This window comes from Dunckerocampus dactyliophorus, chromosome 2, assembly GCF_027744805.1.
Source record: "Dunckerocampus dactyliophorus isolate RoL2022-P2 chromosome 2, RoL_Ddac_1.1, whole genome shotgun sequence".
Classification (NCBI taxonomy): Eukaryota; Metazoa; Chordata; class Actinopteri; order Syngnathiformes; family Syngnathidae; genus Dunckerocampus; species Dunckerocampus dactyliophorus.
In genome coordinates, this window is record NC_072820.1 from 5,041,166 (window position 1) to 5,185,344 (window position 144,179).

General features: G+C 42.5%; 1 protein-coding gene across 1 annotated transcript; it reads right to left on the minus strand.

Moving 5' to 3' along the window:
• Positions 1-12,288: 12,288 nt before the first annotated feature.
• LOC129176725 (vertebrate ancient opsin-like) lies at positions 12,289-94,062 on the minus strand. The gene is made up of 4 exons (XM_054767050.1): positions 93,423-94,062; positions 80,890-81,218; positions 34,070-34,303; positions 12,289-14,542 (listed from the first exon to the last, which is right to left on the minus strand). Exons 1-4 carry the CDS (start codon positions 93,793-93,795, stop codon positions 14,258-14,260), a joined length of 1,221 nt encoding a protein of 406 aa, XP_054623025.1. The 5' UTR covers positions 93,796-94,062; the 3' UTR covers positions 12,289-14,257.
• Between the last annotated feature and the right edge of the window lie 50,117 nt (positions 94,063-144,179).

The window sequence follows — 144,179 nt, forward strand, 5'->3', positions numbered from 1 at the left end:
GAAATTGAGAGTCGGACAATATCAACATATATTTATATCGGACATCCCTAGTTAGGTTTGCATCAAACGCAACTGGACTGCTCAGGTGGTCTTAGAAGATGTTTCACTTGTCATTCGAGCAGGATTCACCAGTTCATGCTAAAAGACTAGTTAGGACAGCTCTCGTCTGAAAGGATGGTGAATGATGATGATTTCATTCAGTTGTAACAATGATCATGGGCGCACTTGAAAACAAAATGTGTGTGTCGTGTTTGGCTCAAAATTGTTTAAAGCTCAATGAGGGGAAGACAGAAGTTATCATCCTTAATAATCATGACCCCCACTTGGACTTGGGTCCCATGAAAAACCATGGCGTCATCATTGATAGTGATTCTAAACTTAATAAACAAATCAATGCCGTTGTAAAATCTTGTTTTTATCATCTTCGGCTTTTATCCAAAGTCAAATCATTTTTATCATTGCAACATTTCGAACAAGCCATGCACGCTTTTATCTCGTATATCTCGTATGTGCTTTACTCTGGAATAAACCATAAATGACTCTCTCGCTTAAGTTAGTCCAGAACTCTGCAGCACGGCTTTTAACAGCAACCAAAAAGAGGGAGCATATTACCCCAATTTTAGCTTCCCTGCACTGGTTGCCTGTGCGTTTTAGAATTGATTTTAAGATTTTATTGTTTGTTTTTAAGGCTTTGAATGGGTTGGCCCCTCAGTACATCTCGGACCTCATCCAAATCTACACTCCAGCGCGCACATTGAGGTCCGAAGGCCAGCTCCAACTGGTGGTGCCTAAGACCAGACTTAAGACCTGGGGAGACCGGGCCTTTTCTGTTGTCGGCCCAAAGCTGTGGAACACTCTCCCCCCTCATGTAAAAACGGCCCCCACAATTGAAAGCTTTAAGTCTCGTCTTAAAACCCACTTTTATTCTGTGGCTTTTAACTCGGCGTGAGTCGTGTGGTCCTCTGTGTCTTTTATTCTTTTTTAAAGTTTTTATTGGTTCTATTTATTTTAGTTTTTTAAATTAAATTTACTTACTATTTTACTTACTTACTATTACTATTATTTACTTACTATTTTACTTACTATTTTTTACCTACTTCTTGGACTTTTGGCTTTTATTGTTTTGATTCCTTGTTTTTAAATATTTTATTGTAGTACGTTTCTTTGTTTCTATTTGATCTTTTAGTTTTTATTGTCGTAATGTTTACTTATTATTTACATTTACATTCCTTTATTTACTTATTGTTTATGGTTTTGCTAGTCTGTGCAGCACTTTGGAAACAGTGTTTATAAAATGTGCTGTATAAATAAAGTGGATTGGATTGGATTGGATTGTTATTTGTGTCTTCCAGACGGGACTTCTTCCAGAAGAATAAGCTCAGTCTTTTGGACCATCCTGCGTGTTCCCCTGATCTAAATCCAATTGGGAACATTTGGGATGGATGGCAAGGGAAGTTTACAAAAATGACTTCCAGACAGTGGAGGCCATCTTCACCACCTCGAGCAACCACGAGCCTCCTGGAAACACTGGCATCAAGCGTGCTGGAAGTCATTTTTGATTTCTATTTTTGTTTGTTTTTTTTAGCTATGGTCTAAACTTTTGATCAGCCGATGAATAGCCTATTCCAGTTTAGTGGTTGTTTGCAATAACTCGCTTCGTCAAAAATGATACTGTCTCACTCCCACTTCTCCTTTTTGCATTTTGAAGCTCTACTTAGAACCTCCTTAAGGTCCAACAGAGCAAAATGGAATTTGGTGCCATTTTTCAACTGCTCTTAACATTTTGATCAAGAGGTGCAGTTTTCCATATTTTAACTTTTATCAAAAAAGCAGCTTATGGTCCGCTCGACAACACATCCTGAAGTCCCGACCTTCAAAATAAAAGCATGTGAGTAACATAGCACGATTGGAAAGAAAATCCTGGAAAGACCACAATTTCCCTTATTTTCCCTAATTTTACCTTATTTTCCAGAAGGTGCGACCTTGTTTTCAAATGCAAATGTTGGCAGGTATGGCGGAGAGTCCGTGGTGTAATTCATGGAAAGTTGACCTGATGGCGTCCAACGCAACCTCCTGATGAAGCCCTCTTCTGAGAGTTCCATTAATATCAAACTTGTCTCCATCGCAGTGACTCGCTCATGATAGATATTTCATCAAGGTTTGCAGCACAGTTTGTCGTTTCGGCTAACTTGCGCTCTTCTTTTTCTTCTTCATCTTCTGTCTTGTCCTTAATGGCTTTTTGTCCATTATGATCGTGCACCCATCATTAGAGAGGGCACAGCAACATTTACACACCATTAATTGTTAACTCTTAACAAGGTCATTTGACACTTGAAGAAGAATGTCATTTATTGTGCCCAAAGATTAAAGGGGAGGATACTTTTCTCTACAGTAACATAGATTATGACAAATTCAACAATATTAAGACACATTTCATTTATTGATTATCACCAGTAAGTTATTGCTCGATTTACATACCGAACGTACTTATTAATTGTGAGATTCAGTTAACATTTTTTCTCCAGTATTTATATACACTAAGTCCCCAACTAACGAACACAATTGGTTCCAGACGACCGTTCTTAAGTTGAATTGTTCTTAAGTAGGGGAAAAGGTAATATTACCAATGATATAGGTACTACATGTACGTGTATACATATACAGTATATGTGTATGTATGTAAATATGACTTTGGATGGAGTAGTAATATTAAACCAGGATAATTAATGAAAAAACAATAATAAAAATGATATAATAATACGTAATGATAAATGTTATTTACCTTTGAAGAGGAGTGGTCGAGCATATGTTGTTGTGGTGGAGTTGGAGGAGGAGATATTGAAAAGAAGGACAAATGGTCGTCGTTAGACTCTTCTAAAAGAGGTAGTGTTCTGTGGGTGGTGTAGAATTAAGCAGGCCTATTAACTTTTCATAAACTTTAATCACACGCTCTGTCCGGGTTGTATAATTTAGCTTTCCATTTAGCTTTACACTGTATCTCCCCAGCTAACTCTTCCTCTGTTGGTCCCATTAGCTCTAAGGCTGCATTAGCAGTGTCACAGTGCCCTCTACTGGTCAAGCATGTACAGTAGCAGTATAAATACTGATTGAGCGACTACAAGGCAAAATAAAATAAAAAATAGACCAGTCGGCTTGTGTTCGTATCCACGAGTGTTCGCTAGTTGGGTGTTCATTAGTAGGGGACCTAGTGTATTTATCTTCAGTGATTTTATTTACTTGTCTTATTTAATGTCTCCACATATTTGAAGTTAGTTGTTTCTATTTATTTTCAACAATTTTCAAGTATTTTTTACCTTATCCTTTCCACATGTTTATATTATAAAGCACAGGATATTTAGCACCATTATTTTAACTCCTGTATTTTGTCGTACATTATTTCACAGTTTATTCATGCTTAATATTTTATATGGTGAATGGTAATGCCTATACAGGAAAGCACTGCAATTAATTTAGCATATAATGCGTTTTTCCATTCATTTCAATGTAGAATACATGGATGTTGTTTTTTTATATTCAAAAAACAAAATGATAAAAAGACGGCACATGAATGAATGTGAATTTAATTTCTTCCAGTGCAACAGAGGGAACAGTTATCTGACAATGAAGCACAGCTGAAGTGGCCGTTTAAAGACACCTTATTTCTTCTGGGAAGATAATTGGTCCTTGGAAATGTTCCTGGTAACTAAAAGTGTCTCAGGTTACACTTGCCAGTTCCAAAATAACACACAGAAAAGTTGTCACTTGTGTGTGGGAGGGACCATATGTGGTGAAAACCTCTGAATGGCTGAAGAAAAACAAAATGAAGACGTCGGAGTGGCCTCGTCAAATCCCTGACCTGAATCCTCTTGAGATGCTGTGGCGTGACCTGAACTAGTTATGCGCGATTATTTTGGTTTTACTTCTTCTTTCGTTTCTTCTTCTTCTGTGGCTTCCGCCCAATTTGCTTCCAAGGATCTCCTCCAAGATGACATGTAAAATGGTGACTCGGCTCACTGAGAAGGAACGGCACTAGAAGTTTATAGCGGCTACATTTTCATTCTAATAAAAAACAAAACAAAACGATAATCCATAGTAGGGTTTAATATCGTGATAGCTTGAGATAAAGATGTTTGGTCACAACCCTAATAGGGAGCGATGCCGGCTCCCAGCATGCTTTGTGGTTTGTAAAACCTTGCTGAAGTTACTGTACGTGTTTAGAGTTAACATAGTTGTTTATTATTCCCGCTAGTAGTAGTTGCCCTACTGAATGTGTCTTTATGTGTTTTGCTGCCATTTTGTGTTAGCACCGCCACTGTAGGTAGTGCTGTGTCTAGTGACCCCCCTGTCTCCATGTGGCAATACCACTGCTAGTTCAGTGTTGGTGTTTACTAGCCCCTGCAAGTAACGCTGAGCGACACTACTGATAATTACGCTACTCTTTGGCAAAATAGGTTTGCTGTGAGTTTGAGACCCCTGCTTTACAGCATCTGGGCTTCAGTGTGTTTACGTCATTTAACACTTGAACATTTAACCGTGTGGCTTCTACAGTACTGCGTGGAAGTGCACATTTGCTTATTAATGTGAATGCGCTGGCAATATAGCAAGGAGCTAATTAACCGTTTGACGCAGCATATTGTTGAAGGCCGTGTGGTCACTTTTCTGCTCGCATTCTTTGAGCAGTGAATGATGATCATGAAGCATACGAGGATGTTCCACAGACAATATCAAACACGGGAGGGATTGACAAATGACATTGTTTTCTGACATTAATTTGGTCCTATATTGGCGTAAAGGCTATTTCTTCTCTGTAGCCTGTTTCTTTGGACCACGTTGCTGTCAGGGAAGTAGTCAATAATCACACAATATATACGGTATAGTATACTTGTATATAGCAGTTGACATGCTCCTCTACAAAGTGAAAGTTACAGCTTCCCTGACATGATTGATCAACTTTGCTTAAATATGTTCGATATTGTTTGTATTTATGTTCTGCATTGATGAAAGCAAACGCTAGCTCTTGCAGTTCAGTCTCATTTCCAGAAGCGATATCATCGGGGCGACACCACTCAGTAAAGCAGAGTAAACGAACTCTTCTCAAGGTAGATCGTTGACTTGCTCCAGTGTACATTTCATCAAAATAGCAGTCATGCCAAAATGTTGTGTTGCTGCTGGGTGCTTATCCCATGTTTGTTTTCTTTTCCCAAAGCGGAAGGTTTAAGACAAAAAGGGATGAAGCAAGTGCAGCGAACGAGAGACAGATGGACTCACACCTCAAGTCTTGTTCTTTGCAGTGATCATTTCACTGGTGACTGCTGTGAAGCCAACACCTTTACAAGAAACATCTGGCTTCGGTATAAATACATTTTGAAAAAGGATTCCATTCCGCCGGCACGCAGGGGGAAAAAAAGATGTCAAAGTTGCCGCAGAACAGAGAAAGTCATGTCTTGTTTACATAATGTCTTGTAAACACTATTCCATGATAGCGACAAGGCCGCAAAGCATTATACATGTTATATAAACATCTTTGACAGCGGTATGTACAGTATGTCCACTATGGGGGGCGAGGGTGGCAGCTGCAACGGTGACAAAATATAGAATAAATCAGGCTATAAAAAAACCCTTTATGCTCATTAAGAAGCCGATTTAAAACAATCGTTGAAGGATAAGCAACTCCAGAGTCATTTACGCTTAGCATTCTGTGTTGTGAAGGCGACCAATGTTCATCTCCAAGTCTTAAGGCTTGAGTCTATGTTCTGCAAGTTCTCTATTTCATCTCCAAATGTTTCTCAGAACTATTGACACATCGCTCAGAACTTTACTAGAACCACTGTACACATCCCCCGTCTCGTACACCGCTATGTTTGCGTAGCTGAGTGATAGCACTTCGATCGCGTCACTTCCGGAAATGAGACTGAACAGCGAGGGCTAGCTCATCATGGCTGGCTCCCAGATATATAAATGTAATTTTTTGCGAATTTACCATTCACTTTCAAAAATGCAACAGGGTAGACATAATTACAAACAATATATAATATATTTAAGAAAAATTGATAAATTATGTCAGGGACCCTTTAAGTTTGTGTAGAAGTGAGAGCTAAGCTTGTGCGATTGACAACAATATATCTATTGTGTGTCTACTAGCATTTTTACAACTGAAAATTCTGAAAATTCTGACTGAAAATTCGCTGGGCTAATAGACTGAATCTTGTGATCATGATATCTAACACAAAATACTTCATCATTCCCAAGTTATGTAGAGCAGGGGTGCCCATTACGTCGATTGCGAGGCGCCGGTCAATTGTGAAGGTAGTTTGGGTTGATCGCATAAACGTCACTTCGTAGATGTCACATGACATCAGTTAGCTGTCATTAAGCTCCCCTTCTGATTCGCTCCCACCCACGGGGCAACGGTGACTGAACGTCACGTCTCAAACTACGCACAGACATGCGACTTTCGTCTTTATTATTCCGATTATGGATAAACCAACTATAGTCCTGGTCCTGCTCAGATCAAGACGGGGTTGGGAGCGTGTGGGGGTCTCCTTTGAACTCCTCCTCAGGGCACATGAAGACAACTAACCATTCACTATCACATTCATACCGATGGACAATTTAGAGTGGCCAATGAACCTAACATGCATGTTTTTGGAACGTGGGAGGAACCCGGAGTACCCGGAGAACATGCAAACTCCACACAAAGCTGTCCAAAGTCGAACCCAGAAACCCTGATCTTTCAGATCTCCTGAGTGTGTGGCCAACATGCTAACCACCAGGCCACCGTGCAGCCCTGTATCCTATAATAGTGAATATAATAGTTAGCATGTAGCATCAGTGTCTCCTTGCATGCTGGTGTTGCCGCTGCTGGAAGCGTAGCTTCACTGAGGGCACACCAGGGATAATGAGATGTTTCATGGGACCCAAGTTGTCGTGCAGCTTTGGATCATTTTAATTTTGAGGTGCACTGAAGGTCACATTACACAAGGTCATTATCTCAAGAACTGCCCCACTGATGTGTTTTTGGTGGTAAAAAGTTCAGGCAAACATTAGGTTTCTGTCGGACGGGCTCATATCGCTGCCTGTGACGAGGACCAAACAATAACCGTCTTGCTGTTTCTGATCAGATAATCACACTCTACATTGTGTGATTGGAAAAAAGGTAAAATAAGTGTTCTTCAACTTTATCTAAGCCTTATTGTCAGTGCTGCTGCAGAGGCCACACAGGGGAAATTGGGTTCATCTGTTTTTGTTCCTCGGGGATATGTTTCAATTGAAAAAGATGAATAGATGACTGATTTGAAATTTAGAAATGAATGTGTGTAATAATACCCAGGCTGATATCCCAGCTCTTGTCGGTTCACATATTCTCAACTATTTGATGCAAAACGGGCGAGTAAGCAGTGCATTACATTCAAAGGGGTTATCTTCTGTCCAGGCCTCAACCGCTCCTCTCCGTCATCTGGTCCTGCTCTTTTTGTAGAATTAAGAGCATGTGACCTTATTCGGGGCAAGAAGCCAGGAATTGAGCCAGACATTGAGAGGGAGAGCGTGAGATCAATTTGAATGCAGACTCTTAGTGGGCAACTGCTTATCAGGACGGTTGATAAGAAATGAAAGGCTTGGTAACCTGAAGCTGAACTTAATTTAAATGTTGTCTCCGCTGGAAAACGCAGAATCGGTTAATCGGCACGTCAGTTGATCTTATTTCCTCAAATAGCGGCAGCGTTTATTTACGCAACTAGAGTTTATCCGAAGTGTGCATCAAATTGAGAGAAAGCCTTTAGACAAATACCCGTGACACGCTGACATCTATGTAACGTTCATCTGTTTAACTAGACCAGGGGTCACCAACGCGGGCGCCCGCGAGGCATGTTCTAAAAATAGCAGTGGTCACAAATTGTTATTATTGTTTTTTTGTGCTTTAAATTTAGAATCAGAATTGCTTACATGAATGTAATTTTTAAAATAACGTCGTATAATATAAAAAAAATGAAAACAAAAATATTTTATGGATGACAAACTCTGACCTCAAGTCAAAGGCTGCTTTCCTGATACAGTGCAGCGGTGATGAGGAGCTGGCTTACTTGGGCTTTAGCCCAAAAAACCAAGACAGAAAAGCAAAAAAATATCATTTTCACAGTGACTGGGAGGAAAAGTTATTCTTTACGTCTTTTAAAGAAAAATGTACGTGTCTTATTTGCAGGGCGAATGTTGCAATACCAACGCGGCACAATGTGGAGAGACACTTCAATACTTGTCCTGCAAGCTTCAGTGAGAACTACCCACCTGGCAGCGCATCAAGGACGAAAAAGGCCCGTTTGTTAAAGGCAGCTTTAGACAAACAACAGACTTTTTTGACGAGACTGGTGAAAAAATCACAGACAGCAACTGAAGCCTCGTTCAGACCTTCACATTTTTTTGATAAAGAACAAGAAAGCCTTTTCGGACGGGGTTGTTTTCGAAGAAGCTATGATGATTGTTGCTAACACAATGTTCAAAGATGAGACGCATGGTCCCCATGTCATCTCTGCCCTCACCAATGTCCAGCTTGGTGCAAGTACGATGGCTGGACGAGTGTCATCTATCTGGAGAACTTAACAGAGCGACTGCACCAGGATATCGCGACGTGCAGGTGGTTTAGCATTCAGTGTGACGAGTCGGTGGACAGCGCCAGCACGGCTCATCTAATTATATTTATCCGAATGGTGTTTGATGATTATTCTACAAAAGGAGAACTCCTGAAACTTCTGCCACTGAAGACAACAACAGGGGGAATTGACATTTACGACGTGGTGAAAAGCTTCTTCGTGGAGAAAAAGGTGCCATTCGAGGAGCTGGCGTCGGTGACAACAGGCGGGGCCCCAGCCAGGCATGCCGGCTTTATTGCGCAAAATGCAAAGGTGATCCAGACTTCCTGAAATTTCGACACTACCACTGCATCATTCACCAGCAGGCGATATGTGACATGTGATGACTCCTGTCGTGGAGATCACAAATGGCATCCGCTCCAAAGCCGAACAACACAGAATCGAGGAAAAGGCTTCTTGAGACGTCATCTGTACTTCTGTGTAGAAGGTGTCGGACGTTTCGCTCCTCATCCGAAGAGCTTTGTCAGTGAACTAATAAGTGCTGGTAGCTTAGGCCTTAAATACAGTAAGAGTGGGCGGAATTGGTGTGCCAACACCCTCCTACTATTGGTTCCTTACACTAAGCCTGGATGGAGTAGTGGTATAATCCTATCCTGCTATTAACACCTCCGAGCAAAGGGAAGTGTCGCTCCCTGAGTTGGGTATGAACGACTCTGATACTGGCTCGTTAGCATCTATTGTTCTGGCTCGGCCCTGGCTTCACCTCATTTGCAAGACTAAGAGCTGTGGGTTTTGGTCTCAGTAACCTGCTGGACACAGGGTCCAAATTAAACCTCAAACCTCATGAGGTTTAATTTGGACTAGACTACCAGCATTTATTAGTTCGCTGACGAAGCTCTTCGGATGAGGAGCGAAACGTCCGACACCTTCTTCACAGAAGTACAGATGACGTCTCAAGAAGCCTTTTCCTCGATGGACAACTCCTGTACGACTGAGAGCCTACACAGACGAACAACACAGAATGTTTCGTGTGCTGTTGTAGGAGTTGTCCGCCGAATACGATGACCTGTTACGACACACAGAAATCCGATGACTCAGCAAGGGACGAATTCTGCAGCGTTTTTGTCACTTCTGAGTGAAATCAAAGAGTTCATGCAGCTCAAGGGGGAAGACGCATTCCTGCTCGAGGATGGAATGGATACCTGACCTTGCATTTTTAACAGATACGACTGAGAAACTGAACCGTTTGAATTTTTGAGCTGCAAAGTAAAGGTAAGGCCGTCGCTCACATGAGTGCAGTAAATGCATTTAAAGCAAAGATGGACATTTTTTCAGTGCATTCACATAGCAAACAAATAGATGACAGTGCTTCTGCACCTGCAGCTTTGGATGAAGCCGTAAACAAGCACTCCCATGTCATAAATGGACTTGGATCAACTTGAACCACGTGTGTCATTCATTACAAATCCCTTCATGACATCCACTGCTGAGCGGCTCAGTGCGTTGTTCAACCTGGACGTTGGACAGATAGAAATAGAAATCCTAACTCTTCAAAATGACCTCAAAGCCCATCAATCTGCACCAAACCTTTGGTGCCTTGTGGACAAAAAAAGTACAGGCATGCATGCACAGTAGCTGTGAAAATTGCCTGCTTTTTTGGTTCAACCTGTCCGTGTGAATCAGCCTTTTAAACATGAACTTTATCAAGAACAAACACAGAACAGGCCTGACTGGTGCACATTGACAAGTCTCACTCAGAGTTGCAGTGTCAAGTTATACACCAGATTACACACTGGTGAGCAGAATGCAGTGTCAGGCATTAAAACGATTGCACAAGATGTTAAGACATGTTCAGAATGGACTTTATAACTTGTGACTAGAAGATGGATGATGTGTTTGTCCTAAAAATGTGACAAATGGTCATTTGCGCAACAAGGACAGCAGGTGTTCCCCCTGACTTTCAAATGTTTGAGCACATGAACAGAAATACATGTTTCTTGTTTAAACATGTTTTTCTTCCCTTTATTGGGGGAAATAATTACCATTGATATGTGAGCAGTCTCTTCAAGTAGTGTTACTTCTTCTGCTATTCTTTTTATTATCATTACTACTAAAAAGTGATCTGTGCAGTTTTGCTATTTCGGAAGCTTGCTGCAAACAGGTCGTGTGGCCTTTCATACTGTCGGTACTCACAAAGTAGCCCTCGGGCTCCAGCATGCCCCCGCGACCCTAAAGAGGAGAAGTGGTATAGAAAATGGATGGATGGATTAATTAAGGAAACATTTCAGTCACATGTCCTATATCCTGCATCAAAATAAAAATTGTAAAGTTGTAAGTCTTTATTAATAACATAGTATAATATGTTGACAAGAAAATTAAGAATGAAACAATGTTTGGAAACCAAAATCCCTCGCCCTATTGGGTACTGGATGCCTGGGCATGTTTCTGATGAGACGACGCTCCTCCCAGACATGCACCAGGACATCAGTCAGGATGTGGGCCCAGGCCACCCCCATGCAGTCTTTCTGACAGTCTGGGCAGAAACATGCACACAAATGGCCTGCTGAAGGTCAATTTGTCAGGCTCTTGCTGCGCGCCTCCTGTCCCTCCTTGCACACAAAAGCAGATAACATTAAAGCTGCTGGGCTGTTGCCTTCGAACCCTCCTCCCACTTCTCTCCTGGTATACCGGCCCATGACCTGGTATCTCTTCCGTGCTCTTGACACTGTGCTGATACACAGCAAACCTTCTGGCTGACATGGATAAACCATCCTGGAAAGTGCTGCACTACTTGAACAACTGCTGTGGGCTGCAGATTGTGAGGGAGCTGAGGGAGCCTGCAAAACCTTACTGGAATAGCGGTTGTCTTGCTGAGTGCCTCTCCTTTATGTCTGCTGTCTGTCCCATTTGCACAACGGCAGGTGAAATTGATTGCCAATCATTATCGTGATTGATAGAAAATGATGTCAGGGGTGTCCAAGGGCGGCCATTTGTTGCCAAGTTGCCAATTTAATTTTAATAATGTAGTAATATGATAAGAAACAAATAACGCCATTTTAGTAGCATAAAGTTGAATTATTAATTTTTTAAAGTTGTAATATTATGAGAAACAACAAAACAAAGAATAAAGTTGTAATTTTTGGAAAATTTGGTTGTGGAAAAAGTTATAATGTTACAAAAATAAAGTCAATATATGATGGGAATAAATGAAATTTACAAGAAAAAAATAAAATAGTTGGAAAATAAAAAAAAAACACAACAGTAGAAATGTAAAAAAAAGGCTGTAATTTTATGACAATAAAGTATTTTTTTTAACAAGAAGAAAAGTCGCTATTTTACGAGAATAAAACCGTAATATGAAGAAAAATGTCATTTTAGTAGCATGAGTTGTAAAAAAAAATGTTATTTTTTAAAGTCGTAATATTATGAGAAACAAACAAAACAAAATAATGATGGAAATAAAGTCAATATATAATGGGAAGGAAGTGATAATTTTATGCAGAAAGTTGAAATAGTAATAGAACAAAAGAACAAAGACAGAAGTTCATACTAAGAATACACATTTTCACCTGAATCACAAAGATGAGAAGCAGTTTTTTTCTTGAAATATACTGCATATAACTTTTTAGCGCATCTGCATGTTGCAAAATATCAACATGGTCCATGTTGCTATAGATAAAAATCTTTATTAAGACTTCACCTCTCGAAAAAATATTCACATTTTTATAGCTTTGGTATCAAAGTATGTACTGTACATTGGTATGGTACAAGATTTGTATAACACAAACAAAACCACCGGACAACGATCCCAAAAACACATCAAAACTGGTTTTGGAATGGATAAAACTGGCAACAGGGACGGAAGGAGGAAGCAAAGGAACAAAAACATGTTTTTGCACATTGCCACAAGACTGCTTGAACATTTACTGGCAACACAACATTGATACTCAGCTTTCCAAAAACGTCACAGTTGTCTGTGTAGTTCAGGAAAATAAAACCAGATCAAAGAATGTACCATGGATGCAGACTGGCACATGACAAACAATAGGGAGAATCAAATTATTGTAGCAAGAATATACAGTATTAGTAGCTTCAGCTTGAGGAAACAAGTTCCATGGTCGTTCTAAATTGTCCAAAACGCTTGTAAACATATTGTTTGGAAGCATATGGAACCTACCCAAATGCATTTGTGCCCACGGGCAAGGTGCCGTACTGCCAACACTTCCAGGGAGGGACTTGGTCACAGCAGTTATGAAAGAACAGACCCTGAGCATTGGGCTTGACCAGAAACGCTTGCTTTGTTTGACATGTTTGCATGAAATGTACAGTACATGCAGAAATATCACATGTAAAGATCATTCCAAGGGGATCACACTTCAGGGGGATTCTGGTCTATTTAGTGGGCACAAGTTGTGCACTGAACATTACCAACATTTGGACATTTATCCGACCCAACTGGGATACTATAGTCAAACAGTGCACATGCACGCCATTGAAGAAACTATGCAGTAACTCTCCAACATGCATCCTAATCTCACTATTCCCTTCGAATGCCGATTGCATGCGTCATGCACAGCAAACCCAGAAACGATTGGAGGATAGGGGTGTCACAAGATCTCCTGAGATAAAAACGTGAAGAAAAAAAAATGACTCTTGGGCGCTAGGCATAGGACAATAACAAATTAATGAATCACACGATAAATGAAAATTACCTTGATCATTTTGCCGGCCTCAATATATTCATGTGTTGTTTTCCTCGTCTCCCGCCTCCAAACAGGCAGGAAGAGAGTTCACTCTGTGCATTGGTTTCAGCACCCTGGCACGTTTGTTCCATAAAACAACGGCATGAATGGAGTGAGCCCTTTTGTCAGTCATACAGTCTCTTGTCACGGTGGGTGGAGGCGGGGCCGTTAGCATACACACACAGTGCAGGAGAGTGTAACATAGTAGAAATTAAAGTAGTAGATTGCAATATATTGTCATGTCTTTTTCAACTTTTCATTGTAGTTTTTTAAAGAGGAATGTTAAAATCTTGTATCGGCTGTTCTCGTAGACCCAATCTCGTGCATTGTCCTGTCTGGGGAACTGAGTGTCTCGTGACACCCCTGTTGGAGGACATATTTGAAAGTGTCAAGTAATCAATTTAAGACAATTTCTTGTCGGGAAGGAGAATGATTTCACAATCATTACTGGTACATTCTTAGTCATAATCTATTCTCTTGTGCCTGCGCTCTAAAATATGCTAAAACGGGTAAACAACACGTAAAAAACATTATTCTTCTCTCTCGCTCTTCTATTTAGCTTTTAACAGTTCTTCTAAAAATCTTACCAAACATCTGATTTAAGAAAAAACAACATTTCTTCTCTTTCCACTTTTCTGTATGCTCCACGCATACTCGCGTGAAGAGATGTCCGCAGAGACATCCAGTGGAGGTTCGGTAAGTCCCACTTTGCTCATAATGTCTAGCTGCAAGTCCAAGGGTTCCCTCTGGCACTGCTCTGTGATGGAAATGGCAGGCTGAGCAGCTGATGTAACAACTGCATTTGATTAGCCTGGCCTGGCAGACCGCAGCTCTACACTTGTACCGCACCCAGAAGAACCACGACTCATTAATGCCTTCCAGGCCGAAGATGTGGTGATTTCATGCTGATGTCATGGCCGTCGCCAACGATCACCCATCAAAGTGGGTCACGAGTGACACTACGACAGGTTTGTTGATGTCTGAAGAAGGGGCTTTGGTGACATCAATGGTGTGTTCACAGTTAGGGTCCAGCTGGGGCACTGCAGTAGCCGGCTGACCCAGGGAGGCAACCATGAATAGAAAGTCGTTGGTACGATGAGGACCAGTCAATGCGCCACCCCTCATCGCTTTGGTAGCGACCTTGGAGGAGCTCCTTAAACTTGAGCCTCGTCGAGGAGCCTCACAATTCAACAGTGCTCGGAAACATCTGTAAAACTGGAGAAAAAGGCACAAGAATTCAATCAGGAGTGACGTCTGGTGTAAAAGTGTTGTGAGAGGAGAAAAAGCCAGGCATGATGGATATAATCATGTATTTAATCAAGTACAGCGGAGGTGTCCAAACTTTTACGGTAAATTCAAACCACACAGGGCACGTTGATATTTTACATTTTGAAAACCAGCTCATGTGGATATGCTAACTATTAAGTCACACCTTTTGGTGCAACCTGGACACATCATCATTGATGTGCCTGTGGTCGGGGGGTCTTTTGGGTCTTACATCAGACACCCTCACCCCGATGACCCTGCCGGGGGTGATCAAGCCCCGACTAGTGTCCAGCTAGCGCACTACGCCACGCGGCCCCCCTCCTCAACCAGAGCCCCCGTGAAGCCTTTTCAGCAGCTTCCATGATGTTTTTTCATGGACCTTTGCCTGTGCAGCCCACAGATTCCTACGAGTCCCAGGACTCGATATAGAGACTGGCCTGCAACGCCCCTGCAAGCCACTTCAATGGGTTGGCAGCGGACTCTCCACCCATTCCTTCGACAGTCAGAAAGCAGTTCAGCATACTTGGCCTTCTTCCTCTCGATAGCGTCCTCCATCCGATCTTCCCAAGGGACAGTTAGCTCCAGTAGCACCACCTGCTTACCTGCACTGGACATAAACCACGTCTGGCCTGAGTATTGTTAAAGCAATGCTGTGCGGGAATCTCAACTGTTTCCCAAGGTCCACAAGTAGGTGCCAGTTCTTTGCTGTTGCCAGCAAGCCACCCTGGGTGGTCTTCTTTGTGGTGTGGGGCTTCTCTCCTGCTCGAACAAAGGAGACGGTACCCTTGGAAGGATGTTTCCACTTGCTAATGTTAATTCCCGTGCCGATGGTGTCTGCTACTGCTCGCAGCACCTGGTCATGGCTCCAACGACACCGACCCTCTCCCCAGGCCGTAGGGCAGCAGCTGAGGGTGTGTTCTAATGATCACTTCTTCTGGCAGAGTTAGCAAGCAGATGAGTCCACCAGGCCCCAGGTGAACAGGTTGGAGGGGCTCGGGAGAACGTCATACACTGACTGGACCGGAAACTTAAAGTGGTATGGCTCCATCTTCCAAGTTCTGGCCAGGTGATACGGCCAGCAGCATACTCCCACTTAGTCCACGCCCCCTGTTTAGACATGCCCACTGTTCTGCTAAAGCAAGCTTCCTAACAACTTCTATGTATTGAAAGAAAAACAGCCTGCATGTCAGCTTTGTGTTATAGGTGACAAAGTATATTATTAATATGAACGTTTTCTCCACCGCTCATTTTCCACTTGTGCTGTTTTTCTTTTTATTTATTTACTTATTTATTTATTTTTACAAATTTTACAAATATTTCAACTATCTTTTTACAAATATTTTGATTTTGTTTTTGTAATATTCCAATTTTTTCCCAATTAAATTTTCCAAAAATTGCAACTTGATTCATTTCTCTTTTTTTCTAATATTCCGACTTTAAAATTTAACATTAAAACTTTATTCTCCAAAAATGTAATTCTGTTCTCATAGTATTACAACGTTCTGCTGATAAAACAACTTTTTTCTATTAATATTAGGACTTAATTCTAATATTTCGTAAATTTACTACTCCTTTTTTCCCACTTTTATTGTTGTTTTTGCTGTAGTTGTATTTGAAAAATATTCCGAAGGCCGCAGGCCGCACTTTGGACACCCCCGATGTAAAGATTTCTCCCTCGTCACTATTCTGAGCTTTTAGAGTAGAGCTACAACAATTGATCGATGAATCGATCATTCAGTTAATCACTTTATAGTAATGGGGTGGGAAACTGGCCACCTCACGATTCCATGTGATTATGATTCAGAGGCCTGCATGTTTTTTTCTGATCGATAGTTCGTCAATTTTTTCAAGCACAATTTTTTTCTATATATAATTTATTTTTACTCACTGTGTACGACTAAAACCAAGCATATTTGTAATGATCCACAATTAAAATAAACATGAAACAGATTATTTGACTTCTATTATCTTTTAATAATTGGAAGGTTACATCTACCAACATATTTCCCATTGTACAGAACCAGCAGGAAAAGTAGAGTGCACCAGCAACAGCGTGTCTAAAATGAACAAACTTGAGCATATTCTGAGTAACCAACATAAAAAAATCTTCCATTATTCACAAATAAATAACAGACTTCTGAATTCAAACTAAAATCCTGAGCATAGAATCTCTGGCAAAATAATATTTTTGCTGTATATCAAAGTCAAAAACAGCTTTCATACAAAATATAGATTTCTGTACCAGCGGCTCTCATACAAGAATAATGCTTACAGACGTCATATTATAAATAAACAAAAAAAACTAGGCTGCCCTTACTCACAATTGCAGTGTCAGTGAAATAACGTTACGATGGGATGTTGTATCTGGGTTCCAAAGTGCGCAACAAAGCACGAAAGCCCTGCTTCTCAACAACCAAATACAGCCACAAACCCTTCGCAATAAAAGTGTTTCAAGCAGAAACATTTATCCTAGTTGGGTGGAAAATGTGTTATCACCTGCTCGATGGTTCTCTGGTTGGCTGTTTTTCCTCCTGGTTTGGGTGTAAAAGTGCTATGTGGTTTCTCATATTTGTCGTGTTCCTAAAATATTTTAAGCTTGTATGACAAAGCTCGCTTATTGTCTGGCTCTTGTCCGGCTCATTTTCACCTTCAACTGTGTGAAAGACAAAGTGCTTCCGGACGCTCGCTTTAAATCCAATCCCTATACAGTAAGCAGTTCTAGGAGGTGAAACAAATCAAAATCATGTGTGTCTGTGTACTCCAAAGTACACAGACAAGGTAGGGTAAGTGCACATCATCAGTCAATGCATAATAAATAATGAATTATCCTGGATGGGTTATTGAAAACTTAAAAACGTGGAAGCTTCGGCATTCTGATTTCATGCAGATTTTACTGTTTTACACCAAAGCCCTACACAGCCTAAATCCCAGGGTGTTGCTCAGCTCAAAGTCCAGGTATCCAGTCGGGCTGATGGACAGATAGGAAGATTCTGAATAATTGAGTACCCCAGCAGCAGTTTGACGGCATAACAATTCATTGAGGATGCTTGGCTGCACTTTAAATTCTAGGCATTTCCAAACCGTAGTACACGCAGCAATGGAGAAAGTTACACTTTCACATCCTCTTGCAGAGTTCTCCTTTAAGCGTGGACTCTGATGACACTCTTGAGAAAACGTAGTATACTTAGTATACGCAATGATGTTTATGTATACTTATAGTCTACTACATTTTGTCATGAGTGCAAAATATGATGCAACCGTGAGCCTGTTTGGGAAAATTGGAACTGATCTCACAATACAATGAACAAAACTTTACAACACAAACTGTTACATGAAAATATTACAAGACAAAATATAAAACACATGGCTGAAAGATACATTGATCAGAAATATAAGAATAACATGAGGAAAGTACAAACAGGTTTTACATGGAAGTCAATATTGTTAAACCCACTTAAAAACACAGCATCACGTTGTTGCTAAAACAACTTATCTTAATATGGTTAAAGCGGATGGAGTGCAGTGGTCGTGATTCAGGATTCAAGGCCCCGCAAATTTGCGGATTTTAGGTCAAAATTTTGTTTTTTAATTACATTTTTTAAACTTGAAAATCCCTGCAAATTTGAAAATATTTACTCAAAAACCCAGTTTTTTTTAACTGATTTTTTTTTCTCCAAAAATAATTCAGTTTTTAAAAAATAATTGAGAGCATACACCATCAATATTGCAGTCATATTTGATTGAAAAACATTGAATCCTGAAACAACACCAACCGTAACTGCAAATGAGGTAGTTATCTCAAAGAGAAATGAAAAGTTTTTACAATTGCTGTCCAAACGTCTAAATTATATCAGTACCGTCATTCTTTTATCTTTTACATTTTAAACCCAAACAAGACTTGCACAGCAGGCCACACTGCAGACATGATTTGAGCCTCTTACCAAAAATAAAGTAAACAGCAAAAATGGCTGGCCGTCCAATGCCATGCCATTAACTCCATAATTTGCCCCATAGTAGCTTTGCTCTTTTCACTGCTGATAAGCACTAAGCGGGGGACGCCGCCTGGCTTTTTGCTGTAAGCATGTGCTCATCCCCCAAAATTAAGGAAATGGTGCATGCTTCGTTTTTCCGCATAAAACACATTGCATTCACCAGATGTTGGTAATAATTTATAAATATGTGATAATACAGGTCAAATGTATACCATACATGAACCACTGTTAGGACAACCACAAAGCCATTTCACACTTTGTTCCTTGGTCCTTGAACACACCATATTTGTGTGCTGTGAGATGCAAAAGTTTGTTTGGCTACGGAAGCACTGGCTTCGACAGTCAATCCACAGGCACAGGCAAGCAGTGTGGGTTAATGCAGATTGTAGAAACTTTGCCTTTGTTAGCGTCCAGCCTGACAACCAGGCACAGTGAGACTGATTCCATCGCTTCATTGATCATCCATCATTCATTTGTGGTGAGCAACTGTACATTTTATACTTTAAATGTGTTTAATAAGTGTGTGAGACATATTTAGGACTTAAACCTGGATTGTGGCGCGAGTGTGCAATCAAAATTGAAGAGAAAAGGGGAGGGTTCTGGAGCGTTTGTAACAGTGAGAGACAGGAGGACACCGGACAAACTGCTCTCCATCATGGATAACCCCACCCACCCATTCCAGTTCGGAGTTCTCGCCGACAGACTCCTCCAGTTCCTCTCCCACAGTGAACGCTACAGGACTTCATTCATTCCACATGCCATCCAGCGCTGCAAAACCTGCATTATTCATCATTCATTCACAACATTATTGGACTGTACTGTCTGTCCTCCCTTGTATGCTGTGTAAATTTGCTTGTATTTACTTATATTTTTTACTCGCTATTTGTGAATATGCAAATCTCGTTTATCATATATTCTTTCTATTTGATCGTATTTTATTCATATTGCATTGCATTTTATTTAAGAGCGCTTTTCTTTTTCTTCTGCAAATAACCTACTGTAACCAAGCAATTTCCCTTGTAGATCAAGAAAGTCTGTCTAAGTCTAAAATGTCAACACGAAATTGGAGGAGAAAGTCCTTGCGAAGCTAGCAGGAAGGTTAAAATATACATTTTTATGGGTGTATCCATTACTCGCAACGTAACCCCCTCGCCTTCTCACGAGCTTGTGGATTCAAATACATGCATAATAAATCAGAAACATATATTTCATGAGCTTTCTGCTTCATCCAACAATGTATTTTCTATGTTCAAAAAAGAGGAAACTACAAACACTTCAAATTTTAAAAACACGTTTTTTCACATGGGAGAGTGAGCTGCAAACAGATGCAACTTTCAAGAACTGAAAAAAAAAAACATTCGATTTAAATGTCCTCTCCTCCACGTTCCCAAAAACACCTTCTAAAGCCTCTGAAATATGGTGTGAGGGAGATGGATAAATGGGGGAAAACGTGGCTAAAATTAATAGCATACGAGAAGGGAGTATCAGAGGAAACAAACACAAACAAAACACTGCTGTCTATCAACAGCTGCAAAAACAACTGCTACATGAATACTTTGACAGGAACACACAGCTTGACAGAATGTGACAGCTTGAAACACTTCTTCTGTACATGGCCGACAAGAGTTGGATGTTTACCAGCATATAAACGCTCATTTGGCCCTGTGCAGCGGTACAATGCCGCGTTAGAAATAAAGGCAGCATGGTGGAGCATGGTGGTTAGTCATGTCTGCCTCACAGCCAGAAGATTCTGGGTTGAAATCTCGGCCTGGTGTGTCCATGTTCTTTTCATGCGTGCGTGGGTTTACTCCTGGTACTTGCATTTCCTCCCACAGTCTAAACACATGCATGTTTGGTTAACTGGAGGCTAAATGACTGATAGATTGGTTCAAATCAGAAGGGTTCTTGCCCACTTAGGTCAGCCAAGAACTGATAGGGTTCTTTCTTCAGATTCTTTAACAATAATGACCAGTAGAGTAGTTCCTGTATTCAAGCATTTCCTATCTTTTTCAGGGTCACAGGGGGGAGCTGGAGCCTATCCCAGCTGACTTTGGGTGGGAGGCGGGGTACTCGCCAGACTGGTTTTGGACAGTGGGATGAAACCGGATTAAACCCATGCACGTAAGAGAACATGCAAACTTCTCACAGACGTCGGGGTGGAGATTCAAACCAAGAACCAACTGCAGATGCGCTGCCCGTATGCGCCACTATGCTGCCCCCTGCCGTGTGGTGCAGTATCCAATTACATTTTAAACGAATTTCAGTTGTCCGATGAAAACCATGTATGTCGCTTTTTATTTTCAACAAAATTTGAGCAGCAAAAAAAGGTTTTCATAGCATCGTACTAGTCCCAGTACAACTTCTTCACTTCCAATCTTATACCGATATTGCAGCTATGAATATCATCCGACACCGATATTGATCCAGTATCAACACAACCCATACATGCTTTTATTATTTATTTTGTAGAGTCATACATGTCGCCATTTCCGGTGTATAAGACGCACCTGCCGAATTTACAGAGATAAGCAGATTTGTACATATATAAGCCGTACTGTACTTTAAGCCGCACATGTCCACTGCATAAAATGGCATATTGTGGCACGCACGATTCCGTGAGGACCAGGCAGCTCTTTATTTGACAGGAGCCAATCACGAGCTATGAAAATACTCAAGACGAGCTTGTCAACCCATTGGAAATCGTAGGAAGTCATTACTCAATATAACAGTCTGACTCACTGTGTCGTCTTATAAAGAACGCTAAAATCATCACACAGCAACTTAACACTCAAAAGCTCGGTAAGAAATATACAAGGCAAGTACCAATAAGACTTTAAAATAACAAAACAAGAGCTATTTTTACTTCATCCCAAAATGCATTCGTCCCAACAAAACAGTTCATTGGTTATTGCTGCCGGGGCGCTGCGATGTCGCCCCTGTCCACCAGAGGGAGCCATAGGAGCACAGGGGGAGACTGACAAGAGTAATTCCACCGCAACATAAGTAGCATCGATAACGAATGCTTTACGTTGTACCACCCAGCAAACTTCTCCAACATGCAGGGTTTGTGTAATCTCTGCTGGGGGTGAGAAAAACGCCTCGGGACATGCCAAGCGCTTCAGTATACAAGTATTTCTGTAAGAAATACATTGGACCCCTTTGTGTGTCTGTCAGTAACCTGCAGGTCATCCAACAATGGAGGCAAGCAGCATCTCTCCTCAGCTGTCCAAACACACTGACAAGAGCTCAGTAGACGTAGAAGGCAACCAACAAAGAAATGGAAGGGGTCGGGGTATTCTAATACACACACAGCAAGGCTATAAGGTCAAGCAATCGGGGAAGTCGCTGACAGAAAAATAGATAAATCATGGCAGGGAGATGGAAAGAGGACGTACTGACGAGGTATTTTGGGGAGAGAGGTTGGAGGTATTTCAGAGCGGGTCATCTCCGAATGATCGCATTAGTTTTGGACGGCGCTCTCCGTTATCTGCTCTGATGCTCTGGTTTCACTTCACACTTTGAATTATGTATCTGTTTTTTTAAGTCTTGCTTTGGACATGACTGTGCACAAAAATGCTTTGTTAGCTTTTAACACATACGTTCATTTTATTTTCGGTCCTGACAGACAAAGTTGGTATTTGTTTCAGTTCAAAGGGAACGCTTCAGTAATGCAACGCTTTTTGGCACAAATCTTACAAACTTACAAACAAAATTCTCATTAAAATGAGAATTGGATGATTCATATCATTCATAAACCGTGACGTTGTGAAGCGTCTGATTACAGGGCCTCATTGCAGGACCTCAACATTCAATTTCATCATCAATGCAAAGAGTGGATGTTGTGTCTATTTGTTTCTGTACACAATTCCTGCATGGTTAAAGCCTCACATTTCAGCAGCATCTGATTTCCGTAATGTGGCAAGCAGTTGGGTTTTGTGTTTCATACCGAATCAACTGCTTGTCTTAAACAACAATTTGTGCCCCAGTCAACTTCCTGTCTGAGGTGAAAGCTGGGCAACTGAGGAGGAGGATGCTGATCTGTTTCAGTGCGCAGAAAATGTGATACTGTATATGAAACCTATCCTATATAAAAAGGTACAGAAGATTGTTTCTGTTTGATACAATTGAACACCTCCAAAGTCGAAGTTGTGTCTTTTGGAATTACGCCATCATTTTATGGACAAATCTGACACTGAAGATGAGACTTCAGCTCAGTCAGCACCAAAAGCAGTGGTCACCAACCAAGACAAAGCTTTGTGTTATTATTGGTTGTTGGTGTCAACATTTCAGCTTTTATGCTTTCTCCTTGTAGTTTTTTGTGACGCTGCCACTCCACGAGTTCCCGGTAGTGGGACTAATACACTAATACAGTCTAACTAATAACTAATACAACTAACACTAATACACTAATCCTTCCTAAGCACGTTTATCAACGCGTCACAGAGTAAAAATATTTCAATTGATTGTTTTTAAAAATTGTATTGTACATTAGCATGTATGCTTTTTTTTGTTGCTCTCCAGGTATGCATTTTCTTGCATTTCACCGTTTTCAGTTTTGAGTTCAGTCTCTGAAACTCGGATTATGCTCTTCTGTTAGGGGGGCGGTATACATCACACCAGCTGGCTCCTCCCCCTGCAAACCCTCTTGCGTCGTGTGACGTGCACGTCCAAAAAAAATCTAACCTTGCAGACCATAAAGGCTGTGATTGGTTGGCTTGTAGAAGATTATTTAGTATGTGCATATGACTCGTTCAGAGGGTGTACATTTTGGATCACTATTTGCAATAAAAATGGCGCATAGGTTAGTTTCAGCTGCAATAACACTCCCCGTCTCTCTTTAATTACCATTGTTCGCTTGCGATAAAGGAACCTAACAAGCTAAATAGTCAACAAGAGCTGTGGCTGTTCAGTTAGTCACGTGCTCTACCCTGATGAAGAGCCATAAAACCAGTACTGTGCTTCCACCGTACACTAATGTGACTAACTGGTGTGACATCACAATCGCAGAGCAGGCTGCTGTAGGTTTACACTTTTCTGTCAAACGCAAAGAAAGTTTAAATCAGATTAATCACAAGACCAGTGTGGATTAATTTAGATTAATTGCACTGTATTACTTTTTGTCTCTATTGTGCTTCTTGATGGTGCCCGCATCTTTGATATTAATCGGCCTGCCGTCTTTCGCCATCCACTTAACTAGTTCGTCAGAGGGAGACTTACTGAGGCCTCAAAGTTCAGTGAGAGTGTTTTGCCGCAAGGACGCCGCAGTCACCAAATTCTTGCAGAGGAATCCCTGACTAAGGTATGCTTTGCGTTGATGTGGTACTTTAAACTCGATGTGCGTCAAGGAACAGGAAACTTCTTCCTGAAGTGTGCACACTAGTCTATGTCTGTCAGTTGTTCCATTTTTTTCAATCGTCCAGCTGGATCTTGTTGGTTCTGCCATCAGATAGCGTTGGAGGACCATTTTGATTTTAACTGCACTACGGATGCGTAAAAATATAAAATCGAATTCCCGTAAATTCTGGACTATAAAGCTGCTGCTTTTTTCTTTGAACCCTGTGGCTTAAACAATGCTGCAGCTAATTTATGGCTAAAAGAACGACAGTCCCAATGATGCTTACAGTGCAGAATGGACGCTAATATCACATTTGAAGTCTTATGCAGCGATCGTGCATGTTTTGATCTGACAAATCTAAAGTAAGTTTGATCAAATGTAGAATTACTACAGCTTCTACTTGGAATGCCTGGACCGACGCAGCTGTAGAACTCAATCACTCAAAAAAAAGGAGAAAAAAAGGGAAAAAAGAAAGAAAAAAAGGAAAAAAAAAGAAAAAAAAAGAAGTCACTCAGAACTAACGAGTGGCACTGGGAACACAGAGTGCAGGTACGATTGCAAGGTTTATTGTGTGTCTTTCTGTGTAAATATTCCATGTTACAACGCGGACACCTGCAGCTTATAGATAAATGTGCCCTACATATCTACAAATGCTTTTTTCTCTTTAAATTTGGTGGGTGCTGCTTATATTCAGGTGCGCTCAACAGTCCAGAATTGACGGTAATCATGCAAATCAATTCATCCAGCCCTTGTAATAATATAGCGCAGAAAATAATTCCAAAATGCTTTTCAACAGTGGCACACTTGCAGTCTTCATGCGAACGTTGTAGCCAAAACGTCTCAGTAGGAAAGCATATATTTAATAATGTCCCCTTAAGTGTCACCGCCTAATTAGATTTGCTTTGAATTGCCAGATTTTACTTTGCATAACACTCGATGAAAAACTGTGAATAGAACATGATTGTAAACATAGCTCCTGCACTAAATCTGGCCTTGTTTTTTTTCCCCTCACCACAATGTTGAGGGAGATGCTTCAGCAAATCAGTCCGTCAATCTGTCAGTCATAATGAGGCAATTCCAAGCAATAAAACTGGAATATATTTAAACCTTGCCACCTGTCAGCTCTTCCACATTCAGTGTATCCACTATTTATGAGAGAGATGCTGCCTCAGGGATTAGGCAGCTGTAGAGAACGTATAGGTGCTTCTGCTTAATTGGAGCCATACATGTCGACATGATCCCTAACTGACTTGAATTGTGCACCTGTTCAAGGCCCGAAGAATGGCAATGCAGGTATTTTGTTGCTTTTGGTGTTGAAAAAGTTTTTTTTTTTGCCATCTCAATGAAGCTGCCTAATCCCAGCATGCAGCAGTTGGTTGTTATTGTGCACACGTCTGAAAGAAGGTCTCAGAAAGTAAAAACTCAGACAGACGCGGCTGTAATAACTTCACGATTCTTCCAAATTGCCAGTCAGGGTGTGCTCAACACAGTGGGCTGTGACTACATGCAAGATGTTACAGATGGGCAGATAGTTAATTAGGCATCAGTAATGTTACATCTGGCTGATATTCCTTCCAGAGGGTCTGGACGCTCTGTAACAGCGTCCACAGCAGAACCTCACGTCATCTTTTATGACATGCAAAATACTGTTTGGGGGAAAAAAAAGAGGATCCTATGCAAACATACCCGCAAGTTCTTAGCGTACGTTCCTGGTGGCCTCTTTGGGTCTCTTGACTGGTGGCGCCACGGAAGGATGGGGTGGGAAATGCTCGCCAGCTGTTCCTCGTATCTGTACAGCATTTTTAGTCTTCAACTCGCCTCAACTCACAGTTTCCATAGTAATGGGCTGGGAGGAATTGAAGACTGAAAATGACATACAGGACATGGGTCTTCATCACATGTTGGAAATGTATGGTCTTACAAGTTCCTCCAAGGTCATTTATTTGTGCCTGTGCTGAGGTTTGCACCGGCCGGGTGTTTGTAGATGGAAACAAGATGGGAAATCAAAAAAATATCCCGTGGAGGATGTGGACTCTCACATCTCTGTTCAATATTGAAAAAAACAAAAAGTCACAGTAAAACTGCCACACACCTGTGATATTGATTCAACTGAAATGAATCCATAAACTGCTTTAGTTCAATTTAACGGCTGACTTGCTTGATCATGGTTATATCTACTGCATATTCATTGTTGTTGCATTGCTGTAGCCTGCAATTCAGGAATTTGCAATTTGGAAATGCAACCACAGTGTTTCCCACTGGACAACCTCTAGATGTTGTCAGGCTACACAAAGTAAATGAAGGAAGGCCCGAGAGTTTGTCATTTCAAGGTTATCACCCTTTTAACCAGGGATGTCCAACCTTTTTGACTGAAGGCGGATACAGAAAATTTGAAGGATGTAGGGGCCCACTTTGATACATTTTGTACATGAAAGATGCTAAAACCAATGCAGCGTGGGTCAATATACTGTATGTATAACTATTTGAACAAAACATTTTAGCTTTGGATGATAGGCGACAAAGGAAATTCTTGTTATAGCTAATAATATACAGTACACTCGTAATCAAAATTTTAAGACCCGTTGAAAAATTACAGAATTTACATTTTGCACTGTTGGATCTTCAGGAGGTTCTAAGTAGAGCTTCGGAATGCAAAAAGAAGAAATGTGAGTGAGACCAAAAAAATGGAGTAAGCAATTTATTATTTGTTATTATTTTGGTAACTTTCCAAAAGTTCTCAATTAGGTTTAGATCAGGGGAACACGCAGGATGGTCCAAAAGACTGAAGTTATTCCTCTGGAAAAAGTCCTTTGTCAGGCGGGCATTGTGAGCTGCAGCGTTGTCTTGTCGAAAAAGCCAGTCATCACCACACAGATGAGGGCCAGTCATGACGGATGCCCCCTGCAACATCTCCACATAGCCACTGCCATTTGACGCCCCTGCACAACCTGAACCTCCATTGTTCCATTGAAGGAAAAAGCAGCCCAGATAATGATGGCGTCCCCTCCACTGTGCCACTCCTCAGTGGGATCTCCTTGTCATGCCAGTAACGTTGGAAGCCATCAGGACCGTCGAGATTACATTTTCTCTCATCAGAGAATAAAACTTCCTTCCACCTTTCAATGTCCCATATTTGGTGCAAATTCCAAATGGGCAATTTTGTGGCATTGAAGGAGACGAGGCCTTTGAAGACGTTTTTTCTTCTTAAAACCCTTCTCTAGCAGTCGGTCTCGTTTGATGGTTTTTGGACTGCACTCCGCACCGGTAACAACCTTCATTTGGGGCGAGGAACGTCCCGTTTCTTGATAGACAGCTTGATCCTCCGGCCCACGGACGGTGACATTTTTTTGGGGTCTACCACTTGACTTTTTTGTAACATAACCCTCAAGATCTTTGAAGTAATGTCACAACACATTTTTTGTCTCACTCCCATTTCTCTGCTTACAACCTCCGTAAGATCCAACAGTGCCAAACGTAAAGTAAACATTACTAATATCCGTCTTTCACTCTTTTACTAATATCTGTGATATTATTACTAATATCTGTGGTCCTAAGGACCACAAGGCTGGCAAACAGCTTTTACCCACAGGCCATCAGGCTTCTCAACGAAGCACTCACACACGCCACACGCAACACACGCACACACTCATAGCACTTTATTTATTTATTTATTTATTTATTTATTTGTATGATTTACTTGTATTAATGTCTCTTCTGTTGTTGTTGCTTAATTTATTGGTATATATGTTTATGTGTTTATGTTTCTTATGTTCTTATTCTTTCTTGTGTTTTCTTTCTTTTCTTGGGAGAATGAACAGAATAAGATTTTCATTGCATGGTATAACTGCTGTTTTACCATGCACATGACAATAAAACTCTCTTGAATCTTGAATCTCTTGAATCTCTTGAATCTTTGAAAAGGGGCGTTTGCGGAAGTGACGGCGGCGAAGGCGCAGCCCTCATCTTGAGCAGAGTAAACAAATGAGAATGGCCTGAGAATGGACGAGAGAGAAGATGTTTGCAGTGATCATAGGAAAGATTAGAGCGATGTGCCAATAGTTTTCGAGGAGGAAGACACATCTACAAATGAAATAGAGAGCTTGCAGAACATTGAATTAAGCCGTATTTATTCCAACCGCCGAGGATGGGACTACATGTGTGATGCGGGGGTGTAAATTACCTTGGACTTGCTTATCCTTCAATTATTGTTTTAAATCGTCTTCTTAATGAGCATCAAGTGGTCTTTAGAGCCTTTTTTATTGTGTGATTTGTCGCCGTCACCGCCCTGCCCCCCCACCGTCTTTCAAGACCCCCTACTTTCAAGCCAAATGCTTCTTGTAAAGGTGTACTTGCTTCGTTCAGTGTAGTCTTTAAACGTTCGTCTTTTGGAAAAGAAAACAAACTTACAGCATCACTAGGCCAACACATGATGACTGTTTAGATGAAAAATATCCAGAATGAAGTCGACGAGTTGCCTCTAGGAGGCTTTGTTTACTCCGTTTAAGACGAGAGCTGCGCCTTTGCCGACATCACTTGGGAAACGCCCCTTTTCGAAGGAGTTCAGACCGTAATGGCGCCCGGCACGTAAAAAAAAAATATTTTTACGAATTTAACGTTCGCTTTGAAAAAATGAACAACGTAGAACATAATTACAAACAATATAGAACACATTCATGCAAAGATGAAAAATCATGTCAGTGACATGTTGATCAGGAGTGCATCTCATTAATAATACATTCATTTTATCTTTACAATTTGGTGAAAATGGCCCTTGGGCCACACTTTGGACACCCCTGCTTTAAACCTTTGACATAAATGATTACAACATTGAGGAGAAGACACTATTTTGTGCTGTAAAACACAGCTGAAAAAGGATTATTTCCTCATCACAGGTGAGGTTCTTAAACATAATGACAGGTAAGTTCGTTTTTGTAATTTACATGACAATCGCTATGCTAATATGTGAATTAAAACATGTCCTGTGCAGTATTTAAAAGCTTTATGATGGCGAGAGTGCGGCTGTGAAATGGATTAATTCTGTTTCAATTTTCGTGGAGACAATTCATTCATTCATCTATCAAAACAGAAAGTTGACAGCTGCATGAATGACAGCTACAAATGCAAAATATCACAATTCGTTATTTGTATCCCATGTGGTTGGGTACAATTACTTGAGAAAAGACGTTTTTTTGAAGGCAAATTTGTAATCAGGTTTGTCAACGGACTCAATCGGTTAGAGCATATTGAGAATATTTTCAGAAGCTCACATTTCCCCAACTACGAATGAAGATTTTAAAAAGCCTGTCCACCTAAAAAGACATTCATCGTCTGTCATGCCCACTTTGGCCAATCAGAAAACCTGAAAAAGCTACCACGCCTGACTTGGCCGCGCATTATAACGCACCTGTTTATCAAAATATTGCGGTATCAGATGTACCAATAGCGTGTGAATTATCTTTCAAATCAGCGCTTGCCTCCACAGACCTCAGGAAACACCATGAATGTTTTAATTGGCTGTGAGTGTTTTAAGGTGCACGCACGCACGTCTACCAGCGCCCGTAAGTCATTAGCTCCATGTTCTGTTTTTAAATGGGGTTTAAAAACATGAGATCATGTTGCACACCACTATGATGGAGGTTTTGAACATCTCCACTCTCGCTGAAGTTTTCCAAAAGCTCATTTTTTTTTAGGACAAAAACCTACGGACTGCATGTGGACGAGAGCCCAAAGAAAAAGGCCATAGAAAAACACGCATTTTTAAAATAACCGTATTCGTGTGGACATAACCTTAGATTCCCTTAGATTTGATTAGATTGTCTGGTCTTCACTCAGACAACATTTTCTGTTTGGTCATAGTCTGCATTGAAATTCCGTTGAAGAGTCGTGAAATGGTATGCATCCCAATGTTAACACCAGTTTGCGCGGTTTTTACCTCTTTTTGTCGCTGGAGTGCATTAAAGTGTGGTTTTATGTGTGAATGCCGTTGAAGTGGTTAAAATGACCTAATTCACCACTCATGCAACTAAATGAATCATTTTCTGGAGAAGTTGAGTGTGAACACCAAAATGCTGAAGCTGAACTGAAATGTTGAATGAATGTTGACGTAGAAGGATGGATACTATGAAAAAAAGAACAACAAAAAAAAAAAACGTAGCAGCATAAAATTTAAATATTAAAGAAAAAAGACATCATTTTTTTCAAAGTTATAATATTCAGAGAAACAAACTAAACAAAAAATTGTCATTTCTGGAAAATTACGTTGGGGAAAGGTTTTTAACATGATGGGAATAAAGTCGGCCGAGTGGTTAGCATGCTGGCCACACAGTCAGGAGATCGGGAAGACCTGGGATCGAATCTCCCTCATCTCTGTGTGGAGTTTGCATGTTCTCATGTGCGTGGGTTTTCTCCGGGCACCGGGTACCTCCCACATTCCAAAAGCATGCTTACATGCAACCCTAAATTGTCCATAGGTATGAATGTGAGTGTGAATGGTGCCTCCCGCCTGAAGGCGAGTACCCCCTCTAATGAGGATAAGCGGCATAGAAAGTAGATGGATGGGAATAACGTCATAAAATAAAAAAACAACAACAACACAAATGGAAAAAAAAACAGCTGTAATTTTACAGAGTCAAAATATTAAGAGAAAAAAGTTGTAATCTAATGGGAAAAAGTCGTAATTTTATGAGAATAACATCGCGATATTATGAGGAAAAATAACAACAAATAATTTTAGTAGCAAGAATTTTAAACATTAAAGAAAAAGACATGATTTTTTTTTTTAAGTTGCAATATTATGAGAAACAAACAAAACAAAATAAAGCTGTCATTTTTGGAAAATTAGGTTGGAGAAAAAGTTCTAATATTATGGGAATAAAGTCATAAAATAAACAAAAAACAACATCAGAAATGAAAAAAAATAGGTATAATTTTCTGAAAATAAAACCAAAATATTAAGAGAAAAAAAAGTAATATTCTAACGAGAAAGTCGCAATCGCCATATTAGAAAAAATGTAAATAGAAATACACTAAATCCCCTACTAACGAACATCCGACGTGCGAACACTCGGAGATTGATGTGTTTTGCCTTATAAGTCCATATTTATACTGCTACATGCTTGACCAGCAGAGGGCACTGTGACACTGCTAATGGGACCAACAGATACAGGAAGACGAGGAAGAGGAGAGAGGAAGGCTAAGAGTTTTATGATACAACCCGGACAGAGCGTGTGATTAAAGTTTATGAAGAGTTAATAGGCCTGCTTAATTCTACACCACCCACAGAACACTACCTCTTTTAGAAGAGTCTTTTTTTCAATACTCCTCCTCCTCCACCACAACGACGTATGCTCGACCACTCCTCTTCAAAGGTAAATAACATTTATCATTACGTATTATTATATCATTTTTATTATTGTTTTTTTCATTAATTATCCTCGTTTAACATTACTACTGCATCCAAACTCATATTTACATACATACGCATATACTGTATATGTATACACGTACATGTAGTACCTATATCATTGGTAATATTACCTTTTCCCCGACTTAAGAACAATTCGACTTAAGAACGGTCGTCTGGAACCAATTGTGTTCGTAAGTTGGGGACCAACAATATGCTTTTTTACCTCGATCACAAAGCTGAGATGCACTAGCTACATGTGTTGCTTTACAAAATATCAAAGTGGCCCTTGCATCCTGTCACCCTTTATTAACTGTACTGGTACTGTTTCAGTTACAATGTTAACATTCTTAACTGTTGTACAAGTGTAGAAAAAGCCACATGCTGTATACTTGAAAATGTGCCACAGCAGTATAAAACTCCTGCAACTGTCACAAGTTGAGCAGACGTGGAACGTCTTTGAGCCGTCATCGTATGCCTTCATACTTCTTTTTACGGCTGGAGGGCCAGAGAGTTAGATAGATAGATAGATAGATAGATTGGTGAATTTAAATCAGCTCTAAATGAGACAGATTGCCAAGCATGTCAGAGGAGTGTTGCCGTTTTTGCCCCCAGAAGACTTGTCGTTGAGGCCGTTGTTTATTGGCGAACGCCGCATGCTTTAAACAAGGCTTACGTGTCCAGTACATACAGTGGTGTGAAAAGTGTCTCCTTCCGGATTTATTTTATTTTATTTTTTTTGCTGTTTGTCACATGTTATATTCTTGTAAAATTATAACTTCTTCCTGTTAATTACAACTTTTTCCTCCGTTTTTGCTGTTGTTTTTTAAAATTTTCTTGTTAAATTATATTTTTAGAAAGTGCCGGGGCCGCACTTTGGACACCCCTGGTATAGAGTATCAAGTACAGTCAAACTTGTCTATAGCGGCCACTAGAGGGAGGCTGCAAAAGTGGCCGCTATAGACAGGTGGCCTCTATAGACAGGTTGGCGTCCAGTTTGAAAGTTGACCAGTAGAGGAAAAAAAAGAAAAAAAAAGGGGAAATTTTTTTTTTAATAATAATGTTTACCAGTAGAGGGCACTGCGGACTGTGGATAAAAGTTGTACAGCACTACTAGGCTTGTTATTATCATGGTTCATGGTTTTAATCCTGAACATGCATGAGTCAAACAGTAGCACATCACATAGTACAATTCACAATTTTGCGTGTCCAAAAAGGAGTAGGAAGAAGCAAAGCTTATTTAATCCTACCCCTCATCAGTTTCACATCAGTTGCAATACATTTATTCACCTCTTGTTCTTCCAAGTGTACTTTGTAGGTCTACATGACAATGTAGTGCAATCATAGCCAAGGTTTTTACTTACTAAAAGGAAGCTAGAGGCTTAATAATAACTGATAGAATATATCCACGACCCACAGAACAAAGCTGTGCTAGTAATGTCTTACGCTTGTTTTTTATATTTTACTTTTTATACGGCAGTGTCATTACAGCTTTAGTTCATCAGGAAGTGACGGGAAGTGACGGTGGGCGTCCCGAGCAGGAGAGCTAAGCTCAGTGCTAGCTGTGAGTTTGGAGAGAGTTGGGAAGTGTGTTTATGTTGGCGTGGATGTAAAGTCCTGCAGTGTTCTCCGCTGTTAATAAAGCCATTAATGTGCATCGGCGACGTGAGTCTCTCCTTCCCCACAACAAGCGGCATTACAGTATTGACCAGTGCACACCAGGAAATAAACGGTGTCATTTCTTACAGGCATTGGCTGGACAGCTATGTAGTGGGGCTTGTTTAACCTTTGCCTTGTGGGCAAGCAGGAAGGAGAGACGATGCTGAGAGATGTGTGTGTGTTCTGAGCTGCTGTCTGGTGGCCACGTTCAAGAAATAAAGTTGGCAGAAGAAACAGGAGAAGTTTCCTTCTTTGCTTCGGAGCTGAATAACACTGACAAGTTAACAGACTAGTAGCGAACGGAAAACAAGACTGCTTTGTTTGTGTCAAATACAGAAGATGAGGACTTTGATGGATTTGTGGATGAGGATTGATGAAAAATAACATTCTAAAATACTTCAATTAAGTATTTAAGTATTAAGTATTTAAGTAATTAAGTATTCTAAAATACTTCAATTAAGTACAACCCAACTCAGGTTTGCTCCCGCTGCCGCATGCATGCTAGCGTATGTTTTTTTTTTTTTATTGTAACGTCGCTGGGAGCACGTCCTGTTCCCAGCCTACTTTGCGGTAATGTTTTGGTGCAAATGCTCTTAAAGTTAAATGTTTGACCAGGAAATAGCAAGCTCAAAAGAAGACGGCTTTTTTACGTGGAACAACTGACAGTTTGTGTGGATCTTGTGAATGATAGTGACTGAGCTAGGACTCGGTAATCAAAGTCTACACACGACAGCTTCATTGATTGAAAACGAAACTTTTTCGTGCATGAAGCTTCTACTTGAGTTGGTAATTTGGCCGCTATATGCAGTCAGATATTGACCAAGGGAGACAAAATGGGTGGCCGCTGGCCGCGTTGGACAGGTGACTGCTATACACAGGGTCTATAACATGTAAATTTGCTGGGGGGGATTTTTCAGTGGCTGCTATAGGCAGGTGGCCGTTCTATAAAGGTGGCCGCTAAGACAGGTTTGACTGTAGATACAAATAATACTCTTGCTATATATCTATCACCGACCAGGCTTCGTAAATGAAATGACCTAAAAACAATCTCAAGATAACTAGCTGAGACCCCCCCCGACCCCCCTTACCTGTTTATTCATGAAGACGTAGATGATGGGGTTGACGACCGTACTCGTCTTGGCCAGGACGGAAGGGATGATGCTGGCTTCAGGTGTGACCATGTCTGGCGGTCCGAAAGTGGCCAGCAGCGCCATGATGCCATAAGGCAGCCAGCACAGCAGATAGCAGCCTATCATAATCACCACCATGAACAAGACACGCTGCTCCCGTCTCCTGCTCATCGATGCATTGATCCCACTCACCTGGAGACAAGAAGGTGTAGGAGAGAAAGCGAGTGAGGGGAGTTAGGTTCGGGGGGGTGGTGGAGAAACAAGGTTTTCCTGAGTTAACAATCTCCCATGATGACAATGTTTTCAGACCCACACACTGGTGGGAGACGGAGAAGGGGATGTTAGGATTGGGAGGCACATCACCAAGAAGACCTTGACTATCGACGAGGTGAGAAGACGAGACATCCCACAAAGAAAATGACAGGATTGTACACGCCGTGCGGCGTTATCATGCTCTCTCGACTGAGACAAGATAAAACCAACCCCGGCTCAGACTTTGTCTCATAAATGTAAGCTCGCATTTCACCGTAAATAACAAAGAACCTTGAATTTGATGAAAATCGATTTCAAAACGAGTACAAACAATAACATAAATATTTATGCATGACAACCATTGAGAGCGGCCCATGTCTCGCTGCTTCGTATTCATCTGACTTTTCTTCTTTTAAATTGGAGCTGTGAGGGTGGTCACATGTCTGACGCCAACGGACAGCACCTTAATCTAGTGTGGGTGGGTCACAAATTCAGCTTTTAACAAAGATAATTCATTTTTAGTTTCAATGCCCACCGTCAGAGAGGTGTTAATTTACAAATGTATTCATTGAATATCAAAGTGTAGTGGAACCTCGCTAAGCGTATGCCCCGGTTTGCGAATTTTTCGGTTTAGGTCAAATATTTTCTCCGTTTGCTTGCATTTTCCAGTGTATGCTGCACATCGTTTTGTGTTACGAATACACGTCATTTCTGTCTCGCATGGTCACACGTACAGTTACCTTTGTCATATGACTTGTCAGGAGCTCGCTGTGGGTTTTGACTGTGGAATATTTGGGGGTGTTTTTATTTTCTACAAACAGTGACAGTTAATACTGTACTGTAACTTGCAAGGAGCGACCACATTACAGACCTTACACGGCTTGGGTATGCTGCACGTGTTTGTGTGTGTTTTTGTCAAAACACAGGCTTGTCATTTTAACAAATTTTGCAGGCCGATAATTGTGCTATAAATTATCGTTGATAATAGATAATATCAACTATTTTTTCATTATTTTTCATTAAATGTCATGTCACATTTGAACCACTGGATGGTACTCAAATATAGTGTAGCTGTGTGAGTCATAGAAGGCCTATTGTGGCACTCACTAGTCGGTGAGGAAGATTTAACTCTTTTTTTTTTTTTTTTACAAGCAGAGTAACATCACAGCTGACAATTAACTTCTCATTAACTTCAGTTTTTTTTTCTATCATTCGATTCGTGATAGGCCTAGACACAGTGAAATGGAAAAAGTTCTTGCGCTCCCAATGATCAGTCCCAAATGATTAGTATTCCAAAACTGCGAAATAAGTTAACACTGTGTGTCAATGCAGTCATCAGCTCATTTGCATATAGACTTCAGCTCGCTTGCATTAAAGTGGTAAAACACAACACAGTGTAATCACTCACCGGGGACACATACAGCCGCACTAGCATGCTCTGCTAAATTAAGCTAATCCCACTAGCTGCCAAGATTTTTCGCCGCCGATTTGACATGTTTAGTTCGGGAGAGGGCGGGTTAGTGTTTGTGATGACATTCCGCCACGATTGAGTGGTCCACCGAGGAAACACGAACGTTCCTTCTCCTCACGATGACATCTTCTCGTCCACATTATGTCACCTTCCGTGAGATTCCGCATTGAACAGTAAATTCCGTTTTATCCTCTAATTCTTTTAACGCAGGAATCATAGGGCCCGTAGAGTGCTGCTGCTGTGTGTGAGCTCGCTTGCAGCCTCGCTCAACGGCAGTCCTCAGGTCAACGGCTTGCGTGGGCGCTTTAATAGGTCACTTAAGTGCTACACTCGCAGATGGCAACTGGGTTGACCTTTTGCCTTGGGTCATGCTAGGATTGCGGTCGTCTCCCAGCTAGGACCTTGAGGCTGTGCCTGCTGAGTTGGCGCTTGGGCAGCCGCTTCGCGTTCTGGTCGAGTTCTGGAAGAGTTCCGCTTCGCAGCCACACCCCTTTGGTACAAAGGGCCCCTTGACCCCCAGCCCAATTCATCACTGTTTTCCACGGTCGTTCATGCCGTTGGAACATAGGTCGGCTCGTTTTGTTTTTCTACGTCCTGACGCCCACTGTTCACCCCTCCAACCCCCCTACGATGGCCATTTTAGGGTGCTCAAGCATGGTCTTGCGGGAGCGTGTTATGCTGGGGGACGGGTTTGTGTAGTGGACTTGAGGGGGCATGTCTCTTGCCCAGTTGGCAGTCGGGTTAGGGGAATGGTTTGTACCCCAGGTTTGGGTGTGCAAGTGTTAGCGCAATAAAGAGATGTTCCATCTTTGGAAAGTATTGCTAGAATAACGTCCTGCATGAAACCAACCACTGCGTGCTTTTTACAACTTCTACAATATGAGAAATGAAATTGGAGAAACTTACAATCAAGATATATTTGTACTATCCAAATTGTCATATATGTTGCAGGCACTTGAAAGGTCACCGGAGAGACAAAATTAACGGCGAAACTAAGTCATTTGATTTAAAATAAGCATTGTAATCACACACACACACACACACACACACACACCAAGATCATAAATCCCCCCCAAAAAACATAAACTGCCACAAATCTAGAGCACAAATCATGCGCATACTTTAAGAGTAAGCTTCATGCCAGAGTTTTGGAATAGATGGTAATATCTGCAATCTGAGAGCTGATTAAATGCATGAAATGGCAGAGATCACAGACACATGAAAGGAATGGAGACTACCAGCTAAATGATTGCAATCAGAGGCTGGATATCTGCCAAATGGAACAAGCTTACTAATTGTCAGCCCTAATGAGGAAACTTTTTCATGTGCAAGACAGCGATCCCCGAAAGCGTTAATATTTGTGTTGTGTTTGTTTTTAGGACTTTGTGTCAAAATGTTTGCTTGGAAACAGAAAACCTGTTGATGGTCATCATGTTGTAAGAGGTAGGTAGCAAGACAGAGAGAAAGCATGCAGAATTGTTTGGTGGTCTAGAGAGAATATCTTCCCAGCCTTCCCAGCCACTGATTGAATATATTAAATATCCAATGGCTAACAACCTCCTGCCTTGACAGAAGGCGTATTGTCTCCTCTTGAGTCCCTGGCGGTCTGTCAGTTATGCAGACGGAACATTAGTCCACGCTGCTGCCTTCTGAAAATTATTTTTATACAAAACTGAAAGGCTCTGCCTATAAACTAAACAAAGCCAGGAATTGGAAAAGAACGCATTAGCCTTATTGGAATATGGACATGTAGGCAGTGTCCGATTTGATCACTTCGACCGACAAAAGCTTTTTACTTTTCTGTTCCGGATGAGGGGTTCTATTGTGAAATAATATTTTGGAAATCAACACATGTAGATGTAGCCCGCCCTGCTTCACACTGCCCGCTCCGGGGCTCGAACACAGGACCTTCGAAATGGGAGACGAGAGCGCTGACCACACGGCCAAAAGCCCCGACTGTCGACCGCGTGTTCAGCGCGGCTCTCAAGGCAGAGGGAGTGAGGTTTTAGCAGCGTACACTTGCGCAGCCGCACAGGCTGGCATCCGTTCCACTGATATGCTAACAAGTTATGTATATTTCTGCATCTCCGCTTTGTGATAGAAGTGATTTTTTGTTTTTATTTTTCAAATATTTCAACTTTCTTCTCATAATATTTTGACTTTATTCCCGTAGGTTTCTCCCCAACCAAATTTTCCAAAAATGACAACTTTATTTTGTTGTTTTACTCGTATGACTTTAAAAAAATAACACATTTTCTCTTTAATATTTCATCTCAATGGAGCCTATGCCAGCTGACTTCGGGCGAGTGGCGGGGTACACCCTGGGTTGGTCGCCAGCCAATCGCAGGGCACATATAGACAAGCAGCTATTAACCTAACGTGCATGTTCTTGGAATGTGGGAGGAAACCGGCGGAGAACATGCAAACTCCACACAGAGATGCCCAAACAGAGATTCGAACCCAAGTCTTCCCGATTGCACTTTCACTTGTATATCGCTTTTCTACACTCAAGACAATCAAAGCGCTTTGAGACTGTTACCACATTTACTTACTGGAGCAACTGGGAGTTCAGTATCTCACCCAAGGATGCCTCAGCCTGGTTACAGGAGAACAGAGGATCGTACCAGCAACCTTCACGTTGGGGGACGACCGCTCTACCGCCTGAGACATGCTGCCCCACATTGCACATGGCTCTTGGAAGGTGTCATGCATACAAACAACAGGCTTTACAGGCGCAGAGTCAGTGCTCAAGTGAAGAAACCCTTTTTTTCTGTGCCATAAAGGAATGAAGCGCTTGAAAATCAACCTGCTCACTGATCTTTCCCAGGAGAGGTAGGCTTGATAGAGGCATTATTTATAACCGGGTTCTAAACTTTTTGAAAAAGGTTTCAAGACCGGAGTCTTCAGGGAGCTTTGGGAAAACGCCAGATTTAAGATACGTGTTGACTGTGGTGACAAGCAGTTAAAAATTGTTTTAAAAGTTTGTAAGTAGAGCGTGTGTCCAACGCAGCCTGTGGCAAGGTTCAGGTGTTGGGCATTTTTAAAGGTGTGAAAATGTTGTGATTTAATGAGGCCAAAAATAGCCAAACATTTCTGCTCAAAAGTAATTGTCACTGATAGCGTGCGGGCGGTGTGTTGTTATACAGTAATCCTCTACCACTTTGCCCTTAAAATTTTGTGGCTTCACGATATCACATTTTTTCATTGCTGTTTTGTGGTTGAATATGGCCTATTAGTCCAAAAATATGCAAATTCTACGTATTTTTTGTCTAAATTAATCATTTTCGCACATAAAAATCGCTAAATGAACTAAAATCCAAATATGGTAGACGTGCCTACAACGTAAATAATCTGTTCCGAGAACCTTTATGTTATGGGGTTTTTATGTTATACGAAGCGTAAAATACGTGTAAATAGCCTAATCCGTTCCAAGATCTTCCCAAACTCACCCCTTTGGCACTTCAAAATATTCAAAGTCCACCAAATATGGTGGGAAAATATAAGAAAATGTTAGCATAAACATAGTAGAGTAACATTCCAATATAAAATAAGGTAATAAATACGATTACTGTAAATGAATAAAACTGAAAAACAAAAACAATCTTACCGTTCACGAGATGTCTTGATCAGGAGCGCAAGTGGAGGCAGGAAGAAGGAGGAGGACTAGCCTGAGTCGAAACGCGACTCACAAGTCTAGGAGTCAGCTGGTCTCACAGACAAACGCACACGCACTACAAGATAATGCTGTGTGCAAAATTTTAATTTGTAACTAACTGAATTGTAATAACTTAATTGTAATAACTTAAAAGTTAGTTTAATGGGGACTACGAAGAGGAAGAAGTTTGAAGGGAGAAGCCTGTCTCTCACACAAACTCACGTACGTGCTGTAGAACTCAGCCAATGAGATGAGAGCGTAGGCGCTACCCCGATAATCAGCCAATGAGATGAGAGCGTAGGCGGTGCCCCGATAATCAGCCAATGAGATGAGAGTGGAGGCGGTGCCCTGAAAATCAGCCAATGAGAGCCTGAAGTGTCAGAAGGTGTCACCAAGTGTTAGTCTGAACTTGCACCGACTTGAGGCATTAATAAAGTTGATTGGAAAAAAAAAAGACTTGCACTGACTTGACGCTTTATGTTATATGGAATTTCTTCTGTAACACGAAGCAAAAACTTTACATAAATTCTTTATGTTCAGTGGAATTTATGTAAAAGGAGGTTTATGTTATGCGAGGTACTACTGTATCAGGCATTCTGAAGACACATTCAAGGACGTTGTGATGGTATGTAGTACTCCACACTGGTCACTAGGTGTCAGGAATGCTACATTGATGAGAGAACAGCAGGAAGTACTGTGCAGAACAGAAATTAAAAAAGGAAAACGGGACTTTCCCGGTGCTAACGTGTGAGTGCATATCAAGGGTGCCCATTGCGTTGATCGTGAGTTACAGGTCGATCGCGAAGATATTAAGCTCCCCTCCTGATTCGCTCTTCCTCCCCTGCGGCAATGGTGAACGTCGTATCTCAAACTACACACAGAGATGAAACTTTCGTTTTTATATTCCGATTATGGATAAACTAACTGAGCAGTAAGGTGCCAATATCTATAAGAAAAGTTCACTTGTAGCGACTAATTATGTACAAAAAAATGAATTGTTTGAGGGCTTTGCTTTGCGTCATGAACTCCACTATAGAAATGTGTGTTTTTCTATACTTCCGTTTCTCAAACAATTATTTCATGATTAATTGGAAGAACTTTAACTAAGTAATGCCCTACATCAGGGGCGTCCAAAGTGCGACCCGGGGGCCATTTGCGGCCCGCGACTGTGATTTTTCCCGCAGCACAGTCTAAAAATGTAATTTAACAAGGAAACTTAAAAAAAAAAACTACAGCAGCAACAGTTGGAAAATCTATTGAAAGTCAAAATATTGTTGTAATCTATCAAAAAAAGCCATAATTTCACAAGAATAATGTAATAGTATGAGGAAAAATGTCATTCTAGTAGCATGAAGTTGAAAATTTTTTTTTTTAAAGTTTAAATTTTTGGAAACTTAGGTTTGGGGGAAAATTTAGAACATGGGAATAAAGTCAAAATATTAGGGGAAGAAAATATACAAGAAGAAAGTTGAAATATTTGGAAAATTATACAAACAAAATCAACAGCAGAAATTTTACCAGAGTAACGTCAAAATATTAAGAGAAAACAACCGTTTTCTAAAGAAAAAAAAGCTTACATTTTATGAGAATAAACTTGTAAAATGAGAAAAAATACAATTTAAGTAACAATGTTGAAATAAAGAAAAAATACATGATTGTTTTAAAAGATGAAAAGTTAGAATTACGATGAGAAAACTTACAAGAGGAAAGCTGGAATGAAATAGTTGGAAAATAAATTTAAAAAATAGCAGAAATGGAAAAAAATACCTATAATTTTACGGGAATAAAATCCAAATATTAAGAAAATAAGTCATAATCGACAAAAGTATCAATTTTATAAGAATAAACTTGTATTATTATGGAAAAAAACATAATTTTTAGTAGCATTTCACCTACATTACAAAGGTGAAATGCATTTTTTTCTCGAGCTACATATACAGTAGCTTCTTAGCATATCTCCATGTGTTGCTTTACTAAATATCAAAGTGGCCCATGCATCCTTTCATTTCTCACCATGTGGCCCTCGCTGGAAAAGGTTCAGACACCCCAGCCCAACATCATCCACGCCTCATGAAAAACCATCCAAAGGAAAGGAGCAGGAAACGACTGTGTTGATGATGCGTTTACCTGCCATTTAGCTGAGTAGTGTATGAGCTCCCCTCACCCATTGACAGAAGCAAACTATGAGGTTCCGTAACACTCTTGCAGCAATTGATGCAGGCTCTATGACGCAGGTCTCATGCATCGTTTTCAGAACAAGATCTCTGATATAACGCCCAGATCTGCTTTTGAAGGCTTTTAACAGTAATGCACAGAACCGGTGAACACGGCCTTGAAGACGAGGACGTCGTTTTCAAAGAGCTATTTTGGTGCTCTCCAGCAAATGTGTGAAGGAAATGTCACCACAGTAGAGACGGACACAAGGCAGTGAAAAGCAGACTGTCTCAAAGTGCGGCTGTGTGACACAGAATTTAAGATTTAAATGGAGAAAGTAAGTGTTCTGGGACGAGGGATTACAGTGAAATGGGGGGAAAAAAGGGTTCAATGTGAATATTTTCCAAATAGATATGTCAAAGAGATGAAATCTTTGCAAGCTTTGCAAACAAAAACTTTTTAACCTGCTTGACTCAGCAACAATGCGTGTTAAATAATGAATCTGTATTGGCTAAAGTTTTCCAAACTAAATAGCTCGAGCATGACTCACTTTGTTCAATATATTGATGATTTGCGCAGGTATTCTCTCTATTGCGTCGCTGACTCAGCCCAAATATATAAAATATTTATAAAAATATACCTATGCAATTTAAAGTCTGCAATAGTGACACAAAAGCTTGGTATAAGCATTCTTTTACCTTTCCGCTTGCGCACGCAGAATCTCATCAGAGACTATCCAGCAAGTGGTAGTAACAATCAGTTGCGCTCCCTGAGAAGCTCTGCATTGTCTCACAAAATTAAAGTGGATCTCTGTGTTGTGGCGCAACAGTATTTTACCACAGACCCCATAGTATCAGGCACTTTGAGATGTAGTGCAGTGGTCCCCAACCCCCGGGTCATTTGGTACCGGGCCGCACAGAAAGAAAAAATAATTTCCATTATTTTATTTTTTTTATGTTTTATTTTGAAAAGTGGCCGGATGCTCTCTGTTACATCCGTCTCACTTGACACATGTCCATTGTGCGTGTGCTAACTTTATCTCATGCCGCACAGATAGACTACTACTGTATTTTTACCATTTTTCTTTCACCTCATATTTGGCCTCAAATGCTGATACTATGTGGGAATGCATAAAGGTAAGTTTGGATGACTTATTGAGTGCTAATGTGCACATTTGTCTCAAGTTAATTCATGCTAGCACTGCCTTTTATCACACACGTCAAACAGCGATGTAATCATCTCTCTGGAAAAACTTGGCTGGAACTTGAACTGGTGGATGGTGGATGGTGGTCGGCATTCATTTTGTGGCTTGTGGCGTGTTCCCACACAAGCCGGTCCGTGGCTCAAAAAAGGTTGGGGACCACTGATGTAGTGGGTAATGTAACAAGTGTACTGTACAGGTATATGGTGTAAGCCGCTGTTTATAATGTCATATCATCGTATCAGACACAACTTCAAGTGCATCACTGAGAAATATAAATAGATTTCAAACGTAATGCTAGTGTACAGTGTACATTGACAATAGTAGAAAAGACTCCTCGAAAGGTTTGCACTTGACCAATCCTAATAGAGCCACCATACTGAAATGAAATAAGCAGCCACAATCAAATTAGAAGTCAGGGGAAAGTTGATGCTCAGAGCAGTATCTCACAAAAGGGAGTACACCCTTTACATCTCAGAAGCCATTTGTATTCAGTATATCTTCTGAAGGGACAATACTACAGAAATTAAACTTAGATATACAGTGGTACCTTGGTTAACATCCGCCCCGGTTATCATCCAACATTTATGCTAAAATCTTGCATTGGTTTGCATTCGCCCGCTTGATTAGCGTGCAATATGGCGCGTGTAACAAACTGTTGTGTTTGTGTTTGGTTTGTTTACGCAGCCATCTTGGATCACGCCCCAACATGAAACCTTGCGATAATTTGTTCACACTTTGCTACGGCACATAAATGTAAGGCATCCAGAATCAAATGGCCAAACGATGGACCCTGCGCGTTGATGACTCCTGTCCGTGCATTTTTTTCATTGAGGACAACAAACTCTAAATAAGGCGCTGTGACTCCAAAGAAGGTTGCGAACGACAGCAACATTCCAAAGACGATGAAGACCACTGTGGAAGTCATTGCAAAGTTGGAAGACGGCGCTCCGTGTTGCAGACCTCGCCAGGATCTACTGGAAGCCCTCATCAACCATAAGTACCATCCTGAAGAATAACATGTAATCAAGTGAGCTAATGTTGCCAAAGGTTAGTTGACAAACCAGAGACCACAAACCATCTTAGAAGTTGTTGCTGGTGTGGATCAACGGCTAGCTGGAGCTAGCAGGAGACACTGTTTCAGAGGCGAGGCTGCTGCGTGCGGATCTAACAAAGAAAAACGCCTGCAACGAGAGAGTCTGTTGACGAATTTAAGGCAAGAAAAGGCTAGTTTTAAAATGTAGAAATATAACAGGCATCCACAGCATCGTTAGGCTTGGTGAGTTTGCAAGTGCTCCTTTCTTGTTGTTTTTTTGCCAAGGGTGTCCACGACAGGTAAAATGATGTTAACTGTTGATTTCTCCATTTCATATGTCATGTTTGTGGACTGTGCTTTGAATGCATGTTAAAACGTCATGAACAGGCCTCTCTGCATAGATTTGTTGTGCCGCATGAGTGCAGTAACAGTTAAAAAAAGGGATTGCCCTCCAAGCATAATCGCCTCTCCTCCTCCTTCTTCTTTGCAAAACTAGGTGAAAGTGATGTTAATTGTTCAGTTGTCCACATTTGTAATTATTTTTGCATCATTGTCTGCCTGTAAAACGATAATTATTGTCTATAAAATTTATTTTGTGTTATAATTTTTGGGTGTCTGGAACGGATTAATTGGATTTACATTATTTTCTGTGGGAAAACTTGCCTTGGTTAGAGTCTGTTTTGGTTTGAGTTGGACCTTCTGGAACGGATTAATGATGACGCTAACCATGGCACCACTGTACTTTCGGGTGCAGCTTTTATAAGCATATGCAGGTGGTCCTTGGTATACCTGAGGCCATGGATCTCAGCCAAAAAAGGGTGGATTGCACCCTTCAGGTTGGGAGTGAGGTCTTGCCCCACGCGAAAGAGTTCAAATATCTCACTGTCTTGTTCACAAGTTAGGGAAGGCTGGAGCTTGAGATCAACAGGCCGATCAGCGCAATGTTTGCAGTAATGCGGTTTCTGTGTCAGACTGTCGTGGTGAAGATTTACCGGTCGATCTACGTTCCCACCCACATCTATGGTCACAAGCTTTTGGTAGTGACCAAAAGAGCAAGATTGCGGATACAAGCGCACAAAATGAGTTTTTCTTCCGCTGGCTGGACTTCCCCTAAGAGACAGGGTGAGGAGCTCGGTCATCTAGGAGGAGCTAGAAGAGGTGGCGGAGACCGGGAAGTCTGAGCTTCCCTGCTGACTGTCCTGACATGGACCCAAATAAGCAAAAGAAAATGGATGGAAGGATGGGTGGATGGAGATGGTCCTTTGGTTACGAATGAGTTCTGTTCCTACGACACAATGTAAGTCAAATTTTAGTGTAAGTCGGAACTCATCCCTAAATTAACACTTAAGCCGCTCACACTGAAGGACATAATATAGAGTCATAAATTCACTAAATACAAGAATTAAATGAAACAGTAATACGAATCACGACAAAGCTTAGTTATTACTGTCGCTTTCATAGGAGCAGATCCTTTAACATGCTCAAGGACACTGTTTTTGATCCACCACCTTCTCGTCATCCTTACGTTACAATCCGATCTTTAACCTTAATGATGGTCACGACATTCGAGTGCTGATGGTAGTGTAGCTGGGCGTGAGCCGCACCGAGTGTATTCTCCCGGTCTTAACTAGTTCTTGAGTGAGTGTTCATGTGTTCATGAGTGCCGATAGCACTGGAGGCCTGTGGTTCTTTGAGAGAAACAGGAATTCCAACATGTACTGTGACATGCTGAAGCAGAAAATCGCAGTTTTCAACACACTACAGACATACAAATGGGAGCTTTGACCAAAACATTCAGAACTGAAGAAGCCTTTTGGGTTAAAGGTGAAACATCTTTAAGTACAAGAGAAGTCCCGTTCCCTCGATTCAACCTTTGAGGTTTAGCTACACACTAATTAGCAATAAGCACAAACATACAAACTGGCATATCTCCCGCAAGCAGTCAATACTTCGGCCCGCCGTGGGATTTGGACCGGCCACAAACCAAGTCCTTACAGCCCAAAGCTTGCAAACATAGCAGACCCTGTCTACTTCTATACGACGCAGTAAAGCTCTTACATGTACTCCCCAACCTGACTTCACCTACTTCTATACACTGCAAAGCATGTCTGTGGTATTGTCGAACACAGTACATGCAGTACACACAATGTATATGTTGCTGTAAAAAGTCTGTTGTAAAAGTCTGCTCAACTCCTGTAATCCTCCATCTCAGCCGTCAAATTCATTCATTCAGCAGAGCATAACAATATCTTAAATGCATCTGACTTGCTGCTCTCCAGCTGGTGCTGCTGCTGTCAAAAAAACCCCCAAAGAAACTCGAATTTCCTCTATATGAAAGGACGGCAGTGACAAGGAACTCCCAGCTCACACACGCCCACACCCCTTCAGAATAAAGTGAGTACTGCAGCGCCTCCTATAGGACATTTCTATGTACTTCATTGTCCGATTAGCAAGGATAAGGATGTCACATTTACATTAAAGACATTATACGGGCTGTAGAAAGGCATGGTGAATAATAAAAGTGTCTGCAGTATGACATGCTGACAAACAGAACGTGGCAGGCACCATGATCCAACTCAGTGCACCCACTGATTGTACTCAGACGGTAGGCACGGCTTGCTTGCTCATCTTAGGTTTCTGCCCTATATTTGATCAGGAAATGTGCAAATTCAGCCATGTTTACATAAGAAAATGTTAAAAACGGTTGGAAACATACGGAAAATAAATTTATAATCCATTTCCAATTAGCAAGAGTAATGATGCCGCGCTTACATTAAAGACATTACACGGGCCATTGAAAGTCATGGTGTATAATAAATGTTTTGAGCTGGCAAACAGAAACCGGCAGGTGCCATGATCGAATTCTCAGACCGTGGGCAGGCACTAAGATGAGGGGAGACGCTCGAGACATCTCACCTTAGGTTTCTACCCTGTATTTGATCGGGGAACCTGCAAATTTCGAGATTTTTACTTAAGAAAATGTTAAAAGCGATTGGAATCGTAAAGAAGATGCATTCATAGCCAAACATTCAATGGACAAATATGAATGTTTTTTATGTTATTATTCGTTTATGTTATTTTTCATCATGACAGCCTTACCTGCCTCCCCTGACTATGTCACTGCTCGTTAAGTATTATAGCAGAATGTACATTCATATTCAATAACATACACGTGGTCCTCACTGAGCAACGTCTGCTCATCTGAGTGACATCCAGCTAATGCTCACAAATTGGTCTGCATGTTCCAAGAGGGGACTGATTGACACCTGGTTTCATCTGTTGTTTACCACCTGTTGTTTGTTTCAGCTGATCCATGCATGCCAGACAATGATTACAGGGAATCCTCAGGGTTAGAAGTTATGCAGAGTTAACTTTCAAACTGTTATGAGCTGTCACGTAAGAGACTGCACATCCAACCCTTATGCCCGCAGTGTAACTCCAGTGTTCTCAGTGAATCTTCTGTTAATTTGGAGTCTTTGGGCCAGCTAACTGATTACAGGTATGAGGCTGGTAGTTGCTTGAAAACCATCCTGGTCTTTGGAGGCTGGAGGGCTTTGTGTACCACTGCCTTCCTCCCAGCCTGCAGCAGCCCCAGTCTGGCTATTAGACCGAGAGATTGGTGGTGGCAACCAAAAAGCGAGCAGAGAACAGTCAGAGAACACACACACACAGAACGAGGAAAATAGAGAGCACAGGGAGTGCGATATACTGTAGTAGATAGGGTGTTTGAAACGTAACAAAAAGAGTAGAGTGGTGCAGCAGAGTGAAATGAGACCGGAGAGGTGGGGAAGTACATTTCCCAGAAGAGGAGAAACTGAGACATATAGGGAGGAACTACATTTGTGACTTACTTGTTTAGATGAACACCCATGTGAGCGCAGTTGAGGAGGCTACAGCTGTTGTGAGAAATTCCTGCATTGGCTCTCATTTTCTCTGTCTTATTATTCTCCTTTTGGCCATATCAAGATCAAGATCAAAGATGGCGCCCTCCGTGGCAGACGTCTCTGTGACACTCTCCCGTGTTTTTCTATTTTTTGCTATTTTATTGTTCATTTTGGACATTCAACACACTCACGCAGTATATTACAACAGAGAGACACTTTTGAACATCGGCAGGGTTCACCATGAACTTTCATTTAGCCTCTCAGACTTTGCCTTTCTTCTGCGCCGGGAGAACGCAGCAGCCTGCGGACCTGGTGAGCTGAATACCCGGCGAGCAAAGCATCCGAGGCGTAAACGAGGCAAGCGAGCCGGCCTGCATGCTAGGCTAAAAGCTAGAGCGACGAGGCCTCCGCTACCAAGCCTGCTGCTAGCCAACGTCCGCTCTCTTGAAAACAAGATGGACGAACTACGAGCAAGGATTACAGCTCAACGTGAGATCAGGGAATGCTGTGTCCTCACCTTCACAGAAACCTGGCTGACGGAGGATATACCGGACTCGGCGATCCAGTTGGAATCATTTGCTGCTTACCGGGGAGATCGGACTTTAGCGTCTGGTAAACACAGAGGTGGCGGCGTCTGTGTTTACGTAAACAAACGGTGGTGCACAGACGTACAGACGATGGAAAAGCACTGCTCGCAGGACATTGAGCTGCTGATGGTGAAATGCAGACCTTTTTATTTGCCTCGTGAGTTTAGCGCTGTGTATTTAACTGCTGTCTACATCCCACCACGAGCTAACACTGCTAATGCACTAGGCCTCCTGCATGACATCATTGATAAACACGAGACCAAACACCCAGACGCTGTATTTATTATATCTGGCGATTTCAACCACTGTAACCTCAGGACTGTCCTCCCCAAATATTACCAGCATGTGAGCTTTCCCACAAGGGAAAATAACATCCTGGACCAAGTCTACTGCAACATGAAAGGTGCTTTGAAGGCTGTTCCAAGACCCCACTTTGGAAAGGCTGACCACATCTCTATATTCCTTTATCCAACATACACACAACTTCTTAAAAAAGCTCCCCCTGTACGTACAGCAGTTAAAGTGTGGAATGAAGAAACTGATCAAGTACTTCAGGACTGCTTTGGCTGCACAAACTGGGATGTGTTTAAAACTGCAGCGGGGAGGGAAGATTGTACTGTTGATTTGGATGAATATGCTTCTGCTGTTACTGGCTACATTAGCACATGTATAGAGACTGTTACCACCACCAAGTATTACAGAAAATACCCTAACCAAAAACAGTGGATGAACTGTGATGTAAGGGCTAAGCTACGTGCTCGTTCGACTGCATTTGTCATGGGCACCGCTGAGGACTACAAAAAGGCCAGATATGACCTGAGGAGGTCCATACGAGAGGCCAAAAGACAGTACAGACAGAAGCTGGAGGGCTACTATTCCACCTCAGACCCTCGGCGCATGTGGGCGGGGCTCCAGCTCATCACAGACTATCGACAGCAGAGTAGCGTAGCCACGTCCAGCCAAACCACACTTCCAGATGAGCTGAATCTTGAATCTTGAATATGTTGAGGGAATGTTTACGCCAATTGAGTCATGTTTCAATAACGCACAAAAATGTATGATACGTATAAAATAATCCCTAGTTAGAGCATAGAAACCTTATTACAACCTTCTCAATACAGTTTTTAACATTATTAGAGACCTGCAGACATGAGGTAACACCCCTATAGTCACCTTTACACTTGTAGTATCCAATATAGTACACATACTAAGCAAAAATAAGCCATTTAAGACATAAATAAGGGTGTGTGTTGCTATACATGTGTTCCCTAGGGGAGTGGAGTCGTAGGCAGACAGGAAGTGACATAAAGGAGTTCAGGGAGTTTACACTGTGTTCACAATTATTAGGCAAGTCAGTATTTTGACCATATTCTCGTTTTTATGCATATTTTCCAACCCCAAGCTGAATAAACTTGAATGTCTATTGGGTTTAAGCCTACCAGGTGATGTGAATGTGTGTACTGAGGGAGGGTGTGGCCTTAGGAGATCAACACCCTTTATTAGGTGTGCACAATTATTAGGCAGCTTCTTTTCCTCAGGCAAAATGGGCCAGAAAAGAGACTTAACAGACTCTGGAAAGTCAAGAAGTGTAAAACATCTTTCACAGGGATGCGGCACTCTCGAAATTGTCATGTCGAGATGGTGTCTTGATGGACCAGAAACTAAACTAATCATCAATAATGCAAATTGCCTTTCAGCTTGGGGTGAGTTACTGCCATAGCAGTATCCTGTATTTTTATTAGGGATTTTTGTGCCTGTTGTGAGATCATTCAAACTTGCAATAAAAGCCTGATGTTCCAGCGATTAAGTCTGGTGCTTGTGCGTCTCACCGAACGTTACAGGAACATTACTGACACCTAGAGGCCAGTGTCAAATACTACATGTCATTCATGTCTACATGTCTTCTGAATGCCTTTTATTTGTATTTTATTTCCTTTAGCCATTTTCATGCTTGAAAATGCTCAATTTAAATTGTGCCAAAATATCATATGAAAAAATTTAGAATTTGCTTCAATTACAAGCTAACAGTTATCAGTTTTCCTCGATCACTGCTCACTGGTCTTGTAACTTAAAGTATAGTCTGTATATATCTCACTGCCAGCCACACAACATTCCTGTTTATTATTATTATTTATGTGTTTTGTGTGTCATGTCAGATGACAGCCCCCAACTGTCAGCTAGTGTGGACACATTCAAATCACCCTGATGAGCCTTATTGGCTGCCTGGTCTTCAGATTCGTCACAATCTGTGCCCATGTTGCTCCTTTGCTCATCAAGATATGGCTCAAATCTGTACGGTCTGATGTCCAACTCTCCCTCAAACACGCCTTCATTCTCTTCCACTTAAAAAAAAGTTTTCAATTACCATAGAACAGTCTGAAATTTCACCAAATATCTCTCTTTCCTCGCTGTGCTGTGCCTCCATGGCTGGAGTGACTGCCGAAAGGGTTCCCGGCCAACATCAACAGCAGCCAACATCGCGGCGCCTCAGAAAGTCGCATGCGGCGTGTCAAAATCGTGACAATATAACCACTTCATTTCTATTTCATAGTTGCTTTTTTATCTATGACAGCTGCATGCCAAAATGTTATACTAAGTGAGCACTTTCATTTGGTTATTGTTTTTTACAAGCTTTTATTGGTGTCACGAACACTTTAAAGTTAACTAGAGTCACGGAACAAATTTTTGTTTGACTTTGGAGGTTCCATTTTAGCTTCAAACGTGATCAAATCTAAGAAAAAAGAGGCTGCTCTTTGTACTTTGTTGATTGTTTCAAATCCGCAAAGCCGCTTTGGAAAAGCGAGACCTTAACGCAATCATTTAAAGCAATTAGTGTCTACTGAGACCATGTTTCGCAGGAAGGCACTGTCAACACTCTTGAAACTCCCGAGAGAGTTGAGCCTACCCTGTTTTGCAAGACTACACCGACTCAGATTGCAGGAGAAGGAGCCTTTTTCGCAAGTGCTTTTCCTTTCAGTCTTAAAGGAGTCTTAAACTTTCTAAATTTGACATCAGTTGCATTAAAAGTTCAAAATGCTGCAAGCCATGCACTGCATGTGACAGTTGAATGTGTCTCATGTGGAGAGGACACAAAGGAACATAAAGGATATATTCTGAAGATCTATACAAAGCTTTTGATGCACACAACTCGGTTTCCTTATATGATCATTTGCATTTGCATGTCGTTTGTGCCATGAAAGTGCATTTGAGCAGTAAGCTGGGGAGTTATACAACCTTTAGGGTAAGTGCCACACAAAAGCGGCACTGATTGTGTCCCGCGATTCATTATAAGTTGAAATTATTGTTTTGCTGTTCCTTTTGAATAGTTTTATTTCATGCTTTTGGTGCAACTTTGACAGGAAGAGTGACATCACAGTCTGAAAGACAGCTCAAATCTTGGCACTCAAAGATGCATTGTAATTGATCTGATGGCACTGTTCATTGTTTTATCATCCCAACATCCTCAACTCTAGGATGGAGGCAGTGCAGGATGTAGTTACTGAGACAAGACATCCAACGTGTGAGCCAAATTACAAAAAAAAAAGGCAAAAAAGAAAAACATGGCAGCAGTTGTCAAGGGTCAGTCTGTGTGAAATGTGTTATTTCAAGGGGTAAATGGGAGAAATTGCTCTTGATGTCATTCAGCTGTACTTGCAATTCAATGCTGACAGTTGCTTGAGGCTTGCACACCCACACAAAACGACGCACTCGCTGCAGAAATACAGTGACATAAGTCCAAGAGCCAAATGCAGGAATGTTGATATGTGGAGCTCATGCAAAGGAGGAAATTAAGTCTAAACTGCAGGACTCATGGTAATGATTTCCACAAAGCTTTGCGGAGGTGTATGAGATGCCAATCTAGACAGCAGATTCTGAATTGTTTTAATCTTTGGAAAAAGCCATTTGCACAGATGGTAATGCCGTTGAGTCTTGCGGCATTGTAAAGAGTGGTTCTCACTCTCTGGTTCGGATACACTATACTTTGGGAGGCCTTTCTGCGAGGAGTTTGCATGTTCTCCTCATTCTTGGGTGGGTTTTCTCCAAGTGCTCAGGTTTCCCCCACAACTACAAACATCATTTATTTCCAATCAACCCCACTGAACAAGATCCTGACTTAATATCTGGATTTGGTCCCCCGGGGACTGCAAGGATGGATTAAACGCAGAATATGTGAAGTTCACTGTACTCACAGCCTCAATTGGTCCCCCCACTTGACAGTTTAGTGTTCCTGCAGCCCGAGCGTCTGTGGTGTTTTATATTAATACTATATTCAGTGTGGCAAACTTGAACACCACAAGAAATAGTGAGAGGCACTCCAGCTAACTGAAAGGAGGAGGCTCTTTAATTGGGAAATAGCCAACACTGAACTGAGTGAGATTGTACAGGAGGGGGTCACTAGACACTAACTACAATCTCGGTGCAACCATAAAAATGACAGCACAACATGTAACACATAATACCCTAGTCACGCTAGAGGTAGAATGAGCCAGGATGTTGTCTGAATTAACATTTGTGGTTTATTCCTGGATATTTGAAGTGCATTCTAAAAATTTTGACATTCAGATCGCGGTAGGGAAAAAAAACGCAGCCAGCCGCCGCTGAAACGTCACTATGCAGGGTCGCCTTATTGACATCACTTCATATGCCAAGGAAAAATGCCAAAGTAACTCCACCAGCGGACTCTGGTGTGGACAGTGCAGGGGTGCTGAAAAGAGGTGCTGAAACCCCAGAACCCCGCTGACATGTCACTCGCCATTAACACGTCCCCAATTCACATCACGTCATGCCGCCAAGAAAAAAAGGAGCCAAGCTCCACCACTGGCCGCCAGCACATCATGTCATGCCACCAAGGAAAAAAGGAGCCAAGCTTATGAATTTCAAATCATCTTTCGAATGTGCCGCAAATTTTTCCTCACACAAAGGTTGCTTCTCCTCACGATGACAGCATTTCATTCACAATATGCTAAAATCCGAGTCCAAGTTTAACTGTAGATTCATTTTTTATTGCAATTCCAGCCACGATTTTGTTAACGCGGAAATTATAGGGTCCTACAAAACAAGTGACACAAGGCATGTGTAAGAGGAAGCAGAAGGAGTAGACAGGAGAAGCATATCCTCTGAAGAACCATTCGTGTTCTGAACTGTTGATTGAAAACAGCTTTAACATTCTCTAATGTTATATAAGTGTCAAAATAAGTTAGCTGTTAACTGTTGAAAACAACGAACCATGCAGTTCTGCCTTTAACGGTGAATGAGGGTGTGTTATAGATGCAAAAGTACAGTAAACGTTTCAAGTGTGAAAGGCATACGCCTCGCACTTTTAGGTGCCTGGTTCCACCTCAGCAGTCTAACTCCTGAGTCGACCCGATGCTCTGCAGTTGATGGCTGTTAAACATGATTGATCACACGGTGTGGGTCTGCTGCAGTCGTTCTTTATCCCAGCAGGCTGCTGTGGCTTGCAACACATCTGCAGAAAAATACCTCCAGAAAGATTCGACCTCCCTAATTTCCCAAATATTCACGCCCTTGCAGTACATCCTTCTTCTATCTCTCTCCTTCACTATCTCACCCAGGAGTAGGCGCACTTGTTGTGAATTTTACTGAAGTTAAAAGATTCAAGTCAATGTATCCTGCACTAGATGGGGAAAAAAATCACCATCTAATTCCTAACAACTTGCAAGGGAGGAAGTTTAATCTCACAGAGCGTTGACATCATTTTGTTGTGAATGGAGCATTCGCGTGTGTGTATATATACTCACTGTATATATCCAAATAAAGTCACCAGAAATTAATTTAGATTTTATATTACAGCACGCTAAGGACCGCAGGGAAAGGCCCTGCACACACAAAAATGAAATTGACTTTTGAATTGCAGACCTAAGGGATGTTTATTCTGGGTAAATTGCTTTTGGAACATTTTCAGATAGAAAATCTTTCCCTACATCCAGAAATTGTAAAGGGACTGCAAATGTAAAAGGGAGAAATATGAAAACCCTTGGGGCCAATGTTCTCTTGGGCAAGAACTCTCTGATGGGAAAGAGAAATTCATCTTGGAATCTTTTGGAAAACATAGGACACGCCTGACGTCTGAAATAACTCTGATAAACTTTTTGGACAAAGTCAGAATTTTTAATAAAACTCTCACCCCATCAAACTGAAGGAAATAACCTCAAAAGGGAAAGGTATTAAAAGGCAGAAATCTGTGGGGAAGTTGTCACATCAATGAACGGTTTGAAGGCTTTCTGTGCATGACATGCTTGGTGGAATGAGTTTTGGTCCAACTCACTGGATGGCCTTGGATCAATAACAAGACTGGCGCAGTAATAGCGGTGAGTGAGAGACAAGAACACGAACAAAGGCATATCAAACATTGAAAAAGCTGCTCAAGTGAATAAAACAAAATGCTGAACAATGCCTTTTCTTGTTCTTTTCTGTCGCTTCAAGTGTCACCATAATGGTATCAAAAGTGCACATGACATCGTGTCTAGACATGTCATGACACTGCAGAGACATCTAATTATTGTGGTTTTAGTTCAACTTTTTTATTTAACCGCATCACAAAACAATGCAGGTGTGTTTTGAAATGTTTATTGTCCCACAAATTGAAGTTAAATTATCTTATTGTCAACAATTTTTGATACCAAATAAACCACTAGTGTTGTGAAAATATATATAAAATAATTCATGACAACATGTGATGCTAACGCAATATTTCCTTTAATATATCATCTTTCACTATGTGAAGTTGTGGAATTGATGTTTGTGACATGCATTTTCTTACAGGCAGCTCGTACTGTCTGTCAGACATTTGTAGCGTTTCTTGAAATGCTGGCTTTTCAACGGAATTAAAGAGCAGCATTTCTTTTGCCATGACTTCTTGTGAACGCACACAGAATTGCGCAACTTTGTTTGTATTTACTTTGCCGACTAAGCGTCTCAGTGAGTGTTGACTGCACAAAGGCTCTACATGTCGGTGTGTATTTTTTTTTTGCCCAGATGGGAAAACTGGGTCAGGTGGATAAGGCGTACTAGCTCGTTCGTGTTGATGGGCTCACCTCGCTCATTATTAATATTCCTACAAGGGCACTGTGGCATTTGGCTTTGCAAGCGTCTTTTTCCCTCCTAACTTCTTCGAAGTTACCTTGCACTGCTCCTCACAAAGCTCCACTCTTTTGCTGTGTGTGTATGCTAGCCCCACCTCCCCCACAGAGACAACACAACTGTATGACTGACAAGAGGTCTCACGTTGTTTGCTGTTGTTCTATGAAGCCTGCAGATGCTGAACCAATGTAGTGACCCCTCTTCTTGCCTGTTTGGAGGAGAGAGACGAGGAAAACAGGCACGCATGCATATGGAAATATATACAGGCCCGCAAAATTATCGCGTTCGTTTTCATTTCTATTAATTTTGTGATTAATTTAGTTATTTAAAAATGCAAGACAGTTTTTTTCTGAAATAAAAATCTCGTCACGTTTTAATCGTGTGGGATCTCTTGACACAAGATTTCGCGACATGCATTTGACTTGTGGCTAGCTCTAGCTCTAGCTGGTGCTACTGTCAAAAACAAAAACGCTGGCTTTTCTTCTGTATGGAAAGACGCCAGCGACAAGCACCTTCCAGCTTACTTTACAGTGAGGCAGAGTACTTTAGTGCCTCTGCAAATGACATTTGTCAGTATTTTATTGACTGATTAGCAAGGATAATGATGTCACACTTACATTAAAAACATTACACGGGCTGTAGAAAGTAATAAATAAAGGTTTCTGCAAATATTATATTGACGGGCATGCGGCATCCGCCATCCAGTGCACTCAGATGGTATGCTCAGCCCGTGCACTTAAGCCAAGAAGAGATTTGACACCGCCTGCCCTATATTTGATCAGGAAATGTGCAAAATCAGCAATGTTTTTCTTGAAACACAATGGTCAGTGGACACAATGGTTAAAACCTGTTGAGCACTCTTTTATCCAATGTACATTACTCTATACGTCTTGATTTACATTCATGTACCATATGGTCCAGAATTGTCATTCCCTCAAGCCTAACAACAATAGTATAACACACACACACACACACACACACACACATAAGGTCACAATGTAAGACCATTTGTTATGTAGTTGTGGTTCATCACTAAGCAGCAGGGGGCAAACAGCCCATCAATCAGTGTGTCCTGAAACTGCCTTAAACATCCTCACTAATTCACACACCTTAGCAGGAGGATTCAGGTCCATGTGGTTTTAAACACATTCACTGTGATAGTTATTAATTATGCCAGTATGGGTCCACTTTGCTGCAGCGGGGCCACATTAAAGTCGTGCAGCACATAAATTATCAACATGAATATTTAATACAAAAAAGAATAACAAACGGGAGATGTAAACGTACAGGTGCAATTTGTGTGTGTGTGTTTTTTTTAGCAGCAACAGACACGCCACAGTTATATTTCAAATGTGACATGTAAAAATTGAATTGAGTGCAATTATTCTTTGGGGTTCGAGTAAATCTGTTCAGACATTCACACACAAACATGCGCTTTGCTGTGCTCACAGTGCTTTATCATTTTGTGCAAAAATACTAGAAAAGTGAAAAGTAAAACCCAGATGGCCGTTCCCAGTGTGCATTCCCTTGAACATTTTTCATTGATTGATTCAGTCAATTTCTACTGCTTATTCTGGTCAGGGTCATAGGTGAGTTAAAGCCAATCCCAGGTGACTTCTGCCGTGTCACCAGTCAATCAAAGGGCACACATGCCATAGTCCAGGGGTTACCCATCGATTGAGATCGACCAGTCGATCTTTGGGACTTTACCAGTCAAGCCAGAAAATATTAGGAAAAAACAGATGAAGCCAATTAATTAGCAATAGAAATTGTGTGTGAAGCTGAAGTGAAATGGAGAACGAATGTTGAAACATCCTAGAAATGTCTTGCTGTCTATTCACCGACCGAGGATCGAACCAGCAGGTTGGGAGACCACCACTCAACCACCTGAGCCATGCCACTGTGCAAAGAATAAGCAGAATGTTACATCTAATGTTCAAACCGAAATGAATTCCCACCAGTAGGGGGCCTGACAGATAGCGCACCTGTCCTGAGTGAGCGGAACATTTCGGTGTTGGAATGTTTTGAAGCAGTTGAGAAATGTGAGAGTAGTTGGCAGACAAAAAACAGTGGAATTTGAAATGTGTAACGTAAAAATGGAGTATGATTGTTGAACGGTTGCACGAGGACTGAGGATTGAACCAGCAACCACCGGGGTGGGACACGACCAATCTTCAGCTGAGCCATGACACTCTGTAGAATAAGTGCAATGTTACAGTAATGGAAAATATAAAATTTTTCCATTTTTAATGCCAAATGGCACTCATTTTGGCTCCTTAACATGTTCGTATGCCTAGCCGCTCACCAGGCGTGTACCCCACCAGCCCTGAGCCCAGTCCCTGAAACCTGTCGATTCCAACGCACTGCACACAAGTATTGCACCTCTGTGGCTGACCAGCTCCAAACGCAACTAAACTCCCCCTCTCCTATTAATCACCTTCACTCACCCGTGACAGGAAGCCGTCAAGCCAAATAGACTTGTGGTTTTTCGTTGAACCCAGACAAAGATCTACAAATTCCCGAGATCTTGCCTTGGTTCATGACTGAGACCAGGGAACTTGAGCTCAGAAAGGTTGGTACAGTAACTGCTGCTGTAAACAAACAACCATTCACACCTACGGACAATATAGAGTCTCTCATTGACCTAATATGCACGTTTTTGTTTCTGTGGACGGAATAAACACATGCAAGCACAGGGAGGACATGCAAACTCCACACAGAAGGGTCAGAGATGAGACGAGACACAATATTGAAATGAAAACCAAGTGTACTCAGGCTCAAGGATGAGGACGAGTCTACAAATCTCTTGTGTATGTAGAAGGACATTTTAGGGAAATTAATTCTTCTTGAGTCAGACTAAAATATCAGTGAGACACTAATATTACACAGGTTGAAATTGTCGTTTTTAGTCTTTTCGATCTACAGCAAATCATTTATAGGGTTATTTATTTTGAGGGCATGGGAAAATAGGGCAGGAGGAATGCACACGGTATGTGTGTGGCCACTGCTCTGTTTCCAATTCAGAACTGTCAGGGGACATGTTCGATATCTCTAGGAAAGAAACATACTAAGTGGAGCTTGGGCGGAAGTAGCACAGCAGCAACAGATGTCTACACCAAACTTGGGACATCTAAAATTACACCAAACTCGGGACATCTAAAATATGGCACAAGATACGAATTGCTGATAGATTCACTGCGCCTCACCTCAATTTTTGGAAGTGTCTGTCTTCACACAATATAGAGCAGCGTGTTTATGAAGATAGATTAAGGACACCCCACGGGTGCGCAATTGAGTTCCGGTCTGTAGACATGCGCCATCACTCTTCAGCTTCCTCAGCAAGACACTTGTTATCTTGGAGGTGTTTGATGGAAAACTGCCCAGTTTCCGAAGGGAATGGATCATGCTCTGCTTCAGAATGTCACAGCACATGTTGGAATTCATGTTTCCCTCAATAAACCGCAACTCCCGACTGCCGGTGGCACTCATGCAGACCCAGACCATGACGCTACCACTACCATGCTTGACTGCAGGCAAGACACAATTATCTTGCTGCTCAGTGGCGTTGGAATTCATGTATCCCCTCAGTGAACCGCAACTGCCCCAGTGCTAGCAGCACTCATGCAGACCGTGACACTAACACCACCATGCTTGACTGTAGCCAAGACACAGTTACAGTACCTTAATACTCACTTGTGTTGCCAGCTACACAAAGGCATGGGCTACACTTGGAGGATTGGGAGAATTAACCCGGCAAGGAACCACATTTGATGACAGAAATGAGTAGGGATGGTATCATTTCATTTAATCCGATACCAGTGGCAAATCTGTTCTTTTGAAATGGTGCCTAGACGAAAAACATGTGAATGTTGTTGCCAGAAATAATGCCTTTTTATTTTTACCAAATTTTGTGACATGCAAATTACATAGAACAGTAATTGAAATGTAAATAAAATGATAACTAAGTAAGAGATAAGAAATAAAAGGCACTAAAAAATGACATTCTTGTGATGTTCAGAATTCCTCTGTTCTGGAACGCACCTCACTTGCCATGACCGTGATTGGTTGATAATGAGGAAGTGTAGTGTTGCTGTTGTAGCCGTACGGCGAAATGTGTGTGCGGTGTTGGAATTGAGCATTACTATTAGCGTAGAAGTAAGTAAGTAGAAGTAAGTAAGTAAGTATAAAAACAAGTTTAAAAAGAGCATCAGACTCTGTGTTCCTGTGTCGACAATATAGTGACTTGCACAATGCTGAGTCTGCATTCATTTATCACCCAAATAAGGCACTGCTGGCCACTACGGTATTCGGTCTGGTTAGTACCGTTCATGGCAGCACCGGTGCCGTTATGTAACCGGGTTTCGGAACCAATCCCCCGAAGTGAGTGGGTCGTGGGTCTAATCATTTGATTCCCCCCATCCAACCATGCTAATAATTAAAAATGTGCATGAAATATATTGTATAAAAGCAACCAGATTTTAAGGGGAAAATATACATCAAATGTCACCCAAAAACTTGTCATAATGTGTGACTCAGGAGAAGGTGGTACAAGGGTATCATGAAGTAGTGCGGCATCAGTGTGGGTGGACTTAATGCCCCCCAAAAGTTGTTTGCCAATCGGCAGTGAATGACAGGAGAAGAGCAGCGAGAAGAGGAAGAAGCCTGTCCGAATGGAGTGGAAGCACTGCTGACTATTTCAGTGGCACGCCAACCAGAGATGATGTGATTTTGAGGTATTGATTTTATGTTGAACATTTATACTTGTACTATACTGTAAGGGTTGCATCTGCGACACATTTAAGTCAGATTGTCTTTCTGTAAATATTGCATTCTTTGGCAAATACATAATACAGGACTGAACTTATTTTTTACAAACATAAGGTTCTATGATGGCGACAGTTCGACAGTGGATTGGATTCACCCAGTTTCAGTTGTTTGTTACGGAAACAAACGGTAAATGGACTTCCCTTGTGTAGCGCTACTCTACCTCCAAGGTAGCCAAAGCACTTTGACACTATTGACGAACGCGATCTTCCTCGAGGATACTTGGGTCTGGACGGAGAATTGAACTTGATGGAGGCTGGAACCAGAAACCTTCAGGTTGGGAGAAAACCACTCCACCCACCTGGGATATAAATTGGATGTCAACCATCATTTGGACTCTTATAGGTTCCATTGTACAATGCAGTCATCCCTCGCTATATTGGGGTTTGAATACCGCTTCCTGACTCTATTGCGTCTTTTCAAAAATGAATTTAATGAATGATCTCTGCTTCGTGATTAACTACAGTCTAATATTAGTGGAAAAGGATTGACAGACCAGTCAAATGTGTTATTCTGGTCACTCGACATCAGTCATGTTCCACTGATGAAACATGACATTACCTTAAAGTGAAGTTTTATGACATCTCCATCAGCAGTGTAATACATCAACAGAGCCTTAACCCCCCCCCCCCCCCAATTGGTCCCGCAAGTCCAGTTCTGGGCAGATTTCTGTGACGGGGAACTGTAGTTCCGCTTAGCTGCTGGGGCCATTTAAGTATTTAAGCGATTTGTGAGGTCTGATTTTTTTGAGGAGGCATTTTTGTGATACAAAAGTATTCCTATTTTGAACACATATTGTTTTGAGAAGCCAAAGTCTTTACTTAAGTGGCCCCAGCAACTAAGCGGAACTACGTTCCTCGTCACAGAAATCCGACCAGAACTGGAATCATAGGACCAAGTGGGGGGGTAAGTCTCCGTTGACGTACTACACTGCTGATGGGGCTGTCATACAACTTCATGGGAAAAAATCAGAACACTCCCTTTAACGCTGCATCCAGTCAGCCATGACATGTCCAACATTACATAGTGAAAAAAGTTCTCCTCCCATTCTGTGTGGAAGTGGTAAATGTTTGGCGTCTTATTTTGCCCTTCTTCTCCACTCCGTTTGAAACACTTTCTTAAGTTTATCAAAAATAAATTAGAGGCTAACTATTTAGCCCAGTAGCATGCGGACATCTCTTGTGTCCCTGCAGTGATCCTGTAGCCTGCACATAACAGTTGTGCAATGTGATGTAAACAAAGAATAACAGGAGTATAAAGGTGGACTATAGGGGTGTTATTTCATGTCTACAGGGCTCTAATAATGGTAAAAATCATATTTACAGAGTCATGAACTGGTTTTCTGTGCTTTACGAAAATATAAAATTTCTTAGTATTTAATCCGACGTTGTGGAAATTCACTTATCGCGGTCTGGAACAGGTCTGGAACCTGTTAACCGCGATAAATGAGGGACGACTGTATACTTATACCATTTCAAATATTTGTTACATGTTACTTATGTACTACTGCCTCGTGGTTTGCACTTTTCTGGCTCGTCTAACTTTATCTTTATGAGATCACGATGAAAGCGTTGGATACTGAAACATCGGGGCTGATATTTTCAGACCTTTCTGTCCCACTTTGCCATTGGGCCAAACGTAAAGGGAATTGGAAGCTATACTGTACATGGCATTCTGACGACAGCTGTCTAAACACGTCTCGGGTCAGATGGCTTCAAATCAAGCCACCATAATTAGTGCTACTGGGTCACTTATACACATAGGAAAGCTTTTATTTGACTTTAGCACAACTACGCTCTCATGTGTTGTTACAGCTACGTTTTGATGACCTTTTAAGCACACTCATAGAACAACACGGCAATCTTATGTCAAACCTTTCCCTCCACCTCAAAGAAAGATTATTATGTCACCATCAAATGGTTGTAAAATATGGGCGCTCTCATTCATTCTAATCAGTTTTAATAATTGAAGGGGAATAAATGGCCCTCGGCCTGCCATCAAATGAGCACATCTCAATTTTGAAGTCACCTCTACTAGTAATTATCATACATCTACCTGCCAGCACGCTCAGCTCACTCACAAATAATACAGCATGACGTTTTATTGAAAAGTAAATTCATGGCGCAGTGGCGTCAATATGAGAATTCAGAAAAAGATGATCATTACGCAACCGTAGTTGCCAGTTATGGCATAAAAATTTGATATGGCATCTGTGTCGGTTCTTCCGCGCGAGTGAGACCTCATCGAACCGCGCCGTGCTCCACAGAGCAACCGCGCTTGCTCGTTCATTACGTCCGCGGCCTGGAATTATTTCCAAGTTTCGCCTTCAGATTGTAAATACGCAATTTGCAATGACTGTAAAGCACTGATTGTGCGAGGGGGGAGTAAGGCGTCTTCCTTCAGTACTTCCAATCTTATATCACACCTCGGGAAGGATCGCTCGGGAGACACGCACATTGCTATGTAGCAAAATAATGACGAGAAAAAAAACTACCCAGCTTTAACCGGTTTATAATTTCCCTGATTGTATTTTTTTTTTATCCTTGTGTGTTTTCAGGAAGCAGCCGATTGGCCCGCCCCTTCCGGTGCATATAAATGAGTGCAGGTGTGCTCTGTCTTTCTCTTTCTCTCTCTCTCTCTCTCTCTCTGCGCTTGGCTCCACTCTGCTTGTGCGTGCCGCTCACTGCGCACTCGTCTCCACATCTCCGGCGCGCCCCTGGGCCACTCAGCTGCTTCCTGCTGGCTGCTGGAAATGCCTGAGCAGCAGCCTCGGTATTTTCATGAACCTTTAGTTTCTTGTTTGTCCTGATGTGACCGGCTGTCCTGGTTTTGGTTTTGGTTTTGTTTAGGGTTTTAGTTGTGTGTTCTTCTTTTTTAGGGGTAGCGGAGATGTGACGACAACGGCCAAGTATAGGGTCGGCTTGTTTACCATCAGCACGTTTTATTTTGTGTTTATTTCTTTGCTTTTTTTCCCAAGCCAGCAAAAACATATTTGAAAAATATTTAAAGCGGGAAAAAGCAACCGTCATTCTTTCAACAAAATCTGTTGACTTGGCTTTCACTTCTCCTGTGTCTTCCTAAAATACTAAGACACAATCCTAAAATATGTGGCACCATAAAGACCGCCACGAAACGCAGATCATAATTCAAACTCACCAGCTTTTCAGCAGCCAAAAACAGAATTCGGCCTGTCACGATAACAAATTCGGATGGACTACAAATTATTGTCGATAATCGACATTATTGACTTTTTTTTCATTGATTACACGGCATGGTAATGAGAGTACATCATATCAAAAGCAAATAAACTTTAATTTCTCCAGAGGACTTAATATTGTAAGTGGAATGTCGAGAGCTTTTAAATTAATAAAACAAACAACATAATAAATTATACAAACAAAAACAACACAATGAAAATAAAATGGAGTTTCAGTTTCCTTTTGCAAAAACTGCACTTAAATAAAAATCACAATCATAACCAAAAACCAAAAAATAGACCGTGTCTCTGTGAAGAAAAAAAACACTAGTTGTGTCATCTTTTCAACAGTATTGAAAGGTTGCGTTTCTTTTGCAATGTAGTGAGCGACAGTGTCTGTGAGCGCACATCATTTTGCGCTATTTTGTTTATATTTACTTTGCCGACCAAACGCCTCAATAAGCAATGGCTGTTGGGACGAAGGCTCTGCTGCACCTCCAGCGGTATTTTTTTCCCAGTTGGGAAAGCTTCTTCCCTGTCACTACTTTTGAACAAACGCGACATATCGGTTTGTCGGTGTTCATGCGCTCACCTTGTTCATTCTGTTTAAAACCGAAATATTCCCACACTGGGGCTGTGGCATTCGTCTTAGAAACCATCACTGCTGTGCCTAACTTGCTGCTAGCACTCTGTGTCCACTCACTAGTAGCCCCACCTCCACGTACTGGGACAAAGAGTTTGAATGAGAGTTCTTAAAAAAAGACTTCTTTAGAAAAATGAAAATAAAGTAGTGAGATGGGAATATTTTTGTTGTCTAATAATTTTGCACACAGACATATTTTCAACAAAAGCCAAAACCTCACTTTCACGTCCTTAAATAAAGGCTTAATCAAGGTTTTGTATTGACCAAGAGCACTCGTATTGTTAAATAATAAAACTAATCATCAATAATGCAAATTGCCTGAGTGTGGGTTTTGGAGTTTTTTCTCCCTCAATAATAAAATGTTTCATTTAAAAACTGCATTTTGTGTTCAGTTGCGTTGTCACTGACGAATATTTAAATTAGTTTGACGATCTGCAACATTTAAGTGTGACAAACATGCAAAAAAAAAATCAGGAATCAGGAAGGTGGCAAACAATTTTTCACACCACCGTATATCAGGGAGGCTGGGACATTCCTAAGAAACATGCTTGCAAAGATAAAGATGGACTCTCTGGTGGCTTTTGGACAGAGCTGCCTGAAGTGATTGGCCAGAGGACCACTTTTTTTTTTTTCTTATACAATTTTAACTCAAACTTGATTACACTTTCTTCCCATCCGATTAAATCTGTCTCTCAGGATGTTAAATGGATTTTGGAAGTTGGCTACACTGACCTCCATCGGGTGGAAGTGTTCCTCACTAAGGTTATCAATTAAAGAATCAGGAGCTTCTCGTTGACAGCGTCTCACAGCTTGGCTGGAGGGCAGGCTGTGCATTCCGTATGTCCACATTTACGTCCTGATGTTTACACAATGTACGCATGGGCGGGGTCGGAATTGTTGGTACCTTTACGCCAAAAAAGGACAAACAAGAATCACTGGAATAACAGGAAATGGACAAAAGTGATAAGACAGAAACAATGAATGGAGCCCAGACATCATCCATCCATCCAATCCTTTTTCTATGCCGCTTATCCTGGAGCCCAGACATTGCTTCTGAATTGTGGGTCGAGACAACTTAAAAAAAACAAAACTAAAACTAACTGGACCTTAACCTAATAAACTGGAACCTTGGTTATAGTTAATTCATTCCAGAAGGTTCAACTCAAACAAACCAAATACATTTTCCCCCATAAGAAATAACGTCAATCCAATGAATCCGTTCCAGACAGACAAAAATGTTAACGCGAAACACGTTTTTATAGCTTTACAATTACAGGTTCACATGCGAAAAAAATTCTGAATGTCTATAAATATATATAAATGACAAACAAAAGATGTAAATCATCATTTAACGTCACTGTTACCTTGACTGATGGCGTGATTGTTGACAAAGGCAGCGAGAGCCACTCGCACACTACCTTCTTGTTTCGCTATGAATTATTTCTTGAAACCAGGAGTGTTTCTCACCTGCAACTTTCTTTGGCTCCATTGTGGGTTATTTTACAGACTTGTGGTGTAACTGTGTTAGTTAGCAAAGCGCTACAGAGTCAACCGCTGATGACATCATAGATTGGCGACAGAGCCGACTTCTGGTTCCTATTTCCATGTATTAGCAAGCTAATCAGTTGCTAACAACGACATTTTTTAAAAAATACACTACTGGTCCAATTTGGAAGAAAAACCTACATTTTTACAGTCAGTGTTAAAGGACAACTGCACTGGAATTTTGCCCATCATTCACAATCCTTATGTGAAACATGAACACATATTTGTCTCCCTTTCCTGTGCGTTCTAGTGAGAGGAAACCAGTTAATATGAGCCAGCTAACATTGCACATCATCGGAGGTACCTACTTCGACTACGAAGCCCTCTAAAAAAAACCTCTCACATTTTATTGTTTTATATACATGCTGTGATCAATGCTTTAACAAGTACACTGATGATAACATGTAATACTTACAGTATCTTCCCGTATTTTCATGATTTAAAAGAAGACCGAAACTTCTTTCCTAGGCTCATTGGTTTGACATAGCCCATAGGAGCTAACCCGACTTCCGTCAACAACAGCAGCATCGAAACGGCGACGACACCTACAATGTCCGCTCTCTTTGGGATGGCTGTGTCTTCCAGCACAAGACTTGTGCTCCGGTCCTCAGGTCAAAAATGCAAAAATCTTCGTAGTGAAATTGAGAGCCAGTAGTATCCACTCTTGCATCTGTCCCGTTGCAGTGACTTGAGGCGTTGCGAGTGACGCTGAGAATAACGGCTAGTGAGGCGTCGTGTTATTCCGCCTGATAAATATAGTTTTTGGTGTTAGCTGCTACAACAACAATAGCGCTGTAGCTTGGTTAATATACAGGTCAGTTATGTAAATGGTACACTGTTTGAGGGCTTTTTGTGAGGGCTTTAGCATCAAAATAGGTACTTCCCATGATGTGCATTGTTAGCTGACTCATACAAACTCGTTTTTAAAAAGGGAAATAAATATGTGTTGAAGCTCCAGATAAGGATTGTGAATGATGGGCAATTTTTTTTTTAAAGTGCAGTTTTCCTTTAAGATGGTCTGTCTCTGATCCATTGTTAAATCCATTTTTCTTGCCATTTTTTTTGTAGCAACAAATGTCTTTCTCCAGTACATGTTTTCTCTGCTCTGACTACAAAAATATTGCATTTAAAAATCACAAATAACAAATTCACTTGTCACGGTCGGGTCTGGAACCAATTAACCAACAGAAACAAGGAATTACTTGGTTTCAGTGTTTCGCCCTTAGTCATTCTTGGCTGTTTTCGGTCATTGTCCTGTTTGGAAGACCCGTGACCTGTGACTGAGACCAAGCGTTCTGACACTGGAAAACACAATTCACACAAGAAAGCCTTGACGGTCTTGAAATTTCATTGTACCCTGCACAGATTCAAGACAGCCTCTGTCGTGGAATCATTGCTGTTTTTGGGGGGTTATTTTCGTTCACAGAAAGCTGCCTAAAATTTGATCCATGTCTGTTCATGTGAAATGACGGACAGATGTGCAAGGCAACAGCAAATGTTGTTACAGACTGCGTGATGATTCTGCAAAGCTGCTACACTTGTTTACTTGCTCAGCTCAATTTGCTGAGAAGTAAAATGTGGTATTTTTGGCCAAGTGCAAATATTTGTTTGCTCAGAGGCAACACAGCTTTATGTGTTAAAATAAATAAAAATGGTTTTTCATCCATAGGTTAACATTTGTTCAAAATTGGTTGAACATGGCTGTTGTGGACCAAAATGTCTTCATCGGGGCAGGACTTGACACGTATGTTATGCCGAAACCCATCGGGGGCACCACAAATACTTTATACCAGGAGTTAAGTGAGAGGGGGGACTCAAGGTGCATTTTTGTTCCAACTTTGAGCAACTAAATGACAAGCTATGCCCCAGAAAACCAGTTTTTTGGGCAGTAGGGAGGCCCCAAGTGTATTACTGTATATTGTGCAACAACAACAAGAATGACACATTCATAATGTCTCTGTCAAATTTAAATGATAAACATTGCAATAAACTGTATTTCAGTTTACAATACTGTCTCAGTGGCTCTGCAGTTAGAACAGGTCACCCAGAAAACAAACGTTTGGTGGTTTGAACCCCACTTCTTCCGTCGCAGTCGCTGGCCGTAAATTGGCAGTCATGTTCCTTCAGTATACCCCAGGGCAGCTGTAGCTACACATGTAGATTACCACCTATGTGTGACTGATGAGTGAATAAATAATGGTTTCACTATGAGGCGATTTGGGTTCCTTGTGAAAAAGCCGCTATATTAAATTATTGTTATTAATACAGACAACATAGTCTGTCTGTAATGAGACTGGACCGCGTCTGTTAGAGTGGAGGCCACCACTGAGGAAATACAGTCCATCTAATCCGCTCTAGGTGTGTTTAGTGATACGTTAGGCTTCAAAAAATATAAAATAGTGGCAGCAAAAGTCATATTTTTTGTCAAAAAAGGGAGCTGCATTTGGTCCATCCACTGCTTTACGGAATGAATATATCAATGAAAGCACCAACGGTCGACCTTCGTCTCACGAAAACCTTTTTCAGGTTGAATGGTGGGAATGAAGTTAGAGGCGAGATGTGGTGAAGAAGTCGTTATAGCGAGGCAGAGAAGCAGGGTGTGTACGATTGATGATAACACAGCGGATGTACGGAAAGGAAACATGATGAGGACGTGCAGAAAGCTCGGATAAAGTCCGACATGGTGATGGAGAAACACTGCATTCTGAATAAATGAAATAAATGTGCTATTACACACTTTTTATATGGCAACCGCACAGCAAAATGGGAGCGTTGGACAAGTCTTACTGGAAAACACAGTGCTGGTTTTATGACGTTCACCTGTGCGTAACAGTTGCGTTCCATGTGTTCCCGCAGAGCAGTGCCGTTTTCGTCCAAAGGGTAGCCGATAACGAAATGATTTCACTGACGTGTTTTTTTTCGTAACGATAACGTGACACCGACGCGCTGAACGTGGCTCTTTGATGACTAAAGCACAACAAGACGTGTGCGTCTGTGCACACGGGACTTGGTGGAAACTGTCCTTTGTGCCAATAGATGGTAATCACATGAGGCGTGGATGTTGAGAGTGGCGTGGGAACTTTAGGATGTACATTTTGGGACACATCACCTTTTGAATCAGTGGGTGTTTCGGCCTTTCAACACCAGACACCCTCATCAAAGGCGGCCAACTACAGGGTGAACAAGCCTGAGCCCGTGTCCCATCACCAATCATGAGTACAGTAGCGCCTGCAAGGTGGGGGGAGGGGGGCAGTGAGCTAGGCAGTGAGATCCCGACCTGGGACCAAATACTGCCCCGCCGGACCGGGTCGTCGCCCCACCTCCCCCCTTCCACCCACACCGTATCCTATCAAACTTCATTAGGGTCGTCAGGTGGGCACCCTCCGTCAGTGATGTTTCGATGATTGGCCCACTGACACCTCCAGAGAGCTCGTCGGCAGCAGCTGACGTCCCAGGTGTGCCCCCCTCTGCATCCTACTTCAGCTGGATAGATGAAAAACGGGCGGTCTGTCAGACGTTCAGAATGCGTGACATTACTGCCTATTGTGCGTGTAATGTCTGTCAAAAGCTAAAAAGTCAAACAAATTGAAGCAGCACCTGAAGGCTCACCACCCAAATAACGGGTCCAATAAAATCTGTTTTATTTTTTCCAAATTCCGTTTGATTTTTTTCCAAATTCCATATTTTCGCTTGTAGTTTTTCTGAATTTTTTTTTACCTTTTACACTCATTTTACCAGCATAGAGTGTGTACTTTGCTGACAGTAAATAAAATATCCGTTAATTAAATGCAAAAATCCTTCCATTAATTGATGCAACACATCATTGGCCAATTTTGGCCAGTATTTCAGAAACGGATGCGGCTTCGCTAACTTGTCCAATGGTCTGTCATCCTTTGTACACAATACTACTGTAGAATACCCTCAGCAAACTTTAATGCCCGTGCTTGCGGTTAAGGAAGGCATAGTCACCGACGCAATTCCAATTGCGTTATTAACGTAAGATATTTTTATGACACTCTTCTTTTATTTATACAACTAGACAGGATGTGGCGAACTTATTTTGAAGGCCGGAAGTGTTTTGCGTGTGTTGAGAATGTTTGCTGATGGTGAAGACGAGCGAGAATAAATGCGCTTCCCGTCCTTATCTCACTCAGAACTTGCACGACGTCAGCAGGCATCGTAAAACGCTCTTTTACACTAACAAGCGGTAAAACACAACACGGTGTAAACACACTCATACAACCTGAGTCGTACACGCACAGCCGCACTAACGGCTTCCATTCGTTTCAAAGTGTTTTCACCAACTTTCGCGGGTGTTTCAGCTCGCCTGAAATGAGCTGCTAGCTAGCTTCAGGCAAGACTTAGCTTTGTTGTGCTAACGTCAATCCCTTAGCTTATGTGTGTGTTACTATTATGTGTAGAACATGCGGGGTTCTTCGTGTAATGCGGTGTCATGTTGACTCATGTTTGAGAAACTGAAACATGGAGGGCAGTGGCGGAGGCAGAAGTGTTTCATGATGGAGGGAAATGTAGCATTAGACCTGTTGCTGTTCCTCATGAGTCTAAATGAACAACATACTTGGCTTAACAATAAAAAACAAACAAACCCAACAGTACAGGTACATTTTAATTTTGGCCATTGCTCGGAAAGAAAGCTCGGACAGCTTAAGTACAGGGTGGGTGCCGGTCCTGTGGTTCATAAGCTAAAGCTAAGCTATCAAAAGGTATTTTTGTTTTGCTTTCTTTCTTCTTCTTCTTTTTTTTTTGTTAAATACAGTAAAACTAGACTAAAACCTTTTGAGGTTTTGTCAAATAAGGCTGGATTAAAAGTATCACATTCAAAAAAAGACTAAAATGTGACTAAAACTAATGAGCTTTTTCATCCAAAAGACTAAAACTAAGATGGCTGCTAAAAACAATTCGTGTATCATTAATTCATTCCTTTTTCAAAATAAATCCAAAGTAAAAAAAAAAAAAAAACGTGTTTTTTCAAACATTTGTTTCCACACCCAAATTGAAAAAAAATGGATAACCAACGTGTGTCCGATGATCGATTTTGTGCACAATTTGAGAATGGGCAAAACGGATAACGGGTGATTGTCCTGTCGTTCGACTTCGATGTGATACAAGCCGTCTGACAAAGTGGTGAACTTTGATTTGTTGTAAGCTGTGGAACGCAGAAGTGAAGTTGGACCTTCTTCGGAGACGAGAGATAGCAGCAGCAGGATAAGGATTGTTCTATTTTCCCTCATTTTACATCTATTAATTAACTCAAACATGAAAAAGAGGGATTGCAAGCACATAAAAGTTCATTTTTCGTGATTCCGTTTGAGACTTTAAGTTCACCCGGAAGGGATGTATTATACTTTTAAAACATGTAATCCGGTCCTCTGTCTTCTTCTACGTTTGTTTACAAACATGCCCATGTCCACGCGTAAAAATACAAACGGAATCAGGACAACTGTCCGTTGTCCGTTTTGTTCATTTTCCAGATGTGCACAAAATTGGAAATTGGAAAAAACATTCGTTATTTGTTTTTACCTTTTTAGGTCCGGATCCAAATATTGAAAAAACAAGTTGTTTTTTTTCTTTTTTTGTTGAGGTTTTACTTTGAAAACACGAATGATTGCAGAGAGTCAGTATTTATTGAGAACACATGCGTTCATGTCGGTTTTATGTGGCTGCACTCTCAAGCGCTTCGACAAGTGGCCGAGTTGTCCTATTTTCATGAATGTGAAGTACTCTTAGACGCCCCGCGGGACTTTCCGCACATTTGGCACACGTTGGCACATATGGATGAAACGATTGGATTTTGACAGGCAAAAGTCAAGGTTACTGTGAGCTGTCATCTTTTCCAGCAACAAGAACATGATAACTCGGGAACACTTGGAAGGAATTTTATTGCATCTTGGCAGGAGGCCTCTTTGGACCGAGGCTGATTCAAATATGGCATCCAAAGGTCAATGTCAATGTGGCCTCACAAAACGAAACTTTGGAACTTTATGCAAAACTCTGTTAAAAGACCAATTCATGACATTTGAAGGTCAAGTGGTACACAGACTAAAGGAAGCTTAACTTATTTAAAATACAGTGGTGTTAAAAAGTGTTTGCCCCCTTCCTGATTTCATATTTTTTGCATGTTTGTCACACTTAAATGTTTCAGATAATCAAACAAATTTAAATATTAGTCAGTGACAACACAACTCAACACAAAATGCAGTTTTTAAATGAAACTTTTTAATATTAAAGGAGAAAAACATCCAAACCTACATTTCCCTGTGTGAAAAAGTGATTGCCCCCTAAACCTAACAACTGGTTGGGCCACCCTTAGCAGCAACAACTGCAATCAAGCGTTTGTGATAACTTGCATTGAGTCTCTTACAGCGCTGGGGAGGAATTTTGGCCCACTCGTCTTTGCAGAATTGTTGTCATTCAGCCACATTGGAGGGTTTTCCAGCATGAAGCGTCTTTTTAAGGTCATGCCACAGCATCTCAATAGGATTCAGGTCAGGACTTTGACTAGACCACTCCAAAGTCTTCATTTTGTTTTTCTTCAGCCATTCAGAGGTGGACTTGCTGGTGTGTTTTGGATCATTGTCCTGCTGCAGAACCCAAGTTGGTTTGGTTTGGTTTGGTTTAGTTTATTTGAACATGAAGGTTACAATGAAATACATCTCATGAATCATCCTTTCACAGTTCCACATGTCCAAAAGGAGTAGGAAGAAGCAAAGCGTATTTAATCCTACCCCCCCCGTCTATTCTACATCTAGTACAGTACATGTTGTTCACTTCCTGCATTCCATGTCATGTTTTCTGTGATAGTCAGAATAATACATAATAGATAACGATAAGACCCCCAAAAATATATAATAATAATAATAATAATAATAATAATAATAATAATAATAATAATAATAATAATAATAATAATAATAATAATAAATATTAATAAAGAACAAACCTTCTTTTTTTTAAACAAAACAAAAAAAATAACGAACCTGACAGAACAATCATTGTGATGATCAAGACTCTTCTGCCTTGTATTTAGCAAACATCAACTGCTTGTATTGTTTTTTGAATTTGCTCATCTCTGTACATTGTTTGAGTTCCTTACTCAATCCGTTCCATAGTTTAATTCCACAAATTTTAATATCTGCGATTTTAAAAATAAAGGGTTTGTATGTTCTCTATACTTGGCATTATGAATGATCCTCACCCATCTTTTTTGCAGTACAGTGAGGGAGTGAAGATTGCTTTGTAATTATTTCCCCATATTGCTGGTTTCAGCTTGAGGTCACCAACAGATGGCCGGACATTCTCCTTCAGGATTTTTGGTAAACAGCAGAATTCATGGTTCCATTTATCACAGAAAGTCTTCCAGGTCCTGAAGCAGCAATACAGCCCCAGACCATCACACTACCACCATCCTATTTTACTGTTGGTATGATGTTCTTTTTCTGAAATGCGGTGTTACTTTTACACTAGATGTAATGGGGCACACACCTTCCAAAAACTTCAACTTTTGTCTCGTCAGATCACAGAGTATTTTCGCCCAAGGTCTTGGGGATCATCAAGATGTTTTCTGGCAAAATCGAGACGAGCCTTAATGTTGTTTTTCTTCAGCAGGGGTTTTGGTCTTGGAACTCTGCCATGCAGGCCGTTTTTGCACAGTGTCTTTCTTATGGTAGAATTATAAACACTGACCTTAACTGAGGCAAGTGAGGCCTGCAGTTCTTTGGATGTTGTTGTGGGGTCTTTTGTGACCTGTTGGATGAGTCACCACTGCGCTCTCTGGGGTAATTTTGGTTGTTTCATTTAAAAAGTGCATTTTGTGTTCAGTTATTTTGTCATTGACTAATGCTCACATTTGTTTGATGATGTGAAACATTAAAGTGTGACAAACATGCAAAAAATAAGAAACCAGGAAGGGGCAATCACTTTTTCGCACCACTCTAGCTAGAAGCAATTATAACATTCAGTGTTTTTGTATTTGTGTACGTCATGCAAAAACATGAATGATGCATGATACCCCATGAATCAAGAATATCCTCCCTTCCAGAGAGACTATTCTTTGTACTTGATGATAAGGAAGGTGGGTCGCAAGTTCCACTTTTTTGATGCCAAGTGCACCTAATGTCTAATTTGCATTAAAATGCCCCCCAGTGGCCTGTGCTTACTTTGGGTGATATGAAAGCAAATTGTTGACATTACCAAATGGCCTGAGACTCTGAGGATGGGGGGGTTAAAAATGATTGTGGCAAATATATTTACCACATGACCGCAACAAGGTCACTATATTTGATGTGGGCCTCACAGAATCGGCAGCCAGCCGTCCCAGTGGGGTTCCCAAACTAGCTAACCTACACCCCTCCTTCTCTTTCATCTAGCCTGCTTCACTTTCTCTTGATATCTTCATGCCCCATCCCACCGACCCCCCCTCCTCGCCATGTCTAACTGTGTCAAATAGCCTACAGGATGTTGAAGAAATATTGTCGTGCTTGAGAAAATTGCAAAAAAAAATCACAAGAAAGTATACGAGTTGCTTAATTCAGACCAGGGGCTAAGATGTTGGGATGTGTGAAGGACACAGCTACTATCTATCAGTGCATAATAATGAGAATAAATACTCTGCAATAACTAACACTCGAAAAATATAATAATTAGGTTGGTCCAATCATTTAAATGTTTTAATCACATTAATCGCAGTTTTCAAATTAATTATTCATGATTAATCACCATTTGCAAATACATGGCCATTTTTACAGAGTGTCGAGGAGATAGCAGGAGACAGCCCAGTATAGAAGGACAAAAATTGGTGGGTGGGGGGCAACACCCAACAGCAGGACTACTGGAGCCCTAACAATTGACCGTCAGCATGCCAATACTCGAATGCATGTTTTGGCCCGGGCTTGATGTCTACTAGTGCGGTCTCAGCTCACAGCATCCTGTTTGCTATTTGCCAAGGAACAGCAACATTGACAGATTCGCCATTCATAATTCTATTTTAGAAATTCGTTCATAATCATTACATTCATTTTTCATGAATAACTAATTTAAAAAATAGACATTTTTAATTGGATTTGACAGCAAAAAAATATAAGGTTTCCTGTCAATATTGACAACAAATACATTTAGCAAGAAAGATTGTGTTTTTGATAAAAAAAAAAAATACATTTTTATGTTGTTTTTGTTAGTAATATTTTGTTTTTACTTTAATGTATTATTTTATTATTTATTGTAAATGTTTATTAAATTATTGTAAAAATATTTTATATATTAAAATGTTCACTTATTTAAATATATTTATATCAAGTAAAAAATATTAAATTACAGCATACATATAAAAATACAATAATATAAATATAATTTCACAATACTATAAAGTAAAATGGAAAATCATGAAAAATAAAAATTAATATTAATAACAAAATTACAATATATATGCAATTTTTTTTATATAATATTAAAATAAGTGTCCTTTTGACATGCATTATTGCAAGGCTTTTGCGGGCCATGTAAAATGATATGGCGGGCCAAATCCGGCCCCCGGGCCTTGAGTTTGACCCAGTTTTACAACATGTAATCAAGATTTTAACTGGAATATGTCATTCCCAAATGCTGGGAGGGCAGTGTTTTCCTGAGTATGAGCAACCACAACCCTCGTTGACTAGCTATTTAGCTTGTGAACTAAAAGTAAACAATGATGACTGAAGCAACGTCCATGGTTGCTTGAGCTAGAACTAATCTTTTTGAAACAACAGTCACTTTTATTGTACTCCCCTCATTTTGCTCGATTGTTTCTTTTGTTTTGGCTGACTTTTTGGCACTTTTGCAAGCGGGGAAAAAAATGGAAATGATGTACTAAAAAAAAGCCGACCGACCTGCATCTCTGTTAATGCGCAGTTTGAATTTTTCACATCAAGCGCCGCCGGAATTGATTTGGAGGAGGAGGAGCCACCCCTGACACGGTGGCATATTTCCACTTAAGTAGAAAAGTGTTGCTGCACAGTGGAACCTCAGCGTATGCCCCAGATAGCGTATTTTTCGGTTTATGTCGAAAATTGACGCAAAAATGCCTTATATTACTCGGTCAGCATAATATGGCGCGTGTCTTTTTGTGTTATTAATACACTGTTGTGAGTTCAACTGTGTTCGCAACATATTTTTATCACAAAACATCCCTCTTGGCATCATGCTAGCATGGAAACCGGAACTGGAACTCATTGTCCCCCAGCTCACCTATGACATCCTCATCGTCGTTGTTTGTTAACTAACACAGTTACGAGTCTCTGCTTTTCTCATTGATCATGGCTGCAAAATAACCAATGTTTGTGTTCAAAATTGTGGGTGTCTGGAATGAATTAAATGGATTTACATTATTTCTTATGGGCAAAAGTGATTCGGTTAGAGTACGTTTTGGTTAGAGTCCGACCTTCTGGAACAGATTAATGACGCAAACCTGTATGGATGAAAGCCAGCTGAAGCGCCACTGCAATGCATTTGATCTGAGATCATCCCTGGTGGAGGTACCACTTAAGAGGCCAACTCACCTCTGTAGCCTGTGTCCTTTAAGGCAATAAAACCTCAACTTGCTTTTAAAGAGAATGGGCAAGGGCAGGCGAGGCGATAACGCTGACATACACCAGGAAGAGTGTAAAAGCAAGACACATTTTCCCTCCTGACCCTGACGGTTGTCCTTTTTAAAAGGTTTTTTTTTCTCATATTTTTTTTAGAACACGAGGAAGGAAAATTTCCTTCATATTCTCTTCCGCTCATCGACCTCTGCCTGCATCTGGAGTTCAGTCCAAACTCAAATCTCAGTGATCCCCAGGTTGACTGTTCACTGGAGTGCCACATTATTAGATAAGGGATTTCTACTCTTTCTGCATTTAGTGGGCAAGTTTGCTTTTAATCTGTCCCAAATGATATCACCCAGTATCACCTCAAATAACAGCTGACAAAGTGGCATTGCATTTATGTACAGTCAGGGAAGATATCGGCAGATAAAGCAACAAATAACAGAGAGGGAGAAATGGGTTGAAAAAAAGCATAAGGTAATAATGGCCTAAACACTATTCCTTCCTCTTGGTTCTTTTTTCAAACATACAAAGAACTCTTCGCTATCTATTATTACAGAGATCTAATCTGTACAACAGGACAAAAAGAAGAACATCGAAAGGAACAACTTCACAATTATTACGCGGAAGACAGAACACGCCGTACACACCGTCTATACTTCTTACGTCGTCAATGAAGGAAGGCCACACTGTTGGCCGTTATTCATTTCGCTGCTCTGCTGTGTCAATGTTGGGCTACTGTTGGGCAATTTTATCAGAAAAAGACACATGCGCTGATGCAAACAAACAATCACGTCATTGTTTATCTGGAACGACAGGATGCTCACAGACGGAGGAGCTTGTAATCCTAGAAAAATTGCTCTGGGACTTGTTCTTTCAAAGTGTGAACTGTGGGTGTGTGTGTGTTTTTTCCCTTGAGAGAGAGACAAGTACCTCCCATGCTGTCTCTGTACATTTTCTTCCAGGACAGTGTGTGAAATACAACCGTTGGTTACATCCTACTACAGTGTAGGGACTGGCAAACCCCTCTGTAACACTTCATGCAAATATATGAGGCGTGTTTTTCGGTTAACGTAAAATATACACTATTCTCAGAAATTTTGCCTCGGTGTGTCGTGTTATTAACACACAGCGTGGGTTGTTCATTATATTTTTATGACAAAACATCCTTGTTAGCAGCCGCTTAGCTTGTTAATACTTGGAAAAAGGAAATTTGAATGCCTTGACAGTGATACAATTTGGTGTTCAACCATTATGCCATTATTTGTTGGGGGGGGGCATTTATGCACGGTGTCATGCTCTGACCAACGTAGCACAATATAACAAAACTCATCCAGTCCACTGTCACGTTGGAGCATACAGACTAATGCTAGAAATGATAAAAACAAAGACACATGCAAATTCTGTTGTCCCCCCTTTCCTCCTAGTTGTCAGGGGTGTTTATTTACTCATCCATATAGGGGATTGGGTTTCTGTGAAGAAAATAAGTATGTGCCTCAGTGGGTACTGCTGTTTTGGTTAACAAATGGGTTCAACTAACTCTTTAATCTTACCACCTGTTTATGTTCTTGGGGGGGAACATCTTTGGGGGAAATGCATGTATTGTCGGGGATTAACTGAGACAGGGCCACTATTTGAGTAATATGGTAATATACTCCAGTGTTTTTCCAATTGATTTCCAACTGATGCAACTGCCAACCCAAACTTATCTGAGGTTGGGTGGCCGGGGCAGAAGCCTAAGACGAGAAGCCCAAGCTTTGCTCTCGCTGGTTGCTTCGTCCAGCTCCTCCCGGCGGATTCTGAGGTGTTCCCAGGCCAGCTAAGAGACATCGTCTGTCCAAGGTGTGCTGGGTCTTCCCTCCCCAGGGAGGCGTTCCGGAGGCATCCTAATCAGATGTCCGAGCGACCTCATCTGGCTCCTCTAAATTCAGAAGAGCAGCTCCTCCAGTTTCTTTGGGATGACAAAGCCTATCTCTAAAGGGAGAGCCCAGCCACCCTATGGAGGAAACTCATTTTGGCCCCTTATACCTGCGATCTTGTTTTTTCAATCACCACCCAAAGCTCATGACCATAGGTGAGGGTAGGGACATAGATCCACCAGTAAATTAAGAGTTTTGCCTTTTGGCTCATCGCCCTCTTCACCACAACGGACCGATGCAGAGTCCACATCACTGCAGACGCCGCACTAATTCGCCTGTTCCATCCTTCCCTCACTTGTGAACAAGACCCAAAGGTACTTGAACTCTTGCACATGGGGCAGGATCTCATCCCCGACCCAGAGATGGCACCCTTTTCCAGGCGAGAACCACGGACATAAACTTGGAGGTGCTGGATGTTCATTGATGACTGATAATTAGTCAGTTTGAATGCGAATGTGATTACAGCCCTGAAACGAATTAGAGGGATAGAGAACGGCTGGCTGGTTTTTCAAACAAAAGGTTTTTTTTGTAATTATAATTCATTTTAAAATTATGATTTGACTGATGTCGAACACTCGGTGCGGCTCCCATGTCCCAAGATCTATTGCTGACAAAATGAAAACAATCAGGCTCTGCTCATATTAAGTTTAAGATCACAATATTTAACTCCCAAATCACTCGTCACATGACCCATAAAATACAGATCGTCTGACATAAACCCTCAATTTATTGACTTACAGTGCCAGCCAGCACAGTAATTTTAGTGTGCTTTGGACTCAGTCAATGCCTCCATAATTAGTGAAGCTCTAAAAGGGTCAGAACATATAGTTTTTAAATGCAATAAATCAGCAAAAACATTATCCCAAAGAAGTGTTTACACAATAACTGCAGTTGTCTGTGGTTGAGGTTTGCAGGACAGAAGTTGGCACAAATATTTGTCTGAAAAAAAGACAGATGGTGGCGGTCAAGGCAATTTCCTTATTTGATTAACACCGCAACATTTCCTCTGTTACCGACAGTTTTTGTTCGATGAGGTTAAAAGACTGCGCGCTAGCTGAAATTCACCCTTGCAGCTCGTGTGCAAATGAAACGTTGAATTTAGTTGTCCCCGTTTCATTCCTGTGGTAGCTGTGAAACAATTCCCCTGTTTGCAGTGACGCCAAACCGACTCTGTGCTCGCGCTTCAAGTCCCTGATCAGCCTGAAAACTTTAATTACTAGGGATGTCCCATATAGCCTTTTTTGCAGATAACCCATATGCCGATATTGTCCAACTCTCAACTTCCAATTCCGATGTCAACCCATACCGATATGTGTAACATCACATATCTCCTGTCGTGGAAGGACTGGACTGGACAGGACTGGACCTATTACCTTATTATGTATTATTATTATTATTATTCATCCATCCATCCATTTTCTATACCGCTTCATCCTCATTAGGGTCGGGGGGGTATGCTGGGGCCTATCCCAGCTGACTTCGGGCGACAGGCGGGGTACACCCTGGGGTACACCAACGTGCTAACCACTAGACCACCGTGCGGCATTATTATTATTATTATTATTATGTATTATTATTATTTATTATGTATATTGCACTACAAATGTGACATGATGTGTTCCGTATTTATTCCTTTATGTATTTATTCTTATTCTATTTTTAGTATTATTTGTATTATTATTTATTTATTATTATTTGTAGTATTGGCTGTTTTATTTTGTGATTAAGTTCATTGTGACATTTTTGCAGAGCTGCTGGAAATGTGAATTTCTCTTGGAGAGTAATAAAGTATCTATGTATGTATGTATGTATTATTTTTTGTGGCGTTAACACCGGCGCCGCGAATGGCTGTTTCAAGCAGCTCTGTTTGTTTATTCAAGCACATGTTTACGTGCCGTGACATATGACATCCAGCATCATTGTGATTCCATTGATATCAAGGCGGCACCACCGGGGCTAGGATGAAAGTCAAGCGGCTAGCAAGGAAATGGAGATTCAAGCTTTCAGTCCCTTCCATTATCATGGGAAACGTGAATTTACTACTGAGCGAGATCGACGTGCTGGCAAGAACTTTCAGGGAGCGCAGCTTATTTGTGCCTCACTGAATGGCTAACAGCTAGCCTCCCAGAGGCTAACGTGAGGAGCTAGCCGACTTCATTACAGTCAGAGCGGCCAGGAACACAAGAGCCTGTGGAAAGCGTAAAGGAGGTGGGCTTGCACTGTATGTGAACAAACTGTGGTGTCATCCTGGCCATGTGAACATTAAAATGTCCATCTATACAGCATTTTTTTAATATCGGTTGTCATTTTTAGAAAAAAAAAACAATACTGATCACATTTTTATGCAATATTGGGCCGATATTACCGGACAACCCTATTAATTCCCTTTAATTGAATGGTACAAGTTGAATGGATCTTTCAACAAACGTTGATGCAAAAGTCATAATTTCACATGAAGTTCAGTTTACTTGTCTGAAGTACTACACGGCTACGCTCAATAGAGTTTCCCACAGTGCTGTGACACAGGCAGTGGCATGCATTTTCTGAGTTAGTTTTTTCAGCGTTCTCTGGTCAACAAGGAGGGCAGTGTCCACTTAGTTACTTTTCGTTATGTACGCTGTGGATATTGGGGTGTACAAAGAATGTGTGTGGAGGTGCATTTGTTTAAAACATTAAGAGGTGAAGGTACACTAGGGCTCACCTGCACAGATTCTGATGATGAAGCCAACTCACCTGTCTGATGGCACACAGCAGCTTCCCGTAGCAGAACACGATCACCAGTAACGGCACGATGAGGCAAAAGACAAACAGACAGATGATGTAAGATATGTTATTTGCCGTCGTGGCCTTCCAGTCCACAGAGCAGGTGGTCCCGGGCCCTTCTGGACCATAGCGACTCCAACCAAAGAGTGGAGGCACGGTCCAGATGAGGGAATAGACCCAAGAGAGGATGATGCCAAAGGCGATCTTATAGTAGTTGGAGGAGTCTGCCTCAGTGGGAGTCATCATGGTGCAGTAGCGCTCATAGGAGAGGACAGCCAGGGAGATCAGGGACACGATACCTACAGTGGGACAACAGATAATTAGCTGCATCATAAACTGCTACCATAGAGGACAGTAGTAACAGATATCGAAGAACATTTAAAAATGCCACTTTACAAAGTGTCTTTTTTTTTAATATGGCTTCTCAATATATAAAGCCATCTATCCATTCATTTTCTATATCTCTCATCAGGATACAGGGCAGTTCCTGAGACAACCATTCACAATAGACCTGCGACTATTTTCTTAGTTGATTAATCTGAAGCTTATTGTTTTGATTAATCGAGTAATCGGTTAGGCCCCAGACAAACCAACCAAACACAAACAGTTAGTGGTTTGGTAGTATATCATATCACATATCAAAAAAGAATATCCTGTTTTGTCAAAAACACAATGTTAATAGGTCTGTTTCCATGGATCACTAAGGAAATTAAAAAGTAAAATCAGAGAAGATTTACATTTTTAAATCGAAAAACGATTAATGGACTACCACAGTCGTCATCAATTAATCATCAATTTGTCAATTAACTGTTGCAGCTCTAATTCACACTCACATCTACATAGTCACTGTGTGGAAAGTAAACCTATGCTAGCTGAACCACGATATGATTCGGTGACCGGTGTGAGCCATGTTAAATGACAATAACACAAAATAACTTTTTTTTTTTACCACAGCTTACTTCCAGAGGAAATCATTTAGACAAACAACGATTACCGGTGGTCTTCAGTTTACAGCGTTCTTTGTTACGTTGTTTCAGGGTTACGTACACACTATGTGCTCAATATTGGCCCCACCTGTCTCAATCCCTCGACTCTCCTGGCCATCATTAAGGATAAAGATCGTGCCGTAACGTCTACCCGGACATTGTAAGGATGACAAGAAGGTGGTTTGATCAACAGTCTCTTTGATTTAAAAGACTAACGCTACTGTCTGCCATGCCTGCCCTCTTCTTGGACCTCCCCTTGCCTGCCTGCGGCTGCACAGGTGTTCCTCATTACTGCTCATTACCTGGTCTGTATCATGCCCTCTAGTTTATCAGTCATTGCCCAGTTTGTTATACTTCATGTCACATCTTAGCATTCATAGTTCTTGCCTGCCTGTTTTTGGACTACGCCTTTTGCCTGCCGTCTTTAAACACCTCTGTTTATATGGACTCATTGTCTGTGTAACGACCTTTGCTCAGGTATCAAGGCTTACCCAAGATCTGTCTCCCAAATCTGCCTTTGGATCCACCTCTCTGCCACGACACTGTCGGTCGAACCGTGCCAGAACGACATCAGTGAACTCAACTGTCCTCTCTGCACGCAGCCACACACAGTCAGGGACCGTCATGTTCACAGATGGTCGGAAATCAGTAAACTCTTTAACACTGCGGTACAAATAACTGCCAGGTCAGATCTGCCAGATCCTCTGAAAGCGATGTGAGAACCAAGTGCAAAAAGTACCGATTTGGCACTAGTATCAGATAATAACTAGACAATACCCTTCCAACACATTTGCCAGGTCTTCACATTCAGCGACAAAATCGCGAGCCACATTCAATTAACATGCATGCTTTACACACAAAGGAAACCGGAGAACTCATATAAGCACTGGGAGATCATGGAAACTCCCCACAGAGTCAATTCAAGCCCTGAATCATTTGGCTACAAGGAAGATGTGCAAACCGCATGCTCCACCGTGCTGCCCCACAGCATTTCCATCTCTAAGCAACAGGCATATCCACAGTACTTGCAAACCATAAACAGCAGTAACTCCAATGTCTCCCACTTCACAGCAGCTATTCAGTGAAATATTAAACACAAGACTTGAAAGTTTTTTTTTTCTTCAAATCAATAAGTTATTCACTGAACACACACTCTTACTACCACTATAAAGCTCAGGCCACCTGAGGCTGCAGCTCAGTGTTGCTGACCCCCCAGCATTTTAATTTTGTTTGTATTCTGTTTTGAGGGCATTATGTTCCATGAAATGGTCCTTCAAGCTCATTGATTTTTACTGGCAATTAAGTGGACTTGTGCAGGACACTGCTTGTAAAAAGATGCCCCAGACATTTGGCAGGTTTGAATAATACATTTAAATACACAAGTGGCTTGTGCCATACACACATACAATGATTTTATAGTACATTCACAGTATATTTACAGAATGTTGCAGTTTCACTTTATGGATTGCAAAAGACTACTTGTGTGTTTGGTATCTCTCTTGGTGCAATATGAGAAACTCAACAAGGCTTCGCAACCTCACACGTTTGACGTGCTCTGATTGACTCAGCAACAAGTTCCCAGTTTATGTTTTCATTCATTTTCCTTGCAATCCACTCATAGTTGCTTTTTTTCCTATCTGGCTGATGCTGTCATTTGTTCTCAGGCTGCACTTAATCATCAAAGAGTGGGCGCTTTATCTTCTCATATTCAGGCAGAAGTCCTTCTGAATGTACCTTTCGCTAAAGGTCAAATTTAACTACTGATTGGTATATGTTATTTTGCTATATCAGAGGTTCTTGAAACAGCGTAGTCCATCCATCAAAGTGATGCCTTGATTGCCTGTCTGATAAGTTCGTGATGTTCTCATCCCCTGATGTCAAATAATGATCTGACCAATTTATCAAATAGGAACATGCCAGTCCATGCCGTGAATGTTCTGTATTCTTTCCTAGAGTGATAGCATTTAACAACGGAGCCGTATGATGCCTTATATACTCTTTGGACCATGAACTAGATGTCGGAAAGTCCTAGAGCAGAACTTTATTACTTTGGGTTAACGTGACATGTTCTCCAAAACTGCAGAGATCTTTACATGTATCTTCTTTTCTATAAAAACAGTCGTCCCTTATTTATTGCGATTAACTGGTTCCAGACCAACGGCGATAAGCGAATTTCCGCAAAGTAGGATACAATATTAATAAATGGAATATTTTTGTAGTTAGAGCATAGAAAAACTATTTGACTTTCTGAATACAATTTTTACCATTATTACAATGCCACTGCTTTTTCCTTTTCGGACCCATTCGTCCACCGCAGATGTTGTCGCTTCCTTCATACTGACGACAGTGCAGAGTGATGAGTGAGACCTCAGTCAAGAGTTGCAAGCAAATCCAGTCTATATCGATATGAACAATCTGCTTGTTTTTGATATGGTACTTAAAAGAAATATCAATATATGAATAATATCGATATATCGCCCAGCCCTATTCTACCCGGATGGTGGAAGGATAAAGAACGAGGCGGTCCATCAACAATCTCTTTATTGCAAAAACAAACCAGGCAACTGTCGGCCAAAACGCGGCAAAACAACATCAGCACGTCCTTGATGTGTTCGATGTACAGCGTGAGTCACTTGGGAGTTCATTTCGATATAATTTAGGTATAAGATCCAACTTACACCATACATCACAATCTAGGAACGGATCATGTACGTAAGCTGAGGACTACCTGTACCTCCTTTCCACTGTAGCCAACATTTAGTGCTGGTGCCGAGTCAGTTCAGAGGTGGAGTCAAGTCAGTTCTAAGATGGATGACTCTACACCGCGTATAAATTTGCTTTTTTTTTCTTTACTTACAAAATATTTATTGTGTTGTGACTTGAGCTGCGTGATTAGCCGCAGTAGAAAGCATTGACAACTGCATTTGATTGATTTCAGTTATTCTTTGGTATTTATTTTAAATACATGTGGTCCGCTTTCATCGTGTTATATTATATGGTTTAAAAATGACTGTTTTGAGTTGACTTTCTTTTCTCTTTTGAGTAGATATTTCCAAATAACACATTTTAGAGCTGTAATTATAATACTGGGAATGTAAAACTGTGATATTTTTGCCCAAGGTTATCATACCGTCAGAATCTCACATCGGCCCATGCCTAATTGGCATTAACACCACAAAATATGCACCTCAGCATGCAAACACTCTTCTTCTGAACCGACAGAGCTCACTAAAAGCATCAGTTAAAACTGCCTATTACAGCTGTGACCCAGCTGTGACTACCTAATTAGCAGTTCAATAAAAATGTTATTTATTTCAAATCATACAACCTTTCATTCTTTCTTACAAATAGGCTCAGCCTATGGAAAAGGGAATTTTATACGAACTGTATCAACCAAGTAATGCGCTCCAGTTTGCCTCAGTTTTTCAACAATGAATGCCACACAACTAACTACCCTCACCTACGGTCGTGAGCTTTGGGTAGCGACCGAACGGCCAAGCTCACGGGTACAAGCAGTCGAAATGAGTTTCCTCCGTGGGGTGGTTGGGCTCTCCCTTACAGATAGGGTGAGAAGCATTACCATCCGGGAGAAACTCGGACTAGAGCCACTGCTCCACCGTATTGAGAGAAGCCAGGAGAGGTGGATGGGGCATCTGATTAGGATGAGTCCTGGGGGAGGTTTAGGAGTGGTTAGGATGAGGTTTAGGAGGCCCTGGGGAAGACCCAGGACGCATTGGAGAGACTGTATGTCTCAACTGGCCTGGGAACGCCTCGAGATCCACCGGGGAGAGGGAAGAGAGGGCCTCTCGTCTAAGGCTGCTGACCTGTGACTCGACCTCGGATAAGCGGAAGATGGATGGATGGATGGACAATTGACTAATTTGTTCGGAAGAGAAAAAAGATGGATCAGTAACAGCATGAGCAGTGTCTTGGCGGGTCGGCCAGTGTTCCATCTCACTAAAACAGCGTGATCTAGGTTAAATGACAGAAACACCTATTTATACATCATGAGGTTACCATCAGCATTAGAGTTGTGAATGATAAACCGATGCGACCGGATATCCGGTTTGATAATCCCCCTTGATCGATAAGAATCAGCCATAAATCCTTAGATTAATCGACTGTAGAGACCCGCAAGACTAGTAACCGGCTCACAGTTCGTCTCTTAAACAACACGAGAGCCTGGGCTGACAGTGAAAGGATGTCGCGCATTCACCGTAGCTTACCGTGTTTGAATACGAGAATGGATGTAAATAGTAACAATGCGTACATTACAGCAATCTACTTGATCGTATTTTATGTGTTGTGTAAAACTAAGACAGGAACAACATCTAATCAAAAGCATTCAATGAATACAGAGCCACCGTCCACCAGTACAAGCCTGGAGTTTTGTTTTGCAGAGAGAAGTTTATACGTCGCTGTTTGCTGGCATGAATTAACTTGGGGTTATGCACAAATCCAACAAACATTCATATTAGCTCTCATTAAACGTCATCAAATATGACCTTTTATGCATTCCCACATAGTATCAGCATTCGGGACCCAATATGAGGTGAAAGAAAAAGGGGGAAAATACAGTATAGTAGTCTGTCTGTGCATTGTGCGTTCAAGGGCCGTCAAACAAAGTGGGCCAGCTGTCAGGATTGTGTGCTGCGGTACTGCCATCTACTGTTTCTCTGTTGCAGCACACTCCTGAGCACCTTGATGAGCTGATCATCCTCACCTGTGCCTTATTGAGGAGTGCTATTTAAGCTGTGTGCAATGCTAGGTTCAGTGCCAGATTGTCCCTTTGCTACACCCTGTTCAGCTCCTTCCAGCTTGTTCTTGTGCATTGTGTTTTGGCTTTCTGACCCACGCTCGGCTCACTTGTAAGTACCTACCTACCTGCTTGACGTTCTCAGCAGTAGTTGTATTTTTGGTACTCCTGCTAGTTTTTTTGTTAGCAGTTCTTTTAGTTACTTGTCTGTATTTTTCCCAGCTCTCCCTGCTAGCAGTGTTTTTTCTTTGTTTCTTGTGTTATTTTTGTACCTTTTTGTTATCCCTTTTTGTATTAAAGACCTTTTCTGTTTCACGTATTCGACTCTGCATTTTGGATTCCTGTATCACGGCCTTGGCCGTTCGTAACACCAGCAAACAACTTATGCAAAACTGTGGGACTATTTTATTATTAAAATTGATATGCATTTACGTAAAATTTTATGTAGTTATTCACAAATTAATTTTTCTGTGTTTTTTTTTTTTTTTATCATTATGGCTGAAAGTTTGGGCGGTTGGGGACCCATGCCTTCCAGCATGCTTGGGGATATGATGTGCTCTTTTGCACATTAGAAAATACTGTAAGAATGCCGCTTTTAGAGAATTTGAGTCTTTATTTTATCATGTAAAATGAATGTCTACATCAACAAAAATTAACCGTAGAATGGAATTGGATTGAATCCGGGCGAATCGCCATCGATCCATTTTCTATACCGCTTCTCTTCCTTAGGGTCGCGGGGGCATGCTGGAGCCCAGCTGACTACGGGCGACAGGCGGTGTACACCCTGGACTGGTCGCCAGCCAACCGCAGGGCACATATAGACAAACAACCATTCACACTCACTCTCACATTCATACCTATGGACAATTTAGAGTGCATGTTTTTGGAATGTGGGAGGAAACCGGAGTACCCGGACGCGGAGAACGTGCAAACTCCACACAGAAATGCCCAAGGGAGAATCGAACCCATGTCTTCCCGATCTCCAGACTGTTACTGTGTTGGCCAACATGCTAACCACTAGGCCACCGTGCGGTCCTTTTTGAAATATATTGTTTTTGAATGGCATCATAACCCGTGTATCTAGATTCGAATTGAATCGCCCAACACATTTACATCTCTAATCAGCATGTTTGGAAGCTGTTGCTTTACTTAAAGCAAAATTACTAATATGATTGCTTAATGTTAATCTTTTTTTTTTTTTTTTTACTCCCAATGCTTGAGGCGATGCAACTTCACAGCATCGCAAATCAAATATACGGATCAAAGGCAACAGCTGAATCGAATTTCCCCAAAATCAAGCGCGTTACGATCAGATAGAAAAAGAAAGGATCTCGTTCCGCCCCAGCTGTGATGATCCCTCGCTGTGTCTGTCTTGTGCGTCTGCTGGAAAGTATCTGTCTCTGGACCCCATCCCTAATACTACGTATCCGAGAAAAGACAGATTGAATGAAAAACACAGGATTGAGCAATACCCAATCCCACTGTCTTCCAATAAAAAAACATAACACAGCTGTGATCCTACTAGATTTATGTCTTTAATAGTCCTGTAACGTACTGTTTATTACATGAGCCGAGCAGCAGGCTAACCCTCTAAGACCTTTATGGCGGGTCACCGTGCTTCTTGCTTGTCACGCCACGCCGAGGCCACTTTTCAACGGTCGTAACAAATTAACACCACTCCAGCCAGGTGTTGTGTCTGCGTGACATTGATATGCATTAGCTGTCCTGTGGATGGGTGCATGTTCTTCCATCTTTGTGCTCGCATTATGGCTGTTTGGGCATATCTGTGAGTGCTTGCACGGAGGCAATCTAAGTTCAGTATGCCGCAAGTAGCCTCAGCCCTGCAAGGTTAATCCAGAGACCGCGTGCAGAGTCCACTCAAGGCGGCAGCGGGAATCCAACAGTATGCAGGGACACGTAAACTTGATGTCAAATAGAGATGGAGGGGGAACGGTATCTCCTGGACCTCCACATTATAAGGTCAGGCAGAGAGGCATGCAAAAAGGTGGTTAGCAGAGGTGAAAGGGTCAAAGGTACCAAGAGGATGGTATCCAGGCCAAAATTGTCCGAGTATGTGCGTATGTGTGAGCACAAAGCAGAAGACTGTGAGTAAATGGTAGACTTTGGGAATACGGCAAACTCAGTCAGTGGCAGCGATGCCCTTTAACATATCGTCAATTAGAACCACAAAAACGTGAGGAAGACTGACAGTGTCTGTCTCAAAGCTAAAGCCAACATGTTTCATCTAAACAATCTATCCAATCAGGTCTTTGACCCTTCCTCGCTGTTTCCTGTCTTTGAGCCCATTGAGAGATAACTCATCCATAACCAGTGCAGATGCTAATGATGTCTTCCAGTTATCCCTCTTTCAACAAACATACTCTCCTCCCGCTCTATTCCAGCGCACAGAAGCCCAACTCCTGTCAGGTTTATTAAATTGGCTCCTTGTGGATGTCAGAGTAACACATCTTCAACGCTTAATCTCAGCATAACACTTGAGTTAGTGAGCGCATGCGGATATATTGGAGGCTCACTTTGTTAACCGGGATATGACTGAAATGGAGTAATCCGGTTTTGGAAATTGCCGACTTATCTCCACAGAAGTGGAAGTATGAAAGCCTGTTTTCAATTTGCAAAGTTTGACAGACTGCAGCTGCCCATAAGTGAAGGGAATTTTCTCTTTTGTTAAGTCTCTATATTGTTTTATAAAATACAGCACAAGGGCGGTCAGTTCACAAAGCCAGTGAAGGGAGAAAATGATGAGTCAGACTCGATGAGCATCTTGTTTTGTGTTCAATCTCCGCGTTCTTATTAGGGATTTTTAACTAATTCAATCCCAGCCATTTTTCAAAATTCAGCCCCTTCAAGTACGGGCCATTTTAGACAATTTGGACAGATTTTTTAAGGCACATAAAAGATTGTCTTCTATGGCTATATAAACATGGAACCTAACAAAAGAAGGTTTAAATCTCATCTTTCTTAAGAAAAAAAAAGGTTGTTTCTACCATTTTCCGTTCTTTAGTAAGTAGAACAGAGGTAAGTTTCAGGGAAATATCAGTTTCCAACAAAAACAGGGAGAAAAACAGTTTTTTGTGAAAAGATACATTTGAAGCACAACTTTCACTTTGGTGTTATTACCATTTGTTTTGATTCTGTGACAGCTCAAATATCAAAACAACATAAACACATTTGGAACTGAACTGTGTGCGTGCACGCGTGTGCGTGTGCATGCGTTAAAGTTTCCCTACGATGCGTAACCTTCTGCACGCTACACTCCTCCATCGATCCATGCCGAGCTCTGATCAAATGCACTTCTGCCACCTTGTGGCCGTTTTTATGGCTTAAAGCCGCCGTGACTGTGACGTCTTTTCGTCTGCAGTTGCATCGTCACCTCTTTTTGCCTCTCGCGCAAAAAAACGTAAAAGACGTATAAACATGTCTTTGGGAGCGAACGTTTGGGTTTTAAAAAACGGGTAAGTACGTCTTTGGTATTGAATGAGTTAATAGGGATTATTGTTGTTGTGAGGTAATTCAAACCTGCAATAAAAGCCTGTTGTATCGGCGGTCAAGGCTAGTGCTTGTGTGTCTCACCGAACATTACAGTAACATTACTGACACCTAGTGACCAGTGCAGAATGCTACTTATCATTCGCATCGTCTTTGAATGACTGCCTGAATACCTTATATTTGTATTTTAGCCGTTGCTATGCTAGAAATGCTTAAATTAGGCAAGAAAAAAAATACATACAATTTGCTTAAATATGCATATTTTTGTAACTAATAAGAGGCTGTATTCAACCACAAAAGAACATGAGATATTAATTAATACTCTTACTTACTTCCACTCTTACTTTGTGGAAAAAAAATGGCAAAATTGGAACTATGAAGTGGGCAGTGACGACTCTACTATTAGTGCGGGTGCTCTACCATGATTGCTTGTGCAATTTTTAATAGTCGGAAAAGTGATGCGGACCGCCCTATTTAAATGAGGATATTGCGTGTGGCACCATGGAGAGTTTGGGAGAACAGACTGGCCGTAAACGAAAAATAAGGTTTGAAGCCATGGAGTTGAAGGTCTTGGTGGAGGACGCAAATAAACAGACTGGTGATCTCCAGCAGAGACATTTCATCATCATTATAATCCTATATTAGTGTATTTTGTCCTTTTAATATACATGTTTTACACTGTAACATGTCGTGTATTTGTATAATATGTGCTACACTACAACCTGTTTAACTACATCTGCAATTTATTTGGTTATATATTCATGTGAACATGTGGAAAACATACTTTTAGAACGTTATCTACTTACACATTTCTCAGATAGTTCCTTAGCCAGGTGAAATCCACACTATTACGCTCAGGGATGTGAGGGGGCTGGAATGATCCAGACACAAGAAAATGCAGTGTTGCAGGTCATTTTTCCATAGAAAATACGCCATAGCTCGCCATTTCTTCTCGTCCAAATAGGTTGACACGCGCAACTTTCTGCCTCCTTTTCGCCACAATGACCAGCCGTACGTAATGTTGTGCCAGTGTGGACCTGTCCTTAAAAACGTGGTAAAAAAGATGCAAAAACACCGGCCGCAAACAGGTTTCAGATTTGATTAATTATATGGCTGGTGCAAAATGATTACATTTGCATCTCTTACTCCCATTGTTTTCTGTGGTATAATAAACTGCATATATTCTGCATACTCATGAAGGCAAGCACGCAAACTGGATTGACAGTTGTATGTTGCTCATATGACAGAACCTGCGCCCTGTTAGTAGGTCAGTTTTGCTCACCCTGTCAAGCTTGCAGGTGTTTTTATACACACACAGCTTTAGTAAATCACGTCCTGAGTTGGCAGCCTTTTAGTTCGTTGGCTAACGCGGCTCGACTTAACCCTCATTTAGTGGGAATATGTGGTCGCCGGTTCGGACCAATTTTGGATGTGCATGTTTCAACATCTTGACCACTCCAAAAATGGCAAAATGACTAAAGGTTGTATTTTCTGTGTGTTATTTAGGGGACTACTTGTAGTTGAAATTGTGTTCCGGCGCAACAAACAACAGTTGAAGCGACGCCTTTAAAAATCAGATATTTAACGCAGCGTATAGACTCTCTCCCAAGATTTATGAGTCCCTCCACAACAATTTCGACAGGGGGAAAGTTATGACCGCCGGCTGCAACTTATTGTGTATGCGGTCGTAAAAGAATGTGGAGCTAAGCCTTTCGGAAAACTTGTAAATACTTTATCAACTTTGTGATCCTGTTAAAAGTCATTCATAAAGTCGACGTGTTTTTATTGGGAAGACTGATGAGCTGCGAGAAATATTTCAAAGTAGCTGAGCATGAAATTTGGTGGATTGATGGATGTGTCCTGTATGGCAGAAACAAGTAATGGAAACAAGATAAATGGCTACAAATATCCAGATAAATATATAAAGAAGGACGGCGCTGACAGATGCAACGTACTTTTCCGTTTTAACAACGAGGAGATGCGTATTTGTCGTCCATCAGATGTAATGGAATTGACCATCATTGATAACGTCTAGGTTATTCATGTATGATCTCAAATTAAAAACTTTGCAAACTAAGGCTAAGAAAACAAACACTTTTGAAAATAATCAGTGGTTATTTCCTCACAAACTACTCGTTAGACTCACAGTATACAATTTTTCACTTTCAGCTTTTCCCTGTCAGAGGTCGCATCTCCGAATCTCCAAAATGCAATGTCATGTATTGCCATAAAATTGACTTATACGCACACACTAATGATAAAAACACACTTGGATGAATTTGCTACAAGCAAAAAAATGCTACGGCTTGATGGCTCATGACTCTATACTTTGGAAAAGGCTCTGATGTCATTGAAAACATGGGATTATTATTTTAGTTACGTATTGATTTCGCTTTGGCCAATGCTGTAGCCAGTGAGTATTTTACTCATCATGCACATGTCCTCAAATTAATCCAGACGCACTTGCTGATTACTGCACTGATTATGATATTTCCAGCATTGATGCAGGTGCCCACGCGAGCTTTTTATCCTCAGCCTGACCTGGTGTCAGGTGAATTTGCCACTTTTTAGAATTTCAGTCACCCAGCAAAGGTACATCAGGCTCTATTTTCTTATTGCAAATTGCCCCAATATGCTGATGCTGCCTCTGTCATATATCCTGCTCATGACCCCCCCCCCAGGAGCGTGCTCCACAGACGTGCACGTTCCGCCCAGTGCAAACAGCTAAATGAAGGGTGATGGAGCATCTCCTGCCTCAGGCGCAGCCACTCAACTCCAGTAGCAAACATTTAGCAGCCAATTGTCCAACGTGTGCACTCGGCGCCCGGATTTGAGGCTCCACAGTCCATACTGATGACAAAACAAATGTCTGTGAGGGCGCCGTGATGGGTTCAGCAGACCGTCACGGAAGTATCTTTGTCAGTGAGATAATAAAATAGGCATCTCGCCAAGAAGACGTCATGAGTCGCTGCGTTTTAGACCGCGGTGCGCAACGCTGCACGCTCGATTACCAATTGTGTGCTGCTGCACTGCACTTTTGCAGTTCTGCCCACTTATAAGTTACTAATTGTGCCCATTAAAAGTGCAACTATTGATGCATGCATGTAGAAATCGCTGGTCTCCCGGCTTGCATCAAACTTGAATATGATCATATTTGCAATAAAACGCGGAAATGCGTCATTTAGACGCACCGTTTGGTCACCTGGACCACGCAGACTGTAGAAAATGAACACACAAAATGTTGCTGTACTTACCAAAGAGTGAGTTGGCGAAGCCGTACCACACGCAGCCCTTGTCTCCAATGAGCCACCTTCCCTGCGTGCTGGCCGCGAAACTGAACGGCGTCCCCAGTACGCACACCAGCAGGTCGCTGATGGAAATGTTAACCAGGAGCAGGTTGATGGGAGAGCGCAGCATCTTGTAGCGGCAGTAAAGCACCAGCACCAGCAAGTTGTTCACAAGTCCAAAAGTGCCGATGAAGCCCAAGCACACGGCCACGATGAGGTTCCCTGTCGGAGTGAGGGTGGAGCGCTGAGAGCCGCCCCCCAGCTGCCCTTCCTCGGCTCCGGCGTGCAGCGCGCTGTTGAAGCCCGCGCAGCCGCTCAGGCTGACGTTGGATACGAGCATCGCTGCGGCGGCGCACTGGGCGGCCACTACGCGTCAACTGGATACTAATAGAAGACCACAATTACAGCACAGTTGTTGGGTTTCTCTGTTTGTGTGTGCGTGGACAAAGAATGTCACATCCAGTCACCGGGTTGCCCTTTCATAAAAAAAAAATGCAATGATTTAGTGTAACAGTTTATTTGCTGGGTGGTGCAACTTTTCAAAAGTGAATGAAATGAGGGGGTGTTGAAAAAAATGACCAAAAAAAGTTTGATTAGGCTTTGCTCCACCATGTGGCAGGCTGCATGCAGACTCTGCCTCTTTCTAGATGCTCCTGTGTCTTCACAAACACCTTCCCTCTCTGGCCGTGTTTTAAATCATTCTCCGCCGCTCACAGGCTGCTGACGTAAGGCCCGCAGAAAGGAGGGGGTGGGGGGCCGGGAATAGAGCACCATGAAGACCAAATAAACCATCACCGTCATCACCCTCTACGCTCAAGACAGAACTACATTAAAACCCAACCTGCTTAATGAACAGTTGGCTTTCAGGAGCTGTTCTCTGTGGAACCCGTTGGGTCTCACTTCCTTCCAAAACTTCTGCAAGGACGCGAGGAAAGAAATCCAATTGCCGTGACCTGGATGGCTGAATGTCTTCACTATCCCCCAAGAACCAAGAATAACATCTTTCGGGACCTAGCTGACCCTGGGATACCAGAGAAACCTCTACAAATAGGGAAATTTAAAAAAAAAAAGGAACTCCACAGTAGTGCTTCATAAGTGGTGTGATTTGTATTACAAAAATGAATTACATGAAGATCACAGAGGCTCGTCTATGAAACGCATGTGCTGTATTATCTGTTCTCCATAAAATAACTCACAAAATGAAAGCAGGTTTTGCATGGGGCAGTAGCGATGGGAAATACAGTTCCTTTTCCTGACTGGAGTTCTTATGAGTCACTCACTGAAGTGAACTGGGTACTCCATTCACTCAGGCCACTCGTCACGAGGCTGTTACGCAAACTTCGTTTTATATCAAAACAGTGAAACAGGACAAGTACAAGCGTCTGGAATGAGTTTTCCCCTTAGAGATAAGGTGAGAAGCACTGTCATCCGGGAGAAACTCGGAGTAGAACCGCTACTCCTTCGAATTGAGAGGAGCCAGATGAGGTCAGGATGCCACCCGGACGCCTCCCTGGGGATGTGTTCAGGGCACGTCCGAATGATAGAAGACCTCGAGGAAGACCCAGGACACGGTGGAGAGACTATGTCTCTAAACTGGCCTGGGAACGCGTCGGGATCCGCCAGGAGGAGCTGGACGAAGTGGCCGGGGAGAAGGAAGTCTGGGCTCCCCTGCTGAGGCTGCTGCCTCCGCGGATGGACGGATGAATTTTAATGCAGGAAATTAGGCTGCCAACTGAGAGTTTGGGCAACTTGTTGTTTTTCAAGCCAAGTTGTTCCTATCTTATGTGCACTTTTCTGGTGTGTGCCGACAGCGACTGTGTTTCGGTCGTGCTTGTGTTGCTTTCTTGTCACTAAATAGATGAAAGGAAACTGCTCTTTCTTTGGAATTTTGCCAATCATCCACAATCCTTATGTTAGACATGAATACACCTTCTCTTCTCTGTGCGTTCTAAAGATATAAAAACAGCTAAAAAAAAAGAGGCAAGTAATTAAGCATGTAATGGGACACACCAAATCCGCCTATAAAGCCTGCTATTAAAACACCCCCAACCACGTTTAATAGTTTTATACACACACTGTGCCCATGTAGTAACAGGTACATTCATGATAACATTACTTACAATAGTTTGCCGTATTTTGGTCATTTTAAGCATTCCCGGAACGTCCTTCCTGGGCGCATTGATTTCACGTAGCAACACAGAAATGAATGCTACGTCTAGCATTAACTTTTGCAAACTCAAAAATAAAAACACAGCAGCAGTAGCGGCAGCTCCAATATGTAGCGTTACCTTTCGGTAGTGGCCTGAGGCTTTGTGAGCGAGGCACTGACGCCCTGCAGGCAAGTGTGTGGTGAAGCTAGTCACTAGCCGGCTAGTAGCGAGCCGGCTAGTGACGTAGCGTAGTTCTTCGGCGTAACAATGTTAACACCAATAATAATAACAATGTCGCTGCAGCTTGGTTAATATGCAGGTCACATTATTTAAATGGTGCGTTGTTGCTGTTTTTTTTCAGTTTTTTTCACAAGACTCCTTAAACGGAATAGGTGTGTCCCATTACATGTATTTTTAGCTGTCTTTTTATCTCATCAGGTGTTTCCAGTCCCACAACACCCGGGCAACCCGATCAACCGCGGCTTGTGTTCAGGTGGCATTCGCCTTTCCCCATGGATCTCTTCTTGGGATCCAGAGCCGTCTGGAGGCTTTCTCAGCTGCCTCTATGATGTTCTTGAAGGCTCTGGTCCTTGCTGCTGCTGTAATATCCAGCGCACCGAGTGCCCCACATGTCCTCTGCACCCTATAAATACTTTTCTCGACTATAGGTCCAGGTCTGTACAGGATGGTGTCTGGGTACCTGCGCCAGGTAGTGTCTTGTGCGATAGAACGTGACATTAAGGAGAAGGAGAGGCTCATGTAGCCGGGGCAGAGGCATGATACAGCTGTCCCTCGTAATCTCGCATTTTTTCAGAAATAATTAATCAATAGGTGCTGCACGGAAGCCTAGCGGTTAGCATGTTGGCCACGCAGTCAGGAGATCTGGAAGATCTGGGTTGGGATCTCCGTTGGGCATCTCTGTGTGGAGTTTGCATGTTCTCCCCGTGCGTGCGTGGGTTTTCTCCGGGTACTCCGGCTTCCTCCCACATCCAAAAACATGCATGTTAGGTTAATTGGCGACACTAAATTGTCCATAGGTATGAATGTGAGTGTGAATATGCCCTGCGACTGGCTGGCGACCGGTCCAGGGTGTACCCTGCCTCTCTCCCAAAGTAGGCTCCAGTATTCCCCCGCAACCCTAATGAGGATTAAGCGGCATAGTAAATGAATGAATGAATAATTAACTAATAAATTACGGCTGTTTTGTGGTAAATTATGGTCTATTATTAGTTAAAACATGTTGAAATGCAAGTGATATGTCGTATTCTGGTCACTAGGCGGCAGTAATGACACAAAACATTGATGAGGCATTACCTTACATTGCATTACCTTAACGCTGCATGAAGTCAGCCATGGCACGTCCGATATGATATGGTGAGAAAAAGTTTTGCTCCCATGCATGTGGAAGTGGTAAATTTTTGGCTAAGTTTAGACGAAGTAAATTTGAGGTTAACTGGCTAGCTCACTAGCTTGTCAGCTTGCTGGCGAGGGAGGTAATGTTATTAACAGTATTTAGAAAGTCATAAACAGGTTTTCTATGCTCTGACTCCGAAAATATGCCATTTATTAACAGTGAATCCTATTTCGCGGAAATTCCTTTATCGCGGTTGGGTCTGGAACCAATTAACTTTATAAACGAGGGACGACTTTGTCATGCCCATGAGGAAGGAGGTTTTTCTTCCATGACATCGTCTAAAACCGACAATTGGAGCAGCTTTTTTCTCAAAAATGGAGTAAGCAAGTTAGGGAGATGATAGATTTTTATTTAAAAAGTACATTTTGTATAATTGGGAAGTGTTGCAGAGGTTAAAACTAAGAACAAAATGTGCATCTCAGGTCAGGTAGGCTATTAGTCAGATAAACGATCATTCACGATTTAGAGTCTCCATTTAACTTAACATGCATGTTTTTGAAAAGTGGAAGGAAACCGGTTCACCCGGAGAAAACCCATTCACAAACTTCCTGGCTGTAAGGCAGGTGCGCTAATCACACTGCCACCGCAGCCTCCAATCTTCACAGTACAGTCCATTCACTGTAATTGTGCCCTGAAGGCTTCACTCTGTGCGTATGATGAATATTGGAGCAGAATTGGCTACCCGTGTGACCCTATTCAAGATGCGGTCAAATAAGGGGGACACAACAGCCGACAAGCAGCAGCACTCAGGCAGGAAATGACCATAATTTATTTTTCTTGAAGGACAAAATAAACTCAGTCAGGAACAAAGAAAAGGGACAACACGCTGGGAGAAACGACAGGAGCGGCAGTAACAAGAAATAAATAGAAACAGAGGAACTAAACAGACTCTGACTGATCGCAGATGGGTAGAACGCAAGGGCAATCTGGGAAGTGATGGCTCACACAAAAGGAGCTGAATTGGATGGATTCTTGCTGAGCATATCAGCAATGGAAACCGACTCGTGCAGGGGTGTCCAAACCTTTCCAGCGAGGGTCACATAGTGAAAAATGAAAGGATGCAAGGGCCACTTTTGCACTACCGGTTGAAAAATTGCTAGAATTTGCATTTTGCACATTTGGGTCTTAATGAGGTTTTAAGTAGAGCTACAATATGCAAAAGCAAGAAGGGGTTGTGAGACAAAAAAAACCCAAAACATTTGGAACTTGTAATTTAAACAAAACAAAAAAAAAAACTGAAATAGGTTGTTTATCACCTGATCAAAAGTTTACGACCACAGGCTATAAAAACCAAAGTCTGCTCATAATGTTCATTTTCTGTCAGGCATTCACACTGTCATGCCCTCCTGATGGCTAAAGCTAAGAAGCTTTCTCTTTTTGAACGTTGTCGGATTGTGGAGCTGCATAAGCAAGGCCTCTCGCAGCGTGCCATTGCTGCTGAGGTTGGCTGCAGTAAATCAGTCATTCTAAGTGAAAGATCCTGAGCATTATGGAACAAAAAAGTGTCACCAAAAAGTAAAAAAAATCACACCTGCCCTGAGCCGGAGGATCCGATTGGCTGTCAGTCAAGACACTGGGCGGTCTTCGACCCAAATTAAGGCCCTTACTGGTGCTGACTGCAGCGCAATAACCATCAGACGGCGTCTGCGGAAAAAGGGTTTAAACAACAAAAAACAATTCAAAGACCTCGTCTACTTCAACACCACAAAACTGCCCGTTTAGACTTTGCCAGGGAGCATCAAACATGGGACATTGAAAGATGGAAAAAAGTTTTATTTAGTTTAAAATATAACCTTGAAGGTCCAGATGGCTTCCAACATTACTGCAATGACAAGGAGATCCCACCTGAGATGTTTTCTACCCGGCACAGTGGAGGGGGTCCATCATGATCTGGGGTGCTTTTGCATTCAGTGGAACGCTGGAGCTCCAGGTGGTGCAGGGTTGTCAAACGGCGGATGCTTACGTGCAGATGTTGCAGCGGATATCCCTCAAGCCTGAGGGCCCTCGTCTGTGTGGTAACAGCTGGGTTCTTCAACAGGACAACGCTGCAGTTCACAATGCTCGCTTGACCGAGGACTTCTTCAGGGAGAATAACATCACTCTTTTGGACCATCCTGCATGTTCCCCTCATTTAAATCCCATAGAGAACACTTGGGGATGGATGGCAAGGGAAGTTTATAAAAATGGCCATCAGTTCCAGACAGTTGATGCCCTTCGTGAAGCCATCTTCACCACTTGGAGCAATGTTCCCACTAGCCTCCTGGAAACACTCGCATCAAGCAAGCCCAAACCATTTTTGAAGTGATTAACAAGAACGGTGGAGCTACTCATTACTGAGTCCTACTGAGAACATTTTTTGTTCTGGTTTGGAGAGTTTTTTGTTATTTTTTGAGCGATGGTCTTAAACTTTTGATCAGCTGATAAACAGCCTATTTCAGTTGAATTGTTGTTTTCAATAAATGACTTTTTCAAAGTGCCTTTTGTCTCACTCCTTCTTACTTTTGCATATTGTAGCTCTACTTAAAACCTCATTAAGATCCAAATGTGCAAAATGCAAATTCTAGCAATTTTTCAACTGGTTTTAAGATTTTCATCAGGAGTGTATGCCAAGATATTACACAGATTTTTTTGTGTGCAATTTTTTTACAGTGTAGCATGCTTTTTTTTTTATTTTTTTTACAGCATATGAACGCATTGTGGTCTGCGTCCTGATTCGCTAAGGGAGAACCCGCATTCTCCTCTGCGTCCTGATTGGCCAAGGGACTGTAGACCATCAATCAATCTCCTCCAAGCCATGTGTCCTGCACAGTACAGAATGCGCTCAGCTTGCCTAATTTACACAATTGTTCGATCGCTCTAGCAGTGTGGCTCTTTAGTGCTCTATGTTAGCAAGTTTTCTCCCCGACAAAACTCACAATGTCAACAAAACGCTCTGCACCAACAAAGGTTGCACACAGAAGGCAGAGGAAGATGCTAACCAACTTTTTTTTCGTCATTAGATTGCTCCATTTTTCTCTTAATATTTTGACTTTATTCTGCTGATTTGTTTTCTTGTTAAATCCAATTTTTAGAACGTACCAGGGGCCAGTAAAAAAAACCAGCGGTGGGCCGCAAATGGCTGCACTTTGGACACCCCCGGACCAATGGAAATGTATTTTATGTATTTGTCTATTGTACTAATGTTCGAGTGAGATCATAAGATGGACAGAAAGATAGAGTCATAAAGTTTCAGGAACCACAAGAGAAAGGGAGAAAAAATAAAAGGACGCTAACTGGAAGCAGAACATCTGCTCTCGCCTGCTTCTCCCTCCTTCACTCCCTTCCCATCATCTTGTTATACCTTCCCCAATGACCAATCAAAAGGTGCGGGAGACCAAGGAGAAGTGCAACCCGAGGAGCAAACCCAAGCCAAATGGCACAGATGGCGACACATAACACCATGCATCAACGCGAACGTCTCCTCATAGAGCAAATGCCGATGTATCATAGCCGCTCACCCGCTTTATTTGTGGGCTTATTACAACTAACACGATTTAAATGAGCACTAATTTACCGCCACAAGTCATAAATACAGCTTTGAACACTCCGGCTCATGCTTCATTCAAATGACGACTAACTGTAATTATCCAAAGTCATCGCCTCCACACCTGCCTCGAGTTAAAAATGAATTCTGCTGTTCATTACTTGGCCCACACACTAGCTGCTCTCAAGAAGTACATCAAATGTCCTGACAACTTCAAATGATTTTATTCTCAGGTTGAAAATATGGTGAGCACAAGTAAAAGGGCCATTGCACAGAGGAGTATTATTCTTTTGTCTCCAGAATTTTTGTTTGGTGGATTTCTGTTGAGGGATTGTAACATTATTGCAAATACCAGCACTGAAAATAATGAATTGAGGCAAGTGGGGTCTCTGCAGAGAGACAATATCACAATGTAAGGGTTGCACTCGCTGAACAAAGTTTGAAAGTATGCTTTAATTGCTCCCTAAATTACAGTTAAAGAAGTTATTGCTTCTTTTGTGTAGCGCAACTTTGTCTGGCTTTTTAGTTTGGTGTTTTAGTGGCTGTGGTGCAAATTCAATTGTGTGTGGCGATGGTATGAAGCCGCTACGCAGAGGGAATTTCAAATCTCAAATAATGAGTCGTCATTTTCCTAATAGATTGTCCTATATTATTAATTCTACACCGTTTCAAACTTAAGGTCGGTGTGAGCTTTTGTGTTTGGACGCAACCATGGCCCTCGTTCTTTGTCGCTGGCGGACAATGGAAATTAAAGACAAACGGAGAGCGTTTTCGAAGCGGGAAGTAATCAGTGTGTTACCACAGTCGCTTTTATTGCAAATGTTGATTTAAAACTAAAAGCCGACCAAACACTTTGCTGTCCACGTCCCTGCGACACACAATTAGACTTTATGGAGGTGCGTGTCATGGTACGCTAGAGGTTTTGGAGGTGGAGGAGCAAGCCGGCGAAGTGTACACTGGCGCCTTGACGCAGAAGCATATACAGTAATTCCTCATTTATCGTGGTTAATTGCTTCCAGAACCGACTGTGATAAGTGAATGTCTGCAAAGTAGGATTCCTAATTTATGAATGGAATATTTTTGCAGTTGGAGCGTAGAAAACCTGTTTAGGACCTTCTAAATACGTTTTTTTTAACATTATTAGAGCCCCCTCGACATGAACTAACACCCCTATAGTCACCTTTACACTCATATTACCCAATCTAGTGGACATAATAAGAGTAAATAAGCCATTTAAGACATGAGTAACACTCGTACTTGTGTGTGAAAAACCCAGGCACGCACGGGGAGAACATGCAAACGCCACACCGAGATGCCCAAGGGAGAATCGAACCCAGGTCTTCTCGATCTCCTGACTGCCTGGCCAATAATTTGGCATTATTGTTGTGCCTGTTTTGAGGTAATTCGAACCTGCAACAATTGCTTGTTGTTCCGGCGATCAAGTCTGGTGCGTTTGTGTCTCACTAAACAAACAAACACCAGTGACAAGTGTAGAATACTACATCTTTGAATGCATCTTCTGAATGCCTTATATTTGTATTTTTAGTTCATATGGCCATTTGTATGCTTGGAAATGCTGAATTTATGTGCAAACTACGTAACATTTTCTTAAATATGCATATGTTTTGACTAATAATAGGCCACATTCAACCATGAAACAGCATGATGTATTAATAATACTTTTTTTTAAGACTGTACAGTCAAACCTGAAGTAATTTTTCACAAAACAAAAGAATGTAAATTCAATGAATCCATTCCAGACACCCCAAAATATTTACAAAAATAAATTTTATAGAGAATAATTAGTTATACATACAGACAACTATGACAAATAAATTTAAATGACGAAAAAAAGGGGAGAGGGAGGAAGACACGTTGTTATTTGGGAGGGGAATCCCACTCTATAAGGATTGTGTTTCGTTAAAACCATTCCCCCTTTCACAACAGTAGTTTCCTTGATTTCTTCATTCTTCACCAGAATGAAACTTATCGTTGATGTGGACTTCATACATCCTGGCAAGATTACGTTATGGCTTTCTAATGAATCATTTTAAATACTTAAGTTTTTCATTCAAGTGACATTCATGGGAAAATCTGATTATGAAATCTAAATAAAATGATCTTAAACTAAAGCTCACACGGAGCACTTTGATAGGTACACTCCTGAAGAACAGTGAAGCATGAAACCGGGCAAGAATTTACATTCTGGACTGAAGGATCTTAAGGAGGTCCTAAATAGAACTTCAAAATGCAAAAAGAAAAAAATGGAGGTGAGACATTTTTTTTTTGAGTCAGCAATTTATTTATTTATTACTATTTAAAAGCCAAAATCTTGGCAAAAAATGTGGATTCAATGTCATTTTCTGTCATGTGTTTTCCGTCATGATCTCTTGATGGCAAAGGAAAAAAAAGTGTTCACGCTGCATTGGTGCTGAAGTTGGACGCATCCAGACATTTGAAACTTCTTCAAAGATCCTGAGGGTTATGGGACAAAAATGTCAAGTGGTAGACCCAAAAAAATGTCACCGTCCCTGAGCTGGAGGATCCCACTGGCTGTGCGTCAAGACATGGAACAATCCTTGGCCCAAATGAAGGTTGTTACTGGTGCCGAGTGCAGTCCAATAACCAACCAGAAGGGTTTTAACAACAAAAAACGTCTTCAAAGGCCTTGGAATTTGCAGGAGCGCACCAAACATGGGCCATTGAAAGGGCCATGTTTGGAAGAAAAATGTAACCTTGACGGTCCTGATGGCTTCAAACATCACTGGCATGACAAGGAGATCCCACCTGAGATGTTTTCCACACGGCACAGTCGAGGGGGGGGCCATCATCATCTGGGGTGCTTTTTCCTTCCCATGGAACAGCTCCAGGTTGTGCAGGGGCGTCAAACGGCTGCTTGCTATATGTAAATGTTGCAGGGGGCATCCCTCATGACTAAAGGCCCTCGTCCGTGTGGTAATGACTCGCTTTTCAGCAGGACTTTTGCAATTTTTCAACTGGTTGTATAATTTTGATCACGAGTGCATAAACAACAGATGGCATCTTACTTGTTAATGCATTGTATGTCTTTTTACAAGTAGGCAGCAGCAAGCGCCATTTCAGAATGAAGTAAAAATGCTTGAAGATCACAATTTTGTCCCAATTAAAAGTAAAACTCTGAGATCAAAAGCTGGTATTTGGTGTTCAAGTGGCCTTCTTAATTATCCCCTATTGTGTAAAATGCCCTATGCAGCACTGACACAAAGTTACAGAGTCAAATGGGAAAGTTCTTCTTTCTCTCCGAGGTCCGTACTAATCCCTGCTCTCCAAATAGCCCCCTTGATGCACTGGAACAAGGTAATTACCCGTGAAAAATGTTGCGCGACATTTACTCTGACAACATCTTCTCCATATTCTGTCCTAATTGGGTTGAATTAAGACACTCAGGTTCTATTGTGAAGATCACCCTCACTTAATCATCTCAGTGGGACTGGGCAGTTGATATTTTGTTGGTTTTCTAGGTCAGTGGTTACATCAGGGAAGTTGTCTAGATATCGCAAAGGATCGCTGGTTTAATGTCATGCAAATCAGAGGAGCAGTTCAAGCAAAATGCTCTGTTTTCTGTTATCTAATATGTTGATCATTTGTTGTGTTCTATCACATTTGCTTCTACTATTACCGTGCCTGTCAATGCTCTCACCATGAATCATAGCCAGAAATTGAAAACAGATATACCGTAATATTAAATATTAAATGAACAGTAAAGGCTCGATTTCCCTCACGGGATTAATTAAGTACATGTCTTTAAATGTCTAGTACTGCCCTTTAGACTTTCTTCCTGGTTCTTTGGACCACGTTGCTATCAGAGAAGTAGTCAATGATCACACAATTTGAAAAGGTTTTCAAATTGTACCAAAAAAACAAGAGCACTGTACTGTATTTGGTTGCGGTGCTGGACTCTGAGGAAGACCGATGAAAGAGGCCAGAATGAATGAAAGTGCTGACTGTATATAGCAGTTGCTTAAGGGAAACTTAAGCTTGTGTGCCTGGAAAGTGAATGTTAAGTTTAGATGAAAGAGGCCAGAATGAATGAAAGTGCTTACTGTATATAGCAGTTGCTTAAGGGAAACTTAAGCTTGTGTGCCTGTAAAGTGAATGTTAAGTTTAGATGAAAGAGGCCAGAATGAATGAAAGTGCTTACTGTATATAGCAGTTGCTTAAGGGAAACTTAAGCTGGTGTGCCTGGAAAGTGAATGTTAAGTTTAGATGAAAGAGGCCAGAATGAATGAAAGTGCCTACTGTATGTATATAGCAGTTGCTTAAGGGAAACTTAAGCTTGTGTGCCTGGAAAATGAATGTTAAGTTTAGATGAAAGAGGCCAGAATGAATGAAAGTGCTTACTGTATATAGCAGTTGCTTAAGGGAAACTTAAGCTTGTGTGCCTGGAAAGTGAATGTTAAGTTTAGATGAAAGAGGCCAGAATGAATGAAAGCGCTTACTGTATATAGCAGTTGCTTAAGGGAAACTTACGCTGGTGTGCCTGGAAAGTGAATGTTAAGTTTAGATGAAAGAGGCCAGAATGAATGAAAGCGCTTACTGTATATAGCAGTTGCTTAAGGGAAACTTACGCTGGTGTGCCTGGAAAGTGAATGTTAAGTTTAAGTGAGAGAGACTGGCTTGAACTGGTTCTGACCGTGCTGATAGCGTGTCTGTTTACTATGTTTTTTTTGCTTTAGTGGGTGCAGCTTATATACCGGTGCGACTAAAAGCCCAGAACTTATAGTAATAATACAATCTAAGAGTTTTTATCATAACCAGATGATAGCCCAATCTAGACACTCTCTGTCTCCCTTCCCAGTACTATTTCATTGAAAATCAACTTAAATCTGTAATCCAAGAACTTCAAAGAGCAGGTTTTCGCTCAATGGAATAGCATGGTTAGCCAATTTCATAAAAGACTAAAACTGTGGTCCTCGACTGGTTTGGCTGCAGGACCCACCATCATCACTCAATGACAGGCGGTGACCCAAATTGCAGAAATTTTTCAAGTGAAACTCCTCCAAGATCTTACATGTAAATGGCCTGTTTGCAAGAGGTCTGTTTGTTGCAAGCATTATATCCCGCCCTCGCCCTGCTTGGGAACAGTGCATGTTTTACATAGATCGAACTGGGCATGAAACTGTACCTGCGAGTCTTCATTGTGGGTGGAATCCCCCCACTTAACACAACATGAGCTGGAGCGGTGAGGCGCTCGTCTCTTTGTAGCGCACTCTTCTGCACCAGCAAATATACAGCAGTACCTCGCATAACGTAAACCTCCTTTTACGTAAATTCCACTGAACGTAAAGAATTTATGTAAAGTTTTTGCATCGCATTACGTAAGAAATTCCATATAACGTAAAGCGTCAAGTCGGTGCAATTTCAGAAATTCGATTTGAATAGCTCGCGCGACAGAGAGAGGGAAACATTTTGCATGACTAACAGAGTACGCTTGGTGACGCCTTCTGACGCTTCACGCTCTCATTGGCTGATTATCGGGGCACCGCCTACGCTCTCATCTCATTGGTTGACTTGTACAGCGCATACGGGAGTTTGTGTGAGAGACAGGCTTCTCCCTTCAACCTCCCGTCCTCATCGTAGTCGCCCTTAAACTAGTTGATTGTTTTTGTTTTTCAGTTTTATTCATTTACAGTAATCTTATTCATTACCTTATTTTATATCGGAATGTTACTCTACTATGTTTATGCTAACGTTTTCTTATATTTTCCCACCATATTTGGTGGACTTTGAATATTTTGAAGGGCCAAAGGGGTGAGTTTGGGAAGATCTTGGAACGGATTAGGCTATTTACATGTATTTTACGCTTCGTATAACGTAAAAACCCTAGAACGTAAACGTTCTGGGAACGGATTATTTACGTTGTAGGGGCGTCTACTGTAAAGGCTATCTAGCACTTCTCAAGCACCTCATGCTGGCGTAGCAAGCAAAGATGCGAGGTGCATTCAGGGACTTCAGAATCACTGGACGAAAGGACTCGCCTTCCAAACACCCAAGGCAGACTAATGTGACACTTTGCCGATTACCTCGTTGTCAAAATTAAACACAGCCCCCGGGAAAGAACACCAGGATTACATTTTCATAACATTTTTAATGCATTCTCAATCATGCACTTTTTCCAGTACAACGTGATTATGCTGCCAAAGAGTGTAGGTGAAAAAAAGCGACCCCCCATGGTGGCGCGGTGTAGACCCCGGTTTCCAGAATAGCCAAAGAAAGCCACAGTAGCTTTGGGGACGTGTGAGGCGAAGCAACAATAACTTCCTTTAACTGTGATTGTCTTTCTCAAGCTGTTTTGCTGAGATGCAAATCATACTCCCTCGTGATTGCAGTGATCCAACGTAATCTCAGGAGGGTGCTAACAGAACGGTAAAGTGGCCTCCAAAACCATCCAAAAGTTATTAAACTTCCATTACTTGTTACGGTGATGCCTCCCCAATGGTTTGTAAGGCAATATTGATAAATCTTTATGATACCCGCTATCTATTTATTTCTACCTATGCCAAACCTCTCAAGAAAATGGGAAAAATGAAGGTGCTGGCAAATGCTAGTGGTAATAATGCCCTTCAGTCCTTTTGCTGAGACACAAAATTCTGCATTATACAAAACATAAAGAAATATCTACAATAATGTATTACATATTGAGCGGCTATTTGAGCATATTATATTATTTTCCCAGCCTGAGATTGCCTAGCATCAGTTGGGGATAGTCACGTTATCTGGGCAGAGAATTGCGTCTCATGTCATCCTTGGATCGCGTGCGGTCGCATTCTACCAGTAGCAGCCCTCGTTTCAAGACACACGACACACACCTTCAGTTTGTGGATTAGGCTCTACTCCAAATAATACCACAACTTGCTTTTGCAGAACGCCAGCTCGACATTGCGCTATCGCATAGGCCTTCTGAAAATGAGACAAACATAGCACAATGATTCTGGAGACGGTAGGATGAACCCGAAACCTCGAAGCTTGCGTCAGACTTCCGGAATCACACTGCTTCGAAATAGTGCTTCGGAGCTTGTTGTCAAGCTGTAATGAGTCAGAATGCTGTCGGAACGAAAATTCCTGGTTTATTCCTGGATATTCGAAGTGGATTCTAAAAATTCTGACTGCATTCGGAGTGCATTCCAAATGTAAGGGCCATTCTTGCGGCCCGCCCAAATGTTTTGAGCATGCTTAAAACTTTCAAGGTGGATTCAAAGTGGAAAAATATCAAACGGCATTCAAAAGGTATTCTAACTGCACTCTGGCTGCATTCGAAATATTCTTATGGTATTCCAACAGCGTTCCAAACATTGTGATTTTTTTTTACACCGAAGTAGGGTAAACGTGCACTTTCGAAATTAATGTGAAATATCCGACTCACCGCACGTCCGTGAATGGATCTGGGCTGCGTTCTGACTGCTGATTGGATGAGCAAGGAAGGGGGCGGTAGGCTGGTGATTATGCAGTGAGACTGACTGCCCGGGAGAGAAAAAAATAGGTGAGGGAGTTTTGAATTAGCGAGTTAAACCGTGTAATTAACAGGAGCATAGCAATATGTTTTATAACGAGAAGCGCGCTGTAGCTACGTGCTCGCGGCACGTGAGGCAGAGAGTGTGCCTCTGCAGCGGGCTGTACACTCACCACCCAGAACAATCTGTGCTTTCACTTTCACCACTCCAAATACCAGGAAAATCTCCCAACGACGTCGGGAAAAGTCTTTACATTTGTCGCGAGTCGCTTTTGAGACGATAAGTCACCCGGAGGGTTTGGAAAGTCGCCAGATTTAGCCAGAAAAAGTTAGCAACACAGGGATGGGAGGCCACTCCCAGATGGAGAATACATGAAAGAATCGTTCATAAAAATATCATAACATCTATTCTACAAATTAAAAAATAAACAGGAAATTATTCCGAAAATGAAAGAATGCCTCTCTTGGCAAGCACAAGACCTTGACTAGAATGGTTATTGATGGCAATAACCACAAACGGTATCAAGCAAACAACACTGATGTGCAGATACGTGAAATCTGGTGGACTTTTTTTATCTTAAAGTTGGCTACATTTTGCTTTAATTTCGCACAAATATGGGAACCACTCAGTAAAACTTACAGATTTAAGTGTTTACAGTATATTATTTCAGAGTAGACCTTCTGTTTGTTGAATTTTGTGGTTGTAACAAGTAACATTTCAAAAAAAGATTAAAATTTTTACAGGTTTATAAGCGGTGTAATGTTTTGCGGCTCCCGACTATTTTTACTGGAAGAGGAGGCAAAATGGCTATTTTGATGGTAAAGGTTGCCGACCCCTGTCATAGACCGACAACGGAGCTGACTTCCAGTTCCTGTTTCTAGGTATTAGCTAGCTAAAAGGCTGCTAACAAGGATGTTTTGTGATATAAATACATTAAGAACACAGACTCACACAGTGTGTTAAGATGACAAGACTCGTGACATATGTATGCTAAGTGGAAATGTACACAAACCCAGGCAAAATTTTGAGGTTTTTTGGTTTGAGGTTAACCAAAAAACACGCTAACCGAGGCGTACACTAATCGAGGTTCCGCATCCATCCAACTTCTTGCACTCGCTTCACTGTGCCCGGCCACCTCTTCCAGTTCCACAGGAAGGACACTAAGGTGATGTCATGCCAGCTGTGAAACGGAGTCCCTCCAGCGTGTCCTAGGTCTGCCCGGGCCTCCTGCCGGCTGGGCACGCCCGGAACACCTTACCAGGGAGGCGCCCTGGAGGCATCCAGACTAGATACCCGAGCCACATCAACAGGCTCCTGTCAATGTAAAGGAGCAACGACTCTACTCTGACCTGCTACCGGATGGCCAAGCTCCTCACCCTATGTTACGATGAGTCCAGCCAGGAAACTCATTTCAGCCGCTTATCGCTTTCTTTTGGTCACGACCCAAAGCTCATGACGGTAGGTGTGCGTCAGAATGTAGATCGACCAGTAAATCGAGATCTTTGCCTCCCAGCTCAGCTCTCACTTCACCACGACGGTCCGGTGCAGCGACCGCATTACTACAGACGCTGCCTCGATCCTCTTGTCGATTTCACGCTCCAGCCTTCCCTCACTCGTGAACAAGACTCTGAGATACTTGAACTCCTCCACCTGAGACAACTATAACTTACATAAAAATAAAAAAACGCATTACACTCAGCCCAATGTTTTCCCATATTTGCCCTTTTAACAAAAACTGAACTTTTTTTGGAATTTTGCCCATCATCCCCAATCCTTATTTGACACATGAACACACATCTTTCTGTTTTCTGTGCATTCTAAATATATAAAAACAGCTAAAAAGACGCAGCTAAGAATGCATGTAATGGGAAACTCTTAAGCCTTCTGAAATCAAACCCCAAAAGCGCCAACAATGCAAATGTATATATCATGTGACGTGCATATTAAGCAAGCTACAGCGACATTGTTATTATTATTTATAACATTGTTACGCCCATGGAACTACGTTACTGGTTTATTGACACCTTGCCGCACCACAACGGCTAGCCACTAGCCAGCTAGCGACAGGCTTCACCACATACTTGTCCACACTACATGGTTACAGCGTGGATATAAAACCATAAAACCTTGTTAGACCTTTTTGGGTCGCATAAGGATTGCGGATGATGGGCAAAATTCCAAAAAAGTGCAGTTTTCCTTTAAGTTGTGAGATTTGTATAACCATGCGACATTTATTTGTCAAAATAATACCATTTTAACAAAAAGATTTGATATAAAGAAATCTCAAGTCAAATTTTTTACAGAGTATAGTGGGTTCTGGCACCAAAATAATTCATGACCATGCACCATGATTGGTTGCTTAATACTGTCACCACTGAATTAGGTATGTTGGCTGATATCGGCAAAGACATCGGTTCATATCAAAATCGATTTTTCTGCCCCCCGTGATAAAAAAAAACACGTCCGGAATGGATGTAGTGACCAACGTGACACGAACCGTTTTTAACTCTTGCCAATTGCTCCGTGCACGTGAGCGAGGCACGGCTCCTCAAGTCTGTCTCGGACCAGTGTGTGACTGGCCAATCACACAGCGTGAAGAGTGAATACATAAGTAGTTAGCCAATGAGGATTTTCCTTCATCATGATTACGGCTAATGACAAGTTCTACTTGTTTCATGCTCGTACTCTGCAAAAATGCATTACCCGTAACACATACTCTTCTAAAACAAGTACCCGACTCATCCCTACAGACAAATTAGAAGCAAGCAGACTAAAACAAAAAAACACAGGCAGTGACCAACGCAACACGAGCCGTTTACAGCTTCGTCTTGTCAAATGCACCGCGTACGTAACGAAACACGGTAACCAAGTAACTTTAGATACGAGCCGAGCTGAGGAAAACCGGAGTGGATGCAGTGACCAATGTGACACAAGCCGTTTTCAACCCTGTCTTGTCAAATGCACCGCGTACATAACGAAACAAGTCTACCAACTAACTTTAATTATTATATCAACCGAAAAGAGCCAAATTGTGAGCTGGGGCCGAGCCAAACAAGCAGACCAAACAGACAATACACTGTGTGTATTGTGTCTGTGTGTGAAAGAGCTCTGGCTTAGTGAGTCTGTCTAGGGGGGGGCTGTCGCTGTGTGTGACTGACCAATCATAGAGCGTGAAGAGTGAATACATAAGTAGTTACCCAATGAGGACTTACCTTCATCACGATTACAGATAGCGACGAGCTGTACTCGTTTCATGCTCGTACTCGGAAAAAATGCATTATCAATAACAGATATGCGTCTAAAACGAGTATTGGGCTCATCCCTGATAGGTACTGTATGTCACATAGATATCAAACAAGTCAATTTTGCATCATATTTGTATCAGGGATTTGAAAGACGCACACTTTTAGCGTCATAAGAATCTTTGATGAGTACACGTACAGCAATGTGATGCCTATTTTTAACACTATATTCTCAAATAAGACAAATTCAACAGAAGAGATATCGGCGCACAAGTGATGGTCGTATTCCAAGCTTCCAAGCAGTCTTTTGAAAAATCGGCCTCACGTCTCACACAACCTACCCTTCTACTTCAACTTGTGCCCTCTTACTGTGTTCATCCTCCCCACCAACTCACACTAGCCTTCCATCAACAGTGGCCTCTTCCTCTTGACAGTGACCTTGAAAGAGTGGCCACAGCAGCTCTGCAACTTAATATGCCGGGGGCATTAAGGAAAGCTCAGATGAAGTGTGACACCATGGATCATATAGATTTATTGTCCACAGGTCCAAAATGAAGGTCTGCCACATCTCCTAGTTTATCTGGCCACGTGTGCCACCTGAGCCCCATGCTTTAAATGCTTGACTCACAGCCTGTCCTAGCATGATACATGAGCAGAGAATATATCTTGAGGATGGAGGAGGATGGTTGCGAGGGCTGCTAGGAAGTGCGCAATGTGAGAAGCCCGACAGTGATGATGCAGCACAACACCTTGTTTGAGACTGACAGGTGTCAAATGACTTGCGTGTCCCTGCACGTCTGTCGCCATCCTCGAGTTTACAGCGCCCCACTGGTTTGAACAATAAAACGATGAAGACCGTCGTAAAATGAACGTCATTAACCTGAGCTGGGCTTGAAGTTGGGTACAATCTACTAGTGTACGCTACATTTTATTACTGGATTTGGAAAACGTGTTTACTGCTGGAATATGAATGCTGTTGCTCGGGATACACTCACATATGACAATTCATGTTCATGCTCAGGTGTCCAAATTTGACCTGTGATACCCTCCTGGTCCGAATTTTAAGACTAGTTGAAAAAATAGCAAGAATTTACATTTTGCACTGTTGGATCTAAAGGCCCTGTCACACCTTGACGATTTAGCCAGCGCATACCCGACGTGACCATTTTGATGGCATACGTTGAACTGTCGACGTTTATGTCAATTTTGGGCGTATACATAGCATATTCATAACGAGTTGGACGTATACATGACATATTAGTAACTTATATAGAACGCTTCTATGACTTCTAGACAACTTATACCAACGAATGCGTAGCGTGTTGCCGGCGTTCACAATTTATGCCCAACGCCAGTCTAACTTATGCAAACCGCACGGCAGCGTATGGCCGACGATCACGTGCCGTAGCCTATAAAAAGGCTGCCACTTGATGACTCACCTCACTAGACATCGCAGTGCCAACATCACCATCATGTCGAAGAAAATTTCGAAGACCGCTGCCAAGAAGTATCAGGGCAGTGACGGAGGGATCCATCACCACCCACAGCCTCCCACTCTCACTCTGATGGAGATGACGCAGGTTCTAACGCCTCTTCCCCTGTTGGTTCCATTCCCAGAGTCACAGTGCCCTCTACTGGTCAAGCATGTAGCAGTATAAATATCCTTCAAGGCATCGCATAATGTACTTTATCTGTACTTTATCTCCATCTCCTCTGAACCAACGCTTGCCAAGAAGACACAGTTTTGTCTCAAGGTATGTTGACGTATTACGACTTGTGCGTAACTTACAAATAACGTGTGTGAACGGGTGTCAACGATCGCATAACTTATTGCCCGCGTATGCGGGACGTATGACTCATACGTTGACATACGTGGAAAAGTTTTGTGCATGCACAAAATTTTTGGACAACTTGGACGTACTACGACGTATGCCGGCGTGCTTCGGGGTGCTGTTAACTTATACAAAACTTACCCATAACTTATTCGACGTACGCCAGCGTATTGGCCAAATTTTTCATTGGCCTAAGATGGCTAAATCGTCAAGGTGTGACAGGTGTGTGTTTAAATTTAAGGCGTTCATTTACCTGTATGAGCTTCACTACTGTTGTAACCCAGACAACGAGACAGCGGCACCACATCGTGTATGCCTCCTGATCCCGAAAGAGTGCGCCACTCTGATGGAAATTATTATGAAGAGAAGAGGAGGAAGGAGAAGCAGCAACTGAAGTGAATGGCAAGAGGTACAAAAACTAAGAATACTCAACCAACTTTCAGCTGTCGGAACAGAAAGTTTTTCAGGCATGAGGAGCATAAAAAAAAAAACTGAAGCATAGACAAGCTGTTGACCACTGCAATGTAAATTCAACATATAGGTACATATAGTTCATCTTCTCAAGAAAAGTTTGTTTTTTTTCTCCTACAGTGGAACCTCGGTTAGCGTACACCTCGGTTCGTGTTTTACATACAAAAATTACGCCAACATTTTGCCTACATTTTCTGTTTAGCGTACCACATGCCGCACGTCTTGTCGTGTTATTAATACACTAAATGAGTCCACCTCTGTTCTTAATGTATTTTTTGTCACAAAACGTCCTTGTTAACAGTTTGCTAAAACAAGGAAACAGGGACCGGAAGTCAGCTTTGCCTCTGTAGATCTTTGCTAACTAACACAGTTACACCACAAGTCTCACAAATGTTAACACACGTTTTTATAAATTTACAATTATAGTTCTACATGCATAAAGCAATTCTAAATGCATGTAAATGACGAATGAATGGGATAAATTAACATTTAATGTCACTGAAGAGGTGAGACAAAGACACGACGTGGCAGCGAGATCGACACAGACACCACCTTCACGTTTTGCTAGAAGTTACTTCTTTCTAAGATATCAGGTAATAACAGCGGTTGTTGAAATGTTTTAACGTGCACACATTTTTCAATGTATGATGGTTTCAAGCCTTTTAAAGTTGTTAAATGTCAATAAAATGTTGGAGTTTTGGGCCTTATTCGGCTACATGTGTACTGTGCATGTGTGTAAGACTTTACTACTTAATTCTTTTTGAATGATCTGATGGCAAAGTGGGAAATCCGTCAGCCTTGTTTGCTGTAGCTTTCTGAAAAGCAGCTCCTTCAGTACTACAAGCAAAATGTTCCACCTTTACATCACCAGCCAAATTATAAGCAAGCAGACGAAAAGAAAAAAAAAAACGTCAGTGACTGACGCACGAGCTGTCTTGTGAAGTGCCCCGCATACGTTACGAAACAAGTTTAAGATTGCAACGTGCGTACTGCAACGTATTGAGAGGGGTGTAATACTTAACCACGTTTATGTATAAAATGTAGTATGGTAGCCATACAGGCGGAATGTTTGATGCAGCTCTGCAGGTGTACCTAATGTTGTGGCCAGTCAATGCAGGTTACGGTTATCACTGTCTGTGTACTGCCAACTGAAAATTCACAAAATTCTAATATTGTAGGTAGCACGCCTGTTTTATGGTGACTTCATGGAATACGACAAAAATATACTTCGGGGAACAAAGCTACGCCAATTGAGTTGCATAAGTGACTGACGCAACACAAGCATGCACAACGCTGTCTTGCCAAATGCACCGCGTACTTTACGAAACAAGTTTACCAAGTGCCTTTAGGTACAAACCAAAATAGAGGCGAGCGGAAGACAACCTAATAACGCGGAGGCAACGCCACACGAGCCGTTTTCAACTTGCCAATTGCGCCGTGTAGGTGAATGAGGCACCGCTCAGCTCGTGTGTGGCTACAGTCCGTCTCGGGAGGGGCGGTCGCTGTGTGTGACTGGCCAATCACAGAGCGTGAAGAGCGAATACACAATGACGATTTTCTTTCATCGCGATTACGGATAATGACGAGATGTACTCGTTTCATGCTCATATTCGGCAAAAATGCATTATCAGTAACGGATACTCGTTTATAACGAGTACCCGGCTCAATCCTAGTGTGAGCAACAATGGATCCCATCATGTGGACAACTTCCACATGATCAGATCTTCGACACACCCCACACTGATCCCGGGGTCCTCATGATGTCAGAAAATGGTCCACCCCTGTCGGTCACATTTGATGTGAAGGTTGTTTGTACAGTAAGTGAGAGTTCTTAATAATGGTAATGGTTTAATTGTATTTGAACATGCATGCACGTTACAATGGAATGCATCACATACTGTAATTAAATTCACACTTCCACATCCACAGTTCCAAAAGGAGTAGGAAGAAGCACAGCTTAATACTGTATAAAGGAGACTTCATCAGAATGCCACTTTAGTTCATTGATCATTTCTAATTTGTCACCACAGAGTCAAAATATTTTGCTAAATTATAACTCAAGTCCTGTCGAACCTCAAAAATCTTAAATGATCCTGAATGCACTTGGAGATTCAATCACTAAGTGCTGGCTGCATTGTACGCGTATAAAAACCCCACACATTATGCCTGACAGCAATCAGGTCATCTTTGAAATGATAAATATCGACGTGCACAGTCATATGAGGAAGCGTGCGCTTTTAGGTGTCTTTATTATGGACTACCTGCCTCTTACCACAGCAAGATACCAATTATGTTCTCAGTCAGACTATTGTCCCCAAGCCTTTTCAGAGATCACATTTATGGCATTCATTCACTCTATTTGCTGTCAGACAAACCTCTTTCAGGTCAGAGTACAATTAGTGCAGAATGAAGTGGTGCTAAAAGCGCCAAGCACTGAGGAGTATTGATCTGAGCAGTAATTGCACCAAAATGTGTTTTCTTGAAACATCAAATACTTTTTTTTTTAAATACAATATTTTCAAATCCAATATTATTTTGAAATTGCACCCTGAAAATAAGAAGGATTTGTATAAGTGCAATGTCGTCTCAACTACTGTATAAAACATCTAACTTACAGGGTTTACAAACATAGGAAAATGTATAATGTATGTTTCTTTATGTTTCCATTTCAGATCCCTGGATCTCTCCCTTCTTGATTTCTATTTTTGGGGGCAAATGAAGGTCATGGCATATCAGGTGAAGATATGCGACATAAATCATCTCAAGGTGTTAGGGAACGGTGCGTGCCGCGGGTGGATCCCAAGACGCGGGAGTCAACGTTGGGGTTTGGAGAAGAGTTTAATTCCAAACCAGGAAGGGAAAAAGTACAACACAAGAAAAAGGGGACAACAAAAGGGGTGTACAACAAAAGGTGACCCGGATGGCACACGGGAAAACGACGAGAAATAAAGGAGCTACCAAAAGGGGGTAGAGCCAGGAAACACAAAACGCTGCTGAACAAATCAAGCAGGAGAAAACTAGCAATGTCCTTACGCTGCCGGAGTAAGCCGGGCAGGGAACAAAATAGCAGGTACAGCTAGTATAGGCAACAGTTAATGAGATCACAAGAGCCTGAATCGTGGAGGACTGGCAACGATCTGGCAGCAGGTGTAGAATGCTTGAGACAGATATAGTCCTGCTGCCAATCATCCACAGGTGTTGCCACTCAGCTCCTCAGGGTGGTGTAAATGGTGTACTGCAACGAGAGCACAGCAGAGGGCAGCAACACAGCACACAGAACACCACAGTATCCCCCCCCTCTATAAGGCGTCACCTGACGACATACCTGGCTTGGTAGGGTGAGACGAGTGGAAGTCACGGAGGAGTTGTGGGTCGAGGATACAGGAGCGGGCGACCCACGAGCGCTCCTCAGGCCCATAACCCTCCCAGTCCACCAGATACTGCACCCCCCTCCCCCTTTTTCTCACGTCCAATATGGCTCTCACCGTATAAGCTGGCTGACCATCGATGATGCGAGGGAGAGGTGGAGCCTCGGCTGGGTGCACAATGGGCTGGAACTGACGGGTTTAAGGCAAGAAACATGGAAGACTGGGTGTATTTTGAGTGAGGGCGGTAGCTTGAGCTTGACTGCAGATCTGTTGATGATCGCCTCCACCTTGTAGGGTCCCACGAATCTTGGCGCCAGTTTCTTGCGAGTCCCTGCCAGTGGGAGGTCCCGGGAGGAGAGCCAAACCTCCTGTCCGGGTTGGAATGTGGGTGCTGGGATGCGGTGGCGGTCAGCCAGTTGTTTGTTGCGGTCCGCCGTGCGGCAAAGGGCAGCGCGGGTGTCCCGCCAGACCCGGTGGGCTCGCTTGAGGTGTGCGTCTACGGTGGGGATGGCGATCTCCGCCTCCTGTGAGGGAAACAAGGGGGGCTGGTACCCATAGGCAGCCTTGAAGGGGGACATTCCTGTGGCCGTGCTGACGAGGGAGTTATGGGCGTACTCGACCCATGGGAGGTGTGCTGCCCAGGAGGAGGGGTGTCGGTGACACACGCAGTGGAGGGCTGCCCCCAGGTCTTGGTTGGCCCGCTCTGTCTGGCCGTTAGATTGTGGATGATATCCCGACGAGAGGCTGACCTTGGCGCCCAAGGCCTGGCAAAAGGCTCTCCACACTTGGGATGTGAATTGGGGTCCCCGGTCCGATACAATGTCCATAGGGATTCCATGGATGCGGAAGATATGTCTGATGAGTAGGCGTGCGGTACCCAGTGCAGAGGGTAGCTTCTGTAGTGCAATAAAGTGAGTCATTTTAGAAAAACGATCTACAACGTTCAGTATTACCGTGTTACCACGAGAAGAAGGTAGTCCAGTGACGAAGTCTAAGGCGATGTGGGACCAGGGCCTGGGTGGAACCAGAAGAGGGTGGAGTAACCCCGCGGGAGGACGGTGTGAAGACTTGTTCCGGGCGCAGACAGAGCAGGCCGCCACAAATTCCTTGGTGTTTGTCGTCATGGAGGGCCACCAGAAGCGCTGCGACACCAGGAACAGGGTGCGTCGAACGCCCGGGTGGCACGAGACCTTGGCCGAGTGAGCCCACTGCAGGACCTCTGATCTGAGGTTGGGAGGAACATACAGTCTGTCCCTGGGGCAACCCTCCGGGATGTCAGTGTCCTTCAGGGCCATAGTCACTCGCTTTTCCACCTCCCACCGGACCGCCCCCAGCACCTTGGCCCCAGGCACGATGGCCTCCGGATCCTTGTTCTCCTCCGTGGCGCTGTGGATCCGGGACAGGGCGTCGGGTTTGGTGCTACGTGAGCCGGGTCTGTAGGTGATAGAAAATTCAAAACGGGTAAGAAATAGGGACCAGCGCGCTTGGCGAGAGTTCAATCTTTGAGCGGAACGAATGTATGAGAGGTTTTTGTGATCCGTGATGACTAGGAATGGTTGGGTAGCACCCTCCAGCCAATGTCTCCACTCCCGCAAGGCAAGCACGATGGCCAGCACCCGATTCCCCACGTCGTAATTCTTCTCAGGAGGTGTGAGGCGACGTGAGAAGAATGCGCATGGGTGCAGCCTCTGGTCGACCGGGGACCTCTGGGAGAGGACAGCGCCCACCCCTGTATCAGACGCGTCCACCTCTACTAAAAACTGTAGTGCCGGGTTAGGATGTGTAAGTACTGGTGCTGTTGTGAACAGTTTTTTGAGTCTGCTGAAAGCCCTCTCCGCCTCCGGCGTCCAAATAAAAGGACACTTAGCAGATGTCAGCCTTGTCAGAGGTTCCGCTTTAATGCTGAAATCCCGAATGAACCTGCGGTAAAAATTGGCAAAGCCTAGGAACCTCTGCAAGTGCTTTCTTGATGTGGGAGGAGGCCAATCGACCACCGCCTGCACCTTGGCGGGGTCGGCTCGCAGCTTGCCTTTCTCCACTATGTAGCCTAGAAAGGTAACCGAGGCGGAGTGGAACTCGCACTTTTCAGATTTAACAAAAAGTTTATTCTCCAGGAGCCGCTGGAGGACTTGTCTCACGTGTAGAACGTGTTCCTGCAAAGAGTTAGAAAAAATTAATATATCATCCAGATACACGAAACAATATTGACCAATCATATCGCGCAGCACGTCGTTTATGAGAGATTGGAACATCGCTGGAACGTATGGCCAACACCATTACAAGCATAACTTCAACTGAGCTAATGCAGCTTCATCGACAGTGGAAAACAATCGATGTTCAAAACAATGGTAATCTAATAGAGCACATTATATAAATAAAAACAGTTGTCCGATTTTTTAATGAATTATTATTTTTCCATCCATCCATCCATTTTCTATACCACGTCTCCTCTTTAGGGTCGTGGGGGCATGCTGGAGCCTATCCCAGATGACTTTGAGCGACAGGCGGGGTACACCCTGGACTGGTCGCCAGCCAATCAGTAGACAAACAACAATTCACACTCACATTCTGGATTTGACGGGGAACCAGCAGGATGGGGGTGATGTGATGAATTGAAGGGGTAATGGTGATGAATTCTGGACCATTTGAAGCTTACAGAGGGATTTGTGAGGGAGACCGATGAGAACAGAGTTACAATAATCAATACAGGAGGTGACCAGGCTATGAACAAGAATAGTAGTAGTGTGGGGGCTGAGGGAAGGGAGTACGAGATTGATGTTGTGTAGATGTCATCCGCGAAGCAATGAAAATGGATAATGTATTTATGAAAGATGTTGCCGAGAGGGAGGGGGATAAATGATGAAAAGGAGGGGTCCCAGGACAGAGCCTTGAGGCACGCCTGAAGTAACAGGGGAAGACTGGGATCTGTGGGATTGAGCTGAATGAACTGAGAGTGGCCTGAGAGAAAAGAATGAAACCAGCTGAGGGGGGCTGTGGCTGGTGCCAATGGAGGTGTTGAGGTGGATGGTGTGAGGAAGCATGAGGAGAACTAGGCGTTCCTTATATGTATTTTTCTGTACAAACCACTGTATGAATTGCTGGCACCAACAATCACCTGATTATCAAAATAGATGAATGAAATGAGCTGCGGTAACATGTGCAACAACTTAGGTAAAACAAAAAGTTAAAGGGACTATGTGCAACTCGCGCCAAATTAACATTTTTTACAGCACTGGCCCCCATATGTTATCAACAGTGGGTTAAAAGAATAGAGTGCACAAATAATATCCATATTTTTCAAATTAAGTGTCATACAAATTGCGGTACAGCCTGAATAAGATGACTAGTGTTCATAGCTGTCACTCATGTCTGGGTCGTACGTACAGTACGTGTCATGTGTGCACTGGTACTGTCGTCTGTTGGGGCACAAATTCACAGGTGGCTCCTTTGCATAGGGCAACTCGGTGGCCCTAAACGGGGCTGGGCCCCAGGCAGTTGCCTGCCTTGCCTGGTGGCAAGCAGCACTCCTGCGCATGGAAATACACAAAAGCAGTCTCAGCTGCATCTGCAGCTCAGCTTTGTGATGTCGGTGAAAAAGCATATTATCAACATGAACTTAAGTCATTGCTCATTTTGTCCCATTTTTGCTGTTGTTGTTTTTTTTTAATTTTACCAATATTTAAACTTTCTTTAAGGAACTTTCTATAGGAAGACAATAGACTGTCCGGAATAAATGTATACAATTTTATAGCATAAAAATAGAATTTAAGTTGTAAATGTAGGTCAGTGCTTCTGATAGTGTTTAGGCCAGCAGAGAATGCTGTTCTGGCCCTGACTGCACAACACACACCCGTTACCATAGTGATGTTTGTGAACAGATAGCCATCATGGACAAAAATATTGGCAAGCCAAAGATGCCAATGTTTGTGGCCATGCCTGTATTAGCAAACAAATCAGCCTAATTTATACAGCCACGGCCTAAAACATTGTCATATTTTATTTATTTATAGCATATAGGGATGAGCCGGATACTTGTTTTAGATGCGTATTCGTTACAGATAATGCATTTTTGAGTACGAGCATGAAACGAGTACGGCTCTTCATTATCGTGATGAAGGAGAATCCTCATTGGGTAACTACTTATGTATTCCCTCTTCACGCTCTGTGATTGGCCAGTCACACAGAGCGACCGCCCCTCCCGAGGCAGAGAGAGGAGCCATGCCTGTCACGCACAGACACAATACAGACAGTGACTATCTGCTTGCTTGGCTCGACTCCAGCTCACGTTCTCTCGTTCGCTCTATTTTGGTTTGTATGGTATTTAATGTTAGTTGGTAGACTCGTTTTGTTACGTGCGTGGTGCATTTTGACAAGACAGAGTTGTGTTGTTCACTCCGGACATGGTTTTTTTTTTAGGCTTTACTAAAAGAGTTTTGGTCCCCTAGAAATGGCTAAGTTACGTACACCATTCAAAACACTAGACTTGCTCGAGAACTAGTTTCAGCACGGTCAGCGGATGAATACATGCTGCAAGGATTCAGTCACAGCCACACTGAGTGGATGACATTGCTTGATAATGAAGTGTTTGCGCTTCATTATGCCTACCAAGCGTAAGGCAGGCTCTTCTGGCGGAGCTGAGAAAAAGAAAAGTCATCACCATGAAGGTGAAAATGGACATCATCAGAAGCTTTGAGAGGAGAAAGGCCCGCCGGTAGCAGCAATTCAGTTGTGACATCTATCATTCAGGGTATGACCATGGAAAAGGAAAGCGACAGTGATAATTAAGTAGCATAGTGGTCTCGTTATTGCGATGGAAAGGTTGCTTGAGCTCTCTGGCTGCAAGACCAGAATCAACGCTGCATCCCAGTAGCCTTATGTAAATTCAGGAAGTGATCCTGTACCCTCGACCTCAACACCTTCTGCAGATTCTCCTGCCTCATCGACTGCACCCTCCCGGTGTTTTATAACTGTAGTTCATGTCCGTTGAGTATTCTGTGTACAGTGTGATTTAGGAGTAAATCTAGGTATAAGATTTACTTTACATCAAATCCTACTTACATCATAGTCTCGGAACGGAACTTGTACGTAACCTGAGCGTCACCTGTAGAGTATAGTGCTGTCTGTCCGATGGCAGGTCTTGTGCTGTGTTCTCATAAAACATACAGCTGTGAAACAGGAATTGGGCCAGACAGCAACAATACTCACGTTTAAAGACTGAATTGTCAGTCATGGTGTGACAGAATGCTGCTATTCATATCTGAATGGCAAACTGTGCCTTGATTAGGGCTGACTGCCCTTTGGTTCATTAAAAAAATCATTAAAAAGGCGCCTCTGACAGATTTTGTTTATGACCTTCAACAACAACAAGGCTGCGTTTTCCTGGGTTATCTTATCATAGGACTGCTAATCTCGGTGCCCAGTTGGATTCACACCTCCCTTGACAAATCCCTTCATTTCTTCACTGCCAAATAAGAGAGCAGTTATTTCACGCTCTCCAATAACTGTCATGTTTATGGAGTGACAAAGGAGGTCCCTGGTGGAAAATGATGAATAACTGCATGCATTGATACACATTTTCTGCTTCCTCAGCTTGTCACTTTGAAAACCGCTGTTGTGATCGGTGATGTCTGCTGGCGCAAACCGAAAGAGCCCTCATGGTGTGTTTACTCTTTCATTCATTTGGCTTCTCCGCTTATATTGTCCACGACAAAGAGCAATGGCTGTCAACAACCGCCGGGAGGGACATTGCTCCTGTGAGATGGGTACTGAAAGATGTGCTCCTACATGCCAGAATCCATAACGAAATTAAGATCTGCTCAAAGCGTTTCATTTCACCTATAACTGGGTTATTCATTTGTCTTTTTATATCCCAATTCCCCTGCTTCAAGGTTATTAACGAAACAAACAAATAGTACGCACAATTTGACACTCTGCTCTTCAATAGCCAAATATTGTCGAGTTTGTGAGATTCATTGTGTGGTCCTTTACCCCCTTTGGGTTATTTTGAGCTCAACAATAGACAGTGCCATAAGGGAGTAATTGGCATCATGGGGCTTTTTGACCTCATGAAAAGAAAGCAAATGACAAAGCGCTATTATTGTACCGTGTATTGAGCAGAGTGTTAAATCACTTTTGCAATTTATGCTGCTTTGCACATGTGCCGTAATTACCATTCTTACTTGCTTAAGTAAAGGAACTGATTTCAAAGCACTATTTCCACTTGCATGGACGACAAATTTTACACACACTGAGTCGACAGTAAGCAGCATAATAGCAGAAAGCATTGTACTAATATCCTGATGTAAAGCCATAGTTTTAGTGTGTCACCGTACCTGTCGATTCGCCCTTCAGCACCAACCTATGGTCACAAGCTGGGGTTGATTGGCATGTGCAAGTGAATGTTGGGTGGGCAATAAAGTTGCAGTCATACTGTGTCACTGCATTACTGCAACTCTTCTGACACCATGGCTTATTTTGAGTCATTCCAGGTGGTCATTATCAGTAACAACTGGTGGGAGAAACATCCATCTATTTTCTATGCGGCTTAGCCTCATTAGGGTCATGGATGAGCTGGAGCCTATCCCAGTTGACCTCAGGTGAGAGGCCCGCTACACCCTGGGCTGGTCAGCAGCCAATCACAGGGCACCTATGTGACACTTTCTCGCACTTTCTGCTGACTAAATTCACACTGCAGGTCAATTCCGATTTTTTTGCTCATATGTGACCTGTATTGGATTTGCATGTTGCATCTATCTCATTTGCATGTAGATAGAAAACCAGTGTGTATCTGAGCTACTGCAGTTTGAATGGTGAGGTTGCATATATCCGACTTACATGTCATTTAAAGGTATGTTTAGTTGTGCTTCCCGAGACTTGGATAAAGGTAAAAGATCTTGTCATCTGAAAATTATTTTTAAAAAGTGTCAATGAAGCGGCTCCCACCACTCCTGGCTCCGACATCCACCCACACACTCCTTCGAACAGACATTGCAGCAAGTCTTTCCCTCTTTCTTCTTAATCTTAATCATTTGGTTAAGAAAATGCTGACTCCCGTTGCACAAAATCCTTGAAATGCCCCAGGGAGAGCACAAATTGAGGCGACGTTTACTTCCGTAGCACGTTCTGTAAACACACGTCAAATCGCGTGATGCCGTGCTTTTGTGCAGGCGCTTTTTTGGTAATGGGAACGCCCACATGAGCGTCATACGCTGCAGTGTGACCATAGCCTGAAAACCTGACCAGGAAAACCTGACGAAAGAGTCAAACTTGAAAGTCGACCTGCACTCAAAATGTGCTTATTTTTTGCAGTGTTCAGTCACCGCCATATCATAACAAACCAAAACATAACTTTACAATGTATTTTCATGAAAAAAAGTGGCAAGTAAAACCTTGCACTGACAAAACATTCATGTCAGTGAAAGCAATATAATTAACTTAATAACATTCTATTCATGTGGAGTCATTTGGCTCCCTAAAACTAAGCTGGTGTGCGTTACAAGCAAAACATAAGGCATAAGGCGCCTCCCACGCAAATTAACGCGTGTGATGGCAGAGGACGCAAAAGGTAACTAAATTTATCGGATTTCCAAAGTTCCTGCACTTTGCCAATATTATCTGTGTAGCAGAAATTGTGTGCGTATTTTACAAACAGCACATCAATAATGATGACTTCCATGAAAAAAAAATGATTACAGTTAATATCAGAGCCACTCAATAAACAATGATACTCTGTCAGGTTTTTGTGTCCTTTTTTCCAATATCCATAAATCACCCAAGATTAATTTTATCAGTACTATACCTCAATAATGCAACAATTACAACCATGGAATTTCCATGTCAGCTACAACTAAAATTTCAAGACATACACGGATTAGAAAACCCTTGTAAAGATCTCTGCAGGTTCGGAGAATGTGTCCTATAAAACACTCACATTCACATTCACACCTATGGCAATGTAGAGTCTCCAGTTAGCCTAACATGGGATGTGGGAGGAAGCCAGAAAAAACCTACGCACACACAGGGAGCGCATGCTAACTCCACACAGAGATGCCCAAACAGAGATTGAAATCACTGATTGTGCATGAGCACGGTATGGAGTGCTCAACCTAATCAAAACATCTACAGTGGTGTGAAAAAGTGTTTGTCCCCTTCCTGATTTTTTTCTTTTTTTGCATGTTTGTCACACTGAAATGTTTCAGATCATCAAACAAATGTAAATATTAGTCAATGACAACACAACTGAACACATGATGCAGTTTTTGAATGAAACTTTTTGTTATTAAGGGAGAAACAAAATCCAAACCTACATGGCCCTGTGTGAAAAAGTGACTGCTCCTCCTCCCTGTTAAAACATAACTTAGCTGAGATTAATTGAGATCTATCAGTCTGGAAAAGGTTATAAAGCCATTTCTAAAGCTTTGGGACTCTAGCAAAACACAGTGAGAGCAATTATCCACAAATGGCGAAACAGTGACGACTCATCCAAGAGCTCACAAAAGACCCCACAACAACATCCAAAGAACTGCAGGTGTCACTTGCCTCAGTTAAGGTCAGTGTTCATGACTCCACCATAAGAAAGACACTGGGCAAAGACGGCCTTCACGGCAGAGTTCCGAGACGAAAACCACTGCTGAACAAAAAGAACAATAAGACTCATCTCAATTTTGCCAGAAAACATATTGATGATCCCCGAGACCTTTGGGAAAATATTCTGTGGTCTGACGAGACAAAAGTTTAACTTTTTGGAAGATGTGTGTCCCATTACATGTGGCGTAAAAGTAACGCGGCATTTCAGAAAACAAATGCCAACAGCAAAATATGGTGGTGGTAGTGTGATGGTCTGGGGCTGTGTTGCTGCTTCAGGACCTGGGAGACTTGCTGTGATAAATGAAACCATGAATTCTGCTGTCTACCAAAAAATGTCCGGCCATCTGTTGGTGACCTCAAGCTGAAACCAACTTGGGTTCTGCAGCAGGACAATGATCCAAAACACACCAGCAAGTCCACCTCTGAATGGTTGAACACAAACAAAATGAAGACTTTGGAGTGGCCTAGTCAAAGTCCTGACCTGAATCCTATTGAGATGCTGTGGCATGACCTTAAAAAGGCGCTTCATGCTGGAAAACCCTCCAATGTGAATTACAACAATTACAAAATTCCTCATTGCAAGACTCATTGCAAGTTATCACAAACGCTTGGTTGCAGTTGTTCCTGCTAAGGGTGGCCCAACCTGTTATTAGGTTTAGGGGGCAATCACTTTTTCACACAGGGAAATGTAGGTTTGGATTTTTTTTTCTCCCTTAATAATAAAAAGTTTGATTTAAAAACTGCATATTGTGTTCAGTTGTGCTGTCACTGACTAATACTTAAATTAGTTTGAAACATTTAAGTGTGACAAACATGCAAAAATAAATAAATTCAGGAAGGGGACTAACACTTTTTCACACCACTGCATGAGTTTCGGGGCCAAGTGTGCTTGAGCACACTGCGCCAGCTTGACAAGGTGTTCATAACTGTCGCTGCACATACAGGTACGATTCAAACCTGCAAAATTTCAGCGCCCACAGAATCAAAGCCAGACAGTTTATTGCTTCAGTGTTTTTTATTATTAATGTTATTTGTATTATGCAGAGGTTCATTGGTTAGTTGTGTCTCACAGCAAGAACGTCTTCATTAGAATCCATGACTGTCTGTGTTGAATTTGATAAAAGCAGTTTATTCATTTCAAGTGCTTTATTAACACCAGAATTCATTTATCATCACCTCTGCTAACTTTTCATTTTCTCTACCTTCTTATGTCACACTATCGTTTCTCTAGTGTTCACTTGCCTTCCGCCCCACAACTCTCACTCTTGTTCGTAGTTCTCGTTCATCTTTCATTCCTATGTTCATCTTACCTATTCTATTCCTGAGACCCGGTCAGCTCTGCAGAGTAATTTGGTAGCTAGTGAGGCCTGGGCCAAATCTGTCACTGTGGACATATCAGCAAGCAACACAAGTGATTTCCCACAGGGAGGAAAGACACTTTTAATCACATCCTCAGGGACACAAGGAGATCGAGGGAGATGGTGAACAATAACAGACAGGTGGCGAAGGGGTACAATAGACGGAAAGGCCATTAGATAAATAGGTGGGGACACAAGCCCTTACAGAAATGGATATTATTCCACTAAATTAATCAGGAGTGGGAACTGGGATTACCTCATACACGTGGGAGTTGCATTGAGTAGTTCTTTGCTTGCTAATTTTATTCAGACAAACTACAGAATAGCTCTTATAGGTCTTATTTAACAAATCTATTGCAAAACTGGGATCTGATTGTCAGTCTGAGTACTCCCCTCAACCATTGCTGAGGTGCACCGAGTGTTATTGGTTATACAGTGAGGGAATACATGACGTATGCCCACAGAATGTATTAGAGGCAACCAGACGATCACTTTGGAGAATCCCACTGGGACCTCTAAAGCAGCAGTTTCTCTGTCTGATGGGTTGTTGGGTCGAAAAGAGTTGAGAGCCCCAGCCCCGCAGTGTCTCATTTGGTGTATATTAAGGACCACATGAGCTTAACTTTAATTACATTGCCCAATGAGTGTTGCCATGACGGTTGACACACTTGAATTAGTTCCGTCCCTGCTGTCTCTATATATGCACTACATGCACATTTACAGAAATCTAAGATGTTGCAGAGTATGCTGATGAAGGGGAATGTTTCCATAAGAGTGTATAAGTTGATGGTGTTTTGATTGAAGGGACAGGCAGCCTCTCCCCCATGTCAACATGTTGCCGCTTTAGAAAAAGACTCATGTCCAAGTACCTGTTTTACCTGTCAACCCTCCCGTGCCCCCCGGGAAAATAATTTTTAACTTCCATGAAAAAAAAAATCCGGAAGTCATTTTTTTATACACCATGACTTTCTACAGCCTTTGTAATGTCTTTAAATGACATCATTATGCTGGCTCATTGGACAATATAATACAGCAAAATGTAATCCCAGGAGGCGCTGCAGTACTCACTTCACCCTGAAGGGGTGGAAGCATGTTTGAGCTGGAAGGTGCTTGCCACTGCTGTCCTTCCATAGAGAGGAAAAGTGAGGAGCTGGAGAGCGGCACGTCCAATGCATGAAAGATATTTTTATGCTCTGCTGAATCAATGAATGAATTTGACTGCCAAGATGGAGGATCATATACGCAAGCTGAAGAAGGTGATCAGACTTTTCCAACCAAGTGTCAGCTTTTCCTGGAGAAGGATAGGGTGCATGTACTTCATGTAATAATTCTGTTTCTTCTTATCCTCCCAATGAACAACCTGTGTTAATATTAAAAAAAATAACTTCACCGCACGTCACTGCCAGTAAAACACTGTTGGCTGCACGGTGCAACTTTGCGACTTGCACCACGCCACTACAAGTGACGACGGTGACGCGGGAGTGAGGCTTGTGACAGGCCCAGCAAGCCGCATCCCGTCACGTGATTCAATCAAATTGACAGCATGAGCTAGATGGATGGACATAAATACATCTCTGGCAGAAAAAAACAACTTGTGTAAAAATATGGGAGGCTTGTTATCCTTACCTAAAGAAGTGCAGGGTCTAGTTAACACATTTTGGGTGTTGAGATGGATGGAGACATGATAGAATGGGCTCGACATTCTTGACACCTGGTTGACAGCTGTAATGACAGATGGAGAGAGACAGTATATGTTAACTTGGTGGCCAGAGCTGTGGAAATAATTGCCATACTTACCTTCATTTGGCCTTATGGAAAATGAAATGCATACAAATATGGGCACTGAGTAGAATATGTTGAACGTTATCGGAGTCTATAGCTGGAATTAAAAACAGTAACCTTATAATCTATCAGTGAAAGCCCGCTGCTTTTGTACAATTTTGGTCATTCATTCATTTTCTTTATAGCTTGTCCTCATTACGGTCACAGGTATGGATGGGAATTCTCGTTGAGAACTGGTTCCTCGTGTTTCAATTCTTAGATTCATTTGCCAATTTTGCATACGATTCCCTTAATGATTCCAGTGAGAATGACGTCACCACAGCATTCACCAGTACAGCCAGCATGAAACAAGGCACAAGAAAGGACAACTAGCCCAACTTGCAATACATGCACTTACAAAGTGGATATTTCATCAAAGGGAGGAAATACCACCAATGTGCAGAAACATTTGCACACACAGCATGCGGTAACTTTGAATGAATGTTGTCTTTTCGATCCGTTTCTGCAGGGGTCCTCCAGCCTGTCTTAGAGGGTGTTCTCCACAGCTGGAGACATCCAGAGTCTGGAACGACACAGATATGCACATTTTTCTACAAAAGAAATGTTAATTCTTCATAGTTTATGGTTGCACAATTGCACAGTGCGCAGTTCCATTGGACAAGACAACCTGTATTTGAATTTTTTTTTATTATTACGATTTTATATTTATTTTCAACGCATTGAGGAGCACTAGGCTGTGCACTAGGCATTGTGAACTGCAGCGTTGTCCTGGGATTTCCACATAGCCAACTGCCATTTGACGCCCCTGCACAACCTGAAGCTCCATTGTTCCATTTATGGAAAAAGCACCCCAGATCATGATGGCTCCACCTCCACTGTGCCGCGTGGAAAACATCTCAGGTGGGATCTTCTTGTCATGCCAGTAACGTTGGAAGCCATCACGACCGTCAAGGGAGAATAAAACTTTCTTCCACCTTTCAGTGTCCTTTTCAGTGTGTTTGGTGCTCTCGTGCAAATTCCAATTGAGCAATTTTGCGCCTTGAAGGAGATGAGGCCTTTGAAGAAATTTCAGATGCCTCTCAGATGCTGTATGATGGTTACTGTACTGCACTCGGCACCAGTAACAACCTTCATTTGAGCCAAGGATGGTCCCGTGTCTTGACAGACAGCCAATCGGATCCTCCGGCTCAGGGCTGGTTCAATTCTTTTGTGTCCACCACTTGCCTTTTTTTGTTCCCTAACCCTCAGGATCTTTGAAGAAGTTTCAAATGACTGTCTTACTGCGTCCAGCCTCAGCGGCAATGGCGCACTGCGAGAGGCCTTGCAAATGCAGCAGATCATGCCAGTGTGAATACCTGACAGAAAATGACAATGAATCTACATTTTTGCCAAGATTTTGGCTTTCAAAGGCTGTGGTCTTAAAGTTTTGATCAGCTGATGAACAGTTGATTTATTGCAATAAATTGCTTACTTTTTTTTTATCTCACTCCCATTTCTTCTTTTTGCTTTTTGAAACTCCACTTAGAACCTCCTTAAGATCCAGCATTGCAAAATGTAAATTCTTGCAATTTTCCAGCTGGTCTTAAAATTTTTGATTGTGTGGTGCTTAAATTAAAAAGAACAGCTAATTAAAAAGTAACCAACTACAGACTACACCTGTGAATATTCTCATTCATCCAGGTCATTGCATTCCCAGGGCATTGAATTGATTGCAAATGGACTGTTCAGGTTGCCTTAGAAGACATTTCGCCTTTCATCCGAGCAGGCTTCATCTGTTCATGCTCATGACTCGGTGAGACAAAAAAAGCTCTAAGTCTGAGGAGTTGGTGCAGGATCCAAAGTCCAACTACAGACTACTATTTCCAAAGTACTTTGGAGGAGAGAACTTATTACTATTTGTCTTCTTGGGTCCAAAAGGGTACGTTTTTAATGATGCACAGTGGTTATTATCATCAGTCCACAGCAGACACAGTAGGATATAACAAGGTCAAAGCACAGGTGTGAATCACGTCCACCTAAAAGGTCTTGAATTCTCATTATAATGTGTTCCGTGTGAGCAAGCTGTCAGAAATGTAATCTCCATCGTGTCTATTTGCCAGATCAAGCCACAAACTCATCAAGGACACAATAGGAGTCTGAAACAGAAACAGAGATGTCAATGCACAAACTGGATTTACATCACAATGATGTGGGACTCTATAAAAAGGCACCAGGGCAGGAAAATTATTCTAGGTCAGGGAATGGACCAAACAGGTGCAGGGAGACAAAAATCCAAATGTTCTTTGTCCAAACATTCAAATGATCATCTTTCTCCAATGTTCCTATCCTAAGGGTGACCAGCTTTCAGTTGAATTGTGCTTGCTGAGTGTGATGCAGGCTCATATCTAAATTCCATTACGGTTTTTATTGTACGTAGTTTGAATTCAGTCACACATCAGTCGCAGATATTTGTTTGTCACAGAACACAGGTCACAGTTTTACGAGAATTGTATTCACGTTGCGCTCAGCTGTCAGTCTGCACATCCTTTGGTGGCTGTGCTGAAGATCCTGTTGTTTGAAGGTGTACAGAGAATGACTTGAATGACTGCTCACCTGTCTTCTTAGCGCTGGATGACTGTAAAAACTCTGTATACTCGTTAGGTTTGATCAAATTTGTTGAAAGGTCCAATGCTGCTCATGACCATAGGTGAGTGTGAAAATTGTGTGGGGTAAATTGAGAGCTTTGCCTTGTGGCTCTGTGACCGAAAGAACGAGATCGCGGAAATAACCTATGGTCACCTATGGTCATGAGCTTTGGGTCGTGACCGAAAGAACGAGATCGCGGATACAACCTATGGTCACCTATGGTCATGAGCTTTGGGTCGTGACCGAAAGAACGAGATCGCGGAAACAACCTATGGTCACCTATGGTCATGAGCTTTGGGTCATGACCAAAAGAACGAGATCACAGATACAAGCGGCTGAAATGAGTTTTCTCTGTAGGGTAGCTGGACTCACCCTAAGACAGGGGTGGGCAAACTTTTTGACTCGCGGGCCACCTTGGGTTAAAACATTTGGTGGAGTGGCCATCTACATATAGATGGTCATCAAACAGAACAACATACTTGCTTACAGTGCAACAAAACAAAAATACAACATGACAGCAAGTTAAAGCGTCACATAAATTTACTACTACTACTATGTGGGTGATAAACAACAACTAAGCACTAAACGCAACACGTAACTTAAAACTGTTATTTCCAAATGCCCGCAAGGCATTCTGGGTAGTCCAGCGGCAACAGCAATATGAAATACGGATTGGATTGGATATCATTGGATATCAAGAGTTTGCTAACTCCTCCTTGTTTACTTCTCTGATGACCTCCTCAACATATTTTGCAATTAAGCAAAAATGTTGTAAACATGGCAAAATGTTATCCAGCATTCCTTGCGGCAGGAATATATGGGTGCGTTTTGGCATGGGTATTGTGCGTAGATATACAGTATATTTGTATGCAAACATGGTGCAGTAGGTATGTTACCGGCAAGCCATGCTGGCGGCTACAGTTTTGATATTTAGCGGATTAAGACGCTTGGCGGGCCTTATGTGGCCCGCGGGCAGCAGGTTGCCCACCCCTGCCCTAAGAGATAGGGTGAGGAGCTCAGTCATCCGGGAGGAGCTCCTTCACATCGAGAGGAGCCAGTTGAGGTGGCTCGGGCGTCTAGTCCAGATTCCTCCCGGACACCTCCCTGGTGTTCCGGGCATGCCCAGCTGGGATAAGGCCCCGGGGCAGACCTAGGACATGCTGGAGGGATTATGTCCCACAGCTGGCCTGGGAACGCCTTGGTGTCCTCCCGGTGGAGCTGGAGGAGGTGGCCGGGGACTGGGAAGTCTGGGCTTCCCTACTGAGACTGCTGCCCCAACGACCCGGACAAGCGGAGGAAAATGGATGGATGGATCGAAAATGTGCCACGAGCCGATGAAACAAAGAGCTGTGTGTGTGTGTGTGTGTGTGTGTGTGTGTGTGTGTGTGTGTGTGTGTGGTTGAGCCTAAGTGTGTTGTGTCCTACAGGTGCGACCATGTTCATGTTATGTAACATGGTCTTGCGGGTTCTGCAGAAGGCCAGAGGTCAGATTGGTAACCAATAAGAAGTCATTACTGCAATGTGGCGTGTGACCGCAAATTAAGAGCATGTCAGTCATTCCAACCATCTGTAGCTTGATTGGATGTGATTTCTAAACAGCAGAGTGGAAAAGCACATTACGGATCATATGTGGAATTGCCAGTATTTACAGGAGAATACAAAGCTCCAAAAAAGTCATTTTCATGCATCTAATTTTGGAAGACATTCTAATGACTGTGCGGCTGAAATTAGCATTTAATAAAAAGTATGGCAGATTATGACTTACAGCATTCCTATCTTCCGAATTGCTTATTTTGCCGAATTCTTAAATTGTTTAAGCTTATTAAAGCTTTTAAGTCGGTCTCTCGCTTGCTCTCCTTCTCACACACGCAAGCTGGTGATGTTTCCTTGCCTACTCTCCCGTAGAATCCATGCTGACCTGCTAGAGGTGAATGGCCTCTACTCAGCTTGAAACGCTACTTTCTCTTGGATGACAGATGACTTGTCAAAGTGCGACACTGCCGGGCATCTGCAGGGCACGGTGGGAAGCAATTATTAGAGCAGCTGCTAATCATCGATTCACCACACTGAATGTGAGTAATTGGCTTGATTAAAAAAGCACTAAAGGCTCTGTTACCCCCATGTGAAGTCATTTGCCATCCCGCTAGAAATATTACTTTAATTCAAATAATCATGTTATTTTTTCAGTGGCAGTCTAGGAGGTAAATGTCATTTTTTTTCAGCTGAGTAGGATTACTTGTGACCTCCTTTTCTGGTTTTGTGAAAGTGTATGAAATGGAGTTATAAGTTGTGACTGTAATTAAAATGAACTAACATGCCAAACAACTGTTAGCTTAGTAGTGACCGAATGGACAAGATCACGGGCACAAGCGGACGAAACGGGTTTTCTCTCTAGGGTAGCTGGGCTCTCCCTTAGAGATAAGGTTAGGAGCACTGTCATCCGGGAGAAACTCAGAGTAGAACCGCTGCTCCTCCACATTGAAAGGAGCCAGATGAGGTGGCTCAGGCATCTGGTCAGGGTGCCTCGCGGACGCCTCCCTAGGGGAGCTGTTCAGGGCACGTCCGACTGGGAAGACCCAGTACACGTTGGAGAGACTGTGTCTCTCAACTGGCCTGGGAACGCCTCTGGATGCACCGGGAGGAGCTGAACGAAGTGGCCGGGGAGAGCTTAGGCTGCTGCCCCCGCAACCCGACCTCGGATAAGCGGTAGAAGATGGATGGATGGACAACCTCGAGCTCGTACAAATAAGAATTCTAGGGGGTGGGCAATATATCTGTCTGTGTGTCCGTCCATCCCCATCTCTCTTCAATGGAGCATTGAAGGATCGCCGAAAAAGTACGAAATCGCAACGCTTGATGAAAAAACATTATCAGAGAAGCATTAAGACATATATATACATTTGACCAGTGGTGTAGTTGCCAATTCTGGTGGTCTATGGCAAATGCCAATCGAGCTCTACGGTGCTGGGCAGTGAGCACAGGGCCCACTACAATATGTCAGGCCCTCAGGCCACCCTCATGGAGCCTGTTTCTGATTGTTTGGTCAGAAACATTCACACCAGTGGCCTGCTGGAGGTCATTTTGTAGGGCTCTGGCAGTACTCATCCTGTTCCTTCTTGCACAAAGGAGCACATATCAATCTTGCTGAGGATTGAAGGACCTTCTACCGCCCTGTCCAGCTCTCCTGGAGTAACTACCTGTTTCCTGGAATCTCCTCCATGCGTCCAGGTACCGCAGTGATGCCCTGGTCCAGATCTGGGAGGAGATCCCCCAGGACACCATCCGTAGTCTCATGAGGAGCATGCCCCGACGTTGTCAGGCATGCGTACAAGCACGTGGGGGCCACACAAACTACTGAGAATCATTTTGAGTTGCTACAATGACATTTTAGCAAAATGGACCAGTGTGCTGCATCATTTTTTCACTTTCATTTTTGGGGTGTCTTTGATTTCCCCCCTCTATAGGGTGATCATTTTCATTTCTATCAAATGATGTGGCATCATTTTGTTACTAATACATCACCCACTTATTATCAGGAAAGATATTTTTCCCCCAGTTTAGATCTGATGTGTTTTTGAAGTGTTCCTCTAATTTTTTTTAGCAGTATATATACAGTATATGTACGCATGCACACAGTAATCCCTTGTTTATCATGGTTAATTGGTTCCCGACCGTGATAAGTGAATTTCCATGAATTTTCTGTATTTTAATACTTTTGTAGTTAGCATAGAAAAGCTGTTTACCACCTTCTAAATACAGTTTTTAACAGTGTTAGTGCCCTCTAGACACACCCTATGATGGCCTTTACACTGGTATTTGTCACGCCTTGCAAAGGGGATGTGGGTGAATCCCAGGATGCAGACACAGGAGAGTTCCAGCAGTGAGATGGGTTTAATAATAATTAGTCCAAATAAGTGAGACAAACAGCAACTGAAGGCGACGGCGCACAAAAAGCAGAAAAGGCACCGTGGTTACTCAAGAGGCACGAATAACCTTCGGCTACCTCTACCGTGGGAGCTGGACGGGCTACTGGGGCTGCAGGACGGCAGCTGGAGGGTTCCTGAAAGGAGGTGAGTCCAGAACCTGACAAACACATGCGGTTGCAGTAACAAACAGAGACAATAATCCAGCACTGGCTAGGAGCAGCTGAGAGGATGATAAAGGGTACTTAATGATGAACAGGTGCAGGAACCCAGTAGCTCCGCCCAGCTCAGGTGTCTGCTTCTGCACACAAGTACACAGGGCATGAGGAGACAAGACAATCTAATAAATAAGCATAAAGCCGAAAAACTTAAAGGAGGTAACAAACCTGTGTCACCGTAGAGTGTGACAGTATTCCCCCCCCCCATTCAATGGACGCCACCCGGCGGACCACCCGGTTTTTCCGGGAACTTACTGTAAAACTCCGTGAGGAGCGACGGGTCGAGGATAAGGGATCGCGCAACCCATGACCGGTCCTCGGGGCCATATCCCTCCCAGTCCACTAGGTACTGGACACCCCTGCCCCGTCTCCTGGCGTCCAGGATGGCTCTGGCAGTAAAAGCAGGGTGGCCCTCGATCAACAGAGGTGGCGGAGGGGGCACTGGCGGGGGGCTGAACTCACAGGAGGTGACCGGCTTGAGGCGCGACACGTGGTATACCGGGTGGGACTTGATAGAGGCTGGGATCTTCAACTGGGCCGACACCGGGTTCACCATCTTCACCACTTCATATGGGCCGACAAATCTGGGTGCCAGTTTCCTGGATTCCACTGCCAGGGGGAGGTCCCAGGAGGACAGCCACACTTTCTGTCCCGGTTTATAGTCGGGTGCCGCCTTCCTGTGGCGATCGGCCAATCTCTGGTTGCGTTTGGCAGTGCGGGCGAGGGCGGCTCGGGTGTTGCGCCAGACCCGGTGGATACGACGGATGTGGGAGGTTAGTGATGGTGTGGCACCTTCTGGCATCTGGGATGAAAATATAGGAGGCTGAAAACCATAGACTGCTTGAAATGGCGACATGCCCGTGGAGGAACACACCAGCGTGTTATGAGAGTACTCCACCCATGGAAGAAAGACGGACCAAGAAGTTGGGGTTTGATGAGCCACACACCGAAGGGTAGCCTCCAGGTCTTGGTTGACCCTTTCCGTCTGGCCATTGGACTGGGGGTGATAACCTGAGGACAGACTGGCGGTGGCCCCCAGGGCCTTACAGAAGGCCTTCCAGGTGGAGGAGGAAAATTGTGGCCCCCGATCGGACACAATATCGCTGGGGATGCCGTGCGGGCGGACCACATGTTGAACCAGAAGCTTGGCTGTCTGCATGGCGGAGGGAAGCTTACGGAGGGGGACAAAATGGGTGAATTTAGAAAACCTGTCCACGATGGTCAGGATGACTGTAAAGCCCCTTGATGCGGGGAGTCCGGTGACGAAGTCCACTGAGATGTGTGACCATGGGCGGGGGGGAATGGGGAGGGGTCGCAGGAAACCCGCTGGGGCCTGGTGGGAGGACTTGCTTCGGGCGCAGATGGAACAGGCCGCCACAAAGCGCTTGGTATCCGCATGGAGCGTGGGCCACCAAAAACGCTGTGAAAGGAGGAACGCCGTCCGCCTGGCTCCGGGATGGCAAGCAAGCTTAGAGCTGTGACCCCATAACAGTACCTCTGGGCGCAGGGCGCGGGGGACGAACAGCCGGCCGGCTGGGCAACCAGTAGGTGGGTGTGTGTCCCCTGTTGCCTCAATGACTTGCCTCTCCACGTCCCACTGGACTGCACCAAGAATCCGGGTCTGAGGAATAATGGAGTCGGGGCCGAGATCCTCCACAGGTGGCGCAAACATCCGAGAAAGTGCGTCCGGCTTTCCATTGCGCGACCCGGGGCGGTAGGTGAGGGTGAAGTCGAACCTAGTCAGGAAAAGAGCCCACCGTGACTGGCGCGGATTGAGGCGTTGGGCGGAGCGGATGTAGGCCAGGTTCCTGTGGTCCGTGTAAATGACAAAGGGATGGGATGCCCCTTCCAACCAGTGCCTCCACTCCTGAAGGGCCAGGACCACTGCCAGCAGCTCCCTGTTGCCAACATCATAGTTGCGCTCAGCGGGCAAAAGACGCCTGGAGAAAAAGGCGCAGGGGTGCAGCCGCTGATCGACGCTGGAGCGCTGGGAGAGTACAGCCCCGACTCCCGTGTCAGACGCGTCCACCTCGACAATAAAAGGGAGAGAGGGGTTAGGGTGGGTCAGGACAGGAGCGGAGGTGAAAAATTTCTTTAGCTTCCTAAAGGCCAAGTCGGCGCCAGGAGTCCATGAAAATGGCACCTTAGAGGATGTAAGCTTGTTCAGAGGTTCAGCCACTTTACTAAAATCTCGAATAAAGCGCCGGTAAAAGTTGGCGAACCCTAGGAACCTCTGCAGAAGCTTCTTGGATGTAGGAGTGGGCCACTCGACCACTGCTTGGATCTTAGCAGGATCTGGTCTAATCTGCCCCTTCTCCACAATAAAGCCCAAAAAGGAAACAGAAGGTGTGTGAAACGTGCATTTTTGAGCCTTGACAAATAACCGATTCTCTAGGAGGCGCTGAAGGACGAGCAGCACGTGTTGCCGGTGAAGCTCAAAAGAGGAGGAAAAAATAAGTATATCATCAAGATAGACAAAGACGAACCGACCTAACATGTCGCGCAGGACATCATTAATAAGACACTGAAAGACTGCGGGTGCGTTGGTGAGGCCAAAAGGCATGACGCAGTACTCGAAGTGGCCTAAGGGGGTGTTGAAGGCAGTTTTCCATTCATCACCTTTTCTAACTCTGATAAGATGGTAAGCATTACGGAGATCCAATTTTGTGAAGATAACGGCGTCATGAAGTGGTGTGAATGCCGCATCAAGGAGGGGAAGAGGATATTTATTGCGGATGGTGATCTTATTAAGCGCTCGGAAGTCAATACATGGGCGCAATGTGCCATCCTTCTTTTTCACAAAAAAGAACCCTGCCGCCAGCGGTGAAGAAGAGGGTCGAATGTGCCCTGCCGCGAGGGAGGAAGAGATGTATTCCTCGAGAGATTTCTGTTCAGGCAGCGAGATGTTATACAGCCGCGACGAAGGAAGCGGCGCGCCAGGTAGCAGATCAATGGCACAATCGTACGGGCGGTGGGGGGGGAGTGTCATAGCGCGTTCGCCGTTGAACACCTCGCTAAGAGTGTGATACTCCCTGGGGACTTGGGAGAGATCGGGGGGCGCGAGCGCAGCAGCGTGAGAGAGAGAGACGGGAGGTAAAGCCGAGCGCAAGCAGTGTGAGTGGCAGTAAGTGCTCCAATTATTAATTTTAAGAGTGGACCAGTCAATAAGAGGACTGTGACGTTGCAACCAAGGAAGACCAAGAACGACGGGAGCGGAACGAGAGGAGATGACAAAAAAGGAAATAGCCTCGTGATGATTACCCGAGAGGAGGAGCGACGCGGTGTGTGTTTTATGCGTAACGTTCGCAAGGAGGCGTCCATCAAGCGAGCGAACAATTTTGCGTCTGTCCACCGGCTCAAGCGGGATCTTAAACTGTTCAACGAGTCCACTGTCAATAAAGTTCTCATCTGCTCCTGAGTCCACTAAGGCACAAATAGGAAAAGAACCCCCCTTTCCCCAGAACAGCGTACCTTCGACCTGCAGGCGGCCCACGGTAGTAGTAGAGGCGGGGCGAGGCGGTGAAGTCTGTCCTGCCGGGGTGGAGCTCGGCGACGTGGGCGCACGCCTGGGTCGAGGACGGTGGGGGCAGCGCGATATGGAGTGGTCCGGCGCTCCACAGTATAGGCACAGCCGTAGTGACAAGCGGCGCTTCCTCTCCGTGGCCGACAGTCGGTGGGCTCCCAGCTGCATGGGAATCCCCTCCTCGGCGATCTCCGACTGAACCTCCCGAGCGAGTGGGGCAGGAAGCGGCAGGGGGAGGAACTCTTGGCCGTGGGAAGACAGCCTAGTGGCGCTGAGAGGAAGCCTCTCTCGTTGTCGGGCGCGTTCTTGCAAGCGACCGTCCAGCCGGATGGAGAGAGCTATGAGCTCCTCGAGCGTGCGGGTCTCGTCGCGGGACGCCATCTCGTCCTGCATGCGGGAGTTGAGGCCGGCGTAGAACACGCAGCGGAGGGCCTTATCGTTCCAGCCGCTCTCCACAGCCAGAATGCGGAATGTTATTGAATAGTCGGCCACTGAGCCGGAGCCCTGGCGCAATGCCAGGAGCCGTAGACCCGCCTCTCGCTCCCTCATAGGATGGTCAAAAACATTCTTTATCTCCTCCATGAACATGGGCAAGTCGGTGAGGAGTTCCGGTTTGCACTCGCAAACCACCATTGCCCATTTTGCGGCACGGCCTGATAACAGGCCAATAATGTAGGCCACCTTGGCAGAGTCTGAAGCGAAGGTCTGAGGTTGTTAATTGAAGATGAGGAGGCAGTGATGTAGGAATAGCCGGCATCCTCCAAAGTCCCCTTCATACCTGGTAGGGTGTGGCAGATTGGGTTCCCGGACCTGTTGGCTGGCGGTGGGGAGTGCCACGGGGAGCGGGGCCAACGGGGAGGAATCCTCCGGCGCCGCCGGGCCTGTTATGCGGGCGTGCATATCTCGGACCAGGGTAGTTAGGTCCACCAGCGTCTGCTCATGGCGAGAAAGCATCTGGCCCTGGGCTTGGAGGGCAAACTGCACATGTTCCTGCTCTGCGGGATCCATTGAATGGCTGGATTATTCTGTCACGCCTTGCAAAGGGGATGTGGGTGAATCCCAGGATGCAGACACAGGAGAGTTCCAGCAGTGAGATGGGTTTAATAATAATTAGTCCAAATAAGTGAGACAAACAGCAACTGAAGGCGACGGCGCACAAAAAGCAGAAAAGGCACCGTGGTTACTCAAGAGGCACGAATAACCTTCGGCTACCTCTACCGTGGGAGCTGGACGGGCTACTGGGGCTGCAGGACGGCAGCTGGAGGGTTCCTGAAAGGAGGTGAGTCCAGAACCTGACAAACACATGCGGTTGCAGTAACAAACAGAGACAATAATCCAGCACTGGCTAGGAGCAGCTGAGAGGATGATAAAGGGTACTTAATGATGAACAGGTGCAGGAACCCAGTAGCTCCGCCCAGCTCAGGTGTCTGCTTCTGCACACAAGTACACAGGGCATGAGGAGACAAGACAATCTAATAAATAAGCATAAAGCCGAAAAACTTAAAGGAGGTAACAAACCTGTGTCACCGTAGAGTGTGACAGTATTATCCAATATAGTAAACATAATAGGAGAAAATAAGACATATAAAACATAACATAGACTCACATGTTAGCATTGGGAGAGTTCCTTGTTCTTTTTTTACTTTGTGTTGTGTACAGCACTTCCTGCAGTGGCTATTGTCTCATCAGTGTAACATTAGTGACACCTAGTGACCAGTGTGGAATTCTACAGTACATATCACCACGACATCTTTGAATGTGTCTTCTAAATGCCTAATATTTGTATTTTACTCTGATTAGCAATTTTAAGCAACAATAGGCTGTATTCAACCATAAAGCAGCAATGATTAATAGATCAATTAAAACCGTGATAGAATGACGATTCTAACTTTTAAGTGCTTATCATCTATAAAAGCTGTTTCGCGTCTGGATTTTGCAGCATCAAATTCAGATAACAGGCGGACACTGAATAAGGTAAAGTAAGGTTTTATTAAAGAAATAAAAAAATCTGTAAAAGTAAGGTTTGGACCAAACAACCGTTGGTTCCATTCATTAATAAACATGATCATGTTCCATTGATTATATTCTTGTTTTGCTCTCTGTGTTTATCCATGGTGTTTGCTGTTATTGATTGCTTCTTGATTGGGTTTCTGAGTGCAAAACATTCTGCTCATTCATTCCAACGAACACAAAGAAACAAGTCATCTACATACAGGAAAGCAGATCAATAGTGTTGCCAAAGCTGGAAACAATGTGAGATTGGCAGATTGGAACAGTATCAGTCTACCCAGAATTGGGGTTTTTTTTCAAGGTCATGCTGGCACCTGAGCAACAATGCAGCCCACAAATGGAGAATAATAGTTTGGGGGCTCCTGTTTGACCTCGGACTTTAATGAGCTGCCAGTGAGAGGAGTGTTAACAGGGAACAAAGTGGCGATGGGATCACACCAACCCCCTGTTTGCCAGTCAGCAGGCTGACACGTGAATTGTTATTCCAAACACCCATGCGTGGACTTGTGAAGGACTGTGGATTATTTGATAACTTCTACTCGTGCCTCATATTCCAATAAAAGCTAACTAAAGCAAAAATTAGTCAGAAATAGCTATTAATAATACTTAATACATAAAAAAACAATTGCTGCTGAAGAGTTGTTTTAAAAGCTAGGGGTGTCACGAGACACCCAACTCACGAGATGAGACGATACACGAGATTGGGTCCACGAGAACGTGACAAGACGATATTTTAAGAAAATACTTTAGGAAAAGTACAATGAAAAAATATGAATGGACAAATAGACTTTTTTTTTAATTCATCAGTCACAAAACAATGCGGGTGCAGTTTGAAATGCTTATTGTCCTCCAAATTAACGCTCAAAGATATTATTGTCAACATTTTTTGAGACCAAATAAACCACCGTACTGCATAATAATAAGAATAACGAATAATAATCGTAATAATAATAACAATGCAGCTCACTGTTTTTCTCTTATCTGCTTGTCTTTGTCTATTTATATCAGGGCTGTCCAGCTGTCTTTTGATATTTTATTTTTTTTTAATTAATTAAATAAAAAAAAACACATATACATACATACATATACATATACAGTGCATTTAAAGACAAATATTTGTGTTTTTATTAGTTATTAGTGTCAACATTTTAGCTTTTTCTAGTTTGGCTTTTTGCGCTATTTTCCACTTTTGCTGGGTTCGGGCTTGTTTTATTTCTGCAATGAGCCATGTTCCACAAATGGCCACTGTGCCACACTTTGGAAACCCATGCGTGTTTCGCCAGGAAGGTGTGGTGTAGCGAGGCGGCAGAGGATTGTGTAAAAGCTCTACCTTCTTGGCTCTGTTGGTCAGGGGCTGAGTTGCATTTGTGGAGGGATTTTTACAGCTTTCAGGCGTACATTGCATGGCGTTACGGAGGTGGCGCTCATTCCCGCTCACCTGCTCTGCATATCCTTCACCTTTATTAATGGCTTGTATTTAATTACCGAATAAATCCATGATGCAAGAAACACTTATAGTCGCACCTTTACTCGCTAAATATAGCGACCATGTCGCTAAATTGTCAACACGGATCTATTCTATGTATGAGGTGTGTTGTGAAACGGAACCGGTGATCGCCGGCAATGAACGTCAATAGAACCTATCGGTGATCAAGGGTGCAGACAGGCCCGAACATCTACGTGGGTTAATCTGACAAATCTTTAAGTAAAGATGATCAGATGTGGAATTACTACAGCTTCTGTTTGGACAAGTAGCAAGCAGCTGTTCAACTCCGATGGAAAAAACATCCAGATGTCACTCTCTGATGCTGGCGCTGAGAACACCAAGGTAGGTTGGATTGCAAGGTGTACCTAAAGCACTTAATGTGTGCTTCCACTAATGCCTTGCACAATTACCACTTCCATATTACTTATCATTCATAGTAGCCATGCCATAGTTCACAGTCTGATTGGCTTCTGGCTGGCTTGTTCTCACAATACAGCTTTTCTCCAAATGAGAAATCTTGTTTTAATCTTGCAAGATCCCGTGTGACCCCTACTAAAAACGCAAATAGTTGAGACACTCCTAAAAATGTCTTATTTTTGACACTGTAATGAAGGCTGGACTTTCATGCTACACTCCTACCCCTCCAAACACTTCTGCTAGCCTGATGTTAACATTCTCCTCCAATTACATTTGTAATAAAAGTGGCTGTTGTTAAGAACCTGTGTGGTCACTGACCTTCTAAAGGGGAGAAACAGAAGACATTGCTTCCATGCTAAAAGGTGTGTATTGTCATTTTGAATTGAAAGTTAAAGGGAACAATCGAGAAGTTTCCACAATGGCAGTTAAGAAGACTAGATGTTTGGCGACTACCAAACAAACTGCCAGAGCTTTGTGGGTCAGTGGGCTCAAAAAGGTTGGGGGCCACTGATATAGACGATCGGTCTTTCACCGGAGCAGCAATTCTCTGTTAAATAGACAAACTATGCTGTTGGCAGGACAATCACTCCTCTGCCGTCAGTCAGAGGAAAATGACTCACCGCTGAAACGTTATATTTACACCAAAATTGATGTGCAACGACTGCACAGCCTTCAAACTGTTCAACCTGACGAGGTACTTTACATCAAAGCACACCAGCTTTGATAAAACGTATCCACTTTGACACTTTATTTTGCTGTACGGTTTATACATCAAATCTTTTCAGTGAGCCTTTGAAATTCAATACTCAATTTGGACTTGAATGACAAACGTTAAAGGCATTAAAGGTGAATCACATCTCACATTGTAACATTAAAATGTAAAAACAATGACAGACTCTACCTTAATACCTTTGTTAGCAAGTGGCATGATGAATGGTGATGCAAAACAACAAATGTAAACATTAGGGGTGTCTTAGAATATTCAATGATTCAATTTGGAGGAGTCCGATTTGACTATCAATCTCATCGTCGAATCATATGAAAATGTCATGTGATCAAAATTGTACCATTCTGACTACATGGGAGTGCCCATGTATTTGTACAAAGAATGTCATTGTTTTTGTAAAAAAAATAGCCTATTTTGATCCCAATGCATCCTCATTTGTGTGAATAAAGAATTGAAAATGACAGGAGTGTTTAACAGAAGACCCGTGCTTACGAAAGACGGTGGCGCGTACACACAGCAAAGCCCAGCGTCTCTTCCAGATTTGCAGTTTATGGTTATTTTGTTAATATTGGGTCTGTT

What these genes read in the sequence shown, in the direction of transcription:
- LOC129176725 (XM_054767050.1), bottom strand. Translation starts at nt 93,795, where the DNA reads ATGCTCGTATCCAACGTCAGCCTGAGCGGCTGCGCGGGCTTCAACAGC. An exon ending in CTTCGCCAACTCACTCTTTG is followed by an intron (nt 81,219 to 93,422) that starts GTAAGTACAGCA and finishes GTCCCACTGTAG; the next exon opens with GTATCGTGTCCCTGATCTCC. An exon ending in ACGTCTTCATGAATAAACAG is followed by an intron (nt 14,543 to 34,069) that starts GTAAGGGGGGTC and finishes CTTTTTCTCCAG; the next exon opens with TTTTACAGATGTTTCCGAGC.